Genomic DNA, 141,796 nt, shown 5'->3' with positions numbered 1-141,796 from the left:
GACCCAAAAAAGGCTTCAGTCGCTGTGCAAGATGCAGGGAGCAATGCGGTGGAAGGGAGTGCTGCTGGGGTGAGAAGACGAAGGCTCCGTGTCTCAGCCGGGAGTGAACTTCTGGAGCCTCACTGGTCCACTCAGCAGTACTATCCACTCAACCTTAAAAAGTGTCTTTCAGCCCTAGCCGTTTGGCTCAGTGGCTAGAGCGTCAGCCTGCAGACTAAAGGGTCCCGGGTTCAATTCCAGTAAAGGGCACATGCCCGGATTGTGGGATCAATTCCCAGTAGGGGGCATGCAGAAGACAGCCCATCAATGACTCTCTCTCTCTTCATTGATGTTTCTATCTCTTTCTCCCTCTCCCTTCCTCTCTGAAGTCAATCAATACATATAGTTTTTTTTTAAGTGCCTTCCAAATCTAGGTGCAAACCTGGGGCTGCTTTTGAGCATTGGGTACCTGAGGAATCCAGGGAGGCATTATTTTTTTTCAAAGTATGTTCTTAGTTCAAAGTATGTTCAACCTCTCAACCAGATCCCAGTGGATTCTGCAGGCCTTGGACATTTGGGTATCTCCTGTCCTTCTGGGTCTGATGATGAGAGGGAAGTGGATAGATGGATGGGAAGGAGGTTTGGGGGCCACAGGATACCAGACTGTAGATAGATTGTCCCACACTCCACTTCTCCTGGCCCATGTCCCACCAAAACACTAAGCACCAAGCGCCTCTCTGCCCACCATCATAAATAACATTAATGGTAACCAGCACCCTGCTGGTCTTGTCAATAGTGGATCAAGACATGCACCTCCTGTAAGGAATATTGACTCTGAACTCCAGGTCACATTCCACGCAGGCACGTCCATGGTAACTTCTGCCCACGAGCCCAACTGTGTTGAAATCCATTACAAATTAAGGACAGCACGTCTCCTTGAAAACGTTTGTGTCAACGGCCATTTTGCTTCAAGGTGGCAGAGTGAAGACATCATCACAGTGGCAATCTTGATCTTTGTGTTAGTCCCCAGACGTACCCAAATAAGCCCATTTCTTCTAAATTTATCAGTGTTGACAGACAGAAAAATGTCAAGCTGTCAATTAAAAGAGATCTCACTTCAGCTTTCAACATAAATGCATTCCAAAGAAGCTCTTATTAGAAATGATGCTGGACTGAGAATCAAAAGACCCAGCTTCCAGTTCTCGGCTCGGTCATCACTGGCCAGGTGGATTTAGGAAGCAATGTGACCCCCCTCTGGGCCTCAGACAGCTCACCTGCAACATGAGGGGCTCGGACCAGAGGATACCATGCTGAGAAAAAAGTATGAAGTTTAATGCATCTCGATTTGCTCCCGTGCAAATTCTCTTGACTGAGTCATTGTCCTCTGCCCTCCCTCCCTCTGATTGTCCACTGGCAGAGTTGCGAGCCAACTGGTCCTTCTTTCTTCCTCCTTCGGATTGTTATACTAGTAAGTGAGCAGGGTGGGGTGAGGGGAGAAGGAACGGGTCGTCTGCAGTCCTCAGAGAGCTCATTAGTGGGAGAAGCTTCTGATCTTCAGCCCTGATTCACTCAAGCAAAAGGAGAGGAAACAGGGGAGCTGGAGAGAAGTGTTGTCAGGGCATCGCAGCTTAAGGGGACGGGCAGCATGACTGGCTGGAAAGAAGCAGAGTCCCTCTAACTCAGGGCAAACTTTGGCGACTCCTCACATGAAGACGGAGTCCCTGGCTGGGCTCAGGCCCTGAACTAAAAATACAGGGGACCCAGAGGTGGATAAGGATACCCGACAACGAACTAGACCTTTGAAGGATGTAAATGCCTTCAGAGATTTCCCCCCAGGCAGGTCAAAGTCATGGGCATCCCTCTGGAAAAGGAGCTTGAGAGCTGTTGGGAGGACTTCTCAGGGATCGCGCTAAGAAGGGAGTTGGCAAAGGCTCTTTAACCAGAGCGATGGGTGTTGGGAGCTGCAGAAGGGTCCCACACCAGGAAGGCTGTAGAGCTGACCATGGTGCTGGTGGCCTCTGCCTGAGGCTGTCAGCCCACACCATGTCCTGTGTGACCTTGGCCAACTCCTGCCCAAATTCATGCCTGCCCAGCCTGGGCTGACACTCCTGCCAGCTGCCTGCCCAGAATCATGCAGTGACTTCCGTTAACTGCTGCCTAAGTGTGTGGTCTGTTTACCCCAGCCTTTCCCAGCCTGGCAGCCTCATTCTCCACCCAGTTCCTGAAAGCACAGCTGTAGGTTGTGAATAAGTTGCAGGGAGAGGCCCTGGGATTTGTCTTGGAACCCAGAAGGCCAGACTACAAGATCCGAGGCAGAACAGACCCACCCCTCCCTGTGCCCTACCAGTGCACCCTACACAGGTGGCTGAGCAGAGCTTCCCTGACAACAGAAACCCTCCCCACACACCGTCTGGCTAAGCAGGAGCCCAGCCCAAGTGGAAACTCCCCAGGAGTCTCCGCTGGTCCCACTCCACCTCACTTTGCCCACAAATCCACTGTCTTTCAGGAATTTGGGGACACTTTGCAACCAGAAGCTATCGGCTGCCCACTTGTGGAACAGTGGGCCTTAATTAGGACAGAGACGTACCCCTGCCCTTTTGTGTACCCATTGCCCAAATGACCTTGAGCAAGTCACTGAACTTCTCTGAACCTCAGTTTCCCCATCAGGGTTGCCACAAGGCCATCCTGAGATAATGAAAATGCTTGGTCAATTACAGAACATGGAGCAAGGGGCAGCTACTGTTATACCCAAATCTTACCCAGGCCTGCATATTACTCTGAGCCTTGCCAAGAAGGATCCTGGAAGCTAGTTGGTAAAGGAGAACATACAAGTGTTTGTATGTGCCGGGGGCTTTCACACGTGCTGTCATACTTAATCTGTGAGGCAGATTAGTACTGGCACCATCTACAGATGAGGTTAAATTACTTGCCCAAGGTCATGTGGCTTAGGGGTCACCCAGCCAGGATTTGAGCCCAAATTCATGTGGTTCCAAAACCTGTGCATTTTATTTTACCCTTTGCAACAGCATGGATGGACCTAGAGGGTATTACACTCAGTGAAATCAGCCAGACAGAGGAAGACAAATACCATATCATTTCACTTATATGTGGGCTCTAAAGAACAGGATAAAGGAACAAACAAAACAGAAACAGACGTATGGATGCAGAGAACAGACTGATGGATGCCAGAAGGAGGGGGGTTGGGTCACTGGGTGAAAAAGATGCAGGGATAAAAAAAAAAAAAAGTGCTAAGTGGTAGTTACAGAATAGTCACGTGGATATAATGTACAACATAGAGAAGATAGTCAATAATATTGTAACCATGATGCATGGTGCCGGGTGAGTACTTGAAATATCGGTACTTTGTAATGTATACGATTGTCTAACTACTGTGCTGTACACCTGAAACAAATAAAAATTAGGCTGAATGCCAGCTGTAATAAAAAAAAATTTTTTTAATAAAGCATGATTTAAAAAATAAATAAATAAAACAGTGCAGTTTGACCATTTCTGTAACCATGTCCCTCTGGCCGAGTGACCACAGCCCCTTCCATCAGTGCCAGACCTTTTTTCCAGAAACTGAGAGAAGGCCTTGATCCCACCTGCCCCTCGGATCGGATCTCTGCGCTGTGTTTGTGTGCTGAGCCAGGCCTCACGCTTGGGCTGCCAGACTGTCCGGAATTTGGCTTTGGCCTAAGGCCTCCTGGAAGACACAGCCTTCCTCCTCCTGCCCATCCCAGTCGCTTCCCTCAACCGTCTCCGGGTGCCCCGTACCCCAGCCACGTTCCCCCCACGAGCACGTGCCCTTTGGCCAGAGGTCCCCGACATTATGGTGCCTGAGGATTACTAGGGAAATGCAAAGGTGAGTCCAGTGCCCTCACTGTCCTGGACTCACAGGCCTGTGGTCTTCTCCCTGGGCTGGGAGGGAGGTGGAACCGGTTGTAAATCCCAAATATGACCTTCCTGTGTAAGTTCCCCTCTCACCCCCACCCCAACATCACAGAGGAAAAAATTGAGGCCTAGAGAAAAGGTGACTCCTTCAGCATCAGACCACTGGTTACTGGTAGAGCCAGGCTGGAACCTGGGGCTGCTGACGGTCAAGCCAGCACATTGTCCAGGAGGCTCAGCAGAGCAGGGACGGGGGGAGGCGAAGCCATGGCAGGCAGCCCACAGTCTCTGGGTCGCTTAGCTGTGGGGCCATGGGACGACTCAGCAGGGACCGGAGCCTTTCACACTGATTTATGAGGCGGCTCCACTGGAGGACTGCTGGTAGGAAAGCCATTTGTTACTTCCCCAAGGAAGGCTCCAAAACGATGATCACAGCACATGGCCCAGGCCCACACGCATACACACGTGCACGTAGGCACGCACACGCGCGCGCACGCGCACACACACACGCCTCTCAATAACTCCCAGGCCATCTGGTTCAATAGGCATCAGAGCTCCCAGGCCTGGGTGTCAGGTGCAAGGGGGTTGTGCAAGGTTGGACTTTTCCTGCCAGGAGGAGAGGAGTTTGTGCAATGCACTGCATTAGAATTTGGAGAAAACACAGGTGCACCCAGGCCAAAATCTGGAGGCGTATGAGACCTCCTCCGAGCTCAGTTCATTCACCATCCAAGGTCTATAAGCTCTGGCCAATAAAACTTTCCGTGATGATGGAAATGATATAGAAATAACATAGGAATCTGCTCTGTCTAATAATCTAGCCATTAGCTATGTGTGATGACTTAACTCCTGAATATGGCTAATGGAACTGAGGAACTAATCTATTTTATTTTAATAAATATTAAAAGGAGTAAAGATATTTAACTCATTTAAATCTCACAAGAGAACTACAAGTAGATGTTATTTTCCCCATGTGTAGAATGAGGAAGCTGAAAAATCAATGGACAGGAGGGGAAACCAAGATGGCAGCATAGGTAAACACCAGAAATTGCTGCCTCACACAACAAATTCAAAAGTACAACTAAAAGACAAAACGGACATCATCCAGAACCACAGGAAGGCTGGCTGAGTGGAAATTCTACAACTAGAAGGAAAGATAAAAGCATACCGAGACTCAGAGGAGGTGCGGAAGTAAAGTGCAGAGGTACGGAGGCGCACGTGGAAAGGGCTGGCAGCTGAGGACATGGCACACATGGAAAAGGCTGGCAGCTGAGGACATGGTTGTCTCTTTCAATCAGGAGGGAGTCTCAAGCTCCTGGCTGCTCTGAACTCCAGTTCCAGGCGAGTCTCTGAGGACCCAGACTCATATGGGGAGAAACTGGTCTGTCTGGCATCGGGCAGAACTCGAGGGTGGCTTTCTCTCAGAGGTACTTGCAGCAATTACCTGAACACTGAGATACGGGGCCTCTTAGGGTAGAACTGAGGATCAGCCATAGCTGCTTGCTCCACCCTGTTGATCCCCTGAGACCTCGCCCCACCCAAGCTGTGCGCAGAGGCTTTTGCATATGAAAGGCCTGGCCCTTTGCAATCTGAAAATTACCTAACAAACTGCAGCTGGGTCAGAGAGACCCAGAACTTCCAAAAGAAGGCCCAAGGCCCCACAGCAGCTTGCATTGGGCCTCATCTGGGCACCTCCAAACCCCAAACAAAGAAGAGGAATCTGCAGATCTCTCCATAGCTCCTGATGGGTAGCCTCAGGAAGAGGCTAAATTAGCATCTCCTTAGAGATCCAAGAGCCAGTGTACCCAGTGGTCAGAGTGGGACCATTCAGATTACAACTCCTCAGATCCATAAGGGACACACTCAGGGGGCAGACTCAGTGAGCAGCAAAGCCCCACTGAAGCAAGTCTTGCCCCATAAGGGTGTCTCCAGCACAGAAGTTCTCCCACTGTGGACACAGCTGATTCTCACAGCCAATTAGCCTGGAGGTTAATTCTTCCCAGTGATACCTACAACAATCAAGGCTTAACTACAACAAGACTGTGCACAAAGCCCACAAAGGGGTGCACCAAGAGTGTCCACCTCAGGTAATTGGGAAGGCTGAGCCACTGGGCCCTATAGGACACATAGCACAGAAAGCCACTCTATCAACACAGGGAAGCATAAAAAATGCGGAAACAAAGAAACAGGTCACAAATGACAGAAATGGAGGAAAGCAAACTACTGGATATACAGTTCAAAACCACACTTTTAAGGTTTTTCCAGAATTCTCTAGAAACCGCCGATAAACTTAGTGAGACCCTCAAGAAATCTAGTGAGACCCTCGATGTTGTGATAAAGGACCAACAAGAAATTAAGCATACAATGACTGAAATAAAGAATATTATACAGAGTTCCAACAGCAGACCAGAGGATCACAAGAATCAAGTCAAAGATTTGAAATACAAAGAAGCAAAAACACCCAAACGGAAAAACAAAAAGAAAAAAGAATACAAAAATACGAAGATAGCATAAGGAGCCTCTGGGACAGCTTCAAACGTACCAACATCCGAATTATGGGAGTGCCAGAAGAAGAGAGAGAGCAAGATATTGAAAACCTATTTGAAGAAATAATGACAGAAAACTTCCCCTACCTGGGGAAAGAAATAGACTTACAAGTCCAGGAAGCACAGAGAACCCCAAACAAAAGGAATCCAAAGAGGACCACACCAAGACACATCATCATTAAAATGCCAAGAGCGAAAGACAAAGAGAGAATCTTAAAAGCAGCAAGAGGGAAAAAAAGTCAGTTACCTACAAGGGAATACCCATACGACTGTCAGCTGATTTCTCAACAGAAACTATGTAGGCTGGAAGGGAATGATAAGCAATATTCAAAATAATGAATACCAAGAACCTACAACCAAGATTACTTTATCCAGCAAAGCTATCATTCAGAAGTGAAGGTCAGATAAAGAGTTTCACAGATAAGAAAAAGCTAAAGGAGTTCATCACCACCAAACCAGTATTATATGAAATGCTGAAAGGTATCCTTTAAGAAGAGGAAGAAGAAAAAGGTAAAGATACAAATCATGAACAACAAATACACATCTATCAAAAAGTGAATCTAAAAATCAAGTGAATAAATAATCTGATGAACAGAATAAACTGGTGAATATAATAGAATCAGGGGCATAGAAAGGGAGTGGACTGACTATTCTGGGGGGTGCGGGATGGAGGGTGGGGGATGCGGGAAGAGACTGGAAAAAAATCGTACACGTATGGATGAGGGGGGGGTGTAAGGGCAGAGGGTGGGGTGGGAACCAGGTGGAGGGGAGCTATGGGGGGAAAAAAGAGGAACAACTGTACTAATCTGAACAATAAAGATTTAATTTAAAAAGAGAGAGAGAGAAAAAATCAATGGACAAATATCCTCAGGTAAGGATTAACAAAAAAAATAAACAAAAAAACGCTGTTATTTTAAAAACTGCAGTTTTAGGGGGGAAAACAATGCATGTTAAGTATTTGTATGTGGCATATAGTTGGTAATCGTAAATTTCTTTAATTCCTCTTTAATACTGTGAAAGACCCAGTGAATTTCTGCCACATATAATTTTATTAGAGGCCCGGGGCACAAAAATTTGTGCACTCGGGGGGTGTTGGGGGACGTCCCTCAGCCCGGCCTATGCCCTCTTGCAGTCTGGGACCCCTCGGATGATGTCCTCCTCCTGGCTTAGGCCCGCTCCCTGGGGGATCAGGCCTAAGCTGGCAATCAGACATCCCTCTGGCAGCCCGACAGCCGTTGGTGAATGTCCACTTACCAGCAGGGAGCAGACCTAAGCTGCAGTTGGACATCCTTAAAAAAAAAGGAAGCTGAGGCACAGAGAGGTCAAGTAACTTGTCCAAAGTCACACAGCCAGTAGGTGGTGGGCCAGTCTGGATCCAGAGTTTCTTCCAAAACACTAAGCCCTCCGCCCCCACCCCACCCCCCCACCCCCGGCTGGCATACTGTATTCCTGACTCACAAGCTGGGGCACACTGCAACGGGCACGTGTGCACATATACAGGTCTGAGAGTGGACTCCTAGCTCTGCTCTGTAGGGGGACCCTGATTTGATGGAAGAGAAACTCCCATGACCTTGGCCAGGCTTTGGTCTAAGGAATAAAACATCAGCAGTGGCATTTGGAGCCTTGACTCAGCGAGGGACACAGGTCCTGAGTGATGGGGTGATGGGTCTGATGGGAGAAGCCCTGGAGCACCTCCCAGTCAGATGCAAGAGGCAGTGAAACCTCAGCGGGTTGGCCAGGGAATGGCCTGTGTCTGGAGAGAAGTGTCCTATTGAACTGGAGGCTCCCTGACTCCATTCGGCTGATGCGAAGAAAGTCTTTGGGGTTCCTGGGAGCCCCAGGATCAGGCCTTTCTGAGCCTCTCCGAAAGGGAAGGCTTGGAGGAAGTGTGGCATCTCAGATGATCACTTCTCCCACACCCCAGGGTAGGGGAGCCACTATAGCTGATGGGAAAATGCATGAAGAACATGACTTACAAATGGCCCCACAGTCCCCCGCATCTCATTTGCATTAAGCTGTTGTTACCTTATCAATTATATTAAATTAGGAGATAGTCACACTGTCTGCAATACAACAATTATCATCATCAAACCAATTAGTCCCAAATGGGATGTGGTCCCCATCGCCTCAGCGCTGCACTTGGCTATTTCCAACACCGTCCGCCTGGCCCTGGGAAATAATTGCGTTTCTATTGAAACAGTGACAATCAGCAGAAATCTCCCCGCGAGGCCACCGCTCTCTCCAAGGCTCTGTGTCAGGGAACCTTGTCACACAGGCACAAGCAAGATGATACAACTGGTATCTCTGGTAGCACAAGTCCCAAGGGGATGGGTGAAGGACAAACTGCACGGGGCCACCAAAATCCGTGATGAATCTATCACCAAGTGTCAGTCACAGACATGTTCACACAACAGCAAACCCCCCACAACCCACACGTGCTCACTCTTATCATCCACACCCGCTCACAACCAGAATATACACACAAAACACATTCAAACCCACTCCCATGCAAGCACACATACAGCTCCATAAACTTCATGAACACACACCCCCAGGTCAACCCCAAACAAAGGCATACACACTAGATACTCACACTCACACTCTGTCACACCTCCGTACAAGCCGACACCCAGCACACTCATGTACAGCCACTCACACAATTGATCACCCAACACGTACAAGCAAGGGATCAAACCCAGGATACAGATTCACACCCACCAGCATAGCACAATGATTTATCACAGGCACATACCATGAACTGTAGCACACTCATGGTCACACATACTTTGAGAGACCTTCTAAACCAGCGATTTTCAACTGGTGTGCTAAAGAATTTCTACAGCATGCAATACCTGAATATTTAGTCAGGGGCACGGACCTCTTTTCCCTTAGATTGTCACATTTAAAAAATGACAACAGCCATCACAACAATGGCCGTTGGTGGGAATGCCCTGTCTTAAACTATCTATAAAAGGCTAAGTGACCGACCGTATGTCCATCCGACCGTCCGACTGACCAACTGGCTGGTACATATGACACGCACTGGCAATTTAAAAATAAATGTTGACTCACTCATGCGTGATACATATAAAGCTCTCACTGGCGCTAATTGCATGCATGTGTTTCGATCTGTCGTTGTCGATCGTGAATTTGGTGGACACTTCTATTATAGAGAAAGGGTGAATAGTGATATTAAAATATTTATTCTAATTAATTTCCTTTCGATGTGCACAAATCTGTGCACTGGGCCACGAGTAAATATATAAGTCACATAACAGAAGTGCATCTTATTGGTCTCAATGCATAGTAAGGTTGCATCTGATTGGTTAATTCTTGGTGACAGAAATCCTTATATACAAGTATAGGCAGCTGTGTTGTTGTTTTTTTAAGTCGCTTTGGAGCAAAAAGCGTAGGTAATTACCTTTTTTGTAAATCAATCAAAATTATACCTATTTTTATCAGATCTGCAAAAAATAGATTTGGGGGGATGCCGCAGAATTTTAGTAATTAGTTTACGCGTGCCATGGCACGAAAACCTCATCCTTTGTCCTCATTGGCACAGCGCCACCCCAGGCCTGAGCATCTCCACTCGATGGTGTGGTCTGACTCCTCGTCCAAGACCACTGTCAGCCTGGTGCTTCTCCCTCTGAAGGACTGGGAGGAGGGCAAGTGCGCAGAGGAGGGCGGAAACCAGGTCTCCGAGTTTTCCTATGACGCGGGAGCCTCTGGAGAGAGGCATCCCATCAGGTTTTTTCGTCCCATCGGCGCCTGTTCATTTGCTCACAGTGTTAACCCCGTCCCCATTTATTGAGCAGCACCCTGTGCCTGTCACGGGCTCTCCCTCCATTCATGCAATAGCTACTTCCCGAGTGCCTCCTGTGGGCTGGGGGCTGTTCTCGGCACGGGAGGCGCCACAGTGAACCAAAACATCCCTGTGCTGGGGACATTCAGTCTAGAGGAAGAGGCAGATAATAAAATAATAACCAACTACCTATATAACATGTCAAGAGCTGTGGATAAAAACAAACCAGAGGACAGAGTATAGGGAGAGAGAGGACTGGGACTGGAATGCAGGAGGCCACCAGGAATCTGTGAGTTCTTCCCTCTCTGCATCTGCAGTCCATTTGATCGCCTACCCACTCCCAACTTCTCAGTTGCAGACCCTAATCCTGCCTCCTCCCAGTCTTGTCTCTATATGTCCAGAAAAGAGAATCTGATTGATTCCATTGCAGTCTGATGTCCAGTCAGCCATGAACCAGGAAACCAGCTCATGGGAGACACACGTGGCCCCTGAGCCTCTGAATTCTGGCTCTGATCCATTGTTGCCCTCTCCTGGTTCACTTCACCCATGACTGTGTCCCCCATGAGAGTGAGGCTCTGAGAGGGAACCAGCAGGGTGCCCTGTCTTTCCGGGCCTTGCAGTCTGGCCTACCCAGACTCTGTTGTGGGTGAGGAAGGCTGGACCCCAGCAAGACCCTGGCAGGGGACAGCCGTCTGGAGGGGGATGCGAACGCCACCTCCCGCCGCACGGCCCGAGCTTGGCTCACACGCACACACCCACTAGAAAGGATCCAAAAAGCTGGAGACTTCTCACACCCACAGTAATAATCATGATCCTCTGTAATTATTATTTGTGTATTTTGCATAATTGTCATAATTATTATCATCAGCTCATCAGTCTCCCATCCCAGCGTGCTCTCTCACCATCCTCAGCCCTGAAAGCTGATCACATGAGGTACCCTTTCCTGCCTCTGACTTCCCCCCAGGAGCTGGATCTTGGGGACCCCCTCAGGAAACCGAATGGGATGCTCCTGGGAGTTCTTCACTGGGGGGTGGGCAGGGGGTGAACCTGGGATCAGGCTGGGTGCGGGCTGGACACTGGAGGATGGCCAGAAGATGGTGGCAGAGGCCAGGGTAGTGGCGGAGCCTTTATGCGGCGTGGGCTGCAGGTATGTGTGTTTTCCCACGGTCCACAGCCAATCTGCAGCCAGGGATGGACAAAGAGCCGGACCCCGGGCGCTTGGCTGGGTTAGTGATGCCCCACAAAAATTGGCAAAAGGGCTTGTTTTCCCAGAGAGTTGGCTGTTAAACATTTATCATCAGCACACCCTCAAACCCGCCCTCCACACCACAGACCAGGTGTCCTTTCAAGGCTGAAATATAACAGTGTCAGGCTCCTTCAGCAGCTCTAGGTCACCCAGAGGTGAAGTTCAAACTCTTCAACGTGAGGCCTCCCGTAAAGCCCTGCGTGGGCCAGCCCCAGCCCACCACTCTGGCTCCCATCCATACCACCTCCCCATGTGCTCCCAGACGTCTACAGATTATACAAAATACGAAGTAACCCACCGTGCTGGAGGGGCCGCGGCGGATTGTTCTAAGCCCCAGAGAAGTCATCTCCAGGCCCCACAATCTGGCCTCTCTCCACCACACACCAGCCCTTCCTCACTCGGCCTTGGCTTGGACACCACGTCTGTCTGGGAGGCTCCATTGACCCCTTCCCCCCACCCCAATCCGGGCTTAGAAACCAGGGCTTGATGCTCCTGTACCCACTCTCATGGCAGCACATATCTCATCACATGTCTGTCTGTCTGTCTATCTATCTGTCTGTCTGTCTGTGGCCCCACTGAACTACTGGCAGGAATCAGGCCATGTGGAGTGAATGGAATCAACACCAGGACTCAAGAGAGGCTGTGCTCAGTGCCCTCACAGAGCCCAGATAAAGTGCTTTGGGCCCTGGCCAGTGTGGCTCAGTTGGTTGAGCATCATCCTGTACACCGAAAGGTCGCAGGTTCGATTCCCAGTCAGGACACCTGCCCAGGTTGTAGGCTCAATGCCTGTGGGAGGCAGCCGACAGATGTTTCTCTCTCACATTGACGTTTCTCTCTTTCCCTCCCTCTCCCTTCTTCTCTCTAAAAAAAATCAATAAAAACGTTTTCTTTAAGTGAAGTGCTTTGGGAGGTCACAGAGAGCAAGGTGCTTCTGAGAGATAAGTCGGGGCAGGTGTCCTGGACACGTCCCCGAGGAGAAAAGCCAGGCCTCACATTAGCAGGCAGTACGGGCGCTTCTGCTCAGTGGCCGTCCCTGCCCCAACTCTCTGCTTCCTGTGTGTCTGCCCTCTCGGCGGGGCACCCTCACCAATGCCCCCCTCACTGCTCCTGCTTGGTCTACAGCTTCACAATACCCCCACCTCAACCACACACACACCTCCAACTTAGTCCAAAAGTGGCTGAGGCTGAATTTCCCAGATTCAGGGAGGTGGGGGGGGGGGAGGCATGGGGGAAAAAGGGGGGTGGTTGAAGCTCAATGTTAGACAGTGTGTGTGTCCACGAGATTGGCACAGCCTGAACGAGGCTCCTTTTTCTAATTCACAAAAAGGCAGTATTTATCTAGGTTAACCGTGGCCTTGCAGAGCTGGCTGAAATTTTCAAACCAAATAACTCCTGATCGAGTCTATGGGAACAAGCTTTGTAACGGTAAGTTATCTTCATCCTTACCATGAGTGACAAGGCACCGGAAAAACTCTGATATCAAAGGCCACTCCCAATAAATCAAAATGTATGTCATACTCAGTGAGTGCAATAAATCCCATGTTTTGCCATAGGCAGATCAGTTTTACCAATAGAATAAATATCACTTTTATACATACGCATGCCCCAAATACACGTTGAACAGAAACACAGGAGTATTGACATAAAGTGATGGCAAATAATTGGCCTGTCTGGGAGGGCCTCGTGTCTCCATCAGGCTCTGCTTAGCTCATCCCCTCCTACGGCTTTTCCAGGAGGGTGGGCAGGGAGGGAGTGGGGGGCGGAGGGCCTGGGCAGACGGTGAGCACAGGGGGCCCCCGTGCCTGCTGCTGGCCACATCCGCTCTGAGGAGGCTCTTGCCAGCAAGACCAGCTGCCCACCTGGAGGCCGACTGAACACTTGGCACCCGGAAGGCCTGCGGTGGGTTTTCTAAGTCCACGCTTGCCTCTGTGCACACAGAGCTGGCCTGCGTGTGGTCTTTGGGGAGGCTGCCCAGCAGCAGCATATCGATCAGACTAGACGGCGAGAGAGGAGAAAAATACCTTCAAACAGCAGAGCTTCAAATCTGTCATTGGATCCTAAAGACCCAGGAACACGAGCGCACACAGGCCAGCCCCGAGACAGCCACACGCGTGAGACACGGGGACGCAGAGACACACAGGTGGGCACAGAGGCAGCTCGCAGCGGCGGACACAGCAACACACACATTAACTGACACACACGTGTAGCACAGAAGCCAAAGCACACGTGTCCGCGCAGACAGGCCAAGCCCAGAAGTGCCTGCACGTGCCCAGAGGGACGCACTTCCATGCAGTGGGTGCCCAGCACCTTCACACACACACACACACACACACACACACACACACACACACACACACAGAAATGCTTCAATGCTCACACCCCCTACGACCCACTCTGAAGTCCTCATCCCGGGCCACGTGGGAGCAGGTGTCTCCTGGTGGTGTCCTGCTCCCCAGCTTCTCTCAGCCCCCAGATGTCAGAGGCCTAGGGCCCTGGGACCCAGTGTGGTCATGGTCATGAGATGCTAAGGAGGCAGACCTGCCCCCAGGAGGGAAAAGAGAGCCCTGGGTTTGTCAGGGCCCTGCCCCCAGGTCATTCGGGTGCATTAGAGCCACAGGGGATGGAGCTTAAATCACTGCCTGGGCGCCACCCCCAGAGACTCTGACTCAACTGATCTGGGGAGGCACGGGGCACGGGTGTCTATCACTCACCCAGTGATTCCAGTGCGTCCAGGGTTAACATGACTGCAGGCAGGCCCTGGCTGTCAGGCAGGGCTGCCCAATAGACGAGACCCTGAGGGTGGGAAGGCTCTCCCCTGCCCTCCAACTCACTCAGGAAGCCCTTGACGTCCTCCAAAGACCCTTTTTTAATGCCCGTGGTGCACAGCAGAGCCGCGGTCCTGGGGCGCGCCCATCCGCGCACTGCGGCTGCCCCCTGCTGGACGGAGCCGGCAAAGCACAGCTGCCTCCCTGACCGGCTTCTCCCCACAGGGCTGATGCCTGGGGGGGAACCAGAAGAGCCCGCCCTGAAGAGAAGTCCCCAAACCCTTTCCAAGTGGCCCAGACCTACAGCTCTGCACCTCCAGCCACCTCTCTGGTCCCAGCCCTCTCGGGCCTGGGGATCCCAGAGGTCCTTGCCTTTGCTCATCCGCTCAGCAGTAGCCAGTAATGACCTGGGCTGGCCATGGTGTCTGGGGCGACGGGGATGAATGAAGGAGAACAACAGAGGAGGTGCCTCCAGTCCTCTCCCACCCATCCTCCCGCAGGCTGATAGCATTCTCACCTACTGCACAGCCTGGCTCTCCCACTGCCCTCAGAATGAAGCTCAGGCTCCTGAACACAGCTGGCCAGGCCCCTCACACCTGGCTGCTGCCACCCAGTCCCCCTGGAAGGCCCTCCACCCTGGGGCCACCTGGCAAACTCTTAGTCGCTGTTCCACATTCTGTTCATGCCACCTCTTCTAGGAAGCCTTCCCTGACCGCCTCACTTCACCACCCTCCACACCCGTTAGTCCCTTCCTCCTCTTTTTCCTGAACATTGCATACTGCCTATTATAAGTCTCTGTAACATATCTGCCCCACTGCACCCCGCCAAACTAGGGATCCCAAGGGCAGGCAGGCACCAGGGGCCTGGGGTCAATCACGGCTTGTAGAATGAATGAAGCTTTCTCCAGCCTGCTGGTTGATCGGGGAGCTCTCCCCAATCTGCTCCCCGATGCAGGTGGGCTGAGCCCCTCAGTCAGAGAAGCAATCCCTAGAGCAGGAAAACTAAGACTCCTGACACTAACAAAACACTTACTTCCCAGGTGCCAGATGTATTCAGTTCCAAGTGCTTTACATCTATCAATCCATTTAACCTTCGCAACATTATCCCCATTTTATAGATGTGAAGATGAAGGCACAGAGAGGGTAAGTAACCTGCCCAAACACACCGCTGAGCGGTGAGGAGCTGGGATTCAGCCCAGAAGTGAGTGGGCTCCAGAGGCCACGCTGTTCCCTCTTAGGAAAAGAGACTGCTGGTGAAGGACCCAGGCGCACTCTAGCCAGGCCTGCCTCCCCACCCCACCCCCATCCCCACCCCCTCCCCTGCACTTACTGTGGGACACTACGGGCCTTCCCAGAAGAGGCCAGGCCCAGATTCTCTCTCCAGCCTGCAGTTTTAGGGCTGTGGCTTCTTTCACTTCCTTCTTAATTTTTCTGACAAGAACAGATGCCACTGCAGCTGACATCCAGCCTGTCGCTGTGAACGGGTAGGCGGATCCAGCCCCTCGTTTGTCTGGTAAGAAAATAGAATTGGACAAGGAGACAGCTGAGCTTTGAAAGACCTGGAGGCCCTGGGTGTAGTGGCAGGAGCAGGAGAGCTGCCAACAGGCGGGGAATGGGTGCAGAGACAGGAATGGCGGTGCCCACAGACCCTCAGGGCCAGCCCTGCCTCTAATCCCTCCTTCCTCCCTCCTCCCCCCCCCCCTTTATTCCTTCCCTCCATCCAGAATTGGTGAAGAACTGCCAGGTGCTGGGCCTGTGCTGGCTACTAGCAGCACCAGGACAAAGTCATCGCTATGGTCCCCAAGGAGGACAGTCTGGGGGACCGGCAGGGACAGACATCAAATCGAATGCTTTGATGGGGCAGGACTCTGAGGCCCCGCTGCCTGGGTTCCCATCAGCCTCCACCCCTTGCGAGTTGCGTGAATTGCAGCTCCTTCAGTGTCACATCTGTAAAATGGGATGCTAACGACACCCGCTTCACTGGGTGTTAGAAGGGCTGAAGGAGTCCACACTAGTAGCACTTGGGAGCAGTTCCTGGCACACAGCAAGCCCCTTCTCCCCACATTCAGGTCCTGCAATAGTAGCTTCTCACCAAGCCCCAGGAGCACCACTGCTCCTCTGTCGTTCCTCACACCCCCTCACAATCCGGAAGAGCCCCTGGGGCCTAGCTCCCACTCCTCCTGCTGCAGGGCCCTTTTATCATCCACAGAAGATGTTTGCATGCATCACGCGTAACGTGCTCCAGGCTGAGCTCACAGCTCCTCTGCCCGAGCCCGCCAGGCAGGGGCCCTGTGTCTCTGAGGCCCTGGTCTTGGAAGAGGGTAAGAATTCTGCTTCCTGTTCAAGCCAATCTGCCCCACCACTCTCTCAGGCTTGGGGTGGTTAGTGGCACCCTGACTTCAGAAAGCTGCCCCCTCCGCTGGACAGTTCTTCCTGACGCCTGACCTCAGGCTCTCCAGCTGCAGCGCCCAGGGTCATGTCCTGACGGAGCAGAGGCGTTGCCGGGGTGATCTGTGCAGGACGTCCCCCTGGCTCAGCCCCAGCCCTGCAGCCCGCAGTCCCAGGGAGCAGAACACCTCTGGCCTCAGCAAGGCCCTCCGAGATGAGCACCTGTGTGGACCCGGCGCGGTGACTGTGTCTGGAGGGGCTCTTTGGAGTGTTTCCATCCGTGTGTACGTCTGGACGCATGTGGAGGAGAGGGGGCGGTAATGGTGCTTGTGTCCCTGTGCTTTGTGTAATTGTAGCTTACACGTCTATGTATAACCGCATCTCCAGGTACCGGCATGAGTGTGTCTGTGTGCCCGGCTGAGCCCTTTGTTATCATCACCAGTACCAGCATGGCTGTCATCCAGAGTGCTCACTTTGCGCTGTGCTTTACCTACATGTTTTCGTTTATTCCCCATTTTAAAAAAAGAAAAGAAAAAGCTTCCTTCCTCCAACCCTTTCCCAAGCTCCGCCTACGAGAGATCCCAGAGGCAAGATCTAGCCCAAATTCCAAATTCCTGAGTGTAGCCTTCAAGGCCCCTCACAATCTAGCCCAAAGCGATTTCTTCCGCTGTACCTCCCATCCTCCTCTCTCCACAGTCTGGATTCTTCCTGTCCCGCCTCTCACATCCAGGAAACTACTGCACACCTATTAAGACCCAGCAAACATCGCTTCCCCTGGAAAGTCTCCACTGATGGCTCTGCCACCTCCTCCAAGAAGTCTTCCCTGACTGACCAAGAATTGGCACCTTTGGCCTGAACACTGCTCCTCTGTGCCCCCCTGGGTGGTCATTACTTCTTTTTTTATGTTTTTATTGATTTTTAGAGAGAGAAGGAGGGAGAGAGAGAGATAGAAACAGCAATGAGAGAGAAACATCAACATAGATCAGCTGCCTCCTGCATGCCCCCTGCCAGGGATCGAGCCTGCAACCCAGGCATGTGCCCTGATGGGGAATTGAACCAGTGACCTCTTGGTGCATGGGTCATCACTCAACCACTGAGCCACACCAGCCAGCAGTCATTACTTCTTACACATCTAGTTCCCCACTGACTGGGGGCCTGATTTCCCCCTGAATCTCCAGCCTGCTGAACAGTAGGTACAACGGCAATACTGGCTGAGCGTTGCTTAGCTGGCTAGGGGAGAGGGAAGCAGGGAGGTGACCCGATTTCTGTTCCCTGCGGCTCCCTGCCCATCCCCCTTCACTCAGGGATGTAGCCCTGCTCCCTCTCCTGGCTCATCTGAAGGGTCAAGGTGCTTGATCCAAAGCAGACTGTCCGAAGCCACCCAGACCTGGGGGAGCTGCAAAGGAGCCTGCTCAGAGCTGACACAGACCTCTGCTGGGGTGAACTCTCCCCTTTTCCCCAAAAGTGCTGCTCCCTCCAGACCTGAGATCAGCCATGGCCAACACCACCGCCCATTGCTGTGGCCACTGTCACCACCAAAGAGGCCTCCCTCCAAGGGGGGGTGGGGCAGAGGTAGGAGGAGGGAAGTGAGGTAGGGGCAGAGGGGAGGAGAGGCCAGAGCAGTGTGGAGGCGGGGTGGGGGTGGGGTCGGGGGTCGGGGATGAGAAAGGGAAACTGACCATCGGTTTCTCTCTGGGTTTGCAGGCTGTCGCTTCTCCCTGGTTAACAATTGCTGGCCAAGCTCAGCCCCCAGCCCCTGCTAATTACTATGATTAGCACTGAGCGAGCTGTCGCATTTTATATTTTATAATTAAAGCTGTTACTGTCATTAGCACTCTGCCTGTGAGAGTGAGCAGGGAACAGGCCCTGGGGAGCTGCGATTGGATCCCGGCGCCTCCTCCCCTCTGTGCCCCCTCCACCACCTGCCACCTCCAGGAGCACCAGCCTGGACAGCTCACGGTGTCAGCAGGCTCGGTGGCCACAGAAAGGATCTCGTGGGCCCCAGGCGGACCCCCTGCACCCTGGGAAAAGCCAGAGCCAGGCCTCTGGGACACTGCCCAGAGGGGCTGCCACCCCAGGGCCCTGGCTCAGCCCCAGCTCTGCAGCCCACAGCCCAGGGAGCAGAGGCCTACCAGGCCCAGTCACCTCAAGACTTGACATTGTCCCTTTGCCACTTCTGAGTGCTGGGCCCCCAGCCCCACAGGCAGGTCCCCTCCGGCCCCCAGTCTCCCACCGCAGCCCCACTCCCCAGCTGAGCGACTTGGTCCCCTAACCCTTGGAGTTTCTGTTTCCTTGCCTGTAAAATGGGCTGTCTTCGCTCAGGCTGCTCTAACAAATTACCACAGACTAGTTGCTTAAGCAACAGACGTTTATTCCTCAGTTATGAAAACTGGGACGTCCAAGGTCAAGGTGCCCACAGAGCCTGTTCTGGTGAGCGCCCTCTTCCTGGCTCGCGGAAGGCCCTTCTCACTGTGTGCACACAGCTTTTCCTCGGTTCCTGCACACGGGGAAGGGGGAAGGAGAGGGAGGGGAAGAGAGAGAGGCAAGCTCTCTGATGTCTCTTCTTATAAGGGCACGAATGCCATCATGAGAGCCCCACCCTCATGTCCTCAGCTAAACCTAATTACCCCAAAGGCCCCACCTCCAATGCCACCACTCTGGGAGGTGGGGCCTCAACATGTGAATTGGGAAGAGGAGGCGCAGTTCGATCTATGGCATGGGCTTTGCGACACCTGTGGAACAACCCCTTCCTCGCGCATGCCTTTGAAGATGAAATGAAACAATAAACAGGAAGCCCCTCAAGCACTGCCCAGCACATAGTAGGCCCTCCATCACCAGGGGTTCTCTTCAGTGCTCCCTGAAGCAGAGGATGACGGGTAGAGCAGGAGGATCCGCTGAGGAGGCTGGGGAGGGGGCCAGGCTCGGGGCCGTGAAGATGTGTGAAGCATGATGCCTGTGACCCAGAATTACTGCAATAGCCTCCCAGCTGGTCTCCCTGCCCTTCAGTGTATTCCCAGCACATTGGCCAGAGCGGATCTGTTAAAGCGTAAGTCCCAGAGCACAGAGGGTTTTTAGGGCAGTGAAACGACTCTGTATTGTACCAGAACGATGGATATATGCCCTCAGACGTTTGTCCAAACCCACAGAATGTACGCCACCAACAGTGAGCTCTAAGGTAAACCATGGACTCTGGGTGATCATGATGTGTCCGGATAGGTTCTTCAGTTGCAACAAATGTACCATTTGGGTGGGGACGTTGGTAATGGGTGAGGCTGTGCTTGTGTGGTGGGTGGAGGACGTATGGCAGATCTCCGTACCTTCCTCTCCCTTCTGCTGTGAACCTAAAACTGCCCTGAAAAACTAAGTCTTTACATTGCCCCCCAAAAGTAATTGTAAAAATACTCAAATTAAAATAAAAATAATAAAAAACATAAGTCCTACCATGTCATCTCTCTGCTCAGAATCCTGCATAGTCAGAGTCAAAGTCCTTATGATGGTCTCCAAGGCGGCGTTCACCATCCTCCTCCCTCACTCTGACCTCAAACGTATCCAACAGAGCCCTGTATGGTTCCACTTGTATAAGGTTCCTAGCGTCACCAAGTTCACAGACACAGAAATAGGATGGTGGGTGCCAGGAAGTGGAGGGGGAGGGAGGTCATGGGCAGTGGGTGTCAATAGTTAGAGTTTCATTTAGGGATGATGAAAAAGTTCCAGGCTGGGATGATGGCGATGGTTGCACAACTGTGTGAATGTACTTAATGCCACTGAACGGTACACTCTAAAATTATTGAAACTAATTTTTATGTATATTTTCCCACAATAAAAAAAATTGATTAAAAGCAAAACAGAAAGAGAAAAAAACTTCCAGAAAATAAAATGTTGGTGTATCTCTAAGTCCAAGAAATGTTTCAAAGCATAGTATAGGGGTGGATACAGGCCAATGTCCCGTCCCCACAGGGAGCCCCCCAAGCCACTGGCATGGACGGGCCCTGCCCCCCTTCACCACGTTGGGATTTAAGGTTGGCTCATGGTTATTTTCTGGGGTCCATCCATAATGACTCTGAGCCCCTAAAGCTCAACCTGCACAAAGCACATTCCCCTAAGACAGCGGTTCTCAACCTGTGGGTCGTGACCCCTTTGGGGTTTGAACGACCCTTTCACAGGGGTCGCCTAAGACCATCGAAAAACACATATATAATTACATTATATATAATTGTTTTTGTGATTAATCACTGCTTTCATTATGTTCAATTTGTAACAATGAAAATACATCCTGCATATCAGATATTTACATTACGATTCATAACAGTAGCAAAATTACAGTTATGAAGTAGCAACAAAAATAATTTTATGGTTGGGGGTCACCACAACATGAGGAACTGTATTAAAGGGTCACGGCATTAGGAAGGTTGAGAACCACTGCCCTAAGAGGTTCCTATCCCCTTGTCCTAGTCACAACTTGGAAAACGGCAAAAAAGACAGCTGTGAGTCTCTTCTGTGTCCTGTAAATTGGCCAACACGCCGGCTAGCGCGAGCGGGCTCTCTAGGGCACGCAGCTTTGTTTGACGTCCTAATTACTATTGATTAGGGCCCCTGCTCTGTAGAGTCAGGTGTTCACTTGCAGAAAACTGATAAGGTACAAGTGATTTCCAACCAGCAGCGGAAACAACTCCAGAGGTTATAGTTTTATTGCCCTATTGCAGCAATTTTCAACTGGTATGCTGCAAGAATTTTTAAAACATGCGGTACCTGACTACGTAGGGGCACTGACCTCTTTTCCCTTAGATTGCCCAATAAAAAAATGACCGCAGCCAACACAATAGCCATCCCGTGTGAATGAATCAAAACTAAACCTATTGAACCAAGATGGCAGCGTAGGCAAACGCCTGTACTCGCTGCCTCCCACAACCACATCAAAATTACAACTAAAATACAGAACAACCATCATCCAGGACCGCTGGAAAGCTGGCTGAACGGAAGTCCTACTAGAACAGTGGTCGGCAAACTGCGGCTCGCGAGCCACATGCGGCTCTTTGGCCCCTTGAGTATGGCCACAAAGTTTCAATCGCACTATACGTGCGTGCCCGCACGCGGTATTTTGTGGAAGAGCCACACTCAAGGGCCGCAGTTTGCCGACCACTGTACTGGAAGAAAGCACAGAGACTGGGAGCAGGTGCGGAGGGGCGGAACGGGCTGGTCCAGCACCCACCTGTGCCGCTTTTTTAATCAGGAGGGAGATCGCCTCTTTGGTGACCGCCCAGAGGAGCAAGGGGTCCCAGCCTCACACCAGACCCCCAGCCCAGGTCCCAGAGCTGGGCAGTAAGAACTGCAGGATGTAAAAACCAGTGGGGATTGGGGCTCAGTGACACAGAGGCTGCTGGAGACCCAGCTGCTCCTCTTAAAAGGCCGGCACCACGAACTGAACTTACAAGCTCCTGCTTCCTCTGAGCTCCAGTGCTGGGCGAGGCTCTGGGGGACCCAGACACATACAAGGAGGAACTGGACTGTCTGGCATCGCAGGGCAGGAACTCAGGGGCAGCTTTCTTCCAGATGGAGGTGCTCACAGCGGTCATTGTTCTTGTACTAGGACCTCCCCAGTTGCAGGGCTGACTGGCAGCCATTTCTGTTTGCTCAGCCCTGGTAATTCCCTGAGATCCCGCCCTACCCAATTTACAACCCCACCCAAGCTGTCCTTTCTCAGGCTAAAACAGTGATTCTCAGCCTTGGCTGCACATTAGAATCACCTGGGAATCTTTTTAAAATCCTGATTTCTGGGCCTGATCCTCCGGAAATTCTGTTTCTTTGTTACTAATGTTGTGGCCCCACCCCATAACAAAGAAACAGAATTTCCAGAGGATGAGGCCCAGAAATCAGAATTTTAAAAAGATTCCCAGGTGATTCTAATGTGAGCCAAGGTTGAGAACCACTGGGCTAAAACCTGTCAAACAAGCTGCAGCTGGGTCAGGAAGCCCCAAACCTATCAATAAAAGCCCAAGACCCAGCACCAGCACCAGCCTGCCTTGCTTCACAGCTGGGTCTCGTCTGGGCACTTCCAAGCCCAATACAAAGAGGAGGAATTTACAGATTTCTCTGTAGCTCCTGCTGGGTGGCCCCAGGCAGTGGCTGACTTGCACCTTCCTTGAGACCCGAGGGCCAGTCTACCCAGTGATCAGTGTGAGACCCTACCAGATTACAACTCTTCACATCCATAAGCTACACACTCAAGGGGCAGACTCAGTGAGCACCAAAGCCCCACTGAAGCAAGTCCTTCCTCATAAGGGCGTCTCCTGCACAGCATCTCTCCACTATAGTCGCAGCTGGTCCCCACAGCCAATTGGCCTGGAGGTCAATTCCTCCCAGTGACACCAACAGCAATCAAGGCTCAACTACAACAAGACTGTGCACAGAGCCCACAAAGGGTGTACCTAGAATGTCCACCTCAGGTGATTGGGGAGGCTGAGCCAATGGGCCCTATAGGACACCTACGACACAAGCCACTCTATCAACTCAAGGAGACTTAGCAGCTTTACCCAATACATAGAAACAAACACAGGGAAGCAGCCAAAATGCGAAGATAAAGAAACATGTCACAAATGGAAGAAATGGAAGAAAGCAAACTACTGGATAGAGTTCAAAACCACAGTTATAAGGTTACTCAAGAATCTTGTAGAATCCTCCAAGGGACTTACTGAGACTTTCAAGGATCTTAGTGAGAATGCTAAAAAAAATGAAAAAGGGCCAGTCAGAAATTAAGTATACACTGATTGGAATAAAGAATAAAATACAGGGATTCAACAGTAGAGTAGATGATTTTGAGAATCAAATCAATGATTTGAAATATGAGGAAGCAAAAAACACCCAACCAGAAAGGCAAAAAGAAAAAAATGATCCAAAAATAAGAAGATACTGTAAGGAGCCTCTGGGACAACTTCAAGCGTACCAACATCTGAATTATGGGGGTTCCAGAAGAAGAGAGAGCACAAGATATTGAAAACCTATTTGAAGAAATAATGACAGAAAACTTGCCCTACCTGGTCAAAGAAATAGACTTACAAGTCCAGGAAGTGCAGAGAACCCCAAACAAAAGGAATCCAAAGAGGACCACACCAAGACACATCATAATTAAAATGCCAAGGGCAAAAGGCAAAGAGTGAATCCTAAAAGCAGCAAGAGAAACGCAGTTAGTTACCTACAAGGGAGTGCCCATACGACTTTCAGCTGATTTCTCAACAGAAACTATGCAGGCCAGAAGGGAGTGGCAAGAAATATTCAAAGTGATGAATAGCAAGAACCTCAACTAAGATTATTCTACCCAGCAAAGCTATCATTCAGAATTGAAGGTCAGATAAAGAGCTTCACAGATAAGAAAAAGCTAAAGGAGTTCATCACCATCAAACAAGTATTATATAAAATGCTGAAAGGTATTCTCTAAGAAGAGGAAGAAGAAAACAAAGATAAGGATAAAAAATATGAACAACAAAGTTCCAACAAATGCGTACCTGTCAACAATTAAATCTAAAAATCAAACAAATAAAAAATCTGATGATTAACAGAATAAACTGGTTAATGGAATAAAATCAGGGGCATGGAAATGAACAGACTGACAATTCTCAGAGGGAATGGGGTGGGGGTGAAGGAAGAGATTAGACAAAGATCTTATATGCATGTATGCATTACCTATGGACACAGACAATAGGGCAGCAAGGGCCTGGAGCGGGGTGGGAACCATGTGGAAGGGAACTATGGGGGGAAAAAAGAGGGACATCTGTAATAATCTCAACAATAATGATTAAAAAAACATACCTACTTTTTGGTGAGATAGGCAAAAAATATATTTTTGATGTGCCACAGAATTTTAGTAATTAGTTTATGTGTGCCATGAGATGGAAAAGGTTGAAAATCACTGCCTATAGAATATTGGCAAATTTGTATCTAATTTAGTAATCTTATGCCGTTATTGTTTTTCATATGAGCTTCTCATATCTTCCTTTGAATCACCTTTGTTTAAAGATTCTCTCACTGAGCTAAGCAATATTTTGATTGTGCTCAGTAGGTATTGCGTGAGAATTAGGTTTTTAACATTTTGAGAATTAGTAGTATACCTGGGCATCTGGAGAACCTAGAGAGGTGTTCATGTGATTGACACACGGTCTTGGGTTGCTTGTCACCCTACTGTCCTGCTTCTCTCTCTCTCTCTCCCTATTCTCCTCTGTTCCTACCCCAGCCAATAAAACCAGGTCACATGTATAGCTAACTGCTTAAATACTGTCCTTACAAAACTTACTGCCTGTTTGTCTGCCTGCTTCTTAGCTTTCTCCTTCCAGGCTTCTTTTTACAAAAGCAGGTGGTGTTTGCCTTATTTGCATCAAAGATCCACCTGGTGATTTTCTGGAAAAGGGTGGAGAGGGGTTTAATTCAAGGTCATGTGTGTCTCCACTTCTAGAAACCAACCTGGTTCCCAGCAATAAACTGTCCCCAAGTGAGCATCCTCATTAAGTTAAAAAAAAGTAAAAACCTTCTCCTCCAGATAACCTACTACAATATTTTAAAACTAATTATTGTTGTTAGAGAAAAAAAGCCGTTTTTTCTTATATTTATTATTCTGTTTCTAGCGTCTTATTAAACTCTTTTATTTGCCATAATTAATTATTTTGACTTAATTTTATTGGGTTTTCTAGTGATAAAATTGTGTCTTTGGAAAATGATGATAATTTTCCCATAGCTAAATTTTGTAATTATGTTCTCTGTCTTATCACATCAGCTGTAATATGCACTCTTTTCTATGATTAAATGTGTTGAGCTTTTGAGCAGCTATTGAGAAAAATGTATTAGTGAGCAGAGAGGCTAGGGACTGAGTAAACAGCTAAAAAAAAAGTTATAGTAGTTTGAGCATGGAGTGATGGGACCCAGCCTGGACCAATTATCATGCCTGCAAAGGAAGAGATACAGGGGAGAGAGAGTTTAGGTCAGTGGTCCTCAGCGTGGGGCACACACCCCACAGGGGGGCAATTTGACTTTTAAGGGAGGCAATTTGAGGATGAGTTATTAACCATGTATTTTTGCATTTCTTGTGGTTCTAGGGGCCTCATATACAGTATATAAATATATATTGTGACATTTATGCATCTCAGTTCTCTATTATGTTTTGAAACTTTATTTGCTATTTTTTTCATATCACTTCATATTATTATTTTTTTAACAATTTCTTTTTTTTTTAATTGATTTCAGAGAGGAAGGGAGAGGGAGAGAGAGATAAACATCAATGATGAGAGAATCATTGATCGGCTGCCTCCTGCACACCCCCTACTGGGGATTGAGCCTGTAATCCAGGCATGTGCTCTTCGCTGGAATCGAACCTGGGACCCTTCAGTCCACAGGCCGACACTCTATCCACTGAGCCAAACCAGCTAGGGCTTTTTAAACAATTTCTTAGTGATTTCCTCCTCAGTACTTCAATTGTCCTTTCATTCTTTTCTTTTTCTCTTCTATGGGTGCCATGTTCTTTGGAAGCTTGTTTAGATGAAGTTAATGGCCTTTTTGGCTTCCTCTGCGTGAATAGGAGTTCACTTTTTGAATATTAAGAATTATATATCACGGAGGGTGGGGGGGGGGCATCAGGATTTTAGAGATGCTTAGGTGAGTCATGGCCAAAAAAAGGTTGGAAACCACTGATGTAGATGCTGAATCAGCAATGAGGACAGAAACCAAACACGAATCCAGGTCTGCACACCTGTAGTCCAGCAGTCCACCTGAGTGACCAGGTATGGTGGGCACCCATCCTACCTCCTGTACCACAGTGATTGTTTTATGGATGGGCACTTGATGCAGATCTATGCCCTGGTTTCCCCATCCACGTGACCCGATCGGTCCAATCAGAAGGGAAGTTTAAAGATTCAGTTTTATATTGAAATTCCCCAGGCAGCCTCTCTCTCGCCCAGGATTTTGAGGAAGAGCTAGAAGCTACTGGCGCCCAACACAGAGAAGCTGGCCTGCACACCAGGAGTCTCAAACTCTGGATAATAGCTGCGCATGTTGAAGTTCATGCTGCCTTTGGCCTTTCAAATCACAAAAAGTGCGCATGCCTTTTGTGGTGGGTCTTCCATTACATAATATTAGAGAGTCCCAACTGATGCACCAGGAAACTGACAATATTTTTAATAGCTACTTATAAGTCTCTTCCAGTGCATTCATCTGAAAAGAGGTGTGAGGGAGAAAAGTAATTAGACGTCTCAGTTTGTAAACATTTCCTGAAATGTGAATTCAAGAGAGAAATTAGCAGATATTTTAATTGTCTACTCCATCTCCGCATTCTCACACTTAACCTACCTACTCCGTGAATATATTAACATTTTCATAAACACTTTTCCAGTTTACAATGCGACTTCACACATCTTGACTCACTCGGTTCCCATGACAAACAAGAGGAGGATGGTGACAGCAGTGACTCATTTTGTGTAGCACTCTACAGTTTGCAAGGCTCTCTCTTACCTTATTTCGTGTGATGTTCATATGCCTGGCTCCTTCAAGTTCTGGCTCCTTCAAGTTCAAGTTCAAGAATACCGAAGGACTTGATGTAAACTCCTTACATCATCGAAGGAAAGACGCTAGCCGTTCTGCCAGCCCCCTGGCCATAAGAATCCACTCTCAGCTTGGTTAGATTTACTCTTAGTTGTTTGGAAGGAGAAGGGTCAATGTCAGCCTTAGCCTTGGGCCATTTTTACTGGTTTGATGCTACTGGTCCTCAGGCCAACTAGTCTTAGGCCTCCAAACAGGTCTCAGACAGACTTACAAATAAACCTCAGACTTCTCAGGCTGGTTTCAAAGAGACCCTCACCTGGATCATCAGACAGATGTCGAGGGACCCACCGGCCATGGATCAGAGCACAGACCTGCATCCGGAAGCCCCATCCTGCCAGCCTCTTTGGCCATACCACCTCGAATGCACCCATCTCCGCTGCCCTCAGAAGAAGCCCTTTCCTCCAACCTCAGATGTTCCCTCAAAAACATCCTCCCAAGAGAGCCAGGACCAGCCACCCACCACCCTCGCCCCTGCTGGAGGTCTGCCTGGGGCCAGCAGAACTGCCCAGGAGGGCATCTGTGAGGCCAAAGGCCTTATGGGGAACTAAGGGTGCTGGGTGATCATGGCAACCAGCTGGATTTCCTGACTCAGAGCAGGTGGGACACTCGGCCTTCCCGACTTACTGTTGCTCTGGGGATTCCAGTAACCAGAGTGCCCCTCTCCATAGATCAGGGGTCTGGGGGCAAAAGGAGGGGGAGAAAGCTGCCCCAGCGGGGAACAAAAAGAGTCAGTGAGGGGAGGAAGGAGGTGATGGGAGCAGAAAGTGGCCCAGGCCCTTTCTCTGGAACCTTCCCTGGGAGCTACCTGGGGTCTGTGGCACCTTGGCCCAGTATTGACAGGATCCAGTTGTAACTATCAGTGTGAAATCTACTTCCTCCCAGCACAAGCAGATCCACGGCTGAGGGTCAACTGGTGTTGCCACACTCTGGACTCGAGTATCCAAACAGACTTACAAACCAGAAACCCAAAGCTACCACCCTGTTTGCTCACCCCCACCACCGCCTGCCATCTGAATGTGCAGAGCAGGTGTGCACACAGGCACCTGGACATGAGGTCCTTGGGGTAGCAGTGGGGGAGCAAGGCCTGAGCACACACATGTGCTAGTGCCAGGCCCCAAGCCTCAGGGACACTGGGCCCCCGCCACCCTCCAGGGCTGCCTGGGCTGCTCACCTCGCCCAGCTCCCAGCACACCGCGTTCCTGTTGTTTAATTTTGCTGAACACCGAGTCCCATGCCTGTGTTAATTGGTTTTACTCCAGCCTTTTGTACCTCCCATTAAATGAGGCAGTGCCACCTATAAAATTTTAATTTTAAAGCCAACTTGTTTGTTTTATATTGAAATTCCCCAGGCAGCTCCAGCAGAGAAAACAGACACATTTTCATTTCATTAAAGCAACTTGAGTGAAGATAAAAAAGAAGCTAAGAAATTAGATTTAAAAACAGAGCGAGAAGCATTTAAAGAAAATGAATGGAAATGAGCTGCCGCTTGGGCCGCAGAGATCATGGCCCCACCTCTGCGCAGGAGGCATGGCAGCAGAAGAGGGAGGCAGCGGACACTCTAGGCTGGCGCCCTGAGAAGGCTGGACCACGGACTCTCTCCCCCTGAAAACTGGCATACTGGGTGTCCTAGAAGATGTAAGGCTAGAGGGTCTCCACCCCAGAGCCAGCAGCATCCCTTCCTCAAGGACCACCTGCCTGCATGATGGTTAAACCAACTGGGTGGTCCTGGATCACCACTTACCAGCTGTGTCATGGAGGGCCAGTGGCCTCAGTTTTCTCATCTGTAAAATAGAAATAATAATGCTACTTCATCTGAGGATTCAGTAGGAGAATACCTTGAAACCCTTCAAACAGAGCCCGGTGTGCAGTAAGTGCTTAATAAATGTTAGCTTTTATTGCCTGGTCCTGCTGCTACCCTTCCACTCCATGCTCCTACCACAGTCCCCTCAGCTCAATGTGCCAGCCTCCCTCCCTCATCTACACATTCCCTCACCACTCAAAGGTCCTTCTACTGATGTCCCTATGCTAAAGACAGCTAGGAGAGGTTGGGAGAAGATCTGAGGAGAAGCCCCATTCTATGGCACAATTCTTGGGGCCCTAACCAAGTCATTAAAATCCTATATAATAAAAGGGTAATATGCAAATTGACCCTAACGGCAGAATGACCGGTAGCTATGACATGCACTGACCACCAGGGGGCAGATGCTCAACACAGGAGCTGCCCCCTGGTGGTCAGTGCACTCCCACAGGGGGAGCTCTGCTCAGCCACAAGCCGTCAGTCAGGGACACACCACACACACACACACACACACACACACACACACCAAGGGCTCCCGGGCTGCCAGAGGGATGTTTGTCTGCCAGCTTAGGCCTGATCCCCCAGGGAGTGGGCCTAAGCCGGCAGGTGGATATCCCCCAAGGGGTCCCGGACTGCGAGATGGTGCAGGCCAGGCTGAGGCCCCCCCTCCCCCCAGTGCATGAATTTTCCTACACTGGGTCTCTAGTGCTATGACAATCCTCCCAAGGAAAGCCAGCTTCCTTAGGTCCAAATCCCAGCTCCACCAGCTGTATGTTCTTGGATAAGAGTCAGCTGGGCCTCAGTCTCTCCAATAACAAAATGGAAACAATAACTGGATCGGCCACACGTTGTCAGGAAGATCCAATCAAACAAGCTCTTCAGAGTGCCCGGCACAGCTGCAGGCCCAGTCACTGGCCATTTCTTCATCAGGTCTGTGGAGGCGGAGGAGGGGTGGGCCTGTGGTTCCATAATCAAGTGACCTCACCTCCCACTTCCTGGTTGTCGCCATGGGGCAATTATTAATGGTGTTCCCTTTCATTCCCCAGTGTCCGAATCTGGGTGACTAATGATATGGTCATCCTATTTCAAATCCCCCACCCAGTGGGAGGCAGAGCTCGCCCGGGTGTTGAGAAAAGGTCCTGATCCTTGACCTGTTTTCTGCCTGACTACTGAGTGCTAACCCTGAGCCCTAACTTCACCCTTGGCTCAAGCTAATGAAGCTCATTGCCTCACTTAGCAAGAAAAAGAGATGGGGCGGGGGGGAAAAGCCAAGGGTGCTGGGGTTGGAGGCTCTGAGCAAATTTTCACAACTCTCGATCCTCAACTTCCTCTTCTCTCCAGGAGGAAATTAGTACTATCTTACCAAGGGTTGCGAAGATCAAATCAAACCAGTGAGTGGATGTGAAAGTGTTTTGTAAACTGTTGCTCACAGTCTGAGGAGCATCCTTAGAAAGTCAATGACGTCTGCTTCAGCCCCCAAAGCAGAATTTCCAGCTTCGGTTCCTGGAGGTGACCAGCGATGGGGACATAAAGAGTCACAAAGAGGCACAGAGAGGGAAGGAGTCGCCTGCTCAGCTCCCCGGCACATGGAGGTCCTAGAACTCATAGCCTGTGTCCTGAAGACCTTGGCCTACTTCCCACAGGTGCCCTACACCTGCCTAGGGCAATCTGGCCCCCTCAGAGACCCTCTCTCCAGACTGGAGCAACTGTGGGCCCAGGCTTCACCCCATTGGCTGTGACCGCTACGTCAGGATAGAAGGTGAGTGTGTGGCCTCATGGGCTGCTTCTCAGAAAAGCTCAGAGAGTACCATCCTAGGGGCTGCAAATCAGCACCCTTTTCATTCTAGCAAAATCCTTTTCCAGTGGTTCCCAACTGTGCACCAGGACTTAATGACAGTTCTGAGAGTGGGACCAAGTGAGTGGGGCTCCAGGTTCTCTCCCCCCCCCCCACCTCTTCTCCCTCTCTCTACCTCTCTCTCTCATTCCTTTTCTCTCTATATATCTCCTCTTCTCTCTCTCTCCCTCTCTCTCTCTCCTCTCTCTCCTCTCTCCTCTCTCTCTCTCTCTCTCTCTCTCTCTCTCTCTCTCTCTCCTCTCTCTCCTCTCTCTCTCTCTCTCTCTCCTCTTTCCTCTCTCCTCTCTCCTCTCCTCTTTCTCCCCTCTTTCCATCTATCTCTCTTTCTCTTCACTCTTTGCCTCTTCAACCAGAGCAGCTCCATTTTTACTTATTCCTCCCAAGATTTTTCTTGCATAAAAATTTCCATCTTGTTTGTTTTCCAAAACACTGTTCTGGGGCTCCTCTCCTCCTTCCTCCCTTCCTAAAGCCATCAGGTGCAGCAGAGCAAGGGAGGCATCGCTTGGGGATGTGGGAGCTTGGAGGCCCAGAGCAGGGAGTCAGAGCAGGGGATGGGCCCAGTGAGAAACCAGAGGCCCAGTTGGGTGAGGCGACTGGCTATCACAAGGGCAGCCTGGCCTGGAGGGCTGAAGTACTAATGGGGTGAGGGGGTGTCCACAAGGGAGAGCCGGTGTGGGGGTCAAAGCCCAATCAGGGCAAGTAGGGCAGCCATGGTGGGGATGGGCCCAGAGTGGGAAATCAGAGGCCTGGCTGGGTGAGGAGGGTTCCGCCTGGGAGAGGGTGTCAGGGCCTAAGAGTGAGGACGGCGTCTAAATGAAGGGAGAGGGGGACCCTGCCTGGGCGGTCACAGCCTGAGCGGGGCAGTGCAGAGAGAGGAGGGGCTGCCCAAACCACCCACCAGTCAAGCTGCTCTGCCTCCCTCCCACTTGCCAAATCCTTCTGAGAGCCAAGGAAGGCCTGGAGCACCTCCCCAAGTCAACGGAAGTCATCAAACATTCACCGCGCACCAGTGATGTGCTTGGTGCTGGGGCGAGAACAGGATGGAGCACGACAGACAGCCCAGCGGGGTGAGGGTGGGGGGGGACGGACCTGGAGCGCCCTTACAGAAAGGGAGGGGTCGGAGCACATGGGGGGACAGAGCAGAGGCCAGCTGGGAAGTGAAGGAAGATGGCCTCGCCAAGTGGGGGGATGCGGGGGCAATGACTCTGGGCCCTGTTTCTCCCCCCACCACCCACCCACCCATCCTCACCCACCCAGGTTCATCCCATCCCCAGAGGCCAGAGCCACCAGGAACCTCACAAGAGGCCTTTCCATCTGGGACCCCCAAGGACGACGCCCTCGTCATGACGCCTCCGGAAAGACGGGGAGCTTCAGGGGGCTGTCTCCCGTCTTCGTCCAGACCCACTTCAGGGGGCCTCATCCGGATGGGAAGCCCTCCCCCCTGCTATCCTTTGAGGCCCCTCATCCATCTTAACTGAGAAATAATTCTGCCTGGTGTGTAACTCGACTCCCTCTCGCTTTCTCTATTCTTAGGAGACAGGGCTCACTGAGGCCCTTCACCTGCTGAGACGGGTGTCATCCTCGGGGAGGAGAGGGGAAGGAGCCAGCCCACAGGTCAGCAGCTGGGGCTGCGACAAAGCCCTCCCTCGCGCGGCTCTCCCCTCCCTGGCTTTGTTTTCTCCTCGGAAACCCTAACCTACCATCCTCCCCTTGCGGGTCCCTCTGCCCTTCCCAGGCTCAGGGGAAAGCTCCACTCATGCACCCTCCAGCACCCAGCGGCCTCACTCCCCAAAGGGCGCTTTTAGCATAGAAGCCCTGCATAGGCCCCTCTCGATGGTCCCTTCCATTTGGGCTCAAGATGGCCCAGCCCAGCCCGGACTCCATAGGACCTAATTTTCATGCTTCAAACGGCCCCAGGAGCTGAGGTTGGACCCCAGCAAAGCACTTTTTAAAAAATTTAAATTCTTTATTGTTTAAAGTATTACATGTCTCCTCCCCCCCGCCCCCTGCTTGACCTCTCCCCAGCCGCTCCCACCCCCCAGCACATGCCCTCACCCCGCTACTGTCTGTTAGCAAAGCACTTCTGCGGTCACCGGGAGGGGGCGCCACAGACCAGTTCACGGGTCGGATGATCCGAGGCCGGCCAGGTCCCAAGGAGCGAGGGAGGGCCTGGAGGGCCCTGAGCCCGGGTGCCGGGCAGCTGGGGAGCTGCGGGTCGGAGGCGACACCCCCGCGCCGCCCCGACAGGAGAAAGGGAGCGGCATCGCTTCTGCCTAGTCATCGCCTGCGAAGACTCGCGTCACCTCTGATGTCAGGGCTTCCAGGGGCTTATTTCCAGCCCCGGGCTCCAGGAAAGGGCGGCACGGGGCCAGAGGTAACACAACTTCCCAAAGGTCGGGGTGGAAGAGAGGGGTTCGAACCCGGGTCCGTGGGCGCCCGCCAGCACCGTCCGCAGGTGGCCCGGCTCCAGGAACCGCCCTTTACAAAACCACAGCAAGAGCACCAGCGGCCTTGGCCTAGCTTCCCTCTTTCTCTTCTCTAAAACAGTCTTTCATGGTAAGATCTCCTCGGCAGCTTCATAATAAAATAAAATAAAATAAAATAAAGCCTTCTGCAACCACAAATGTTTTAAATACCGGAGTGGGGCAGGGAGGCGGGCAATGATGATCATCCTTTCACTGTGCAAGATGGATGCCAGGGCGCCAGGGCCCCCACCGACCTCCAGCGCAGGGACCCGAGGGCTCTCCGCCTCCGGGGAAGTATCTTCTTTAGAAAACTCTCCGTCCTTGTGGTCTGAGTGTTTTGAGTTCAGTCCATTCTGAAAGATCTCCTTTGGAGGATGGGCATATTCAAGTCCAGGTGTTGTTCCCGCAGAACAAAGAGCTCTCTCCGAATTCTCTTTATGGAGAAGTAGCTTCTCGTCCACGGAAGGAATAACATCTCGTGATAACTGGAATGTTTAATGCCCAAGCCGAGAACCTGCTGTGGGAATGTATTAAGAACGGTTGACTGGCCTGTCTCTGTTCCCTTTCAGGTGCAGCACGGACAGCAGTGACAAGGCAGAATGTCACGGCTGGTGGGCCCAGTAGACCGAGTACGGCTTCACTAAGAGGAGAATGTTGGCTTTTTAAAAATATATGTTATTTGTTTAGATAGATTTCTTTTCAAGACAGATATTCTAACGGGACAAGTGTAAGATGAAACAGATTGTCAAAAAACCTCCTGAATCACACACTCCATCTTGCTAATTCACAAATGCTTGAATGACAGCTTTTCAGAAAGAAGGGTGCATTCGATGTGCACAATGATCGTAAGAAAGTCCCAATTTCAGTAATATTCATGTTTAAAGTATACTTTTAAATGGGGGAAATATGGGTTACGTATCTGTTGACTATAATATGGATGTATATAGCGAACAAGAATTCCTGTCCGCAGGGTCTAGAACTTTTTGTTGAAACTGAGAGCCTGAAGCGAGGCCTTTCCTCCATCTACTTGTACACGACCGGCGATGGGGTGCCCACTGCCTCTCATCGCAATCCTCTGCAGTGTGGGATGGCTCTGGCGGTCAGAGCTGGTGCTCAGCCCCTTGTTGTCCCCAGGACCCCAGTTCGGCCCTTGAAGCCAGGCAGGGTTCTGCTCCTGCTCCTGCCTCTGCCCCTCTGAGTATCTCCTCTCCAAGGTCAGTAATCCCATGTGCTCACTATCCTTTACCCTCCACAAGCTGGACTCTGGTCTCTCCCTGTCCCCTCAAAAGTATGGCAACCAGCCCCCTGTCGGGTGGTTCAGTTGGTTGGAGCATCTTCCCATGCACCGAAAAGGTTGCAGGTTCAATTCCCATCAGGGCACACACCCGGGTTGCAGGTTTGAACCCCATTGGAGTGCATGCAGTAGGCAACCAATCGATGTTTCTCTCACACATCAATGCCTCTCTCTCTCTCTCTACCCCCCACCCCAAATCAATAAAAACATATCTTTCTAAAAAATATTTTTTTAAATAAAAATTAAATCTTTTAAAAAATTTTTTAAATAAAATCACTAGAAAGCATGTCATCTGGTGAGGATTAAAAAAGTATGTCAACCAGAATTGAACATAACCCTCAGCTATCACCTCCCTCATCTTCAACCTTATATCTCTATAGATGGAGCCTGAGATCACATTCTTTTGGGACTGAACTAAAATGTGATGAGATCACATTAGTTTGGGGCTAAAACTGTGGCACAGAGAGGTCAAGCAAGTTACCCAAGGAGGCCCAGCCGGTATGGCTCAGTGGTTGAGCATCAACTTATGAACCAGAAGGTCAGGGTTCAATTCTTAGTCAGGGCACATGCCCAGGTTGTAGGCTTATCCTCAGGAAAACTCAGTTGGGCCCTTACACCTATGCCAAAATTAATTCTAATAGATACAAAAAAAAACTATCCATAAAAATGAAACCATAAATATGCTAGAAAACAATGGAAGAATTTGTGTCAGAATCTTGAATAGAGAAGGCCTTCATGAGTAGCTTAGAAAACCTCCACGCCATAAAGAGAATCATCTGCTTGTCTACAGAAAGTTGAAATTTTTTTTTTCCTGGGTTAAAAGGAAAAAGAAATTTATATACAAAGTCAAAAAACAATTGACTAACAGGAAAAGAAAATATTTGAAATATATCACACAGAACTAATTTCTCATCTTTAAAGACCCACACATCAATAAGGATATAAGACCAATAATTCAATAGAAAACTAGGCAAAAGATGTAAACAACTGGTCATAAAAGCAATGCAATAGATGAGAAAATATATGAGAAAAGTGAAATACCAGCCGGACTACAATGAGATACCATTTTTCACGTACTAGGATGTCACGGATCAACAGACCTGATGTGCTGGTGAGGCGATGGTGACACAGGCTGTTTCCTCATTGCTGGTGGGAAGGTAATGTCTATGAAGAGCAACTTAGCAATATTTTTCTAAAAGTAAATGTTCGTACTCTCTTGTTATGGGTTGAATTGTGCCTCCCCCCACTCATATGTTGAAGTCCTAACCCTTAATACCTCAGAATTTAACCTTATTTAGAAATAGGATCATTGCAGATATAATTCATTAAGATGAGGTCATACTGGAATTAGAGCGGACCCCTAACCCAATATGACTGGTGTCCTTATAAAGAGGGAAATGAGGGGACACACACACACACACACACACACACACATGCACATACACACACACACATACACACACAGAACACCATGTGACTATCAAGGCAGAGATGGGGTGATGTGTCTACAAGCCAATGAACACCAAACATTGCCAGCAAAACCACCAGAAACCACGGGTGGAACAGATTCTCCCTCACAGCTCTCAGAAGCAACCAACCCTGCCCACACCTTGATCTTGGACTTGTGGCCTCCAGAACTGTGAAATAATAAATTTCTGTTGCTTAACCACCTAGTTTTTGGTACTATGTTACAGTAGCCCTAGCAAACGAATACACCCTTTGACCCGCAAGATGGGCTTATCCTACTTTATGTTTGCACAACTGCAAAGCGGTGAGTAGTCCGGGCTCTACACTGCACTGTTGTTTGCAATCGCTAAAGCTCAGAAACAACCTGAATGTCCATCAGTCAAAAGTGGCCTAAGTAATCCTTACAAAGGAATGATTTTCCGCTGAGTCTTTTTCAGTGACGAGGCCATGTGACGCACACTGATTGGAATTGTCTCAAAGGTTTATGACAAACTGAGAAAAGCAAGGTGCAGTTGGTTGTGTAGAGAGACTCGTCTGCATAGAAATAAAGAGCAACAAAGCAGAATCTATACGTGCAAATATTTGCTTGCAACAGCATGGATTCTTTCGGGAAAGATACATAAGAAACGGCTAACTGCCGTGTTCCTGGAGAGCAGAATCATTTTAAGGACAGTGGAAAAAAAGATGTTGGTTCTGTTATAAACACACCTGTACTTTTTGAATATTTTACTAGTGCATTGTTAATGTATCACCTGTTCAAAAAAAAAAAACATTATGTAGAACATTAAGATGTCTCTAGTACTTCAAAACCTACACTAGAAAGAGAAAATATAGTCATTTTAGCTTTTCATCTTTTGGAAATAACAGCTATTCATACTTGAAATGGGTTATTTGAAGAGATGATATCTTCTCTCTTACCTCCTTGTTTAGAAACAAAGCACAAAATTTGTTTTCAAAATAACTAGGTAAATCACAGAAATGGAGCATAAGATGCAAAAATTCTAAACTCCCAAGCACTGAAAGCAAGTATACCTACTTTTCTAATTCATAGCATGCAGTTAAATTTCAAACTATAATGATAATTTCAGCATACAGTTCCCAAACCAAGCCTGGTGAAATATTTTTCATTTATTTGTCCATGAATCTTGATTTTCCCTCACAAAATTACTTAAATTCTATTAAACAGGCGGCACCATTTATGAAATAGGAAAGGGTCAAAAGTAGCCTTCAAAAATAGTAAATCTTATTTATTAAATGTAAACTTTTAATACAATTGCTGGGGTTAGGCTGATCTAAAATAAATTTTCTCAAGATAAGCTTCATCTTACAAAAATGATGAAATTATTTTCGTATTCACCAAAGGGGCTGTAAGGTCACTCATTGCTGTGGAAACCATCGGAGTCCAAACACGTTGAGAAATGAGCAACCTGGGCTCCCTGTGTATGGTTGGCTGTGCAAGCTGTGACCCGCACAACTCCAGGGGATGCCATTCAGACCGTTATCCCCATGATGCAGGGCAGCCCCTGGACAGCTGCACAAGTCAACCCTGTGGCTACTGAGAAGGTGGAGGATCCACGGGAGGCTTTGGACAGGGGAGGGGAGGCATCAGAGCTGAGGTCACATGGATTGTGAAGCCAGAATCTAATGCATGCAGTCCCCCATCTCTCTAGGTTGGCCTCTCTTTTGGAGGCTCTGGCAACAGAAATATCCTCCGTGTTCTCTGAGCTTCCTAACGTTGGTTTCCCTGAGGTTGGGGGAAAGAACCCCTCAGCCAAGGACCACAATCACTTTCTTGGCCCCTACAACCCAAAGTCCTCTTTAAACACTCGGCCAGATCAGACCATGGTCCTAACCTTTCCTCCTTCCCTAATGGAGGCACAAGGGGCGAGCTAGAGGGGGCTGAACCCGAGTGACATTCAGGATTTCTGGCCTCTGGAACCAGCTCTACCACCGCCTCTCTGTGGGACTTTTGGCAAATCTTGAAGTCTCTCTGGACTCTGCCTTCCTATTTGCAAAAGGAGAGGATTATTGCCATTCTTTCTCTGCCTCTTGAAAAAACAGGTAAGACAGAAAGACATGCAGTGACTTCACAAGGAATGGATAGGCATTCGAGCATTCCTATTAGGATCATTCAACGTGGAGAACTAATGGACCGAGTCAAGAGGCCCTACTGAGAAGCTATAAAACCTTTGGTAAATCTCATGACCTTTTGAGCCTTAGCTTTACCATGTGCCAAACAGTAAAACTTGAACTAGATCGACCATTTGCTGACCTTTCATCACTAAAAGTCTGTTTTACTATTTCCAAACCATTCCCACAGACCTCATATTTTGTAAGATTTTATCCCCTAAGCTGTATTTAGGTAATTATTATCTACTTACCAGTAATAATTACTAAGTAATTATTGTTACCATTATAAAGGATATTTTTGGTTGGGAGTGACAGAATTTATGAACTTACAAAAAGTCTAGAACTGGGAGTAGTTCCAGCAAGGCTTGATCCAGCAGCTATTACCAAGGCCCTATGTCCTTTCAGTCCCTTGACTCTGCCTCATATGCTGTGTCACAAGGCGGCCTCCTGAAGCTACTTCCTGGCACTACTTGCTTTTCTCATTTGTGATTGGCGAGAAACAGAGAGCTTGCTTCCCAGTTAGTTCAAAGAAAAGACCCAGGAGGTGTCGTGGAAGGCTTCGAGGGTCCGGAAGTCCCTCCATGTGGCGGGGAGGCCGTCCTGCAGGCACTTCACGCAGCGCTGGCACAGGGCCTGGAACAGCTTTATGTAACTTCTCAGCCAGGTCATGAAGGACCGGACCACGACGTCCGGCATCTGGGGCAGCGGGTAGTAGAGCGGGCAGTGGTGGCACGGTCTGTCACCTTCTGGAACTCTTGGAGTTGGCTTTGGACCATACATCCAGCTTGCCGTCTTCTGCGTGGACGTTTTCGTGGTCCCCCTTTGCTATCGTTTGGTCAATGAACAGGCTCCGCATGACGACAGTCACGTCCAACACCTTTCCCAAGGTCACCAGAAGCATCGCTGACGTTCCAGTGGGTCTGGAGAACTGGAGGGACACTTCAGGACACATCCCATCGATGCGGCTGACCACGTCCTCACCTACTGAGGCAGCAGGATGAGAGCGGAGGGCTGCACCTTCGGTCGGTGTTTCGCAGACGCTCCCATCTGGATAGCGGGATGTTTCAATGACTGTGAATGCAGAAGCCCAGATGCCAGACCTGCAGAGAGGAGTTTGTCCTGCCCGGGATCCAGGCTCAACAGGCTGCTGTTTTGGAGAGGATGTTCTCAGGCGGCCGGCCTAGCAAATTGCTCAGACGTTCCAGCTACTTGAGGTCCCGGTTGACCAAGTGCCAGCTGTCCTGGATGTGTGCGATGAAGGCCTTCTCCGGCCCTCCGGAGTCCCCTTGCTGCGCATGCCCACCTCAGGCAGTCGAACACCCTGCTCACCCTGGAGTGCACGCCTGGAGGGCACTGATGGCCTGGGAAAGGGCCTCCAGGTTCACCCCAACGCTCAGTACGCCCGCCATGTCCCCGCCGGAGCCACAGTCCAGACCTCGGTTCTTGTCTCCTTGAAAGAAGGATTTCAATCAAGAGACAAAGGGTAGAAAAGCAAGCAAGAATTTACTGACACCAGCAAAACACACTTAGGACAGAAAGGGCATAGAAGAAGCAACAGGAGAACTTGGCTGGGCTGCTTTGCTCAAGGGGAAGTCTTCATTTATCCGTCCTTGGGTGTGGCTGGCCAATGGCACTAATTGGATTTCTGCTACCTGTCTCCCTAAGTAGGGTGATTTAAGCTCTGTACCCTCTGGTTGGGGAGGAGAAGCGCCACCCATTTACGCTTGAGTATTCTTGGTTTAGGGAAGATAGGATTTACTAGGTAGCTGCAAACTGCTGCTTAACTGTCTTAGTTTCCCTACTCCACTTGTCCTGGAATGTTCCTAACTTCTTTTACTGTCCTATAACAGATCTCTACCTGATTTGACTGAAAATTTTCAGTGGAAACAAAAAGTGGTACTTTCGTTTTAAAATCTTCACATACTCTCACTTTTGTTTCCTTTGTACCATAATTCAATATTAATAAGATGGGCTTGCAGTTTAGTTTGCTTGTATAGGCAAAATATTTTCTATCGTTCTCAGGTACAATTAAAAGATTAACACGTATTAACATAGAATGCTTGAAAGATTTAGAAAACCGCATAAAAGCAACAACTTCACATATCTCCACTACCTTCTCATGCATTTTTTCAGCCTTTTAAAAAATGCTATGCCAACATATAGCTCTATAAATGTATACATGCATCAACCGGGACTTAAAACAAAAGTAGGGCCATGGCCCATGTGACTAGGTTGGTTGGGCATCATCCCATGCACCAGAAGGTTGCTAGTTCGATTCCTGTTCACAGGTTTGGTCAGGTGCGTGCTGGAGGCAACCAACCTGTGTTCCTCTTACATTGGTGTTTCTCTCTCTCTCTCTCTCTCTCTCTCTCTCTCTCTCTCTCTCTTCTCCCTCTCCCTCTCTCTCTCTCTAAACTCAATTTTTTTAAAAAAAATACATTTGAAAAAGAAGATGGGATGATACTATACACTGTACCATTTACTGTTTTTAGTTAACAACAGAATTCCAAGTGGGGAAAAAGCCATGCTGGAGAGAACCAAGATGGCGGCATAGGTTAACGCCGGAGTTTGCTGCCTCGAACAACCACTTCAAAAGTGAAACTAAACGACGGAACGGACATCACCCAGAACCACAGGAACGCTGGCTGAGTGGGAGTCCTACAACTAGGAGGAAAGAGAAACGCATACAGACACTCAGAGGAGGCGCAGTGCTGAAGTCAAATTCTGAGGTGTGGAGTGCGCGGAGCGGGCTGGCGGCGGAGGGCGCGGTTGGCGTTTTCAATCGGGAGGGAGTCGCAGACTCTGAGCTCCAGATCCGGGCGAGTCTTTAGGGACCCTGACTCAAACGGGAGAAGCGGGACTGTCTGGCTTCAGTCGGAGCGAGTGCAGCTTTCTCTCTGAGGTTTGCAGTGGTTGCGGGGACTCAGAGAGGCAGAGCCCCTGGGGACAGGACTGAGAGCAGCCATAACTGCTCTCTCCGGCCCACCCTGTTGATCCTGTGTGACCCACCCGCCCCGCCCAAGCCCTGCACAGAGGCATTTGCCGGATAGCCTCAGGCAAGCACCAGATTAGCACCTCCCTAGAGGACAGAAGTTCTCCCACTGCAGACACAGCTGATTCTTACAGCCACTTGGCCTGGAGGTCAAATCCCCCCTAGTATTAGCTACAACAATCAAGGCTTAACTACAACAAAACTGCGCACAAAGACCACTAGGGGGTGCACCAAGAAAGCATAACAAAATGCGGAGACAAAGAAACAGGACAAAATTGTCAATGGAAGATATAGAGTTCAGAACCACACTTTTAAGGTCTCTCAAGAACTGTCTAGAAGCCGCTGATAAACTTAATGAGATCCTCGAGAAATCTAATGAGACCCTCGATGTTGTGATAAAGAACCAACTAGAAATTAAGCATACACCGACTGAAATAAAGAATACTATACTCCCAACAGCAGACCAGAGGAGTGCAAGAATCAAGGCAATGATTTGAAATGCGAAGAAGCAAAAAACACCCAACTGGAAAAGCAAAATGAAAAAAGAATCCGAAAATACGAAGATAGTGTAAGGAGCCTCTGGGACAGATTCAAGCGTACCAACATCCGAATTATAGGGGTGCCAGAAGATGAGAGAGAGCAAGATATTGAAAACCTATTTGAAGAAATAATGACAGAAAACTTCCCCCACCTGGTGAAAGAAATAGACTTACAGGTCCAGGAAGCGCAGAGAACCCCAAACAAAAGGAATCCAAAGAGGACCACACCAAGACACATCATAATTAAAATGCCAAGAGCAAAAGACAAAGAGAGAATCTTAAAAGCAGCAAGAGAAAGAAACTCAGTTACCTACAAGGGAATACCCATACGACTGTCAGCTGATTTCTCAACAGAAACTTTGCAGGCCAGAAGGGAGTGGCAAGAAATATTCAAAGTGATGAATGCCAAGAACCTACAGCCAAGATTACTTTATCCAGCAAAGCTATCATTCAGAATTGAAGGTCAGATAAAGAGCTTCACAGATAAGAAAAAGCTAAAGGAGTTCATCACCACCAAACCAGGATTATATGAAATGCTGAAAGGTATCCTTTAAGAAGAGGAAGAGGAAGAAAAAGGTAAAGATACAAATTATGAACAACAAATATGCATCTATCAACAAGTGAATCTAAGAATCAAGTGAATAAATAATGTGATGAACAGAATGAACTGGTGATTATAATAGAATCAGGGACATAGAAAGGGAATGGACTGACTATTCTTGGGGGGGAAAGGAGTGTGGGAGATGCGGGAAGAGACTGGACAAAAATCGTGCACCTATGGATGAGGACAGTGGGTGGGGAGTGAGGGCGGAGGGTGGGGCGGGAACTGGGAGGAGGGGAGTTATGGGGGGGAAAGAGGAACAAATGTAATAATCTGAACAATAAAGATTTAATTAAAAAAAGAAAAAGAATTCCAAGTGGGTATATAAGGAGTAATCACATTCTTTTAGTGGCTCTGTATTTCTGTGTAAATAAGTGAGCATATCATTTATGTAACCACTGTCAAATATTACATTGATGGATGTTTACATTGGTTTTATTTTTTTTTAATATATTTTTATTGATTTCAGAGAGGAAGGGAGAGAGAATGATGACAGAGAATCATCAATCAGCTACCTTCGGCATGTCCCCTAGTGGGACTGAGCCAAAAACCCGGGCATGTGCCCTGACCAGGAATCGAACCATGACCACCTGATTTATAGGTCAATGCTCAACCACTGAGCACACTGGCTGGGCATGTTTACATTGTTTTTACTTAAAAAAATTTTTTTTGGCAATTTTAAGCTATGCCACATGAATATTCTTGGTATATCTATGTGTCTATATTAGTATTTCTGTAAACATACATTTCTAGAAGTACAATTTCTGGGTTGAAAACTATGCACATTTAAATTTTTCATAGCTATGACCCTAATATTCTCCAAAAAACGTGTTATCAATGAACACCCTTAGCATGAATGTGCCAAATAACTCATTTCCTCACATCCTTCTGTGGTCGGCAGTGAGACAGACATGCGCAGAGCAAGGATGGTGCTCAGGTACAGAAGGTTCCCAGGGTGGAAAGCCCTGGGTGACTAGCAAAGAGCAATTATATGGTGGGATCTCACCCTAGGGCAGAGACGGCAAACCTATGACACGCGTGTCAGAGGTGACACGCGAACTCATTTTTTGGGTTGATTTTTCTTTGTTAAATGGCATTTAAATATATAAAACAAATATCAAAAATATAAGTTTTGTTTTACTATGGTTGCAAATATCAAAAAATTTCTATATGTGACACGGCACCAGAGTTAAGTTAGGGTTTTTCAAAATGCTGACTCGCCGAGCTCAAAAGGTTCGCCATCACTGCCCTAGGGTGACCTTTTCTCCCCTAGCATATCCCTGGTCATGCAGTTTGGACCCCCTGACCTTTCCTCCCAAGAGATAACATTTAGGCCTCAGCTGTATTTCAGCTCTAGGCCCAGAAACGCAATCAAGCCAGACCAGCGACCCCATGGCTGCCCTCAGGACCAGCTGCACTGAATACTGACTCCTGCCCGGGCACCAACCATTCAGAGACCTAGACCCTGAAAGGACACACATGGAAAGCTGCTGACTAGTCTCCTGAGATCTCTCCCTGGGACCTCCCCTCCACTCTCCACCTCCTCCTGGGAGCATGCCTTCGCCTTTTCCTTTCCCTTTCCCTTTCCCTTTCCCTTTCCCTTCCCCTTCCCCTTCCCTTCCCCTTCCCCTTCCCCCTGCCCGCCTCAGGGGTAATGTCACCATTCCCTTCCTCACTCCCAAGCTCCTAGGGCCCTTCCTTTGCCTCTATAACTTCTTCCTAAGCTCATCTCTCCTACATAGTGCTTCTTCTACCTCTGTAATCTGATAAATAAATGTTCTCATAAAAAAAAAAATGATGATGAAGAAAGGACGGACCCAGAATTGAGGCTCAGATTGGCCTCACTGGGTCATGTGCCTTTTTCCAACCAATGACTACAGCTGGGAAAACGCAATATTCTCATTTGCTTAAGCCAGTTAGGTCGAACCCTTAGGATGGGGTCATTTCTGACAAGATCACAAGGCTGGGAAATTCCCAGGACTATTACGAAGGGGGAATCGGGCCAAGGGTGCTGTAGACACAACCGGCAAGTTTCCTCTGGCATGTTTATTCGCCAGCGATTTCTCCAAAAGCCTATCAGAACTTCTGACCAGCATGTGAGCTGCGTAGTAGTGACTTCCAGGATCTTGTGAGCTGGTCACAATGACAACCCCATCTGTGGGTGGCCACACTGCCCACAGGAGCTGACTCAGCTGAGCAGGCAGCAAGCTCCTGACTGTGGTTAGCCCTGGCCTAGTTCATCCATGTCTGGCTTATTTTTTTAAATTGATTTCAGAGAGGAAGGAAGAGGGAGAGATAGAAACATCATTGATGAAAGAGAATCATCAATCGGCTGCCTCCTCCACGGCCCCTACTGGGACTGAGCCCCTACCAGGTCCTGTCCCAGGGAAGTGTCTTTGAGGGACCAGTCAGGTGGGGAGACGGTGGTGCCCAGACCATTACAGTTCAGATGGGAACACAGTGAGGAGGCAGAAGTGGGGCCCGAGGACAGGGGCAGGCCCCTCCCAGGCCAGAGGGCAAGAATGTCCACCCCAGCACATGGAGCAGCAGGGCCACCTCAGCCCTAACCCACAGTCTCTTGGCCCTAGAGAAGGCCAGGGCCTCTCTGGCAGCTCCCAGTGAGTCACTGAAGTTGTGTCTAGTACAAATCAGGAAGGGTTCAACCTCAAGGCTGGGACCCAAGGCCTCTGCACACTCTCAGGGCTTCACAGCATTCCCTCTGAGCCCTTCTCGGCAGTGGCTCTGGAGGGGTTAGGGGGGAGGGGGGAGGAGAGGGGAGCGGGGCGCAGGCAGCCTCACCCTTTTGCCTTCCTTTAGATCCCACCTCTTCCTGGATCTCCCAAACCAGGTGGGATTCACAGTGAAGCCAAAGGGAAAACTTCAGTGCAACAGACACCTGAGAGCTACCATTCCTTCTTGCTAGGCAGCGCCTTTCTCACGTGGACAGTCAGCACCAGCACTCGGAGCACCTGTGTGCCTCTGGTCCCATGTCTGTGGCGAGCAGGGCCAGGAATGCTTGGGTGGAGGAAGCCTGGCTGGTCCTATTCTCAGCTCTGACTAAATTAACTTGCCAAGTGACCAGGGGCAAGTCCCTCTCCCTCTCTCAGTCTCCCCGGCGAATAAAACAGAGGTTTTGGGCTTCCCCACCCTAACAGTGCAGGATGTGAGCATTCAAGGTCCAGAGAAGAGGGAGCAGGGGGAGCTGAATTGAAATAGGGGAGGGGAGCTGGAGGGCCAGCTGGGCAGACCCACACAGACAAAAAGTCCCCGAGTTTGGACTTTGGACACTATCTCCAAATGATTCTACTCCGTCATTTCTATGTACCAATGGAAATGAACAACAACATCTGGCCCTATACTACCTGCAAGGCCCATGAAATTATATTTTTAAATAAACTTTTAAATTTTGGAATTAATTGTAGATTTACACAGAGGCTGCAGAGTTAGTACAGATTGTTCCCAAATACTTCTCTTTCAGTTTCCGTTTCCCCTATGTTACCTCACATCATGGTGCCACATCGTCAAAACTAGAAATAGGCCTGGCCGGTGTGGCTCAGTGGTTGAGCGTCGACTTATGAACCAGGAGGTCACGGTTAGATTCCTGGTCAGGGCACAGGCCCGGGTTGCAGGTAGAGGGCGTGCAGGAGGCAGCCGATCAATGATTCTCTCACATCATTGATGTTTCTGTCTCTCCCTCTCCCTTCCTCTCTAAAATCAATTAAAAAATAGATAAACCAGAAATAAAAACAGCATTGGTACATCCCTGTCAACTAAAGTCCAGATGGGATTTGAGTTGAACCGGCTTTCCCATCCATGCTCTCTCTGTTCCAGGACCCAACCCAGGAAACCATATTGCTTCCGGTCGGCATGTCTCCCAGCCTCTGGCCTGTGATTTCTGTCTCTCCGTGCTTTTCACGCCCCTTTCAGTTTTGAGAGTCCTGGTCAAGTATTTTCTAGAATGTCCTTCAACTGGGGTTTGTCAGATATTTTCCTCTGGGGTTACGGGTTTGAGGGAAGAATAGCAGGGAAGGGAAGTGCCCTCCTTATCACATAATGTTGGGGTCACATGATATCCATCTAACTTACTCTGCTGATGTTAACCTTGATGGTTTGGTCAAGGTGGTGTCTGTCAGCTCTCTCACTGTAAAGTGAGTATGAGACGAGGGGCTAATTACTAGTAAGCTGGGGGAGGGAGAATCTACACAGACTATTTGCGAGATCTGTCTCTTCTCCTGGCCCAGTTTGTTCTTTAGTCAATCACTTATTTCTACCGGTACGGACTCACAGATACGTATTTTATGCTAATCCTCTGTTGTTTGTTTTATTGCTCTCACTGTTGTTGCTTTGGCCATTGGGAGCTTTTGGCTCCTGGGTCCCTCTGATGCTCCCCCATCTTTTTGGGTTTTGAGCACTTCCCAACTCTGGTACCACAGACCTTCCTGGCTCACCTGTCCCCTGCATCTGCCCTGGAATCAGCCATTTCTCCGAGGAGGGAACATATTTAAAAACAAGTCCACCATCCTGACTGGTTTGGCTCAGTGGATAGAGCGTCGGCCTGCGGACTGAAGGGTCCCAGGTTCAATTCCAGTCAAGGGCATGTACCCTGGTTGCGGGCACATCCCCAGTAGGGGGTGTGCAGGAAGCAACTGATCGAAGTTTCTCTCTCATCGATGTTTCTAACTCTCTATCCCTCTCCCTTCTCTCTGTAAAAAGTCAATAAAATATTTTTTTAAAAAAAAACACAAATCGCCGAAACCGGTTTGGCTCAGTGGATAGAGCGTCGGCCTGCGGACTGAGAGGTCCCGGGTTCGATTCCGGTCAAGGGCATGTACCTGGGTTGCGGGCACATCCCCGGTGGGGGATGTGCAGGAGGCAGCTGATCGATGTTTCTCTCTCATCGATGTTTCTAACTCTATCTCTCTCCCTTCCTCTCTGTGAAAAATCAATAAAATATATTTAAAAAAATAAATAAATAAATAAATAAATAAATAAAAAACACAAATCCACCAATTACCTTGTCAATAGTCCAGATATATTGCATTGCAGTTGAATATGTGATGAACAGACTCAATTTGTTCAACTGCAGTTTAAAACATAAACCTTGATTTTTGTATCTCTATTGCGACAAGTCATTTTTTTTTTTTTTAAATCCCACCCAAGGGTGTTTTCATTGATTTGAGAGAGAGAGGAAGAGAGAGAAAGAAACATAGATCAGTTTTCCCCCTACCCAATGCATCCTGACTGGGAGTTGAACCCACAACCTAGGTATGTGCCCTGACTAGGAATTGAACCTGCAACCTTTTGGTGTACAGGACGATGTTTTATCCAACTGAACCACCAGGCCAGATAGTACACACTGTTCCCAAATACTTCTCTCTCAGTTTCAATTTCCCCTCATGTTACCTCACACCATGGTGCCACATCATCAAAACTAGAAATAGGCCTGGCCAGTGTGGTTCAGTGGTTGAGCGTCGCCCTATGAACCAGGAGGTCACAGTTAGAGTTCCAGTCAAGGCACATGCCTGTGACAAGTCTTTTATAAATACACCAGGAGCCTCAAAACCTGAGAGGAACCTGCCCTTCCCCCATTCTCAGGCCTTGTTGAATTTAACCTCTGCAGTCACTCTGCCAAGGGCTGGGAGCAGCCTGCCTACCCTTCCCACAGAGGTGACCTAGTTCCTTCATCCACCACAGTCTGAGCTGCCCCGTGTAGCTACCAAAGGCCAAGGTAATTCATTCCTGGGACCTTTCCCTCTCTAGTCTCCGCCCCCCCCCCCCACAACCCCACTCAGGGGTGGCCAGTCCTGGAGCTCTGCAGACCTCACCCAGGCTGTCCAGGTGCAGGCAGGTGTCTGGAAAGCAGGAAAGTTCCAGGAAGGAAGTTGGCAAGCCCAGCCACTGCGTCATGCATGCAAGAGGTAGAGGGGGGTGTGGCAGGGCACCATGAGGTCCCAGAGGGCTCCTGGGCATTGGGGCCAAGGTTTGCAAAATCCAGCTGGAAGTGGAGCAGGGGTTCCGTGGAAGAGGGTCCCCCGGAGCAGCCCTAGGTTCTGCAGAAGAGAGTGGGCTTCTCAGGGAAGCGCAGCCTTTATGAGCCGGAAGAGAGCTAGACTTCACTCACTCTGGGAGGGCACCGAGCTGCTGCGTGACTCATCGCCCAGTCCCGCTGCTCCCCCTGGCACAGTGCTGGGCAGCATGGAGCCTGGGAGCATGGGTGGAGTCCCAGCCCAGTCCTGGCCCCAGAGGAGATCCCAAGCAGGCAATCATAATCCAGCACGTAGGAACAGAGGAAGCAACTCAGCATCTAAGGAGTCCGGGCAGGCCTCCCAGAGGAGGTGACATCATCAACAAGATGAATGGAATTGGCCAGGCAGCAGTGGGGAGCGGGGAAGGGGAACACTCCTGGGCTGGGGAAGGAGCAGATGCAAAGGCACGGAAGTGTCTGCAAGGTGCTGGCACCGTGCCCGCCGCCTGGTAAGTGCTTTATAAATGTGAGGCATTATCGCTGTGGCATTCTTGACTTATCATTATGATGATTAACCTGAACTCGTTACTTACTATTATTCCTATCTTAAAGCTAGTTACTACAATGACTAAATGCCTGGCATCGCTAAGCTTTTCTCAGCTCCAAAAGGAACTGAGGGGTGCAGCCTCCACAGGCTCAGTGGGAGTGGCTGTGAGCATGTGATGAGGCTGCAGTATCCCTGGGGTGCCCAGAGGAGGGGAGCAGCTTCAGGACAGAACTAGGAATGCATGCTGCCTCCCTGGGGTGGTCTGTGGCCTCCGGGAACAATGTGGAGAGGGGTGCCGTGGAGAGAGCTGTGGAATTTTCAGCTCTGCCAGCTCCAGGACCTGGCCAGTGATTTCGCCTTTCTGAGTCTCTGAGAGTCCGTTCCCTCAACCCTACAACTGCATTAAAATAGGCATGCTCTTTGTAACAGTAAAAAAAAAAAAAAACATCCTATAAACAGCACTAATAACACATTCATGGATAAATAATCAGTGGTATATTCCACCATGGAATATTATTCAATAATAAATATAAAAAACAATGCTGCTCTGGCCAGGTAGGTCAGTTGGTTAGAGGGTGTCCAGATACACCAATATTTCGGGTTGGATCCCCAATCAGGGACATACAAGATTCAACCAATGAGCACATAAATAAGTGGAAGGAGAAATACCTCTCTCTCTCTCTCTTCCTTCTCTCTAAAACCAGTAAGTAAAAAAAAGTTAATGCTTCATGAAAAAGAAAGTCACATGATCGTGTAGAATGATTCCACTTGCACAAAGTTAAAAAAAGCAAAACTAAACAATATATTATTTAGGGATGCATACAAAGATGCTAAAACTTTAAAAATCAAAGAAATTATTAGCACAATTGGAACAAAATTCAGGAAAGTGGCTGTTCAAGATGAGGGTGCAAGGCTGTAATGGAGGCACACGGCGGCCTCAGAGGTGCTGGCACAGGTCTGTTTTTTAAGTTAGGTGACAGGTACGTGGATATTTTATTATTACTACCCATTAAGTTGCACATGTATAGGGTATATGGTGTCTTTTACAAGAAACATTTTTTGGTTACAACACTAATAACGTAACCTTACAGGACACATACCTACGATAAGGCCGAGAAAAATATAAGAAGTATTGGCTCACACAGGAAACTCAGTATTGAGTACTTGGCTCCCTGGGACTCAGTTTCCCCAGCTGGTGGCACTGCCATGGGCTGGTCCTCTAGCTTGTGGGTTCCGTGTTCTCACACACACACACACACACACACACACACACACACACACACACACACAGGCAGGTGCCAGCCCTTACTCCACCAGAAGAGTCTCCCTTCTGCCCTAGGTCACTGGTGGTATCAAAAGTGGCAAAGATGGCATCTGCTGCCCTGGAATGGGAGTTCCCGCTCCTGGTTCCCAGTCTCTCCAGCCGGGACGGTGGCGCCTTTTCGGAATTTCTCTAGGGTAAAGGGGCATGATAAGCCTGTCTCCCTCAGCTAAGCCCAGGGGCAGACACTATAAAGTGCTGTGCTCCCTGTGGGATCAAGACTGGCTGACCTGGGACCCTAGACGCATCCTCCGGAGGCCGGGTGGCCTCAGTGCGGAGCTGCGTGGGAGACAGCGTTCTGTGAACATTCACAGGGGACGGGGTCGGTGCACCACCGCTGCCTGCTTCGCCCCTCGTCGCCGTGGATCTGCGGGTTGCGCCGGCCTTTCTCTCCTGGTGTGGTCCCTGTTTCCGAAAACGCGAGCCTGGTCCTGGGTGTGTGTGCCCCACCTCCTCCCCGCGTACCTGTTGAGCGCTCCTGTCTTATCACCATGAACCTACGTCCCGTGGTGCGCGGAGCCAACTCTGAGCCTGAGCCACTCCGCGCGCCCTGACTGCACCTTCACCAGGTGGGGGTACCTGCCAGGCGCCTGGGTGTCCGTGGCTGTACCTGTCCTTCTCCTCTGACTCGGTGCGCGCCCCTGCCTCAGCCTGCGCGCCCCTGCCCCGCGCGGGCCGTGCCCTCCGCCCTCTCCATCTCCTCGCCCCCGGCCCCAGCCCCCGGCCTGGCGGGGAGCGCGCGGCCGCGGCGGCGGAGCCAGAGGCGGGGGGCGGGGCGGGGCCGACGGCGGGGCGGGCGGGGCGGCGCCGGGCGGAGCAGGAAGGGGCGGTGGCCGACCAGCTCTTCGCCTACAGGGCTTCCGCGTCTGGGTCCTTAATCAACCTGCCCGCCCACCGGCCGGTATAAAGGCGCCGCTGGCCTCGCCCCTGGGACTCGGACCCATGGAGACGCCGCCGGCCGCCCTAGGTCCACGGCGGGGTGAGTTGTACGCGGTGGGGCGCGGGGCGCGGACAGGGGAGGGGGCGGGAAGGGTTCCCCTGAACCATCCGGACGGGGAGGCACGTGGGGCCGGTCCCCTCCGGCCTCGAGGGCTCTCGGGACCATCTCCAACTTAGCCCAAGTTGGGGGGAATCTGGGGGAAGGGAGGCCAAGCTCCAGAGCGGGGAGCCTGGGGAGCTCGGGCCGGGACAGCCTGCGCGTCACCGAGCCCGGCAGCCAACCAGAGTTTTCCAGCAACTTTTCTGGCCGGTGGGTCTCCCCGAAAGTTCTTCCCCAGCCCAGGAGGTCGGCCACGGGCTCTGCGCCTCTTGGGCCTGGCTCCCGAGCGTGGGGCAGGCGGGCGGGGGCGAAGGCCTCGGCGGGGAAGCCCCCGTCCCCCCACCCCCACCCCCCAGCTCAGTTCCAACGCTGGGTTTCCATCGGAGCGCCCCGCCCCGCAGCTGTGGGGGCGCGACAAGGTCTTCTAAGGCCTCCCAGGACATCTGGGTCCCTTGGGTTGGGGTGGGGCTGAGCTTGGGGTAGGAGGTGGAGTCAGACTAAGTTCAAATACTTGCGACACCAGCCTACCATCCGGATGACCTTGAGCAAGTGCTTCGCGTCTGTGGCTCAGTTTCATCCTTGGGAATGCTGACCCCTCGCCGGGGCGCTGTGGGAGGATGACCAGATGTGTGCCTAGTGCCACCAGCGTGCCTCCTTCCGCTGGGTGGGGCGGGGCGGAGCGGGGTAGAAGAGAGCCATTCCCCATCCCTAACCCTGTGGTTTTCCTACCAGGAGCTGTGACTGGTGCCTTCCACCGGTCTGATCTGTGAGTGGCGGGCGGAGAGAGGCCCACCCAGAAGCCAGCCCCCACCATGAGTCTGTGGGAACCTGAAGACAGGCCAGCCCAGGACCCCCCGGCTGAGGAGGCCTCTGCTGCCGAGCTGCAGATGAAGGTGGACTTCTTCCGGAAGCTGGGCTACTCCTCCGCCGAGATCCACAGCGTCCTGCAGAAGCTGGGGGTCCACGCAGACACCAACACCGTGCTGGGCGAGCTGGTGAAGCACGGGTCAGCCGCCGAGCGGGAGCGCCAGGCCTCGCCGGACCCCTGTCCTCAGCTTCCCCTGGTCCCCCGGGGTGGGGGCACCCCCAAGGCTCCCACCATGGAGCCCTCATCCCTGGAGGAGGACAAGGAGGGCAGTGACCTGAGGCCCGTGGTCATCGACGGGAGCAATGTGGCCATGAGGTACGTGTCACTTTGGTGGCTGAGACGTGGCTGGGAATGGTGGCCCTGTGTCTGCATGTCTGGTAGAGGGGCCTTCAGGAAGGAGTTTGACATCTTCTCACATACTTTTATAAAGGAAAGGAAAGCCCTTTAGTGAGGCCCTACTGTGTGTCGGGAGGCTCCCATAATCCTCATGGCCTCTTGGAAGTGGATTTGCCAGGAATGTTTTCGGGATGAGAACAGAGGCTCAAAGACTTGCTCGGGGTCACACTACTGGGGAGCAGTGGAATACAGATTCGAATTTGGGTCCTCTGTCTCCAGAGCTCACCCTGTGCTCTTTGCCTTCCTGAGGGTCTGAGTTCCTCTCCTGTGACTTGAGGCAGCACCGCGGAAGGAATCAGACCGGCTCCAGCTCATCCGAGAAGGGCCTGGAGTCATTTGCCCTCGCTGAGCCTTCTCCTGTTATCAGTTCTCACCCAGCCCTCAGGTGCTGGTTGGAAGGCGTCACTACAGTACCTAGAGTAGCTGCTCAGGAAACAGCAGCGGTTGCTACTATTACAGTGATTCAGGGTCTGGGCTCCCATGGAAGCAGGCCAGCTCCTGAGGCCTTTGTGGCTATGACCAAGGGTGATCTCGAGCTCTGGCTCTTTGTGGGGCCTATGGGCCAGTGACCTGATGCTTTGGCTTCAGGTGAGCTGGGTCTATTGTGATTCAGCTAGAGCCACCTAGGCTGGACTGGGCTTTGGGGACTGCCTGGGGCCAGAGCCAGGACTCAACCCCATTCCCCCCCACACACACACACACACAGGCTTTAACGGAATGGGATGGGCTGGGGCCAGGGTTGCCTCTGGCCCTGCTTCCTTCTAGTCCCTCCAATGAGGAAAAGTACCTATGGGTGTAGACGGGGAGCCCCCAGACATGGGTGGGCTACTGGCTGCTCTTAGGGACCTCCCAGGTGCACTGCCTGAGGCCTCCGTGCCCTTGGCCCCCTTCTGCCCCTCCCACTGCCCAGCTGGGTCAAGTCAGCTGTCTGGTTGGTCCTGGCCCAGCTTTAGCCATCTTTAGATCAGTCTTCCCATCTCTGAAATGGGTAGAAGTTTGGGTAAAGCTGGCTCCCGTGTGCCAGTGGCTGCTGGTCACAGCATGTGTTTTGAAAGTCAGGGGTCCCCTCTCAGGCTCCATCAGGGTGTGGCTGGATAGGTCTATGGGCCAGAGTGCTGAGCCGGGAGCAGCCATGTGCAGCCATGTGCTGTGTGTGTGTGTGTGTGTGTGTGTGTGTGTGTGTGTGTGTGTTTGTATCCTGGCAGAAGAAGGTGGGGCCTGGGAGGGAGGAGGGGCAGACCATGGAGGGGGTGGCTAGAGGAGCTGGCTGGAGGGGCAGAGCCACGGGGGGTTTCTGAGCTGAGGCTCTGGCGGAGGGGAATTCCAGCCTCAGACTTCCTGTCTCAGCTGTTTCTGGGTTCCTGCCCTGCTGCCCCCTCCCCCACAAGGGCAGATGGGCCAGCCCACACCGTATGCAAATCGTGGGGAAATTCACCTCTGTTTCCTTCTAAGGGAATTTTTCTCTAGCTGGGCCCAGCCCTGGCAGATCTTTTCACCTGGCTAGCCTGGCTTTGACCCAGCCCTCTGTCCTAGGGTGGGAGCCACTGAGTCCCTTACCAGGGTCTAGTTAGCCAGGCTGAGGGGCCTTGACCTTCTGGGCAAACAGGACTGCGGTGGGGGTGGGAGGATGTCTGGTTTTCCTGTGCCGACAGCTTCCTCCATTGCACTGGGAGGGCCTGAAGGTAGCTGTCGAGGCACTCCCGGCCTGGGAGGGCTGTCTGTGATGTTCCACTTCTGCCAAGAGCAAGGCTCTGACTCCCTGCCCCAGGAACACTCTGAAGGCTAGGGCTAGAGGTAAGAGACAGAACCTGAGCCCAGGCCTGGGGCCCCTGGGTTGCCTTCCTGTCCCCACCAGCAAGATCTGAAGTTCATGAGGAGAAAGGGCTCCCAAACTTGAGTTTGTACCAAGTGTTAGAAGGGAGGGGCAGGCTGAGATCAGACTTGTCCCAGCCAAGGTTTTTGATGCACAAAGGCAGTGCGCTGACCTGGAAGCCCTGGCATTCCATGAAGTCCCAGGGCTTGAAGATACTGGCCTAGGATGGGGCATTGCATGTACACACGTGTGTATAGGAGGAGGTAAGTGGGTGCACGTGCAGACTGCATACCTGCGAGAGGAAGCCAAGCCAGAGATGATTGCACCCCTGCAGCCTCGGGAAGACAGAGCAGAAGGCCCAGGAAAGGGAGTAAGGTGATGTGGCGAGCGGAGCACCTGGTACTGCCCTCCCAGTCCGAGCGTGCCTCCCGACAGCCAGCGGGCATTACCCGTCCTGGAAGGCCAGGGAAGGCTTCTCAGAGGTGCTGGCCCCTCACATGGGACCTGATGGGGGAGAAGTTTGCCAGATGCGTCATTTCTCCTGTCCCCGGCCTCCCCCTGCCTCCCAACACGGTACAAACTCAAGTTTGGGAGCTTTTTCCTTTTCTTTTTTTAATATATTTTTATTGATCTCAGAGAGGAAGGGAGAGGGAGAGAGAGATAGAAACATCAATGAAGAGAGAGAATCATTGATTGGCTGCCTCCTGAACATCCCCCACTAGGGATTGAGCCCACAAGCCGGGCATGTGCGCTTGACCGGGATCAAACCCAGGACCCTTCAGTCCACAGGCCGACACTCTATCCACTGAGCCAAACCGGCGAGGGCTGGGAGCTTTTTCTCCTAATTAACTTCAGGTCTTGCTGTTGGGGACAGGCACGCAATCCAGTGGCCCCGGCCTGGGTTCAGGTTCTCTCTCTTACCACCAGCCAGGGCATCTTAGGGGACTCTCAGAGCCTGGGTTTCCTTTACTGCAGCTAGCTTGGGAATGGATGGAGCAAGGAGGTGTGGGATGCCCCTGGCCTCCCGTAGGAGCTGGGTACCCGCTCATCCCCCTCCATCCCTACTGCCAGGTTGGCCCCTGTCTGAGCATCGACATGGTGCTTCTGAGCACAGGTTCTGGGGTGGCATCCCTGGTCCACAGTTGCTGCTGTGTGGTGCTGGCAACCACTTGTCCTCTGTGGGCCACCGTTTCTCACCTGACTGCAGGGGAAAGGAGCCTTTAATGGGAGTACCCTCCGCAGGGGCTTGCTCATAGATCAGGGCCTGGTGCAGAGCGCTGGTGGATGTTAACTTGTATCCTAGGCAGCTGGAGGATGCACCTGGCGGGGAAGCCCCACCTGGCAGGAATGAGCACTGTCTTCAGGCCGGACTTTGCCTCCCCTGCAGTTTACAGAGACCTTCAGACCCGGGAGTCCCGGCCTAACCACCGATAGCTCTGTGCCCCCGGCTGCCCTGCCTCCCTACCTTCTCTTGGGGCTCAGCTATCACCCCACCACCACCAGAAGCCACCCACAGGATGTGGTCGGCCATGGACTTGAGTCTCTTGTGTAACGTTTATTCTGTTTTATTTGCCAAATATGAGAGTCTGAGTTGTTCACTGAGCGATTAGTGGGAGGCCAGCAGTGTTGGGGAGAGATCTCCAGCTGGCCTCCAGCCCGCCAGCCTGGTCCGGAGCTCTTCCACCACACCCAGTATTACCTGGGAGCTCCCCCGCCCTCCCCCCCCACCCCCCCCCCCATACACACACCCAAGAATCCAGCGAGACCCTCCACTTTGCTGGACTGTCTTTGGCCTCAAGCAAACAGGAAAGTTGTCCCACTGATATGGGCCCTTCTTAAGGAGGCTGCAGACAACCAGGCCCATTTTTCAGATGGGGAAACTGAGCCAGAGCAACCCAGCAGCAACTCAGGATCCAGCTGCATCAGGATGGGGTTCGGTGTGGTCATGAGACCACGGCAGGGGCATGTCCCGTGTCCCAACTCCTCTCGGAGTCCCCGGGTCCAGACTGTCTTCCTGCCTCAGGTCATGCCCTTCTGAGAGGGGGGAAGAGAAGACAGGGCAATTTAGGCATTTGGGGAATTGGCGGTCTTGAGAGGAAAAGCTGTGTCCTTTCACTTTCAAACTGAAAGGCTCCGCGGCAGCCTCCCGCATCAGTGGCTGCCTTCCTCCCGGGAGGTGGGGGTGTGGCTCCTTCCCCTTCATCCTCCTCAGCCCCAGCCCCTGAGGTTAGTGCAGGACTGAACTTTAATCCAGAACAATCTGGTTTCTCTTCTATTACGGGGCGGGTGCCTTCCCCACCCCCACCCCCAACCCTGGATGAGGGAGTGTGGTGACTCAGTCTGCCTGTGTACATCTGTCTCCCCTGGTCCCAGCACCCCGGGTGGGGCAGGAACCAGAAGTCTCCAGCGCCTTTCCCCCACCCCCAGGTGTGTTGCAAGCAGCCTGACCCTCCCCCACATGGGGAGCGAGTGTTGCCAGATTCCTGGGCGTTTCCTCACTGTTGGGAGATGGGACCTCAGGGAAAGTCCCAGGTCTGGTCATCCTGGGCGCTGCGGGAACCAGCAGGGAATGCAGGCGTGGGCCCCGGCCTGAAAGGGGTGGGCTGAGAGCCAGGGCAGGGGCTGGAGTGGGACCCCCTCCCTCCTGACCCCCCTTTGCTCCCCCACAGCCATGGGAACAAGGAGGTCTTCTCCTGCCGGGGCATCCTGCTGGCCGTGAACTGGTTTCTGGAGCGGGGCCACACAGACATCACGGTGTTCGTGCCATCCTGGAGAAAGGAGCAGCCCCGGCCCGATGTGCCCATCACAGGTGAGTGACACCTCTGGAGGGGGGCGGGCTTCCGCCCCAGGAGCCCTGCTTCTCCCCAGAGCAGACCCTTTGTGTGTGGCCGTAGCCTCTGCCTCTAAGCACTGGGCACCTGCCTCCTCTAATGGTGGGGCGCTCTCTCCACACCCCCAGGGGCAGCGTAGTGCGGTGGCTGAGCCCGTGGGCTCTGGAGTCCTGGCCCTGGCCCTCTGGCAACCTTGCTCAGAGCCACTTGCTCCTCACCGGAGACGGGTGGGGTTGATCATCTCTCGGGGTTGTTGGGAGGATCACATGAGTTAAGGCATCGTAAGTGCTTAGAAGGGCGCCTGGCACATAGTCCGTGCTCAGCACATGCTGGCTGCTCACCATTGTTCCTACAAGAGCCCCTAACCTTTGAGAGGAAAAACCCGAGTTCGTTTCCCTAGAAGCCTTGAGATCTGGGACAGGCTGGCTGGGGCCACCCGCTCTAGGAAAAGTGGCCTCTCACATGGGCTCTTGCAGCTTTGTCCTGGCCACACGGGAGACAGAGCCAAGACACATCTCCACGCTGGGGCGCATTCACGGACCCCTACGGGCGGCGGGGTGAGCCCCGGAGCCGAGCCCTCCGTGGCACGAGCAGGCTGATACGCAGGAGAGAAGGTTAAGGCCCGGCTCTGGGCTCCGAGCCTTTGCTGAGCAGACCTGCAGGCCTGTTCTCAGATGTGCTGGAGTTTTAGGCAGCAAACCGTGTGCCAGGCCCAGGGGAGGGGCCGAGTGTGGCCGTGGCCTCAGCAGAGCCGCGTCCGTCCCTGGAGCTCCTGTGCCAGCCGCCAGGAGGTCAGGGAGCCCAGTGGGCCTGGTTCTGGGTCCAGGCTGGGCTCTGACCTGTACCCCTGCCCCTCCCAGACCAGCACATCCTGCGGGAACTGGAGAAGAAGAAGATCCTGGTGTTCACGCCGTCGAGGCGCGTGGGTGGCAAGCGAGTGGTGTGCTACGATGACCGCTTCATCGTGAAACTGGCCTTCGAGTCTGACGGGGTGGTGGTTTCCAACGACACCTACCGGGACCTCCAGGGGGAGCGGCAGGAGTGGAAGCGCTTCATCGAGGAGCGGCTGCTCATGTATTCCTTCGTCAACGACAAGTGCGCTCCCGCCGGAGGGAGGGGCCTCTGCTGGGGGGGTCCGGGCGGCTTTGATGGGGAGATGGACACAGCGCCGCATAAGAAGGGTCAGGCTGGGACCAGGCTGAGGCAGGGGCGTTTGATCGGGAGGGCAGAGCTGTAGCATTTTTTTTTTTTTAACATTTTTATTGATTTCAGAGAGGAAGGGGGAGAGAGAGAGAGGTAGAAACATCAATGATGAGAGAATCATTGATCAGCTGCCTCCTGCACGACCCCTACTGGGGATTGAGCCCTTGACCAGGATCGAACGCAGGACCCTTCAGTCCTCAGGCTGATACACTATCCACTGAGCCAAACCGGCTAGGGCTATAGCATTTTTTAATTTTTTTTTTAATCCTCATTTGAGGATGTGGTCAATGGTTCCAAGAGAGCCTCCAGGTTCCCAGCACTGAATCTCTGACCCGAGGCCAGTGGACGCAGCCTCGGGTTCAGATTTTCCGGTTGCCCAATCCCCTCTGGCCTCAGAGAGCGCCCAGCATGAGGGTTGCCCAGGGATGTCCTGCTGGACGGGCCCCAGTGTTAGGAGCTGCCCTCCCATCGTTCCAGGGCAGGCTCACTGTCCAGCCCACTCCCAGCACTGGGAAGTCCCCCTCATGTCTCCCACCTCTTCTGCAGGTTCATGCCCCCCGATGACCCCCTGGGCCGTCACGGGCCAAGCCTGGACAACTTCCTGCGTAAGAAGCCACTCACAGCTGATCACAGGAAGCAGCCATGTCCCTATGGTAAGAGACTCAGCTCCACCCTCCCTGGCCCCCTCGCTCCTTCCCCTTCCTCTCACCTGCACCCACGTTCTTCCTCATAGAGACCACCCAAACCCAAGTTTCCTCTGCCCCCCGCACCCCCCCACCCCGGTCCTAGAGATCCCCTGCTTAGAGTCCCCTTCCTTGTCTCCAGGAAGAAAATGCACCTACGGAATCAAGTGCCGGTTCTTCCACCCGGAGCGGCCGAGCCGCCCCCAGCGCTCCGTGGCTGATGAGCTCCGTGCCAATGCCCTGCTCTCGCCCCCGAGGGCCCCCGGCAAGGACAAAAGTGGCCGGCGACCTTCATCTCCATCTCAGCCTGGCTCTCTGCCCCCAGAGCGTGAGCAGTGCAGCCTGGAAGGGAAGAAACTGGGAGCCCAGGCAGCCCCAGGGTCCCACCGAGAGGGTCTGACCCAGACCTTTGTCCCAGTGACCACAGGCAGGAGCCTCCCCCCCAGTGGGGGCAGTGGCAGCAGCTTTGGGCCCACGGACTGGTGCCCACAGACCCTGGATTCCCTCCCGTACACCTCTCAGGACTGCCTGGACTCAGGCATCGGCTCCCTGGAGAGCCAGATGTCAGAACTGTGGGGGGGTCGAGGAGGGAGCCCTTACGCTGGCTACAACCCCTATGAGGCTAAGCTCCCAGCCACTCCGGCCTTCTCTGCAGCCTTCGGGCGGGCTGTGGGTGCCGGCCACTTCAGTGTCCCTGCCGACTATGCACCTCCACAGGCTGCCTTTCCACCTCGAGAGTACTGGTCTGAGCCATACCAGCGGCCCCAACCCACCCCAGTCCTGCAGGAGCCCCAGGTGCCCAGCCCAGGGGCTGACAGGGGCACATGGGGTGGGGCAGGCGGCCTGGCCAAGGAGCGAGCCAGTGTGTATACCAAGCTGTGTGGCGTCTTCCCCCCACGCCTGGTGGGGGCCGTGATGGGGCGCTTCCCACAGCTCTTGGACCCCCAGCAGCTGGCTGCCGAGATCCTCTCCTATAAGTCCCAGCACCTCAGTGAATAGGAAACCCTCCCAGGGCTGTCCGGCTGGACTGCGGGCCATTGAGCAGCCCATTCTCAGCCCCACAGCCCACCCTGGAGGCTGGAAAGAGGGAGGATTAAAGTAGGGAAGGGAACCCACAAACCAAAGATACTGTAGGATTGGTTCTGACCCACACGGCACCTCTAGCTGTCTGCCTGAGTGGGTCAGAAGCGATCACCCTGTTGATGCACATTGTATCTCTGTAGTTTAAGGAGACGCTGCCGGTAACGGCCGTCGGTCCGTGGCTAAAGCCCAAACCCTCCTTTCTCTCAGGGCGGGGAGGGAGGCCGGGGGAGCAGAGGCCTGGGCTGGGGGCCCTGTGCACGGCCCCCCACCTCCACCCCGTCCCTGGGGTGCCAGTCTTGGCTGGCTAGTTGGGCACCGTGTGCCTGCCCTCCAAGGGCCCCTCCTCTAAGCCAATGAGGCCTCATCCGTGCTCTCGGACATGAGGCTTCATGTTAGTAAGCAAGATGCTTCTTAATAACCCACCTGTCCACTCAGTTCGCCTATCCCATCACCCCTGCCAGGGGTCCAGAGCCCTCTGTCCCTACCCTCTCTTCCTCCCCCTTCCTCTGCTCTTGGAGTCATCTCACCCTTCCCCGCAGTGGGGGGAGACACATGTAATGTTAATGTTTGAAGTGGAAAGTCCTTGCCTCCCCAACACATCAATAAAGTACAATGTGAGCCCTTTGAAGAGGTGATGGTCTTTGTTGTGCTTGCGGGTTGAGCTGGTCTTTGGGTGATGGGAGGTCAGAGGTGTGCACATGGACCTGCCGAGCCCCACCAGGACTGCTCAGTCCCTCTGGGGCAGAGGAATCTCTCTCTCTCTCTCTCTCTCCACCCCTGGGCCAGGCCTCTAGAAGAGGCCTCGGACATGGGAGGGGTGGAGGGAGGTAAGAAGCAGAAGTAGAAAGAGCTTGTCCTGAAATTGTGGTGTGGGGAGTGGGTGGGAGTGGGGGGAGCTCTTCCCCTTTTCTGTCCTGTGACCATTACTGAGGATGGGAAACCACCTGGCTGAGAAGGTGGCTTCCAGGAGAGCTGGTGGAGTGGGTAGAGATGGTGTCGGAGTGGAGAGCGGGGCAGAGGGTGCTGGGGCAGGAGCAGCTGGAGAGGCAAGGCCAGGGTAACCTCCAATGGGAGGGTAGAGTCCTGGTCCCAAACTCAAGAACTGGCTCTGCCACCGATTATGTCACCTGGGGCAAAAGACTCCTCCTCTCTGGGTCTCAGTTGCCTCATCTATGAAATGGGGATAATAATGGTACCTGAAGGGTTGTAAGGAGTACATGAGATCATACCTGTTGGGTGTGTGTCCCAATGCCTGGCACATAGTAAGTGCTCATTAAAGGGCCTCTGGTGTTGGTCTGGGTGGGCTATGTTCACCTCCATCCACCATCTCCACCTTCTCAGCGGCCCTAGAAGGAAAGAGGCCGGGCAGGAATATACTCTCTCTCTCCCTTTCTTTTGCAGATTAAAAAATGAGGTATAAATGTTAACTATTTTAAGTAAAAAGCTGGGCTGTCAGATGATCCCCAAACAGCACTATCAGCAGGGGAAATGGAAAAAGTACAGCTTTAATAATTGCATCTTTGAACATCTCACCTAATTTGTGCTTATTGTTTGTGAAGCTTTTATGGTATCTGTATTTTTTCTGTTAAGAAACTGCTTCACCACAGAACAGCTGTGCAGCATGTTGGAGAAAATGCCACATTGGCAGTCTGCACACAGGGCCCCACCCTGTTCTTCACACCACATGTTCTTCAGACGCCAGCACGGAGGCAGGAATCCACGGACAATCCCGGGTGTGCTTGCCGAGGGACCCCAGGCTGTCGCTCGGCCTTCTCGGGAAGTTTATCTGCACCAAGACATGGCATTGCCTTATTTATATAAAAAAAAAATTTCCCAATCAAGATGTGTACTCCAGGTTAAAAGGCTATTTATGGGCCTTTGTTTTTATGGGACAGGAAGCTAACATACTGGCCTGTCCTGTTCATTATCAGCCACTGACAATGCTGAGTGACTGACTTGCCCAAGGTCCCACGGAGAGGGGTGGACTGGGCAGGGCCTCAAGTTCAGGTCCCCTGGCCCCACAAACCTGAGGAAGGGAGGGCCTGGGAGGGATGGAGGCGGTGTGCTCAGCCTTGCACCTTGCAACCCTCTCTGCTTACATCATTTACCTCCAGCATGACTGACATGACCACCTCCCACCCGCTCAGCAACAGGCAGCCAGCAGCCCAGCCGCCAAGCCTACTCTATCTGTACGAATGGATACGAGGGAGCGTGAAGGCAGTGAGGCCTCAGCAGGGGCCTGGAAGCAGAACAGGACGCCTTCACCCTCTTCCCATCCCACCAGCCGCCTGTCCATAGACTTGAGAGCTTAGACTTGGTCCTTGACCAGAGCCGAGTTCTTGGTCATTTGCTGCTTCTGCTTGGGGTGGGGCGGGGGGTGGGGGGTGAAGATCCCACAGAAGTGGGCAGGAGGTGGCAGGTCCAGGCTGGCTGTGGCTAATGTCTGGAGGCCGTATCTGTCCCTGACGGCTTGTTGACAGACACCAAGGGCAATGGAGCCCAGGTGGCAGGTGCCAGCTGGGGCTGTGCTCCGGGGAGGATTGAGGTCAGTTCAGTGCCCTGTTGGCCGGAGCTTGTATCCTGTGCTTTCCGGGTAGCCCCAGCCTGGGGGGCTGGCCATCCAGGGTTTGTTGCCTGCCCTCCAGGCCTCTTTCTCAATCGGACTTCTGGGCAGAGCCACTCAGAGGCTGCCAGGCCAAATGCCCAGGATGTCTCTCCCACGAGTTGAGTTTTAACTGGGAAGTTCTTCCCACCATCTCTTGAAGCACCTTTACGAATGGGGCCTCCGTGTCCCCACCTGTACAAGGGACACAAGGATCCCTGCCTCTCTGGATTCGACAAGATACCTCAGTTCTCGTGGCAGCAGCATGAGAAGTCCCCCTCCCTGGCTGTGTGGTCCTGGGCAACTCCCTCTCCTCCCGGGGCCTCAGCTCCCTGGCCTGCCCCACATGACAGCTGTGAGGTTCCCATGGGCTGGTGTGGAGGCAAGGGTGGCAGGGCCTGGGCATGATTCTGGGACAGAAGCGCTAGCACTGAGGCACTGGAGGGGATCAAACTCCTCAGCTGCCCTGCCCGCTCTCCTCTTCTTTTCCTGGTTCCAGAAGCTGAGAAGCTGATGGGGAAACCAGTGAGTATGCAAATTCCTGCTTTGCTGGGAAATGATCCTGGGGAGCTCACAGGGGAGGGCCTCCTGCCAGCCCTTCCCTGAACCCCCACCGTCCCCCCACCCCACTCTAAGCCTAGTCTTCTTGCAGGTTCTGTCTCTCACATGCACTAACCCCGCTTGGGGTGCTGGATGACTGTGGAGATCACAGCCACTTTGGCAGAGAATGAACTGGCCCACAAAGGGATGAAATTCCTCGCCCTGAACGTCCCCACCCACTCTGTCCCCATATCACTCACCAGCTTGTGAAAAACCCCAGCGGTCCCTAAAGATCTAGGGACCTAAACTAGGAGGAGGAGAGCTGTGGGACTCCAGGGGAGCACCTATTCCGGGGCCCCTCAATGCTACTAACACCCCAAACATGGCTAGTCTCCGGTTGGGGGAGGGCTGGGAAGAGGCAACCACTGCAGCTGCCCCTTCCACCCTCTTCCCACCAGCAGTCTGTGCCCTCCTGTCTCCCCCAGTCGCCTGCAAAAGCTGGAGCTGGTCTCCCCAACACAGAAGGGCAAGACCCCTGCCTGAAGGAGGTGCTGCACTGATCTGTCAGAGACAGTGAGTAAACAAGAGAGACTGGGATGCAATGGGACAGATCTGGGGCCTGGGGGTGCCCCCAACCTGAGCCCCGAGTCCAGCTGGTCCCCAGGGCCTTGTGCCCCCAAAGAAGGCGGGCCAGGGATCAGCACTTTGCCCCAGGGCCTCTCAAATCTCTGGCTCATTATTTTTTTCCTAGAACACAGCACAGGGGGGTGGAGTAGAGGGTGGTGAGTAAGAGCCGCTTCTGCGGACCTCCTAATTCATGGGAAGGGTGTGGGAGATTTGGCTGAAAGAGACAGGAAATAGGGCCCTACAATTAAGAAAACCCAAGCCATCCCAGGTCATGGTATGTAAATCCTCCCAGCTAGTTCCTGGATGGGGAGTAGGCACCCGGCTGTCACCCTGAGGTGTGACGCCTCCTGAAGCCCATCCTCCAGGCAGCAGCTGGCGATTTTAAACTGCTCACTCATTAAGACATGACTGCAGAACCAGGTGGAGAAAAGGATCCGGCAGCCCCACCCCCTCTCCTACCGAGTTGGGCTTGCTGCTGGGAGGGCAGGTCACTGGGAAAGGGTCCAAAGGCTCTGGTTCTGGCTGCCCTCCAGAGAAGAGCCTCACCGAGGCCCGGGCCACTGGCGGGGCGCTGCCTGCCACCTGCCGGCGCCTCCTGGTACCACAGCCTGTGGAGCTGGGGGCTGGCTGAGCAGCCTGCACCACCAGCACTGGCCTGAATAAAGGGCCTAAAGATAAGGGTCTGCAGCTCCACCCTGAAGAGCAGCACCAGGTCGTGCTGCCTACAAAGTTCAAAGTTCCAGAATATTCCGACTGTTCTGGGTAACAAATTGCCCAAGTCAAATTCTCAGGAAGTGGAGGAATAAGAAAGAAAGAAGAAAGGAAAAGGAGAAAAAAAATACAAGTATCCATTTTTTTCACGATCAGGACGATGAACGAGTTCCATGTGTTTAAGCCCTTTACAGACCCCCTCTGGCTCAGCAGTCCCACTGCTGAGCATCTGTCTGCAGGTATTCAACACACTTACAAAATGAGGTGTACAGAGCACCACAGGAGCCCTGGCCAGGTGGCTCGGTTGGTTGGAGCGCTGTTCCTACACCAAAAGGTTGTGGGTTCGATCCCTGATTGGGGCACTAATGGGAAGCAATCAATCAATGTTTCTCACACCAATGTTGCTGTCTCTCTCTCTCTCTCTCTCTCCCTTCTTCTCTCTCTAATACCAATACACATTCTTGGGTGAGGATAGAAAAAACACTATACGACCCAGCAAAAGATAGGCAACAGCATTACTGCCAGCAACAGAGAACTGGTTAAATAAATGTTGGTACAGTATACACAGTAGAATGTTAAACAGCCAATAGAAATGAGGCGACTGCACAGATAGAACGTTTCCTAAGCTATGTTGCTTACATGGGAAAAGCAAGGATGTAACAGTGTCGCTGCGCGCTAACATCTCTGTCAGAGACACGTACACATTGCTCAGATGAGTACAGAGTTCCTCTGGTTAGGAGACACAAAGAACTGTCTCTGGGAAGAGCAGCTGGTAGCTGAGGGACAGGTAGACTTACTTTTTAGTGACCACACGTCAGTACCATTTGAATGTATGCTATTTGCATGTATTACTTATTCAAATTAAGTATCATAAAGCCCCCTTGGGGTACAGAACTAAGTTATGGGGGTGGGGTGGGGACCTGAGGACGGTTGTATTGGCCAGAATCTCCCACGCTTACTCTTGGACACAAGCAGTAAAAACTTAGAGCATACGTATTCCCAACAGGTATATGTTGTCAATCCGTGATAATTGCCATTTTTGAAGACTGAAATGATTGAGTATCAGCACTTCCTGTGGTTCAACCTAATATTTACTTATAAATTATCTACCTGTGCTAATGAACTAAGATTTGAGTATATTTTATAACACATTCAAAGTGAAAGTAAATATAAATCAAAGGCCTGCTATGTTCTCCCAGCCCCTGTGAGCCACCCTACACACACACACACACACACACACACACACACACACACCCGGGGACGCCTGCCCTGTGATGTGAGGCTCGGAATCACCTGCACCACAGGCCATCTCAGCGGTGAGAACTTTTACTCTACAGAAGCAGTTTTTCAAAGTGAACACTGTTTGAAATCATGACACTTAGCAGTTGTTTAAAATTCAGACACGACAGCATTAATTTAGATCATTATCTTTGCATCGTCCGTGCACATCACCTTCCCAGGCACCAAATACACCACGAGCCTGGGAGGAGCAAAGGTGTACGAAGCCATGCAGCCCGCTCTCTCCACACTGCACTCACACCAGGGCACTGTCCGGAGTGGGGCTCCAGGTGTGAATTTTTAGTGTAGCAAAGCCCCAGTCATTTGGAGTTAAGGATGAAGGGCAGAAAAATCAGAATAAAAGCAAAAACTAAGTCACAGACTATTTTAAAACAGCCTACTCACTGCTTTCAAGCTCAGGCCATTTCACACTTGCTTGATGCCCTTATTCGTTGCAGGAGTCAAGAAGTCAAGAATAGTCTTTATAGAATACTAGAGGCCTGGTGCACAAAAATTTGTGCACTGGGGGAGGGGGGTGTCCCTCAGCCCAGCCTGTGCCCTCTCGCAGTCTGGGACCCCTCAGGGGATGACCACCTGCTGGCTTAGGCCTGCTGGGGGATTGGGCCTAAGCTGGCAATCAGACATCCCTCTAGCAGCCCAGCAGCCCTCGGGGGATGTCCACTTGCCAGCAGAGAGCAGACCTAAGCTGCAGTCGGACATCCTTAGTTCTACTGAGGAGGCAGGAGAGGCTCCCACCACCACCGCTGTACTGGCAGCCGTCAGCCTGGCTTGTGGCTGAGCAGAGCTCCCCCTGTGGGAGCGCACTGACCACCAGGAGGGGCAGCTCCTGCATTGAGTGTCTGCCCCCTGGTGGTCAGTGTGTCATAGTGACCAGTCATTCCCAGTCGTCCTGCTGTTAGGGTCAGTTTGCATATTACCCTTTTATTATACAGGATTTACATCCCCCCAGCACCCAAAGGCCCCCGCTTGGAGATGGAGCTAATTCCCATGCCTGCTTCCTTCTCTTTCAAAGCAAGGGATGATTTTCCTAAGCAACCAGTATGAACTCAGTTGTGGGGAGAACATTTAACCTACTTTTGGTAAGTTCTTAAAGCACTCTGAAGACCCTGAGCTATGTGGACAGCTCTGAACCCACACTGGCCCTGTCCAGATTCATGCTTCCCGTCAGCCTCTCCCCCTGGCCCCACACAGCTTCTCATCTTTTACTTTGTGGGTTGTCCCTACAGAGTTGCTGTGGACAACTTGTAGGGGAAGGGCGTTTGGTTGTGAGTTTGAATAGACTTTTCCTCAGCCTCTGGAAGAGGACCCTTGAGACTCCCCAGGAAGCTTTGTACAGATGCCACCTCACAGGATAAGACGTAAAGTGTAACTGCAACGCGCCTGTACTTTAAAATGTCTAACTACCCAAAAAATCAAAGGACAACCTATTCCCATCTTAGAGATGAGAAGGCTAACGAACAGAAAACCAAGTTTACCCAGACGGCAGGAATCCGCCAGCACAACTGCCTCAGCCCTCCAGTTCCCTTCTTGTTCCTTTGAAGTGCAAGAGAGGAAGAAGGGAGGACAGACATATCCTGGGCATCATCTTGGGATTTGGCTCTAGTGCTTTAAACCAATTCATTCTCTGTCCCCAAAACCTGAAGCAAAGTCCTATTCCAAACCCAACTCACCGGAAGGCAGGCCCAGAAGGAAGCCCCTTCCCGGTGGTCCAGGCGGTCCCTGTTCAGGGGACTGCCGAGAGGGGACAGGGAGGCCGTCCGGCAGACTACCTCTCCCCAGCTGAAACAGGCAGTAGGAAGGCATCTGTCACCTAAATAAATGCGTCCCTCCGTGTTAGCACTTTTGAGCAAGACTTATCAATCATTACCTTATCTTTTTTTTTTTTTTAATATTTTACAGAGAGGAAGGGAGAGGGAGAGTTAGAAACATCGATGAGAGAGAAACATCGATTAGCTGCCTCCTGCACACCTCCTATGGGGGATGTGCCCGCAACCAAGGTACATGCCCTTGACCAGAATCGAACCTGGGACCCTTCAGTCCGCAGCTCTATCCACTGAGCCAAACCGGTTAGGGCGCCTTATCTTCTTTTAAAGTCAAGCAAACTGTTTATAATCCAGGTTACAAGTATCATAAGCATGGCAGACAGTATCCTTTGGTGCCTTTTTCTAAACCACCCCACTGTAGGGGACCAATCTTTCAGGACTTCAAAAGCTCCAGTATGCCTGGACAACTTACAGAACTGGGAGGTTCCCCAAATCAATGATTAAACCTCACAGAGAAGGCAGCCTGATCCTACGATCATGTATGCACATGGGTGTTCATGTATACATAGCTATGTTTTGAAATCATATGCCTTTCGAAGAGCAGTCCTTGCACACCTCCAGCAAATGTCAAACTGAGAAATGTTTGCAGGTTTGCCAGGTGTTTTCCTCAGAGTTAAGGAAACTGTAGGTACCCTTTCCCTCCCTCCCGGAAAGGAGACAAACTGACAAAGGATACTGGTTTCCACTGTTTTTAGTTTTTCTTTTTTTTTTTTTTAAAGGAACAATCTACATATAAGAAACTATTTCCTTAAATACCCTGACATTAGAGTTCTGCTACCAAAGACATAGCCAAAGACATCTAAATAGCCACAGGGTCAAAAAAAAAAAAAAGGAAAGAAAGGTTTATTGAGAACAAGAGTGAAAGCTTTTGTACATCTGACAGAGTAGAATTGTTCTGATAATCAGCATCACCCACATTCAGCTCTACCAATATGATCACACATGGAACATATTTTTTCTAACAAAGATACAGGCATAAGTAAAGGACTATGACTAAATACAGTCCAAGGGAAGGGGAGGCCCCCAAGTCTCATCCCTGCTTAGACTGAGTCACAACACAGGATTTAAGTCGCATCATCCCGTCTAACACAGTGGTTCTTAATTGGCTTCCTATCAGAACCCAGGGACTCTCAGAAGAGAGATCCCATTCCAGACTGTACCCTGGCCCAGAATCTCTGGGGTGAGATCCAGGCATGAGTATTTTTTTAAGCTTCCCAGGTGATTCCAAAGTGCAGCCAAGGTAGATCACAACTGCTCCACGGGCAACAACGACCAGTAACGATGATCAGCAAGTTCCTGGGCTCATCACCCCCCTGAGAAGGGGGATCTGTTGGGCGATACTGGCTCTTGTTGATCCTATCTCTCACTCTGCTCAAGAACTCTGTGTGGTATCAGCTTTGAGTACAATTTTGAGCCTTTTCATATGCCTTAGTGATTTTTCAAGCACTATTTAATCAGACAAATACCAGCAAAGAGAGAAAGGTGGAAAAAGAAATTTCCATAAGGCATGATATGAATAAATAAGTGAAAAAAAATCTCAGGTTTAAAAGTAAAGCATGAGAAGTCAAATCCTGTGGATTTTTATTTATACAAAAAGAATAAAAATATTTTTAAAAGGACTGATTTAAACTTATGTTTTTCAGCTTTTCCTATTCCTTGAACATGAAACTACTCCCAACTCAGAAAGAGTTAAGATATGTAATTATTAAATAAACACTCTTTAACTTTCCCCTGTGAAAAACCGAAGAGCCAAGTTCCCCATTTTGTTTATGGTAAACCAGGTCACTTTCAGTTTAAGAACATTGGCAACTCCGTGAAACAGATTATTAGATATGTCAGCCGGAAGGTATGAGCTGTACAAAGTCATTACAAAAAGCCCCAAAAGAAATAAGATGGTAAAAACAACAATAGAAAAATAATGAAACACAAACAAAATAAGAAAATGACAGGTATTTACAGCCTCCCATGAAATGTGATCAGTGCTCTACTTTCAGCGTAAAATAAAAGCACAGGCCATTTCTCAGTGGCTCTCACAGATGAAGCTGGTGCCGGCCAGGTTAGGGGGAAATATTCGTTCCAAGAAGGGATTCAGTTAGCAACTTGCTGGGATTACAACCAGGTCTTGGTCTTCCTGCAGTTCTGTTACTAAGAATGACACAAAGTAAATGATCCAATGTGGTCTTACAGAAATGACTTGTCACCACATTTCAGAACAAGCGACTCAGAGTCACAGGCACCAGGTCTGGGAAAGCAGAGGTGGACGGCCACGCACTCAGGCAAGGGATGTTTATCTTTGTGAGGCCGGAGGAGGGAAGCAGGGCTCTACAGCCTGGAAGCTGCTGCATTAATGCGTCTTCTAATAGTCCTAAAGAGGAAAAACAAAGGCCCAATTCATTCTCAGCAGAGCATTGGTTTGAACCTAAAAGAAAAAAATCTCCAACTCAGCTAGGTTATCATTCAGAGGCAGCCAAAATTCTATTTCAAATGTAATGGACAATAATATTTCACCCCTGAAAATGACATGTCTTCTGAATCCACAAAGGGACTGAAAAACCAATTCTGTCCTAATTATTACACATCCTGAGCTCACCAGTCAGAAAAAAAAAAGCTAATATTAACAATTCATTATTTAATCAATCAGTAAAAATGTGCGACTCCTCTCTCTCCAATATAAAAAAAAGTAAGTAACACCTAAAAGTTGAAGAGTGTATATATATATATATATATATATATATATATATATATATGTATATATATATATATATATATATATATAGAGAGAGAGAGAGAGAGAGAGAGAGAGAGAGAGAGAGAGACCCCAGATTTTTAAATTACAGTTGTGACCCCAGACTGGGGACACTCAAGCTCTGAGGACATTTTTCTAATCGTTTTCCTAATAATCAACAACACGGCCAGCCTCTTTGAGATGGTCTGACTGATACTTACAGCTCGTGGTTTTTTGTTTAACTTCAGATCAATCCTGTATAAGAAAGATAAAGATATTTGCATTTCAATTTACAGAAAAAGAGTCCAAGAATCAGCTACTGCATAGGGCACAAGCTATAACAAAGACTATTTGGTTAAGTAAAATCCACATTCTTCATTAGGCTATGTCATATTTAGTTGTTTATCCAGATATTATTAAGCAAGTATTTTAAACATGAGCAGATACTCCTGCCACAAGGCAAACTTAGATGACTCAAAAAGAAATATATAGCAGTTATGAAAGCCATATAATTTTTAAGTTATTCCAAAATTACACGTTAAAGAGACTGAATTAAGAGGGCATGCTCTATGTTACTGTGTTAGCTTTGTAACTATATCACTGACAACCACTGAGAACAGGTGATTAAGAATAGGAAAGAGACTAGGAGTTTGTATTTCCAGACATGAAACACAAAAGAAATCGAACAAATTTCAATTTTTAAATCTTTCCAAAGCAAAATATCAAGATCTTAAACTATTAATCTCCTTATGAAGCAAAGCCAGAAAATCAATTTAAATATGAATTAAAGTGAGTTATCTATTTTAAAAGCAATTAAAATGCATAAAAGTGAAGTTTACTTAATTTTGCTGAAGTTATTAAATAAAATGTTACCTCCATCACGTTTTTCTGTTTTTAAAAAAAACTTCCCAGCCTAACCTAATATACATACCTACAATTAAACAGATAAACTATGGGTTAGAAAGGTCTCAAAAAGGCATATTGGTCTCTACACACTAAACAACACAGCACAAATACTAATTCAAATCAAACTTACTCAAAGTCATAATCAAACATGCCAGACGGGCTGAGGGGCAGCATTTGAAAGGAAGAAAGCAATAGAAATTAATATACTAATTGAATAAATTAGTTGATTAGCCACCCTAGCAAGATTTATAGAAACAAAATCAGCTTTAAGAATCTTAAGCCATAAAGTTGCAAACATGAAAGCACCAAAGATTTTGTGGTTGGGAGATTCCCTTCCCTCAATGGTTTTCATATCGGGAGAACAGACTATGAAAGAAAAAGTTATTTCATTAGAAAACTAGATAGATACCTGCAGGCCTTCTATTAGCTGCCAGATTCAGAGTTAGAACTTGGAAAATATTTAATTGTAATGACAAGTATAATTAGGACATTAGAAGATATAGAAAAAGAAGGGATTAGTCATATAATGAAAGGTGCTTTGAAGACAATACTAACAACTCAGCAAAATACACTTGCACTAAAACAAAAGATAAAAACATCATACATTTTTTTAAAAGAAAACATTCTGCAACTTTTAACTCTCAAGTTATATGTTCTGAACAAGTTATATGTTCTAAGCATGTCCAGGGAACATGGTACTCCTTTTCTACAGCATTCATTTTAGAAGCCAGGGGTCGAATGAAGGAACTTCAGTGATAGGTGAGTCTTGTTCCAGAAACTGCAGAGCCTGCATTGGTGATGGCAGTTAACTGTTTATGTCAGGGCTACAGTTATGGGACACCAAAGTCTGCAGCACCCCTACGAAAACAAAGAAAAGTTGACACCCACAAGCACCCAAGCCTCAGGGATCCGGATGGGAGTAGTATGAAGAGAAAGTAATCCGGGGCCATCACTGATAACCATGGTGTGGGCAGGCCTCCAAAGCAAACAAAATCCAGAGTATGACACCAACCCTGCTGGCTCCAACCTTTCAGACTATAGATAGGTGGTAAAACAATATGCAAAATGGCTATCTTTTCCTCCTAACCAATGTTTGCAAGAGTGAAGCTGGAAGAACGCTTAATGTCAATACCCCTTATGCAACAGTTTCACTCAAGACATTTGGGAAGGAGTATACAAAAAGTGTACAAACCAGGAACTATTAAAAATTTTCCTTCCAGCCTCATTTACTTTTATTCACAAAATAGACTGTACCTACTTAATGAAAACCTCACAAATCTAGAGGAATTCTCGAGTTTAGTATAGTAATAAAAACCTAAAAGAGCAGCTGTAAGTTATTATTTCAACTGTTTTCTTTAAATATACTGAAACTCATCATTCAGATAATTTATGAATATTAAATATTATTTGATAAATTTTCATATTCCTGGAGGACAAATTCAAAAGTTATTCCTTTTTTGCTAAAGTAACTTATTTATTTCCACTTTGCTTCACTCACCACTAAACAGTGCCTAGCACATAGTAGGTACTCAGACATTTGCTGAAATAATTTACTATTGACTTTATCTGAATACATGCAGTGTGTGGAAGGTTGGAGAAGAAACAAGTACTACACTGGGTGCAGACTTACAAATATGTACTAAGTGCTCCATCCCGCCATCCCACTCTGTCAGACCCACTAAGGAAGACTTCAGTCAGAGGTGAGGGGTTTGGGCCACACATTTCCTGACTACAGGCGGCAGGAATCCGAGACCCTTCACTGGCCCCTGAGCTGCCAGGCAGGCACAGTCAATCTGTGTTCCCGAGAAAGAAGGCAAACAGCTCCACTCTGCCCCCTGGGGCAGGCGAGTATCTGAGTCCAGTGGAGAAGCCCAGCCAGGTTAAACCAGGGAAGTGGCCAAAGGCTCCTGCTTTCCAAACAGAAAGCACGATTTGTGAACAATAACTAACATCACAGATCTTTATAAATCCTAGTTATTTTTCTGGAAGGAGTTAGCTTCTAGGGCCAGGAGAAAAGGGTAGAAAGAAGTATAGTTCCTATGGAAATCTACTACAAACCTGCAAGAAGAAAATCAGATTCAAGTTCTAATTCCATTTTATCACCAGCTGATCATGTCACTGAGGGAAATGAAGTATTACCTGAAATAAACCATAGCTGTCTAGAGTGTCTATTGGTATCAGTAACAAACCTTCATGGAATTTTCCCCCGACTCTAGACACTGAAATTGGAAAAGTATTATTTCTTTAAAATGACACTGGAGTAAATTTTAGTAAAAGCAACAGAGTATAACATTTAATTTTTCTTTTTCTTTTTTAATATATTTTATTGATTTTTTACAGAGAGGGATAGAGAGTTAGAAACATCGATGAGAGAGAAACATCGATCAGCTGCCTCCTGCACATCTCCTACTGGGGATATGCCTGCAACCCAGGTACATGCCCCCGACCGGAATCGAACCTGGGACCCTTCAGTCCGCAGGCCGACGCTCTATCCACTGAGACAAACCGGTCGGGGCTAATTTTTCTTGACACTTTAAAAAAATATTTTTAAGAGTATGGTTCTCTGCTACTATTTGTGATAAGCTAGGATGAGTCCTATCACAGTGATCAAACACGTAGCCTTACAAAAATGAAAAGATATGTAATTTCTGCTATTTCTTACTGCATTTATGAGATTGGCATGGTGATCTGTGGTTTGCAGAAAAATGCTAAGCTAGCAGTCCTTAGTCTGTATTTGGAGGAAATACTTTTTCTGCAGTCTCAAAACCACCACCACCACCGACAACAAAAACTCTAAAAAGAATGAAGATTCCAAGGAGGCTTAAACCAGTTAGAGTTAGTTTTATATAATCCCTGTGTGCCACATCCACAGAGCTAACAATGTAATGCCTGGGTGCATGAAGGAAAATCCTACAGGTTTGTAAAACAACCCAACCCAGAAGCAAACTGGAGGACAGGGAACCCCATCCATCCCTTGCATGCCTCCTTTCATCTCCTCAGCAAGCAGGCTCCCAAGAGAAGCAGGACAAAAGCCTGCCTGTAAAGAACTGGTTTCCATGCCTCCCAGAGAAGGTCTTGAGGCTAGGGCAGGATTCCTCACTCTAGAAACTGTAACCTCTCTGAATGCAGCTGTATAATTTCCAATTACCTGAGTTAACAGGCCCGTACTATCATACAAACACCACACAGAGTGAACACTAAATCCTCTCTGGTGATACCTGACCTCTCTGTCCACTGATGCCATTCCTATCTCATTACGCACTGCAAAAAAACACAGTGGACAAACGTTACCTGGGAGGCACTCTCATATCTTACAGACTTTATACTCTTCCTCTGATATCTGGAATCAGCATATTGCAGAGGTACATAAAAACAGAGAATCGCATGCAATAAAAAAAACTCATATTTAAAAAGAAAAAAGACACATCAGATTGGCAGATTGGTTCCCTCCATTCACCAGGAAACAAGAGTAGGCAGGGATTGGGATTAAGAACAAAGGGCTTTATCCCACTTTGCAGCTTCCCAACATGGACTAGCGGTATTTTTCAAATACTATTACACAGACTCTGTTTCTAGATCCCTTTTTTTCCACTTCTAAAAGGATTCCAAATTTGTTATATTAAACAAATATTTTATGGAACAAAATTATTCTACATTAGCAATGGTGAGAATGCTGTCCTCCTACGTGGTTATGCTAAAGCCCACTAACTCCTCCCCTAGGCAGAGACAAATTAATTCTGTTTCATTTGTACCAATGGAGCTTCTTCCCAACAGCACAGAACTAAACCAATCCTGAAGACTTTTCATTCTAGTAAAATCCCTTCACAATGGTCATGGAAGCTGTGGGCAGGTGGGGGCTGGTGGGGAGTGGGGACATATGAGGGTGGGAGGTGGGAGATGGTCCCTACCACTGACCTGTGTCGGTTTTTATTCTTTCGTTTTTTATGGCTGCTGTGATGGCTCCCTGAGGAAGTGGAAGCAGCCTTCTGGGGTTTCACTCCCTGCACAGATCCGTCCAGATCCTCAGGGTCCTCCTGGGTGGGCTCATTTTCCTGATTGTGGAAGTCTGGAGAAGTATCGCTTTCCGTCCCACTTCCTGGTTCCCCTTGAGGGAAGAAACACAAATCCCCAGAAGCACCATCAGTACTCAGGCAATCTGTCCATCAGTCAGGAAAGATTTTTTTGAGCACTAATATATAAAAAAGACTATATTCCTATACTCATTGATCATACCGTCTAACTAACAAGATATATGCAATCAAAGCTTCAAAGTTACCAGCGTTCCTGACATGTAATCAGAAACTGTGTAACCAGAGGCAGATCTAAGGACAGCTGGGAGATGGGGGCACAGGCAGGGTAGCCTCACTGCATAAAGGTTCTGTAAACATAGAATATATTAATGGGATTAAGAATTATTCAAGGAGGTGACGAATGACCTTGGAAAAACTTCCTATAGCCAGCCCTGATTCCTTCCCTAAACCATCCAGAAATCCTGTCTTTCTGTCAAGAAAAGAGGCCCATGAGAAGAGTCCCACTACCTAAATTACTCTGAGAAATCTTGAGTATTATTTTTTAAAATAGCAATAATACTCTTCAGCTGACACATTCCCAACTTTACATCCCTTCAATATATTATGCAAGATAAATAATAATTTATATAAAATATTACATATATTTTGGTAAATGTATACTTTTTTCTAAAAGGAATTTCTTGAAACTCTTAATAGAAAAGGATGGGCGGGCGAAGGTTTTCACTTTGCTCACTTTTGATGTCTTTGTATTACAAACTGCTGGGAAGAGATTTTACATTGAGTAGCACATGGACACAAGAAGTAAAAGAGATGGTTCCCAAAAGGCAAAAGAGAAACAGAACCAGATCTCAGAAATCATGAAATACTATTTTTGATCACTTCATGAAAGCAACCAGAAGAGGGAGCTCTAGAACTATAAAGCTAGAAAAAGTATATTGATCAATCTGGCAATTCCACAGATCAGAAAAACAGATTTCATAGAAAACTTAGCAAAAGAACACCAAAACGTACTCAACCAAAAGTATGTGGTACTGGCATAAGAACAGACATACAGAAACCAGGGAAGAGAATTCAGAGGCCAGATACAAACCCTTAACATTTATGACCAACTGATTTTCAACAAGGGTATACTGACCAACCTGGCCCTTCTAAATTTGACAAGCAATTCAATTAAAAGACACTGATGAACAAAACGAACATTTATTCATTGTGGGCCAGATGCTCTGGGAGTACTGAGTAAATGGATAAGTTGGTCATATTCTATAAGGTAAGCACACAAGTGCATACAAAACAGTGTAAATCAAAGCCATATGAAAGAAGAAGGTAACATGCCAGGCAGTAACCCATGCTCCAAAGTCCTGATATGGATATTAAGTATCATCAGTCAGAGAAGAAAGAGTGAATTCCTCAAGAAAAGCTTCACTGAAGGGGTAGACTTTAACTGGACCTTGAAAAAGGAGAAGCCAAAATAAGTTAAAAAAAAAAAAATAGCACAAGCAAAAGTGTAGAGATGAGAAAACACAAGGTATATTTGGGACAAATGAATCAAACAACGTCATTTAAGCAGAGAGCTTGAGAAATGAGAGGTGAAATGGAGTGGCAGGTTAAGAGGACTCATATGTCAGACTAAGTAAAGGATTTCATTTTGGGGAGGTGCTGGTTAAGAGAACTGACTTGTAGTTTAACCTTTCTAAGCCTGTTTCCCCATTTGTAAAGTAAGAATTCTTTCTTTCATGTGTTCAGTATCTCCTATGGACAAGGCATTGGGCTAGACCCTGAGCTACCACAAGGTTCCCTATTTTCAAGGAGAAGTTTTAAAGACAAAATGAGATAATGCAAGTACAGTGTTTACTTGGTGTCTAGAACACAGTAAGTGTTCAATCTCAGTATCTGTGAGATCTACAAGCATGCAATAGGGTGGTGAAGACCTGGGGAGAGTGGAGGGGCTGGGGGGAAGAGATAAAGGGGGGAAAATGGAAGATATCTGTAATACTATCAACAACAAAAAAATATTTTTTTTAAAAAAAGAATCTCCAAGCCGAAACCGGTTTGGCTCAGTGGATAGAGCGTCGGCCTGCGGACTGAAAGGTCCCAGGTTCGATTCCGGTCAAGGGCATGTACCTGGGTTGCAGGCACATCCCCAGTGGGAGATGTGCAGGAGGCGGCTGATCGATGTTTCTCTCCCATCGATGTTTCTAACTCTCTATCTCTCTCCCTTCCTCTCTGTAAAAAATCAATAAAATATATTTAACGAAAAAAAAGTCACATTTATTAAAATAAATAAATAAATAAAAATAAAAAAGAATTTCCAAACAGAGAAGTGACATCCAACAATGAATATTTATGAAGTTCTGTCTAAATCCGTGTTTTAGGGTTATTAGGCTAGAAGTAGTTTATAAGAGGAACTGGAACCAGGGAACTAAACACCATTAAAGTGAGCTCTGAACAGCATGTTCAGTGGTTAGAGCACCGGCCTGCCCACCAAAGATCTCGGGTTCAATTCCCGACCCTGATCTGATCAAAGGCCCATACCTGGGTAGCAGGTTCGACCCCCCACCCTGAGTCAGGGTGGGTGCAGGAGGCAACCAATCGATGTGCCTCTCTCATATTGATGTTTCTCTCTCTTTTTCCTTCCTTACCTCCCTCCACCCCCCCTCCCTTCCACTCTCTCTAAATATCAATGGAAAAAACATCCTCACTCCTCAGTGAGGATAAAAATAAATAAAATAAAAAGTAAGAATAATTTTCTTCATTGGCTCAGGGAAGCAGAAGAGGAATTATGACAAAAGGGCTGAGTGACAACATCTCAAAGTGCAGCAGTGAGTCAGTCAACTGCATGCTGCTGCCACCACAGAAACACACGTTAAGTTTGTTTCTTACATAAAAGTGAGCAACTCATTTTTAGAGCACAGAACATCAGATTCTGATTAAGTTTAATAAACCTACAAATGAGACACTCTACTTATTAAAAGAAAGGAACAGGAGGAAACCAAGATGGCGGCATAGGTAAACACCGGAAATTGCTGCCTCGCACAACCACTTCAAAAATACAACTAAAAGACAAAACGGACATCATCCGGAACCACAGGAAGGCTGGCTGAGTGGAAATTCTACAACTAGAAGGAAAGAGAAAAGCACACTGAGACTCTGAGACCCAGAGGAGGTGCGGAAGTAAAGTGCAGAGGTACAGAGGCACACATGGAAAGGGCTGGCAACTGAGGACACGGTTGTCTTTTTCAATCGGGAGGGAGTCTCAAGCTCCTGATTGCTCTGAACTCCAGTTCCGGGCGAGTCTCTGAGGACCCAGACTCATATGGGGAGAAACTGGACTGTCTGACATCGGTCGGAACTCAAGGGAGGCTTTCTCTCAGAGGTGCTTGCAGCAATTACCGGGACACTGAGATACGGGGCCTCTTAGGGTAGGACTGAGGATCAGCCATAGCTGTTTGCTCCACCCTGTTGATTCCCTGAAACCCCGCTCCACCCAAGCTGTGCACAGAGGCTTTTGCATATGAATGCCCTGGCCCTTTGCAATCTGAAAATTACCTAACAAACTGCAGCTGGGTCAGAGAGACCCAGAACTTCCAAAAGAAGGCCCAGGGCCCATAGCAGCTTGCATTGCTTCACAGCTGGGCCTCATCTGGGCACCTCCAAACCCCAAACAAAGAAGAGGAATCTGCAGATCTCTCCATAGCTCCTGCTGGGTAGCCTCAGGCAGAGGCTAAATTAGCACCTCCTTAGATCCATGAGCCAGTGTACCCAGTGGTCAGAGTGGGACCATCCAGATTACAACTCCTCAGATCCATAGGGGACACACTCAGGGGGCAGACTCAGTGAGCACCAAAGCCCCACTGAAGCAAGTCTTGCCCCAGAAGGGTGTCTCCAGCACAGAAGTTCTCCCACTGCAGGCACAGCTAATTCTCACAGCCAATTGGCCTGGAGGTCAATTCCTCCCAGTGATACCTACAACAATCAAGGCTTAACTACAACAAGACTGTGCACAAAGCCCACAAAGGGGTGCACCAAGAGTGTCCACCTCAGGTAATTGGGGAGGCTGAGCCACTGGGCCCTATAGAACACATAGCACAGAAAGCCACTCTATCAACACAGGGAAGCATAAAAAATGCAAAGACAAAGAAACAGGTCACAAATGACAGAAATGGAGGAAAGCAAACTACTGGATATAGAGTTCAAAACCACACTTATAAGGTTTTTCAAGAATTTTCTAGAAACCGCCGATAAATTTAATGAGACCCTCAAGAAATCGAGTCAGACCCTCGAGGTTATGATAAAGGACCAACTGGAAATTAAGCATACAATGACTGAAATAAAGAATATTATACAGAGTTCCAACAGCAGACCAGAGGATCACAAGAATCAAGTCAACGATTTGAAATACGAAGAAGCAAAAAACACCCAACCGGAAAAGCAAAATGAAAAAAGAATCCGAAAATACAAAGATAGTGTAAGGAGCCTCTGGGACAGCTTCAAGCGTACCAACATCGGAATTATAGGGGTGCCAGAAGAAGAGAGAGAGCAAGATATTGAAAACCTATTTGAAGAAATAATGACAGAAAACTTCCCCTACCTAGTGAAAGAAAGAGACTTACAAGTCCAGGAAGAGCAGAGAACCCCAAACAAAAGGAATCCAAAGAGGACCACACCAAGACACATCATAATTAAAATGCCAAGAACAAAAGACAAAGAGAGAATCTTAAAAGCAGCAAGAGAAATTCAGTTACCTACAAGGGAGCACCCATACGACTGTCAGCTGATTTCTCAACAGAAACTATGCAGGCCAGAAGGGAGTGGCAAGAAATATTCAAAGTGATGAATGCCAAGAACCTACAACCAAGATTACTTTATCCAGCAAAGCTATCATTCAGAACTGAAGGTCAGATAAAGAGCTTCACAGATAAGGAAAAGCTAAAGGACTTGATCACCACCAAACCAGTATTAAATGAAATGCTGAAAGGTATCCTTTAAGAAGAGGAAGAGGAAGAAAAAGGTAAAGATACAAATTATGAACAACAAACATGCATCTATCAACAAGTGAATCTGAAAATCAAGTGAATAATCTGATGAACAGAAAGAACTGGTGACTGTAATAGAATCAGGGGCATAGAAAGGGAATGGACTGGCTATTCTTGGGGGGGAAAGGGGCGAGGGGGATGAGGGAAGAGACTGGACAACAATCGTGCACCTATGGATGAGGACAGTGGGTGGGGAGTGAGGGAGGAGGGTGGGGTGGGAACTGGGTGGAGGGGAGTTATGGGGGGAAAAAAGAGGAACAACTGTAATAATCTGAACAATAAAGATTTAATAATTTAAAAATAAATTAATTAAATAAATAAATAAAAATAAAAAGCTAAGCACTGCAAAAATAATAATAATAATAATAATAATAATAATAATAATAATAATAAGTAAAAGAACGGAACAGCTAATAAATAGTGTCAAGGCAATAACTTCTGAGCAGCACAAACAGCTAAAGGAGGAAAGGAAGGGACCAGGAACAAAGCTTCCTGCAGGTGTATACTTACCCACAGGGCAAAGTCAATGCTGAGGAGAGATCTGGCTATTGAAAGCTCCAGAAGAGTCAAAGAAAAAAACAGTAGAGACTGTGCTGATCCTTTATTTTTACTTTTTTATTAAGTATTTTATTTTATTTTTATTACTTTTATTTTTGTTAATCCTCACCTGAGGATATTTTTGCATTGATTTTTAAAAAGAATAGAATGGAAGGGGAGAGACCCAGAGAAACATCAATGGGAGAGAGACACATCGATTGGTTGCCTTCCACACACACACACACACACACACACACACACACACACACACACACATATGCCCTGATCAGGGCTGGGGGTCTAGCCTGCAACTGAGGTACATGCCCTTGATCAAAACGAAATCCAAGACCCTTCAGTCCCCAGGCTGATGCTCTATCCACCAAACCAAACAGGCCAGGGCTGTGCAGACCCTTTAAAGGAAACTGGATAAAACCTACCTGTTTTGTTTTTCTCTTATTCTTTCAAAAATATATATACAATGATTCACTAATCTGCATAAAACTCCCCTTTAGGGATGATGCTAACCCACTGTATTATTCTACTTTGAGCACATCTGAAGCCAAAGGAAGCAGAAAGCAATACATTTCTGAGGAAATTTTCCAAAACGGTTTGAAAATAAAATACCAAAAGTGTAAAAGTCACCCGGCCAGCGTAGCTCAGGAGGTCACGGTTCGATTCCCAGTCTGGGCACATGCCCAGGTTGCCGGTTCGATCCCCAGTGTGGGGTGTACAGGAGGCAGCCGATAAATTATTCTCTCTCATCAATGGTGTTTCTCTCTCTCTCTCGCCCTTCCTCTCTAAAATCAATAAGAAATATATATTTTTTAAAAAGTGTGAAACTCTAAAATCCTTGAGATCTAAGGATATATGCAAGTTAGAATTCTAAAAGAATGTTCATTTCACTGCCACTAAAGATCAAAAACTGAGACATCATTCCACAAGGTTTGTTATATAGAAATTTTGAGATAGTGGAGAGATTTTCTACAAAGGAAAATATATAGAGGCAACATAGACCATTCCTTCCTCTCGTGGAATTAAAGCTTAGTTTGAATCACTTGAGTCACTTAGGCACACTCAAGCCTTGAACTTGGTCTAAAGAGGTCTGAGCACCTAACAGAAGCAAACATTCAGTCTTCTCTGGAAGACAGCATCTTTATCCCTGCCCTCAAATTATTCTATGAATATTTTCTTTTAAAATACATTTTTATTGATTTTAGAGAGAGAAGAAGGGAGAGGGAGAGAGACAGAAACATTGATGAGAGAGAAACATTGATGGACTGACTCCTTCATGCCCCCCACTGGGGATCGAGCTTGAAACCTGGGCTGTGCCCCGACCAGAAATTGAACCTGAGACCTTTGGTACATGCGATGATGCCCAACCAACTGAGCAACATTGACCAGGGCCTATAAGAACTTTTTTTCTTTTCAATCCTCACCCGAGGATATTTTTCCATTCATTTTTATAGAGAGTGGAAGAGAGAGGAAAAGACAGAAAGAAATACTGATGTGAGAGAAGCACATTGGTTGCCTCCTGCACATGCCACAACCAGTGCCCGGACTGGGGAGAAGCCTGCAACCAAGGCACATGCCTTAACCGGAATCGAAACAGGCACCCTTAGGTCTGCAGGCCAATGCTCTATCCACTGAGTCAAACCGGCTAGAGCGATGAATACTTTTAATAATAATGAATGAATACACAAAGATAACCAAGCACACAGAGACATTAGGTTTCACGGGTAATGACTAGTAGAAATAAACAAAAATAGGTCATTAAGGATTTCAGAAACTGAAGTTAAATACAGACTGCAGAATAACTACACGTACTACACTTTAGCATAAAACACACATTTGAAAATAAATGCAAAGAAAGCTATTGGAAAATTACATACCAGATTTTTAAAATAATTAAGTAGAATTTATGGAAATAAAATTGTATTAAGATTTAAAATCAAGGGAACAGCAAATCAGATTTAATTGAAAAGAGAATTAGAAATGGGTAGGTCAGAAAAAAATTATCATAATGCAGCACAGAGACAAAAAGATATAAGGTACAGAAGAGATAATAAAAGACATAAAGGTTAAAATGACAAGGGTTAATATACATTTAACCACAGTACCAGAAGAAGAGAGAAAGCATGAAACAAATAGAGTATCTAAAAAGATAACAGCTGGGAATGTTCCAGGACTGATAAAAATACCAAACACAGTTTCAGCAAGTCCAGTGAAACCCAAGCCAGATAAATAGAAAAAAATTCATACTTAGACACATTGCAGTTAACTATAGAAAATCAAGACAAAAATAAAATCTTACAAATAGCAGTGGGAAGTGGTAATGGTGGAGGTGGTGAGATAAAATGCAATAGAATTACTTTAAAAGGGCTCTGACCATTTAAATTAATGAACTCCAGTATTTGTGTAATTCTCTGCTTTATTAAAAAAAAAATCCCAGGCAGCTTGCCAAGATTCATATAATGTAATCCAATAAAATAAATTTAAAATGAGATAAGCAAAGAAGAACAGAAGAGGAAAGTAAGCTGGATGCAGTACTAAGATTCAGTCCCCAAATGCAGGCTATAAATCCCTATCTGCTTTCTAAAGGGACACCACAAATTTGGCTTTAAGCATTTTAGCACCGATACAAAGAGGGAAACAGTCAATTACAGGATTTTCAGTAAAAAACAACAAGGCCCTCAGGGAAAACAACTATTTCTAAAAAAAGGATAATTAGAATGATGATTAACAGCATTTGCCACATCCTCTTACAATAAAGAGAGACACATTTTACAAGACCAAATGCAACTTCATAGGGAAAACCAAGGAATACCAATATGGAGGCTCAATCTAGGAGGAAGACCTTAGGGGAATGGATGGTCTGCATATGCTTCAGAAAAGCTTTCATACATAAGCTCATTCTCAGGTAAGCTTCTGAAAGGAGTGGCTTTAAGAGTTTTTTCCTGACTAGTACCGAGGTGTAGGTGCTCTGTATGAGTAATTAGGTGCAGAGCATATACTAAACTACCCACTAAGCAAGGGGCAGGGTAAAAGGCTCTTATGAAAACTGAGGAGTCAGACATCATTCCATCTGGACTTGTAAGAGTGAGATCCACAAAGTTCCTTAACCAGCCTCATTACTCTACAAAGCAGGTGAAATGGCTCTACATTCTCCAAGTGGCATTAATTGAAAAGAAACAAGATTTACCAGGCCTGCGTGGCTCACTGGCATATGCCCTGACCGGGAATTGAACCATGACTTATGAACCAGGAGATGGCGGTTCAATTCTTGGTCGGGGCATATGCCAGGGTTGTAGGCCGAATCCCCAGTGGGGGCAGTGCAGGAGGAAACCGATCAATGATTCTCTGATCACTGATGTTTCTATCTCTCTCTCCCTCTCTCTTCCCTCTGAAAGTAACAAAAAAAATTTTTTTTAAAAAAAGGAAACAAGATTTATCTGACAGTCATAGCAAAAGAAAAAAAAATTGGCACAATTAATTAGGTTGGCAAAAATCAGTAAAGATGCCTACAAAGTTTTGAATGATGAAGAACAGAAATACTATAACAAAAATTGGGCAGACACATTTTGAAGGAAATAGAATGGCTCATTTTTAGACAAAATCTTTGGGCTTGAATATCTGAATGGAAATGTACAGAAGACATTTTCTAGAAGTTTCTAGAAATGTATCACTAAAGGGGTTAAGGATAGAGTTAAAAATTTAGAAATCTGTACACAGAGATAAAATTGAAGTCACTGAGTAGTTCTAATTCCCAAGCCACCAAAATCTCTTCTCCTCAAACCACTGCCCCAATGCAAACAAAAGAACTGGATCCCACAAGATATGCCAAAACCACGATACAAAAAGCAGGTTGTATTTCAAAGTGAGCCAGTGCACAGGGAGAACATTCAATACAGCTACACAGAGTCTGACTCAGAAAGATAAATGTACAGGTATATATGCCATCACTAGAAATTAGAACAGAACTGCACTATATGGCTCATTACAGAGAATGCCACAATTGCTCTATTCTCCATTTTATTCATTCATTCATTCACTTATTTATTTATTTTTGTTAGCCCTCACCCCAGGATTTTTTTTCATTGATTTTTAAAGAGACTGGAAGGGGGGGGGGGGGGAGAGAGAAAAACATCAATATCACACTGATTGGTTGCCTCCCACATGTGCCCCAACCAGGGCCAGGGATCGAGCCTGCAACCAGTATGTGCCCTTGACCAAAATCAAACCTGGGACCCTTCGGTCCGCGGGCCAATGCTCTATCCACTAAACAAAATCAACTCGGGCTCCATTTTATATTTAAGAACACAAAGGTACATTCTGTTTGAAAGATCAAATTTCTTAAAAAGTATTAATTTGGGTACATGGGGATTTATTAGATATGTCTGAAATTTTCCATGATAAGAGTTTTTTTAAACTTATAAAAAATTTCCTAAGACTTATCAGGAGTGAAGACATACCTTTCTGTCTTTGAGCAGCTAACATCAACCTTCCTGTGATACAAGAGGCAGGAAGGAAGGACATGGTCATTTCTTTCTCATAAGAAAGATAAGATTAAAGATACACAAGAGGTTATTAACTTCTAGAAAGAAGACACAAGAGTGTAAGAGATGCAATCTTCAGATATACCGCTGGATAGGTGTTAAAGACAGGAACTATAGTAGCTTTAAAATAAACTAATAAAAAAGTAGAAAAATAAACTTACTCTTTTCAATGAGCTGGTCCTGAACTCCTGCCAATGCACTTACTGCCTAAAAGAAAAAAACACTAGTTACAAGAAAAATTATCACAGACTTCAGGAGAGCACTCACAGACAGAAGGGAAAAAGAAAACTCACAAAAGTGCAACTGAGGTTTTCCTCAATAATGGGCCACATAAAGACCCCCCCATCTCACTTACAGCTGCGGACGTAACTGAAGATTTACTGAAGAGCCGCTCAGCTTCCTTAAACTTCCGGTTCCTTCGGTCGTTTTTGCTATTGGAGTTTCTAAAACACACACAAGGATTCATCATGAGCACCAAGCTTTGTCTATGGCTCAAGCTGAGGATGTCCCAGGGAAAATATAATGAACTTGTTTTTATGTTTATTCTATTTTTTATTTTTGTTAATTGTCACCCGAGGATATTTTTCCATTGATTTTTTTTTCTTTTTAGAGAGTGGAAGAGAGAGAGAGAGACAAAGAGAGAGAAACATCGATATGAGAGAGACACACCAATTGGTTGCCTCCCACACTCACCTGAGGCATGTGCCCTTGACCAGAATTGAACCCAGGACCCTCCAGTCCACAGGCTACTATCCACTGAGCCAAACTGGCCAGGGATCCTTTTTTTTTTATTACTTCCACCCCACTTGGATTGACCAAAACAACCTTTATGCCAAATGACTATGTAGATAGACAACAATGTTTTCCAATGTATGGAATGTGTTCCACAGTGGTACATGACACTGTTAGTTGGTTCATAATCATTTTCATTTTAATCTGTATATATTTTAATGATTTTAAAAACAACTAGAATAGACTAGTGATATGAAGTGTCTGTTAAATAAACTTAAATCTTAAAATTTTAAAGAAAAAAAACAGGATTCCTTGGAAAAATGGTCTAGGACAGCGGTTCTCAACCTGTGGGTCACGATCCCTTTGGGGGTCGAACAACTCTTTCACAGGGGTCGCCTAAGACCATCGGAAAACACATATATAATTACATATTGTTTTGTGATTAATCACTATGCTTTAATTATGTTCAATTTGTAACAATGAAATTGGGGGTCACCACAACATGAGGAACTATATTAAAAGGTCGCGGCATTAGGAAGGTTGAGAACCACTGGTCGAGGACAAGAAAAGGAAAAGGTGACAGACAGAAACAAGGTACTCAAACTAACAGGATCATGTCAAAAGGACAAAGGAAATCAGCTTAAGGAGGCTCCTTCTGGCCATGTTTGGGATAAACTAAGCATCAAAAAGAATGATGGGAGCTCTGGCCCTGGCCGGTGGCTCAGTTGGTTGAAGCATCATCTCATACACCAACAGGTTGTGGTTCGATTTCTGGTCAGAACACACACCTACGTTGCAAGTTTGATCTCCAGTTTGGGTGCATACCGGAGGCAAATGATTGATGTTTCTCTTTCACATCAATGTTTCTCTCTCTCTCTCTCTCTCTCCCTTCCTCTCTCGAAAATCAATAAATATAACCTCAGCTGAGGATTAAAAAAAAAAAATGATGGATGTGTTGGCTTTGTGAAAAATCACTGAGCTATGTATTTATGATTTGTGCATTTCTCTGTATATGTTTCAATAAATTATTTTATACTAAAAAATAAACCTCTGTAATAAAAAAGTGACAGGGCTAGATCCCAACATTAATTTTTTAAATAAATATTTGTTATCTTTTTAAAAAATATATTTTTATTGATTTCAGAGAAGAAGGGAGAGAGAGAGAGAAACATCAATGATGAAAGAGAATCATTGATAGGCTCCCCCCTGCACGCCCCCCACTGGGGATCTAGCCGGCAACCAGAATATGTGCCCTGACCAGGGGTCAAACCTTGACCTCCTAGTCCATAGGTCAACACTCAACCACTGAGCCACACCAGCCGGGACCAAAAGTAATTTTTAAAAAAATCCATAAGTCTATAGTGATACAAAAGAGACAGAGATAAAAAGGATGAAAGGGAATGAAGATAGCCTGGCTGGTGTTACTCAGTGGTTAAGCATTGACCTATGAACCAGGAGGTCACAGTTCGATTCCTGGTCAGGGCACATGCCTAGGTTATGGGCTCAATTCCCAGTGTGGGGTATGCATGAGGCAGCCAATCAATGATTCTCTCTCACCATTGATGCTTCTCTCTCTCTCTCCTCCCTTCCTCTCTGAAATCAATAAAAACCTATTTTAAAAAAAGGGAATGAAGATAAAAAGGGAAGGTTCTTCTTTCAGAATACCAGTAATAAATGTAAAAGCAATAGTAAAATTAGAATCACCATTTTGTAACCTCCATATAATAACTGGTTCAGACAGGAATCAATAATGTAGACTAAAACAACTGAATAAAAATGAGGGGGGTGCAGTATATTACTACTATCTAAAAGCATGAACTCCAAATTTACATGGTTAATTACAAAGAGAAGAAAAACTTTACAATGGAGAAATCACATGGTCAAACTTATCAGTACCAATAATGGGACAATCTGACATTATGTGCCTCCTGATGAAATAGAGGTAAACAACAAGAGGTACACAAATCACTAATGCAACATTTCTGCAAAAAATGTGTAACGGATCTCTCATGAGGTGGCAAAAGAAAAATCTGGAATTGGGACATTCTACAAGACAATGTCATACACAACTTCACCACCAAAAAGGGTGGGAAGCTCTCCTAAATTATGAGACTAAAGAGACATCATAGCCAAACGCAATGGAAAACTCTGACTGGATCAAATAAGGTAGCAAAACATGTTGAGGACAATTAGGGAAATTTGAATAAAAACCATATATTAGATGATATTATCAATGTAGTGCTAATTCTCTCGGCATAATTGTGGCTAGGTAAAAAAATGTTCTTATTTTTAGGAGATAACTGCTGACATATTTAGAGATAATGTGTCATGATATCTGCTTCTAACTTTTTAAAATATATATATATATATATTTTAAACCTATTTCTATTGATTTCAGAAAGGAAGGGAGCGGGAGAAATAGATAGAAACATCAATGATGAGAGAGAATCATTGATTGGCTGTCTCCTGCAAGTTCCCAACCGGGGATCGAACCTGAAACCTCGATACATGCCCTGATCAGGAATCAACTGAGCACCTTGTTGTTATTAATCCCTCACTCAAGGATATTTTTTCCATTGATTTTTTAGAGACAGAGGAAGGGAGGGAAAAGAAAGGGGGGGGGGGAGAGGGAGAGAGAAAGAGAGAGAGAGAGAGAGAGAGAGAGAGAGAGATGTGAGAGAGACACATAGATTGGTTGCTTCACACATGTGCCTGACTGGGACGGGGTCTGAACCTGCAACCCAGGGACGCGCTTTTGAACAGGAATTGAACCCTCAACTCTTCAGTGGGCAGGCTGACACTCTAACTACTGAGCAACATTGGCCAGGACTCGTACCCAGGGCTCAAACCTGACACCTTTTGATATGCTCCAACCAACTAAGCCATATAGGCCAGTGAGGGCTCTTTCAATTTTTCTGAATATTTAAAAAATTTCAAAGTCTAGAAAGTTTTTGAGAATACTATTACTAAATAAATCATGGTACAGTTGGTACATATGTCTAGAGGGTGGGACTCATGACTGATTAAAACGTAGAAAACGCCCTGACCGGTTTGGCTCAGTGGATAGAGCATCGGCCTGCGGACTCAGGGGTCCCAGGTTCGATCCCAGTCAAGGGCATGTGCCTGGGTTGCGGGCATGTGCCTGGGTTGCGGGCACATCCCTGGCAGGGAGTGTGCAGGAGGCAGCTGATCGATATTTCTCTCCCATCCATGTTTCTAACTCTCTGCTGTCCCTCTCCCTTCCTCTCTATAAAAAATCAATAAAATACATATTTTCTAAAAAAACGTAGAAAACACTAACAGAACGCTGCTGTGTAAGGTATTACATGCTGTGTTTCATGTAAGCCTCACACACCCTGTGCCACAGGCAGGACTCCCCTACAGACAGACGTAGGATTTGTTTAGGATTACTCAGTGAGGCTGAACCGGAATCCCAGTGCGAGCCCAAACCCCTTTCCACACTACCGCGTGTTACATCCCCTGCCTACAAAGCCGCCACCAAAGATGTACACAGTCTTCAAAGCCAGCATTAGTAGGTCACCGTACAAACACCACCGGCTTCTGACACTCACTTTTGGTTGGTCAGATACCTATCCCAGCCACGAATGATATTGCCATACATCTGGGTGTCTTCTAGGTAGCTTCCTTCAAAAGCATAGATCTGTCTCTCCAAGTTTGCCAGCGTTTCCTGCGAGGTGAAAAACAAGAGAATGGATAATGGCTTGTAAGTGCAAAGTTAGGTCTGACACACTGGAATCTTGCTATTCGATTTATACACTCGAGCACAAACACTCTAACCCACCCCCGCGGAGAGATGGATGGCACGGGGAGGCGCAGGCGGCTGAGACAGCCCAGAACTGTCCTCTCGGATCCCTGTGCGACAGAAGGAAGCAGAGCCTGCCATGCGACATTCTGCATCTACTTCCCAGGGTTCACGGGGGCCCCACTGGGAAGCAGCCCGGCCCGCGCAGACGCCGCTCCTTGCATTAAAGGCACTGCTGGCGGGAGGGGAGGGTGAGCAGCCTCCAGCAACCCGCTCCCCTCCCCGCTGAGGCCGCCAGCACTGGCTAGCCAGTTGCCATGGGAACCTGGGAGGACAGCTTCAGGAGAGACCGGCCTCACAGGTGCCCCGGCCAGGACTCGGGGGTAGGACAGGTAGGATTAGCCGCCAGGGTGCACGGGACGCTGGGTGCACCGCACAATTCCTCGTCCCCAGGCGGAGTCCGCTCCCCTCGCCCGACACCTTCCAGACGTTCCCACACCCGTCGCATCCCTGCCCATCAGCAATGCCATTCAATGGGTCCGCTGGTGCCCAGGGGGACACCCGTCCCTCCACCCTCCGAAGGCCAGGCTGGGTGACCGCGTCCCCCCACCGCCGCCGCCTCCAACCCCACCCTGCCAAACCCACCAGCAAGCCCGGACCAATCTGCTCAGCCGGCCGGCACGCCCGCCCTCGCCGCCCGCCAAAGCGCACGGGCACCCGCCTCTCCCGGCTCCCACACTCCAGCCCCCGGCGCCCCGCGCCATCCTTCCTCCAGGCCCCCGCCGCTCCCCGGCTCCGCGCCCCCGCCGCTGGCCCCGCTCCCTCACAGCCGGGAAGCCCAGGCGCCGGCGGGCCGCGAAGGCGCAGCCCTGCCTCAGGCCGCCGGCTCCGGACCGCCGCGCAGCGCCCGCGAACTAACGGCCTGGCGCGGCGGGGCTGGCGCCTGGAGGCGGGGGCCGGCGCGGGGTCCCCACTCGGGCTCCCCGGGTGGTAGCCCCTCACCGCCAGCTCCTGCTTCCGCTTCACGAGCTCCGCCAGCTCCCGCCGGGTGTCCGGGATCTGCGGTGGCGCTGCCTTGTTGTGCATCGCCATGTTGGGCCGAGGCGGGCAGCGGCGGCGCCGGGCTGGGGGCGGTCCCTGCGCGCCGCCGCCAGGGGGCGCCCCGCGCCGCACTGCGCCTGCGCGCGCGGCTTCCGGAGCCGCGCGCGCCCAGTCTGGGGACCGGGCGGTGGGGCTCTCCGGTCTGGGTACAGGCAGCTCCGCCCCTGGTGCACGGTTTACCTTCACAGGCACCGCAAACAGCGTGAGGACACACTCCGAACCTTCGTATCCTCACCCTCCTTCACACCTTAATCCTGCACCCTGGCCGGCCTCCGGGAGAGCTCGCAAATCCACTTGTTTTTGTGGCCACCGCCCGCCCTATCGTTAGCTGTATTATTCCAACAGACTTGTTTCCACACTGAGCCGCATTTAGGCCATGGTCCACAGTGATGCCAGGATCATTTGATTTGGGGAAACAGAAGTCGTGTCATGCCCTTGGCTTCACATCGTCCTTTACAGAGACAAGTACTAAGAAATGTATGTATAGTTTTTCAAAAGAGCCAGAAGTACCTTGTGCAAAATCCTACCTCTACCACTGATACCTGTGCCGCCTTGGGCAAGTAGCCAAATTCCACTCGTCTCAACGTCCTCATCTGTAAAACGGAGGTAGTAAATGTAATACAATTGCTGTGAGGAGTAAATCACTTCACGCCTGCCCCGGTTTGGCAAGTACTGTAATAACACTACCTAAGTGTTAGCTTTTAACATGAAGTCCGGCCTCCTTAACTTTGTTTTCACTTGGCCCCTGCTTACTTCTCCAGCCTCAGCTCTCTCCACTTTCCAGGGTTCTGCAAATTTCACTGTCATGAATCTAGGTAGGATATTTTCCTCCCCCTCCCCCTCCCTCCTTCTCCCCTGCCTTCCCCTCCCCTCCCTCCTTTCCTTCCTTCCCTCCCTCCTTTCCTCCCTCCCTCCCCCCTCCCTTCCCTCCCTTCCCTCCCTCCCTCCCTCCCTCCCTCCCTCCCTTCCATTGTTACTGGAAAGGGGACCTGGCCCTGTGCGGGTCTGCCTAGGGCCAGCGGTAGTGTGTGTGATTCTTGACTTTGTGCAGGAAAGATTTCACAATGAGTTCAGGTGATTTTTAGACTACAGGGCCTTTTATTGTGTGATTTTTTAAAAAAAGAAAATTGTATCATTTGGGCGGAAATTTGGAAATAACTGGAGGGGAATTAAAAAGTCCCTCCAAAGGGTAATTTCACCTATTTCTGTCAGATACCCGAAGGCACTAATAGTACAAGGTCATCTGAAATGGAGTTCAAGGCTTGACGTTTCCTGAGCTCCCAGGTTACAAATACCTGGGAGGATTCTATTTCTGATGCACTCTTTTATTCTGAAAATTACAGCCCTTTGGCATGCCAGCTTTTCATAGGAAACATCTATGCTACCCATTGTATGTGGGTTTTGACTTCTATCTCATGCAACCTAGAGTAAGGTCTGATTTGCTAGTATCAAATATGGTTTGCCTTTAGATCAAAAGTGGTTTCAAAAATAACTTAGTCCCTCATTATCAGAATCCAGAAGTCACACTCACCCTCTTCTCCCTAACTGAACTTTAAGTGCTTCCAAAGCCTCATTAATTTACCACCTCAGGTATTTCCTAGTGCTAGTCTCTCCCCCTAGAAATATGTATTCCTTTCTTTTCGCATCCCCACTGGCCTCTTTTGAGTAACTGCTCATTCTTCTGACTACTGAGGCTTTGTTGAATACTATTTCTCAGAGCTTCCGTAACTCCCAATGCTTCTTCTATCTAGCACTATGTGTAGCTCCTGCTTATATTGTTCTGCGAGGGCCAGACCTTATGCATCTCATAACTATAAACGCAATATAGCCCTAGTCCGTTTGGCTCAGTGATTACAGCATCGGTCCAAGGACTTAAGGGTCTCGGGTTCAATTCTGGTCAAGGGCACGTACCTCAGTTGCAGGCTCGATTTTGGGAGGCGACCAATCAATGTGTCTCTCTCACACCAATGTTTCTCTTTTTATTAAAAATATTTTTATTGTTATCAGAGAGGAAGGGGGGGGGGAGAGAGAAACATCAATGATGAGAGAGAATCATTGATCGGCTGCCTCCTGCACACCCCCTACAGGGGATGGAGCTGGAAACCTGGGCATGTGCCCTGACTGGGAATCAAACCTTGACCTCCTGGTTCATAGGTCGATGCTCAACCACTGAGACACACTGGCTGGGCCACTCTCTTAAAAAAAAAAGGGGGTGGGGTGTAATATATCATTGTAGTTAAGAATGTGGCATCTGCAACCAGAGTGACTAGGTTTGAATCTATCCTACCTACCACTGTGAACGTAACCTTTCTCTTCCCCAGTTTTCCAATCTGCAAAGTGGAACAATGGAAGAAGCCTGCCTCACAGGATTATGAAGAAATGAGTTAAAGTATATGTTAGTGTCCATGTAAATGCTTAGAACTGTGCTCATACATAGAAAGTGCTCCAAGTGTTGGCCAGTTTTATTATTGAGGTCTCAGTTCATAGCACTTCTTAGGCACCCAATTATTGAATATTTGTCTATTTTTATTAATCAACATGATTTCCAAGCAGCTCTGGCTATGACTTGGTGGATTGAGGATTTGCCTGAGCCACTCTGCCCCTGAAAATCCCACCCACTGGGATTTCCTGGAGCCCTCTATGAATGGGACAGACTATTTCTCTCAGGTCTCCCCACTAAGTTCTGCTAGGGAGGTGAAAAGCCAGGGTCCAGAGGAAAGACCACTGAACCTGGACTGAGGTTCCTAGTTCTACAACTTGCTGTGGGCCTTCAGCTAAACAGCTAAATTTTACAGGATCCTTTCCACATCCTCACCCGTCCTGCTGTCCCCTGGACTGCTCGGTGTAAAACAATGCCCCTCCTCCACTACTGGTTCAAAATTCACTTAGTCTCCAAGACATACCTTAAATGCCATCTCTTGCCTACGGGGCAGCCCGCCTCCATATTATTGCTCCCTGCTTGTAACTTACAGTTGTAAACCAAGTGCTAGCATAGCAAGCTTATGCAACTATTACTTTAGTAAATTACTTAAACTTTAGAGTACATGTGAACAAATCAACTGTCATATAAAATTGTTTACCATTTAATAAATATACTGGAAACCACCCAAGAGACGGAATGAAGCTTTCAATTCCAAAGCTTTAATTTAAATCAAGTAGCCCTTTCAGTTCATATACACTCATGTCCAGGACCACTGTGGGCTCACAAGTAGGCACTGCTGGAAGGTGAGTGTGTCACCCTTTGATTAACGTCCTATCTTCTTTCTTCACATCCACAAATTTCCCCAAAGGGAAAGATGTTAAAAATATTACCATTTGGGCAACATATTAAATGATAACTCAAAATATGTAAGTTCTAAGCCTTTTGAAGCCGAGCCATGTTGTATACTAATATACTCAATACAGTAACTTAATTTTTAAAGATTTTCAGTTATCTGAATTGATAGCTTTCACTTATCACCAGGATACAATAAAAGTATTTTAAAGTTACCAGCTACACCCGGCTGCCATGGTTCAATAGTTGAGTATCAAACTATGAACCAGGAAGTCATGGTTTGATTTCCAGTCAGGGCACATGCCTGGGTTGTGGGCTCAATCCCCAGTGGGTCAACCCCCAATGAGGGGCGTGCAGGAGGCAGCTGATCAATAATTCTCGCTCGCCAAAACCGGTTTGGCTCGGTGGATGGAGCCTCGGCCTGCGGACTGAGGGGTCCCAGGTTCGATTCCGGTCAAGGGCATGTACCTGGGTTGCGGGCACATCCCCAGTGGAAGATTTGCAGGAGGCGGCTGATTGATGTTTCTCTCTCATCGATGTTTCTAACTCTCTCTCTCCCTTCCTCTCTGAAAAAAACAAAATATATTTTAAAAATAAATAAAAATTCTCGCTCATCATTGATGTTTCTCTTTTTCTCTCTCTCTCTCCCTTTCTCTCTGAAATCACTAAAAATATACAATGAGGCCTTGACTTATAAGTGTCCTAACGAGTTTTTTGAGATAGCAGCTGTCTCTCGGCAGATTTTTTGCATTGAGTTGATAGAGTAATTTGAGTTAACGAGCTCGGTCTCCGAACGAATTAAACTCGTAAGTCAAGGCCCCACTGTATGTTTTAAAAACAATTACCAGCTGCACTTAATGAGCTGTCCTTGGTCAAGGTTGGAATGAGGGAATGAGAAGATGACTAGGAAAAGGTCTGATGAAGATCTGAAGATCCTGTCCCATACCTCTGCAGAAATGTAGAACCACCGCAGAGGCTTTGGGGAAGGGTCCCAGAAGCAAAGGGCTGTTTTACATATTACTTGATTTTTGACAATGATTTACAGCCAAGCCAACCAGGGTGGAGAAAAGATAGGGAATAAAGAAGTTGCAAATAGCTTAGATCAGTGGTTCTCAACCTTCTGGCTCTTTAAATACAGTTCCTCATGTTGTGACCCAACCATAAAATTATTTTCGTTGCTACTTCATAACTGTAATGTTGCTACTGTCATGAATCGTAATGTAAATATCTGATATGCAGGATGGTCTTAGGCGACCCCTGTGAAGGGTCGTTCGACCGCCAAAGGGGTCACGACCCACAGGTTGAAAACCGCTGGCTTAGATGAACATGAATTTCTAAGAAATAAATGTACTAAAAAAGAAAGTTTTAGGATTATGTCATCTTCAAATGAGAAGCCTGCTGGTGATATCTGGCTCTGGAGATGGATAATGTCTTTCCTTTAACCCTCTTTCTTCAAAAAAACAGGAGGGAGAGCACCTTCCTAGATATTTGACATGAAGAATCTCTTAATCCAGGAAGCAAAAGTTTACTCCACAATTGGGACCTCTTATAGAATATGTAGGCAAAAACGGTCACCACAGTGCCCATCAGGATGGCATTTGAAGCAAAGCCCAGGGCCTCCAGGAAGTAGTAGGAGTAGCACAAACTGAACAAGGAGGCCCAGAGGTGAGATGCCAGATTAGTGCCTAAATCCCTGCAAGACAAAACCATCAGTCTGGATCAACGGAATAATCCAAAAATCCATCTCAGTAAAACACACCTTTTAGATATGCACATATGTAGTTTGTGATCCATGGCACATATAAAAATTAGGAAAACAGCCATTGCAGTAGCCCATGTAGAACACAGTGGGGAAATGGTAGTTGCTCTTACATGGTTCTAGCTTCCCTTCCTCTAACCTTTCATCTTACTAACCTTAAGTGTTCACTCTTCAAAGAGGATCTTTTCATTTCTTTTGAGTAAACATTAGTCAGCTGCTTCCCCGAGTACACATGGGTGAGACCTTAATGGAAAAACAATATAAAGACAATCTAATAGTATCGTAAGTTTCAACCCAAGAGGAATAGTTAGCAGCAGCAATGATTGAGTTGTATGATCTCTCCTTTCTCTCCATCCCACACCCATCACCACCTGAGGGTGAATTAGTGAGGGCAGGGATAAACTGGTACAAGGCCCGCTACGTATAACCTGCCCCAACTCTCTTCTGAGAAAGAAAACCCCTTAACTGCCAATACAGAAAGCACTGCTGCTTCAATAGGACCAACACTCACTTGCCAAGATATGGGGCTATATTTACAAATTTTATTATTTTTTATCCCAAAAATACATATAAATGAAAACCTGCTCTTCAAATGCAGGGAGATTTTACCTATAATGTAGCATTACATTTACATCACAAAACATCCTCATATGAAAATCAGTTGCAGCTCTTTCATACACAATTAGATATATATTCACACTATATATATGTAAGTAGTTATGAATTATCTACTTACGCAGATTCCTTTAGTGGAAAATTAGGAAATTCCCATGCTTTCCAGCCTTGGGAAGGTAAATACCACCTCTCTAGATGTTTTTAAAAAGATGAAACATGTAAACTACACAACCTCCTTTAGACATGTACACATGTTGCTAGAAGAAAGCAAGGACCCTGCCACATAAATAATAGTGTGTTTCTCAAAAGAGAAAGAGATAACATTTGAATAAAAATGCAAAGTTGAAGAACAGGTAAGATGGTCAAAATTGTTATGTACACGCTCCATGGAGAAATGAGAATTCTCTCACAGGAAACAGATCCTCGATGCATCTCAGCCTCTCGTGACATTAAATCGGCCCCCACTGGCAGTAGTCATGATCTTCCTGTACAGTCAAATGCTTAAGCATGCTCCTTAAAGCATCTGTTTAAGTCCAACAGTCAATAATGAGGTCATGTGGTAAATTCCCACCCCCACCCCCCAAAAAAAGAAGTGCAAAATCAACTTCTGTGACTCAAGAGCTCAACCAGGTCAAAGCTTTGGTATATACAGGAGGCTGTTTTGGTGATAACCAAAGCTTAGAAAGATTCTGTTAAGGGATTTGCCCCAGGAACAAAAACAAAACAAACCCAGTCCACAAAACCTATAAATAAAGTAACTGTACAAAGAGAACAAGCCACAATTCCCCTTTAGACAAGGGTTTATAGTTTCCTAGGCAGCAGTTCTGAAAGCACCAACTAAAGCCACAATGCTTCTACGAGAACACAATGTGTTGGTGAGACTGTTCTGAAAACATATGCCCACAGGCAAGTGGCTAATGTGCCACAGAAAAAAGTTCAAACACAAGTCAGTTTTCTTACATTAAAACATAAGCTGGTCAGCAACCGAAGAGAGACTTAAGGCAATAAGAGGCGTTACAAAGCGCGCCACGGTGCTCGAGTCAATCAAAAAGCCTTCGCAGAAAGGAAAGGTCTCTCAAGAGTTTGGGTTGTTTATTAGTTTGCTAGCTGTCAGATACTTCCTCCTCCTCCTCTTCATCCTCATCTTCTTTCCTGTCTACTTCAGAGGTGTCAGAGGACTCATGCAGCAGAACATACTCTCTGCTGCTGAACCCAAATTTAAGTACGTCTTTTTCCTTCAGTTCGTAGTATCTCTGTGGCTCAATGCGCTTGTTATTCAAGAATGTTCCATTGCCTGAACCAAGGTCAATGATGTAGGGCTTCACCCTGCGGCCAACTGTCCCATCAGCACGGGTGTATTCCACAAGCCTGGAAGAGATGAGAGAGAGAAGCCTAAGGGGGGTGAGGGTAGGTAGAGGAGGATATGGGGGGATAATGGTGATGAAAGACTTGACATAGGGTGGAGAATACACAATACAATATATAGATGATGTATTATAGAACTGAACACCTGAAACCTATAATTTTATTAACCAGTCACCCCAATAAGTTCAATATAAAAAAGAAAAAGAGAGAGAAAACTGTGGACCAAATCTTGCCTCAGATCATCCAGCTTTTTGTTAACACAGCCTAGATGTGGTAAATAACTGGCTTCAATACAGTTCAAGTTCAAACTAAGAAACAAGGAGAAGACATGACCTTAAATCTAGAAATTAGGAGCAAGTTAAATAATACTTCGTAAAAAAGTGAGACCTGGTACTTGGTGGATAGGAAATTCATGATAGATCAAAAGCTTAAAATGTAGCCCATGCCAGGTAGCTTAGTTGGTTAGAGCATTGTCCTGATACATAAAGGTCATGGGTTCCATCCCCAATCAAGTTGCACATAAGAATTAACCAATGAATGCATAAATAAATGGAACAACAAATCAATGTTTCTCTCTCCCTTTCGCTCTCTAAAATCAATCAATAAATTTGCCATAATTAAGAAAATTTTGGGGGTTGTTTATAACTTCAAAGTTAAGAGTACTAGATTTGAGCCAGAGTTCTATTATGGGGACCACTTAGGCAAGTCACTTGGCTTTGCTGAATGTTAGTCTTCTCACCTGTCAGATGGGGACATTATACCTATGCTATCCTCCTAACAGGATTGATGGGAGGATCAAACAATAGCAGATGTACTATGCAAACTGTCAAGACATAGCCAACACATTCTCAATTATATTTCCATTTAACAACCCTGTGAGGTAGGTAGAAACTGAGGCCCAGAGAGTGGCTTGTCCCAGGTCAAACACCTGGCAAGTGGCAGGATTCCCAACCCCAAGTTCAATGCTCTTATACAAATATAAGTAATTATTTAAAGGGTAATTAGATTAATACTCCTTAAGACAAACATTAGATATAAGGGGTACGGATTCTTCTGCATATACATGCACACACAACTTAGTAATCCTGAGACACTAGCTTTTGCTCACACTTGACTTTCTTTCTGCAAATGCACTTACCTATACTGAAAGACCGCGTGCTGCTTTGAACAAGAGGGATGATCGATTGGAATGTCTGCAATACGGCGGTGTCGCCCCAGGAGGTAAGCGCTTTGTCGATGGATGTACATGATTGGAAGCACCTCATCATTTTTAAATGGGTAGAGACGCCACCGTTTTTTAGGGATACGTGCTTCGGGGGGCTCGCTATATTTAATGACTACACCTCGGAAGGTGTTAGTGTCCTCAAGAAGTGCCCCAGAAAGTTCAAAGCTTGGCTTTTCCTTGACGGGCACCTCTTTGTTTTTGTTGTTGCCACCAGGTGGAGGAACCAACTCCTGAGACTCATTACCGCTGGTACTGCCTTCATTCTTTTGGCGATGCTCCCGCCTTCGGGCATTATAAAACTCCCGCTCTGCTTCCTGAGCCGGCAGGTTCTGAAGGTCTCGATCACGTCCCTGAGCCGACCCACTCCCAGGTCTCTCATTAGAGGCTCTCCTCTGGTGGGAGTGGCCCCTGTGCCTGCCTCGGTCACTATTCCTAGCTCGCCTGTGCTCCTGTTCCGATGCTTCCCGGTGCTGCCGATCTTCCCGTTCTCTCCGGGGTGGATGATCTTCACGCTCCTGAAATTTGAGCAGACTCAGTAAATTCAAGGCAGTCCAAAATCTATGAACAAGCTGCATTCAAAAGTCATTTGTGATTTGGACTTTGGCATTCAAGAGCAAAATGCCGCCCAGCCAGCCTGGCTCAGTGGTTGAGCTCCGGCTATGAACTACGAGGTCATGGTTCAATTCCCAGTCAGGGCATATATGCCCAGGTTGCAGACTCAATCCCCCGCCGATCAATGATTCTCATCATTGATGTTTCTATCTCCCTTCCTCTCTGAAATCAATATATATATATATATTTTAAAGCAAAATGCCCCACAGAAATAAGGCTATCAGTGGTGGTTATGTTTCCATGCAAGGCCACACTGACTGTGTATCCCATGCTGTTGCCCAATTACAGCTCTAACAGTGTCAGCCCATGTTCAGAGCTCTAGAAACAGGAGTGCCTGCAGGCAAACTTAAAAGGGATCATATACAGAAAATAGAACTAACAAAGAGAGCTAACTAGTCACAAACAGGATAAATGTGTAAAGAAAAAGCTAGCTTTCTCCTATACCAACAGTTTAAAAATGTCTCCTTTCAACAGTAACAAAAATTACTCAATACCCAGGAATACACTTAATATGTAAGATCTGCCCGGGATCAATTGGTTGAAGTGGCATCCCCTGCACCGGAAGATCCCGTTTGATTCCCAGTCAGGGCATATTTTTGTCTTGACTGTATAGAGGTCACCATTGCAAGAAACAAGGTAAAGAGTATACGCCTATATTAGTTTTACAAGTACAGGCATATACTCTCTTTCATTCAACAAAAAAGCAGGTAAAAAAAGTCACCCAGTTTTGAGAAAATCCCATGGCAGACGCAGGTGAATACATGCACAAGACTTTAGCGATGGTGGTAACGGGCTCTAGATTCAGACCCAGCACCAGAACATCTCAGTCCACTCACCTGCTTCACTTTGACTGTCGAGTGGTGAGGACTTCGGCTTCTGTTACTCCGAGGAGACTTGCTTCTTCTCCCTGAGGACTTTTTCTTTTTGGCTGGGGACCTGTTAAGAGAATGGCACACACAGGATTTTATCTCCATTTCCCTCCCCCATGTAAATTACCTTCAAATATCAGGTTTGTGAAGGTCTCTGCTTTTCACACTACAGGAGTCAGGAGCTTCACCTTCCTAGCCCACCGTCTCCCCTGAGTTCCAGACCCACAGACATAACTGCCTACCAAACCTTCTCACACTTAGATAACATAACTCTTGATTCCCGACCCTTCAAAACGTCTCCTCTCTGTCTTTGCCATGGCAGTGGCACCACCATCCACCCTGCTCAAGCCAAAAAGCTAGAAGTCATTCTTGACCCCTTTCCCCTCACCAACAGCGTCCACACCCCTCCCCCACAGTCACATTCAACCCATCAGCAAGTCCTCTCCCGTCTCCTCCCTCTCCTACCTCATTCCAACCACTCTCCTTGATCACCACACTGGATTTTTTTCTATTCCTAAAACAATCACAATTGTCCGGACCAGGTAGCTCAGGTGGTTAGCGTGTCATCCAAATACACCAAAGCTGCAGGTCCCATCCCAGCAGAACACATACAAAAGTCAACCACTGTATGCATAAATAAGTGGAACAAAAATCGATGTTTCTCCCTCTTTCTCCCTTCCTCCCTCTCTAAACCAATCAATAAAAATAAATGAGCCCTAACCGGCTTGGCTCCGTGGATAGAGCATCCGCCTGTGGACCGAAAGGTCCCAGGTAGGATTCCAAACAAGGGCAAATACCTTGGTTGCGGGCACATCCCCAATGGGGGGTGTGCAGGAGGGAGCTGATCCGAGTCATTGATGTTTCTATCCCTCTCCCTTCCTCTCTGTAAAAAAAATCAGTAAAATATGTTTAAATAAATAAATAAAATAAAAAATAAATAAGACAATCACAACTGATTCCATTACAGGTTCTTTGCACACACAGTTTCCCCTGCCTGGGTCCTTACAAGGCTAGATTAGTCTTATCATTCAGGTCTCAGCTCAAATGGCACCTTTTCAAAGCAGCCTTCTCCCACTTCCCTCCAATCTCTGTCAGGTTAAATGTTTTAACCTACTCGTAATGCTTGTTACTAACAAACTATTTTCTTTATTTGCTAGTTATTTTGTCTCAGGGTCAGAGGACATCAATTCAAGAGGGTAATGTCCATCTATCTTTCATTTTACTTTATTTTTGAGAGAGAGGGAGGAAGAGGAGGAGACCTCGATTTGTTGTTCCACGTACTTATACAATCCACCGGTTGGTTCTTGCTTGTGCCCTGACCCGGGACCCAGCGGAACCACACGAGGCTCTCACCAACCGAGCCATCCGGCCCCCCGTTCAGCCCCGGTACCCGGGCAGTCTTCAGCACATGACAGGTACTCAGTAAAACTATGTGGAACGAATAAATGAACGCGCCTAGCAAGACAACCCTGGGCGCTCCGTGTGGAAACCTTTGGGGGCAGATCATTAGAAAGACACCGCCCACACTCCACTCGCAGGCAGGTGGGGGAACCTTTCAACTTAAAATGATCCTTGCTGGCCGCTACGTGCTGGGCACACAGACACGAAGAGGTGGGGTCCTGTCCACTAGGCCCTTCACGCGCAGCGACAACGCTAGTGACAAATCAACAGTAACACCAGCACCGCCGGTCCTTGCCCCGCCGCTGCGCTCTGCACTCAGGTGTGTTTCTAACGCCGCCGGCCCGCCCCGCGGCTTCCCACTCACCGGCTGCGTCTCTGCGTTCGGTTCCCGCGGTGACCAGGGCGGCCCGGCTCGCCGGCCGGCGGGGACGCGCTGCCGCCGGAGTCCGGGCGGCGGTGAGCGGGAGGCGCGGCCTCGGGGCTCAGGCGCTCTTGCTTCACCACCACCGTCGCCGCCGCCGTCGCCACCGCGTCCTCGTCCCGGTGCCTGCGCCGGCTCCCCCGCTCCCGCTCGCTCTTCACCTCTTTCATGATGCGATGTCCGCGGAGCGCAGGGGAAACTCGGCCGTTGAGCTCCCCTCGTAGACAGGAAATGACGTGCCAGACCCTGGGACTTCCGCTCTTAGAGTACACGCTCTCCCAGAAACCCTCGCGAGGCCGAGGCTAAACACGTGACGACCCTGTTGTGGGCGGGGCCGTCAGGACGCAGCTCGGGTGGCGGGAGTTTTAAGTTTCAAAAACCAACTCCTGGGAAAACGCTATACTCCAAGCTGTTGCCGCGTCATTAGTCCTTCCTAAACCCCGAGACAACCGAAGAGCTCAGCATCAGGCATTGTTTAGCCAACGGATGATGTTATATCGCCATTTGCAATGCTATCTACAAACTCTGTTATGACAAAAACAAAACAAAACCCAGACGTTAAGCGAAAGAAACAGGATACAAAGTTGTGCGCAAACTGTGCTTACATTTATGTTTGGAAATGCGAAGGCAAGAAGGGAGTAAATGCGATCATAGATAGTATACCGTGGGCAAACCATTAGTATTTCTCCAACTGTTACGTTGTCTCTTCGCCACTTAATTAAAGACAATTGATTTTTAAAACCTGGGAACTCCAGATGTCTTCCTCTATGACTCCCGCTTTGCAGATGACAAAATCGGGAGTCAGAGAAGGTGATCTGCCACCTCGCTCAAATTGCGAGCTAAAGCGTGGCACAGGAACGCGAGCCCATTTTCCCTACTTCCAAGAGCAGAGGAGCGACCCGATGAGCAGGAAGCCTGCCTGCCGAGCTAAGCAAGGAAGAACCTTACCCGGAAGCTGCGCCGAGAGAAACTCGCGCGATGCTGGCCCCGCCCAACTCCAAAGCCCCGCCCAGGCCTGGAGGCTTGGAGGAGGGGTTTCCATGGTGACAGTAAACAAGGCCCTGCCTTTGAGGGGCTATTGCTGGGCTACTCGCCGGCACCATGATCCCCCCCGCGGACTCTTTACTCAAGTATGACACCCCGGTGCTGGTGAGCCGGAATACGGAGAAACGGAGCCCCAAAGTAAGGATGGGTCTCAGGGGGGCAGGGGAGCCCGGAACTCCTATGGGGAAAGACAGATGCCTGCGTTGAAGATCCGGAGTCCCAAGAAATAGAGGCTGAAGCAACTGAGAGTAAAGAAAATGGGATAGGGAAAGGAGGATAGGAGAGCGGAACCAGAAGCCCAGATGTTGGGCCACTCCAGAGGGTAAATTTAGGACGGGAAAAGAAGTCACAGGGAGATGAATGAGATTCGCCGTTTTTCATGGTAGCCGGTGCAAGAATAGATCTGGTGGCGAAAGCAGAGGCCTGAGCACCCGGGCCAGAAACATCGGTTCAAGGAGATGCAAGCGTTGGATTGGGGTGGGACCAGAGACTCGGCCTCCTTCAGCTCTGAGACATAACTTCTGCTGAGAAGACAGATGGGGAAAGTGTGTGGGAGACCTGGAGCAAGGACCAGGTGCTTAGTATCAGAATCACCTCCTGCCCCAATGTGTCTCTTCCTCCCAGGCTCGGCCATTGAAAGTCAGCCCCCAGCAGCCTGGACCCTCAGGTCCAATCCCACCGCCAACCAAGACCAAGCTCTCAATTTCCTGTGTCCCAGATCCTACAAAGCAGGCAGAAGAAATCTTGAATGCTATCCTGCCACCAAGGTAAAAGAAAAAAAACACTAAAATAAATAAATAAATAAATAAATAAATAAATAAATAAGCAGGGGTAGTGGGCAGGCCCAGGCTTTTGCATCCCAGAACTTGGGAACATGGCAAGAGGCACACTGTCTCTGATCCTGGCTGATCTTTCCTCCCAGTGTCTCTGAGTTCCTAGAGCTTACAGATGGCTGGATCCTGGGAAGGTGGGGCTACCTTGTTCTCTATCTACCCTCATTTCCAGAGTGCTCATGGCTTTAAATACCATCTATGTGCTGAGGCTCCCAAATGTATATTTCCAGATCTGTCCTCTCCTCTAAACTCCAGAGCCATATATTCTGCTACTGCTTTCCTACCTTCATGGAGATGTTAATAGGGCACTCAAGCCACCCCATCCATTTGGTTCAACATGTTCAACCCGAGCTGGGATTCTCAGTGGTTAGAGCATTGGCCTGTGGACCAAAGGGTCTCGGGTTCAATTTTTGGTAAGGGTATGTACCTCGTTTGCAGGTTTCCCAGCCCTGGTAGTGGCATGTGTGGGAGGCAACAAATCAATGTCTCTCACATTGATGTTTCTCTCTCTCTTTCTCTCCTTTCCTCCCTTCCACTCTCTCTAGAAATCAATGGAAAAAATATCTTCGGGTGAGGATTTAAAAAAAAACAAAAACCCTCAACATGTCCAAACTCATAATTTCTTCCTTACCCCAACCTGCTCATCCTGTCTTCCCTTTCTATTAGGGGCTCAGGCCACCTCTCATCCTTCTTGGTCTTTCATATCACAGATGCTATCCTTTATTGATTTCTTTTGGCCCCACCTTGAAATCTTATCCAAAATCTGACCATTTTTCACCAGCTCTGCTTCCATCATCTTGTTTCTAGTCACTGTTTATCACCTGTACTACTGCAGTGGCCTCCCACTGCAAACCTGGCTTCCACTCTTTGCCCCTACAATCTATGCTCCACACAGCCCCCAAATCATAAGTCAGACCATGCCAGGCTTCTGCCAGAAACTCATGGCTTCCCATCTTATCAGACCAAAACTCACAGTCTTTTCAGTGGTCTGTGAGACCTGGCATGATCCCGCCCCAACATTCCTGTGATCTTATCTCCTGTCATTTTCTTTCTTGTTCATGGTGCTAATGCCACAGGGGCCACTGCTTGCTGTCTCAGAATCACTTCACTCTTCCACCTCAGGGCCTTGACAACTGCTATTCTTACTGCCAAGGATGCTCTTCCCCGAATAGTCACCTGGTTCCCGTCCTTCCTTTACTCTGGTCTTGCTCAAATGCCATTTCTTCAAGGAGGACTTCCTTGAGAATCCTCATAAAAGAGCTCCTTCTCCCTCCATGATCCCCTTACTCTGTTCTTTCTTCTGCAGCCACACTTATCACTGGCTGATGTGCCTGTTCCACTATTTTTTATATAATCCGTTGACAGCACAGTTTTTAAGGCTCTGATGAAACGAGAGCCTGCAATTTCCTCTCAGGTGGAAGTCAAAGAAAGGGGAGGGGTTGATTTTCCTGCGGATTCCTTCCCACCATCCATGGAAGTCCTCTCCCCCACGGTGATTCTGCCCATAGGCTCCCTCCTTGTGATTCTACTAGAACCTGGCCATGCCTCTGACCCAAGGTTCGCTATGAGGAGCTACATGGCTTTAAGAACGTCCCTACCACCCACTGCACACATTCACCTCTTTCTGACTGGCACATGGTTTATGGTGCCCTGTGTCTCCCACCCCACAAGTCAGTGGGCAATTTCCACTGGGCCTTCTGTTCATATCAAGCAACAACCATACATTTGTGCTGGACACATTAGGAGGGTGAGATCTGGAGCATGGGTGATGATTTCACAGAGGGCTGGAGGAGAGTGGAGCTTGCCCAGCCCTGAGGGAGGGGCCCTGTGGAGGCAGCTGAGTGGGTGTGGCTTTGGGACCACACACTCCCCAAGGAAGAAGGAAGAATGGGGGATCCTGATAGATTGGTGACAGAGCTGCCCCTCACTCTTGCCCAGGCAGAGAGCTCAGAGGGCCATCTCTGCTCATGTCCTGAGGACCCTCTCTGGCGATGGGTTTCTCTCAGCCTGGCTGTGTCTGTGCCGCAGGGAGTGGGTGGAAGACACACAGCTATGGATCCAGCAGGTGTCCAGCACACCCAGCACCCGGATGGATGTGGTGCACCTTCAGGAGCAGCTGGACCTGAAGCTGCAGCAGCGGCAGGCCCGGGAGACTGGTATCTGCCCTGTCCGCCGGGAGCTCTACTCACAGTGTTTTGGTGCGTGGCCAGGGGGAAGGGTGCACTACACTCTACTACCTCTTTCTCTTCCCCTTCAGCACAGCCCCAAGCTCTGAGTATCCCTGAGCTGAAGCCCACCCCATCCTGAGATCATCTGTGCCCCCACTCCCTGTCTCCCCCTGGATCTGCTAAATGCACCCTCTTCTCCCTCCCAGCCCTGCCTCTCCCACCAGTCCCCCCACTTGCCGGTCAACCTGACAACTTGGTCCCTCACCTCTTAGCAGATATTGGAGTAAATGAGAACTTCCATTATAAATCTTTGTTTTCTTTCAAAGATTTCTATAATAAGCATGTGTTCATTTTTTAATCAGAAAAAATAATGTGCTATATTTATTTCCATCTATCAACATTCAGCCCTTGGTCCAGAAAGCACTTCAGGGTAATTTGCTGTTAACAGACAGAAGGATTTAAGTTCTCCCTCCTCAAGTGCAGGTGTGAGTGGCTGTCCTCTGCCCAGTCCATGTCCTGGCCCACATGGACTGGGACATGCAAACCACCTCCAAACCCTGAGGCAGCTGCAAGGGCTACGGGCTCCCTGCGGTCTGAGTGTGGTGGTTTATCTCCCAGGACAGCATTTATGGAGGAGAGGGGTGGGCAAGCTGTAGACTGTGCTGTTTCCAGCCACAAACCAGCTCAGCCAAGGAGACACATGGGATTTCCCATCTGCTTTAAAGCAGCCACCATCTTCCAATTGAAAAGTTAGGTTTCTTTGAATAGTACCCAGTTCTTGGCTGAAGATGGAAGAGAGGGGCCTCATGCTGCAAGCAAACCTAGGGCTCCTGTCTCCCTCTGCCCTGGGCTTGCCGACTGCCAAACTCCCAAGTGCCAAGTTCAGAGCAGTGGCTACATGGCAAGGCTCCTGGGACCACTGAAGGCCCCTCCCTGGGATCTGTCTCCAAGTGAGGAGGACACCTTCCCATAGGAAGGGTGGTTTGCAGTAGACAGGTGTATGTCCACTCCCCCCCACACCCCCACACCCCCACCTACCTTCTCTGACCTCTGTGTGTGTGTGCATTGGAAGATGAGCTGATTCGTGAGGTCACCATCAACTGTGCGGAGAGGGGGCTGCTGCTGCTGCGAGTCCGGGACGAGATCCGCATGACCATCGCTGCCTACCAGACCTTGTATGAGAGCAGCGTGGCGTTTGGCATGAGGAAGGCGCTGCAGGCTGAACAGGGGAAGTCAGACATGGAGAGGAAAGTGAGTGGGGTTTACACAAGCCTTTGGCCCTGGACTCCTCTGTCTCAGGGTCACATGGTTGTCATTCTGGCACTACAGGCTGGCCTCCTAGGGTGCTCTCCGTCACCTCAGTGAGGACCCTTGGTTCAGAGTGTAAGGGGCACCGCAGGTTGTCCTCTTGGACGTGCTGTGTCAGGCACTGACCTCCCACTGGGTGGCAGTACAGACCCTGGCAATGTCTTGGGTTGCACAGTGTGTTCCAGGGCCCCTCCACCAGGGCACTCAAGCCGCCCCATCCACTTGGCGACGTCCCAGGATGACTGGGGTTCTGTCCTCAGATTACAGAATTAGAAACAGAAAAGAGAGACTTGGAGAGGCAAGTCAACGAGCAGAAGGCAAAGTGTGAGGCCACGGAGAAGCGGGAGAGTGAGAGGAGACAGGTGGAGGAGAAGAAGCACAATGAGGAAATTCAGTTCCTGAAGCGGACGAATCAGCAGCTGAAGGTAATCACACAGACCCCGGTGGAGGTGCACGTCCACCCGCCCTCCAAGCCACAGAGGCCAAGCATTTGGTTCTTTTTCCTACGGATGACTATTGTAAAATCCTCACTGGAGGACAGTTTTTCCCTTGATTTTTAGAGAATGAAAGGGGCGGGGGGGGGGGGGGGAGATATCTCACATGGACTCGTTGCCTCCCACACGCCCTGACCCAGGCTGGGGATCAAACCTACGACCCTTCAGTCCGAGGGCCAACACTAACCATTGACCTAAACCGCCCAGGGTCAGATGACTTTAAATACTATCTATATGCGCTACCCAGGAGTAAAGGAAGCTGACTTTTGGGGGGAGGAAAGGGGGTGAGTGAGGGGCGATGAGGGTTCATTACCTGGATTCTCCATTCTTCTGGTTCTGGAGGGGGCTCTGTTCTTAACTCTGAATCCCCATGATCCCTCAGACTGGCTCTCCAGTGTTTTTTCCCCCCTTGGAAAACAGTTGCCCATTCTTGGGAGGGGTGGATATGGCAAAAAGCAGAACTTCCTCCCCAAGGCAGCTGGTGTCTGGCCCTTCCTAGCGTGGGCGGAGCTCTCAGTGCTTTCCCACCTGCAGTCAGTCCCCGCCTAGACCCTGCATTTGGGTCAGGCAGGGAAGGCCCTTTGAGACGGAAGAACCATTTCAAACCAGGATGTGTGGTCAGAGGAACTTGTGTTTTCCCTCAAAACCCTCTTGCAGGTGTATACTTTTATCCAGCTGAGCTGGAGGGAAGGGAAGGAGGGGGGCTGGTGAAGAAAAGGGCTGAGCAGGGGCCAGGCCTCTGAAACTCCAGGCTGTCTGGTCCAAAAGTTCTCAAAGACTGGATTCCAGCCCTGGCCAGTGTGGCGCAGTTGGTTGGAGTATCATTCCATACACTGAAAGGTTGTGGGTTCAATCCCTGGTGAGTGCATATGGGAAGGCAACTGATCAATGTTTCTCTCTCACATCAGTGTTTCTCTCTCTCTCTTCCCCCTCTCTAAAATGAAGAAGAATGTCCTTAAGTGAGGATTTTTTTTAAAAAGGTTGGATTCCAGACCAGCACTATTCTCATCACAGATGATTGGGCCCATGCCAGATCTACCGAATCAGAAACTTTGGGGTGGGGGGGTCCAACAATCTGTTCTAACAAGGTCTCCAAGTGATTCTGATGCTTGCTAAAGTTCGAGAACCACTGTTCTAGATATGGGGCCTACTGACATTTAGTGGCTGTCTCCCATGGCCCTTGGCCAGAAGGGGCCCCTGAATTTTTCTCCCTCTCCACCCTAGTCTCATAGAAAACTTACATTCTTGGGATTGGTAGGTTTGTTGGCACTACAAACCAAGACAGGCACTTGAGATAAAGGGCTTGTATTAGTGGCTAGTGCTAGTGCAGGATGACACAGATTTTCTTGTTGCTGAGTTTAACAACAAAAAAGCTACAAACGTTTACTGCCAGATGTGCATGTTTACTTAGCAGCCTCTGAAGCTGCCTCCCTTATCTGCCACCCTCCTTTACCTTAAGCCCAAGTTCCTCAGTTCCTCTATAATACTGGCAGCAAGAGCAAAACAGAGCACCTTGGCATCTCTCTAACATTAACAAGCAACGCTGTAATCCCCAGAGTGAAGGACTCTTTAGAAGTGAGTTATTTTTATTGGCTCAAAACTGCACTGCAAATAAAGCAGTGTTTGCAGTCCCCAGGATAGACCTACTTAAAGATCTGTCCACACACCATGATAGTAAATTATGTTACTGGCTGCCAGAGGAGCAGAGCAAATAACTCCCAAGTGTCTTCGGCTCTACATGCAAGACAGACAGCTCCCTACTCACTGGTAGCAATTTTCTCTAATTGGGTGTCAAGTTGTCTCAGTGGCTGAAAATTTGCTGTTTCCCAAACCTCTTGTCCCAGCACAGAGCTCCCAGGATCCCAAAGTTTAACTTAGCAGACATATTCAGGCCTGAAATCTGAGCCATGAAAAACCACTATTTCAACAACTTTGATTCAATTTCCTTTTCAATGCTTTATATTATGCACTGAGCCATTATTGTATGGAAACCAGGACAGCTCTGGTTTCTCCTAATGTAGCAAGACAGTATGCCAAGCCAGAAACCAGCTAATCTAGAAAATATGGAGCTGGGAATGAAGGGGGGAGGGGTTTTTGGAGTGGCAGCATTGGGATTATCCTTCCCAGAGACTTTTATCACCTCTCAGCTATTTGTGTTAGGCTGCAAGTTTTAAATATTAATGGAGTTTGTTTTTGCTTTGCAGGCCCAACTGGAAGGCATTATTGCACCAAAGAAGTGATAATTTCCATATGGGTCCCACAAACACTACTACCCCATCGTAAGCCCTTTGTAATAAAAAGCTAGTTTCCTAAATGAACAAGCCATACGCTCCCCTGATCACCACCTACATATTTGTCAGAAGTCACACCATTGCCCCAGAGTCACGAAACACCTAAGTCTGGCAGCCAGACTCTTGGTTGGGCCATGGAAGGTGGTGAGGCCCAGGCAGCCGTCTCTGGCCAGCCTTGGGATGTGCCAACTCAAATAGTAAGACGTAGCATCCGCCCCTTTCCGCTGCATCCCTCTTTGCTGAGGCAACTGCTTTCTCATCACTAAGCCTAGCGAGACACAGCTGGTTCCACCCCATTCCTGGTCCAGTTCATCTTGTACCTGAACTTGGGCCCCTCTGGCCTCAATCTTTCCCTTATTTGATGTCTTTTCACCATCCCGGCTCCAACAGTTCTGGTAACTCCTTTTGAAGGATAGATTTATCCTGTATCTGATCCCCGCTTGTCAACTGGACCCCTTCCTTAGTTTGACTGCCTAGGTGAGGAGGCAGTGGGAGAGTCAAACCCATGACTTTGAAGTAAATGTTTCCTGGAAAGAACTGTGTTCATGGTGAACTGCTTGTACCTCAGCTCTTCCCCCAAAACCTTTTTGTTCACTTTCTTCTGCTGAAAATCAAACCCTGGCCCTATACCCCTCTAAGTAGCTAAATTTAGTTAACAATGGGAGAGGCACCCAAACCTACCTGCAGTCCTAATTATTGTCAGGCTACGGCCTGCAGGCAACTGCATTTTACTGTTCCTCCCAAGTTAAACTCAAAGTTTAGACGCGCAGGACTCTTCTGGCTTCGTAGACCCAGACTACATAAGCGACAGGGTGGGCTAGGGCAAGCTGCGTGACTTCAGCACCCCCTCAGCTGGAATGTTTCTCAGTGCTCTGTGTTCCCCTGGAGATGTGAGGGCTCTCGCAGTGGAGCCTGACCTGCCACCATCCTGGTAGGGTTTCCAGATTCACTGACAAACTGCAGACCAAGAGCTACCTTCACCTTCCACCAAGTCAAACACCCCCATCTGACTCTCAAATTTGAAGGCACAGCTTCCCCTTGTCCAGGGTCCTGAGGAGTTCTAAGGCTCCCTCTGCTCTGCACACGGTCGTTTTCATGGGAAAGAATGCCACTCACTGAGATGTACTCGGGCCACGCCTCCTTAACAGTATAGCACGGATATCCCACCCGGACCCACCTACCAGGCGCAGTGAGGGACAAGAGAAGCTGCGGCAGCCCTGTCTTCATATTTTGAAGCCCAGGCCACGCCCACTACATCCTTGAAATTTTGTTCTTACTGTTCTGTTCCAACAGCTTCCGTTCCACAATGCTAACTGCTGGGACAGAAGAAACACCACCCTTTCATTCCATAGATATCATCCTTGTTTCTGTCAGACATTCACGTGACAGAGCTTCTCTCTGGAGGAACCACAGGGCTGATCCGTGTCGGAAATGCCAATGGACTCCATCGCTGAAATTCTTGGGGTCGGGGGCTGGCACTGGTGAATGGTTTCAGCTGTCAAACCTCAGAACAAATGCACAGTGGCCTTAGAAATGCCAGCGGGGCAGGAAGGAATTGAACACAGTCTCTAATGCGTATTTTTGTATAATTTAATAAACAGCTTTTAAAATGTTACTGCTTATGCTTGAATTTTTTGTGTTTGCGCTTCTGTCCATCTGAGTCATCGGTCTTCTTTTTGTTCCTGTTCCTATTTTTCACGTTGTGTGTTTCATAGTAGCGGACACCAACTTTTCTGGATTGTTGCTTCCGTGCTGCTCGCCTCCGCTGTAAAAAACGGCAAAACAAAAAAGGCAAACCATTCAAACTCTGAAAATCACAAAACGGGCCCCCGTTTCTTTGTGCTCCACCCCCGTGCCACCTCCACAGCTACCAGAAGCAGTCAGTGCTAACGAGGGAGGGTCTATCTCCCAGGCCAACTTTGTGCTTCCACTGTGATTTGTGACAAGTCCAAGTTACAGACTCAATTGGCCCAGCCCTCATCCAATGTTTAGATCCATTCTACTGCACTCCTGACATGTGGTCCCCTGGTCAAAGGCCAAACATTTCCGACAAGCTCTCCACCTCCTAAGAGGGCCCGTTCCAGCTCTGAAGAGCCCAGTTACAAAGCTAACTTCACAGGGAACAAAGATCCGTCTGCCTAGTAACAGCTCTGCTCCTTGTGTGTCATTTCCCTGGGGCCACATAAAACCAACTGATGCATCCAGATGATAGGCTACACTCGAGAACAAGACCTTCATCCACTGGGCCAACTCCTGATCCTATTTAACTGCCTTCAACTCCGTCACTTGGGAGTGGGGTTCCGTGAACTCCACTCTGGGTCACTAGTTTCAGAAAGAGCGCACGGTAAGAACGAGGCTCCTCCTCTCTACCTTCTATACCTGGGTGATGCTTAAGGTAAAAAACACATACTTCCTTAGATGTCAACGTCTTTCGAGATTTATTTGGATGTTCCTCTTCCCTCTGTGCCTTCCTCTTCTTGCCCTTTTTGGCAGGTGCTAGAAACATCGAATACACACACACAAAAAGAAACAGGAATTTTCTATTCAAAATATTCCTATGAATCCTAAGATGGGAAGGAACTTGATACGCTGGAAGAAGGACAAAGGCCAGAGTGAATGGAGTATGGCGAGCAAAGTGCAGAGTGAAGCAGGATGAGAAGGGGAGGGTATCAGGCCAGGAGGGACCCCACAAGCCATGGCAAGGTGTGCATTTATGTCATGAAAACACACTCTTCTTGATTTAGAAGCTGTTAGTCCAATGGAGTAAAATATAAATGCATAAACCACCCTGCCCACCACAAAAAATAAAATCTGCCTGCAGACCCACCCTTAAACGGTAAGGCTAATAATGTAGCCTGTTGAAGAGGGTTTCCTGAATTACCAATTTAATCCTAAGAAATGTGCAGAATAAAAAGTGGATAATTCTATTTGTATTACAGATTGTGGAACCAAGGTAATTTGCCAGATGTAAATAATTGTGTAGACATGATGGTACAAGAGATAACTTAAAGATTTAGCTTGGATTTCCTGAAGATGCCAATCACATCTAAATGATTTAATAATTTAACTCTACCCGTATCTTCCACATCTTCTTCAGCTGTTGTTTCTTGCTCTTCAGATTTTGCAAAAACCATTTCACTGAGTCCCTTGGATATTCTGAAACAGAAAAGCAAAATGATGAAGCTGTCGGACATTCCCCTCCACTGCCCAAGCCACATGCTGACTTGAGACAGCCTTACAGGTTAAGACAACCCAGTCCTGTTCAGTTATCACCACTGGCAGGTAAAAGGCAACACTCCACAGTTGCGCAGCTCCCTGAGCAATTCTAAAAAACAACAAGGAAGCTTCTCATATTTTAAGGAGCTGAATTTTGAAAATCTAACAGATCACTTTTTAAAACTGTGGGCAATACCCCCTAACCCCCCATCCCATAAACATATCACTCTAGCGCTCACGGCAAGCTTCTTGGAAAGAAAAGAGCAGACTGCAATTGGTTGAGATGAAAATACCTGACTGCTGAGAACTTTTTCGCTTTGGCTTTGTTTAAAAACTTCTGATATTTAGCGATCTTTTCATCCAGGGCTTTAATCACTGCCTTGGTGTCGTTTTCCTGGTGTTCTTCCCGGGACTCTGGGGAATACTCTTCCTCCTCGCACCCCTGTTGCGCCTGTTCCTCCTCCTCCTCCTCCTCCTCTGCAGAGCTCTCTAGCTCCTCATCCATATCTGACATCTCCAAAGGAACCAGGTCATCCCCAGAAAACTCAGGCACGACGTTGATTTTGCCGAAGTTCTGCCGAACCCGCGCAAGGATCTGCTGCATCTCTGAGCTGGCGTCACAGGGACTGTTCACTCCTTTTTCCTTCTCGAGGACAGATTCTGACTCTTCACCTACAGTTTCTGTGATGTCCTCTTCTGGGTTGTTCTGGGTTGTTTCAGTGGCAGCTTCCAAAGATGATGAGGATGGCAGCTATTCAGGCCCAAGGGCAGAGGCGGGGGAGAGAAATCAGAAAAGAAAAATGGAATTTCTGAATTTATACCTTGCTCTCAAATGAATAGTCCTCTTCTTAGGACTAAGGGGGAGTGTTGAGAATGCCCAAATATGCGACATGTCATTATCTATTTTACACCAATGTGCAGTAAACTCAGAACCCAGCATTAAAGATCAAAGAATGATATCTGCAGTTCCAGAGAAAGGACCCACTGTAAGAGTATTTAATCATTACAACCAAACACCTTCTTACTGCTGGGTAAGATTCCCTACAACTTCCCAGAGGATTGTAAGGAATGGGTGTTGTGGAGATAAGCAGCATTTGTTCAGGAAGTAACCAGTGCTAAGGAGAGGCACTGGGGAGACATCTGAAAGAAAGGTATGAGGTGAGTTCAGAAGGAGCAGGAACATGAAAATGACGAGCCTGTTTCAGATAACAATGTAAAGAGAAGTATGTACCAGACTTTATACTGATGCTTCTCAGATGCAGTATTTTATTCTTGTAACGGAAACTCACAGAACTTAAGTGATTTTCCAAAAAAAGTGCTAAACAGTTCAGAAATCTATAAAATTCAGGAAATTTTATAAAATGTATATATATTTATGTACATTTTTCTAGCAAAGTGATTTTTAGCTTTTGGATTCTCAAGGGGGGTTCTGCCACCACAAAGCTGGTTCTAATGAATGTCAGTTAAAGAAATGAGTTTTGGCAATGCCTCTGTTCCTTAAGCGTAGGAAAAGACACAAGTACCAGAAGAGCACTTACATTTAATAAGCCCTCTTTTTTCAAGGCCCTAAAGACTAGTGTTTAAATTTGGTCTTCTAGCCCGGCCGGGGTGGCTCAGGGGCTGAGCACTGACCTATGAGCCAGGAGGTCACAGTTCGATTCCCGGTCAGGGCACATGCCTGAGTTGTGGGCTTAATCCCCAGTAGGGGGCGTATAGGAGGCAGGTAGTCAATTATTCTCTCATCATTGATGTTTCTATCTCTCTCCCTCTCCCTTCCTCTCTAAAATCAATAAGACAATATATTTTTAAAATTGGCCTTCTGCCATGCACCTACTTTCTGGTTTCCAAATGCCACCCCCTGCAAGGTCATGGTGAGGGCATTCTGAACTGGGAGACACTGCAATTGAAATACCTAGCTGGTAAAGGGGGGCGATCAAGACACCACACCTAGGCCAGTCACCATGCTCTCCAAGAGGTGGGCCCACCCTGTCCTTACCTGGGGGGCTGTAGGGGGCTCTTCAAGGGGGTCTGCATTGGGTGGCTTGACAAAGAAAGGAATGCGGCCCCTCTGCCAGTCATTGAGAACCATCTTGCCCACAGTCTGCAAGTCAGGCTCGCCGCCCTGAAACATCACAAAAAGACTCCCAATTAAATTAAAGACCAAAACCAGCACCCAGTTTGGAGGCACATCAGCAGTTGCTCATCACCACCATCTACTTGCCACCAGGTTTCATGCTGCTCACACCTCCCCGACAAAGGAAGGTCCAGACCACATCACAGCTGCCTGCAGATGTCCCCGTCTGAAACCTCACAAACCCTGGCTCACCTTTAACAACTTCCCTGTCCGGAAAGCGAGCTTCTCAAGAAAGTCCTCAGCATTCTCCCAGGAATCAATCTTGTATGTCTTGCTGATATACTCTGGTTTTGCTCGTTCGAGTACAGCACCAATGTGGTCTTCGGGAGCCTTAATTTTTTCAACTTGAACCTAGATGTTAATAGGAAAGCTCTTGCTTACCAACCTTATTATGGGAGCAGGAAGCTCGCAGTACTGTTTGTAATAATATCTGAAAACAGATTTCAAAACCACATAGCAAGTGGGTCTTGGCAGGAGCCTGTCTCTGAGGTGGCTGGACGTGGTGGGCCAGAAGGAGCGCCACCAAAAGTCGGCCACAGCCACGGAGCCCAGGACTCAGCTTGAATCCCAGTTCACCACAAACTAACTGAGTGGCTTCCGCAAGCAGTTTAAACTTGGAATGCTTCAGCTACTCACTGGCAGAAATGGTTAAAAGTCTACCAATCCCAGCACACAAGGAGAACGGAGTAGCTTGAGACAGGAGGGGAGGAATGTGTACAGGATGTATAGCCAGCAGCACTGGTTAAGGTTAAGTGGAACCAGTTAAAGTTTTTGGTTGTATTAAGAAACAAGTGAGGAAATGACTGAGTTCCAAAATGACTCAACCCGTAAACCCACAAAGATGAATTATCACTAAACATAAACAGGCCCTACTTCCCTTCGGATCCCATGTGTAAACTACAAACTCTTTTTGTGGGATGACATTAACCAGATATGCCCATGGTTCCACTAACTCCTCAAACAGGCTTAAGGGGAATGGAGAGGGTGCCCTGTTCAGCATCATGTTCCTAAAATTTGGTAAGACAGCTTGACCCAAACTGTCTTCCAAAGGAGAGAAAAGCAAAGGTATCCAGTGTCCCCCACAGAACGTTTTCCCCAAAAGGCAAACCAAGAGCCTGTGAGGACCAGAGTACTTACAACTCCTTTCAGCACAATGTCTGTCTCCGAGTCCTCAGAGGGGTAAACCACACCTGGACAGTCGATAAGGAATATCCGACGCATCAAGGTAATATACTGCCAGACCTGAAACAGAAAAAAGCCAGAGACTCCCCAGGTCAAACACTAATTTCACAAACCCCTGATGCTTATGAAGCGGGCACGGGAGGGGGAAGAGTCAAAAGAAGCCACCTGCTGAGGAACGAAGCTAGGAAGACTCTCCTCTACGTGTGCCATGCAGGAGGCACTTCACGAAGTATAAAACATAGTTCCCATCAGCTAAGGGTCTAAAAATAATGCAGAGGCAGGATCCTCATCTAGTATTGTGCAATAACATCCAGCAAACCTCTCCCTGATTTTATAAGTACTCTTGGAAGCTTAATACTGTTTGGACTCTCTTCCTTTCAGCAGCAGTATGCTGCCCCCCAAATATTCTGTGTTCCAGGGTATGACCCCAAATGCCAGAAACTACCCTAAAGTTGAGCTTTCTTAACCCATTGGATATTCTTAAGTTAGTTTTTTTTTTTAAATATTTTTATTGATTTCAGAGAGGAAGAGAGGGATAGAGAGATAGAAACATCAATGATAAGAGAAAATCACAGATAGGCTGCCTCCTGCATGTCCCCTACTAGGGATCAAGCCCGCAACCCAGGCATGTGCCCTTGGCCAGAATCGAACCCGGGACCCTTCAGTCCACAGGCCGACGCTCTATCCATTGAGCCAAACCAGCTAGGGCTTGAGTTAGCTTTGTGTATCAAAGTAAAACGTTGCAGTGACAATTTAAAACAGACTTAAATATGAACAGCACTTACCAAATGCCAAAGCCTCATAGCAGCATACAAGGTACTCTTAGTCTTACTGAAATGGGCAGAAACCACTCAGCACATTCCAAACTATTATGTTGAGACTAACCCTTCAATGGTAGTTAGTCTTCATTCAAGAGCAGCAATAGAAATCTCCATGTCCTACATAATCACCCTCCATGGAGATAAAGTCTTAGAAGAAAATGGGATCCCCTTAAACCAGACATACCTTCGTTTCACCTGCAATGGGGGCCACGTTGCACACTTTCTTGGAGCGTAATGTGTTTATCACAGAGCTCTTGCCAACATTTGGATAGCCAATGAACCCGACGCTGATCTGTTTCTTGTCAGTATGCAACTGTTTGAAAAAAGAACACACACTACATAAGCGCAGTCATGAAAATCCCTTTGGACAAACAGGTTGCATTACTTTGCTAACATAAAGAATATAGTGTGACATTGTTGTTAGTATTTTATTTAAAGCACAGACACACACCACCTGCGTAGTCTGAGCAGGCTGGATACATATGCTTATTAATAAATCAGAGGCGAGTCATTTCCTCAGTCATCCATGTGAAATTATTCTTGAATGTTTTAAGGTTAAAAGTATGTAGGTCAAGAAACAAAGGAAGAAACAGTTTGTTAGTCATCAATTTAGAAGAACACCAACCACTGATAAAATGTCTTCACGGAAGAGAACCTCAGCAGATGCACCAACTGCCAACCCCAGTCCCATCCCTTTTCGCTGCACAATACATTTTGTGTTTTCATTGCCAAAAAGAAACGAAGGAGGCAGAGCTCAAGAAGAGGGTCTACAAATGGATGGGGACTCTGGCTAAAGGTGGCAGAGTAAACATCCATGTCTACCTCACTGCTTCCCCCAACTCTCCCAGAATGACAGCAGTGGGAATGAATACCCACAGAACCAAACATTTAAAACCAAAAAATGAGCTGGAGATGAGACAATAAACACTAACATGTGATATTAACAAAACACTAGCAGCTAAAAAGTAGTATCTAATTTGCCCACTATAAAATACAAAAACTAAGTGGCTACAAAGGAAGAAAAACTAAAAATCCAGCAAAAATGATGTCAATGAATCACAAAAGACCTCAGAAATTAGCAATGCAGATAGCTCTGAGGGCTGGACAGAAATCAAGGAGACATGGAGAGTTTGTAGAAACTGTCACTTCCCCACACCTGCCCCTCACTCATCATGGGCACAAAACTTCCCTAAACCTGAGCCTTAGGGGATAATGGTATTTTTGAAACCCAGCATTTCTGAAAAGACCTTTAATTTTCAGACCTGAAAGGGACCCTAGATTTAGAGTTAACAGTGGCTGAAAGCAAGTGTTCCCTAAATGATTAACTGAAAGCTTAAATAATGAATAGTGAGACTAGGATCTGACTTTCACTGAGTTCCCAGAACCTTGTCCAGGCTTATCCACCTCTGAGCTGGAGAACGAAGACTTCGTTCTGGGGGAACTCACAGGCTCAAGAGTAAAGACCCATAGACACAGACATCTATGGTGTCCTTCAACAAAATACTGGGTTTCTATCCAATCACCCTACAGCAGTGGTTCTCAACCTTCCTAATGCCGCGACCCAGTTCCTCATGTTGTGGTGACCCCCGATTTCATTGTTACAAACTGAACATAATTAAAGCATAGTGATTAATCACAAAAACAATATGTAATTACATATGTGTTTTCCGATGGTCTTAGGCCACCCCTGTGAAAGGGTCGTTCAACCCCCAAAGGGGTCACGACCCACAGGTTGAGAACCGCTGCCCTACAGTGAAGTCTTATCATTCAACAACCTCCCACCCCCGACAAAACTGTATCAGCTTTTTGTAGTGGCTCACTCTTAAATATGAATGGAGAGCCAAGAATAACCAAACATTTGAAGTGTTAGCAGAAAAGAGAAAACACACGAAGAAACTGGAGGAAACGTAGTCATTGTTAAGAAGAGAGGAAAATTTCAAAACACCACTATCATTCTCAGAGACAGATGATAATCCATCTGTGAAAAAAGAATAGGCTATAAAGGGGGGCAGGACAATTCAGAGTTAAACAAGAGATCTCAGGAATTAAAAGTGAGAGGTAAAATTAATCTTGCAATAAACAGGTAGATGATCAATTCAAAAACTACCAAGAAAATAGAGCAATATGTCATAAATATACTGAAATAAAGCTAAAAAATCCAAGAATTAAACCAGGAGACAAAACCAATTCCTGAATGAGAACAGAGATGACTGGGGGGTGAGGGTGGGGTGGGGATTTCCAAAAAATAACACAGGAATATATCAGACTGAAAGTCCCATCCAATGTCTGGCTCACTGAATTATAAAAGAGCCACCTTAAAGCACATCACTATGAAATTTTAGAACAGAAATTTTTTAAAAATTCCAGCCACAAAGGATTAGGAGTCAGAGTGGCCTGATTTCTCCACAGACATGTCAGAAGACAATGCAGCAATACCCTTGACTGCTGGGGAGAAATGCTGTAAGGGAAAGATATGTTGCAAGGTCTCAAAAAATGTTCTTCTAAACACTGCTACTCAGGAGTAAACCAAGAAAAGGGATCAATGCCTAAGACCCCATACAGGAAACAGCAGATGGTGGTGAAAGGCAAGGCAGGAAGACCCTGCAGCTGGCCGGGAGCAGCTGGTGCCCCTGGAAGGGAGGTGCCCGCTCATCCTAGGAGGTCCCACTCCACCAGGTAATCTGCTGGGCCATTAGTGACATATAAAATAGAGCAAGTTAACATCAGAGAAAACAGAAGGTTTGATTAGAAAGCAATTATAATCACAGTACTGTGTGGATCAGCTGCAATTGATATTTTACAGTCATGATGCAAACACTGAATTTAGCCAAACATAATGATATAGGAAGAACAGAGGGAGGGTAAGTATGTGTGCAGGGAAGGTGTAAGAAACCTAATTCTGATTTTCCACCATAGGAACTTAAATATCTACAACTGTGGGGGTGGGGGGAAGGGGAATCAAGAAATAGACTCATAGCATGTATTCAAATATGGAAGGGTGGGACAGAGAACATGTGTCTTTTGTTAGAAGCCAGGTAGAATCAATTAAATACGCGAAATTGCAGGTACAGAATATGAAGCTTTGAGAACATTTGCTAGGGTGATCCGATGGGGTTTCAGGGCTTCCCTGAGGAACTGACATCTGACCAGGAGTTTGGCAGACGGGACAGAAACAGCTCAGGCCCTGAGGGCAAAGGACGGGTGGCAGGCCTTGAAAGCCCGGGGCAGGGAACAGAGTGTGAGCTCACGGGTCCATCAAGTAGAGGTTGGGCCATAAGATGCAGAGATATGGCAGAAAGGGAAGCAACGTTGGTCAGGGTGGGAGCCAAGGTTGACCTAGTAACCCCTTATAATCATGAGGCTCTATGGTTTTTTACATCAGTAGAACACACGTTTCTTATTACAAAGAAGATATAGGAAGTAAGGAGTGCGCCAAAACCGGTTTGGCTCAGTGGATAGAGCGTCGGCCTGCAGACTGAAGGGTCCCAGGTTTGATTCCGGTCAAGGGCATGTACCTTGGTTGCGGGCACATCCCCAGTGGGGAGTGTGCAGGAGGCAGCTGATCGATGTTTCTCTCTCATCGATGTTTCTAGCTCTCTATCTCTCTCCTTTCCTCTCTGTAAAAACTCAATAAAATATATTTAAAAAAAAAAAAAAAGAAAAAAAAAAAGAAAAGGAAGTAAGGAGTGTAACTTTCTGACAAACTGGCAAGAGAAATTATTAACACAAACCCACAGCTTCACAACCAGAGAAACAGATCAGGTCTGAATACCTTTCCAAACTGCCGTAGAAGCTGAATAAACGCTCCTTTGCCAAAGGGGTTAGTAAGACTTGCATGGAAAGCAAGTGTTGGATAATCCTGGGAGAGGACAGCAACCCATCGTTTCTAAAGAGGGAAAAGAAAAGATGCTGGTAAACTAACTTGTTTATTTACAATACAGGAAGAATCAGAGCTTGAATTACAGGATTGTGCTTCAAAATACACAGCTGTCTATGGAAACTGTTAGCTATAATTCTTTGAAATGTTTTTTTCAAGTATGACAGTTAATGCTTTGTCTTTTGTCTTCTAAATGCAAAACAATATTCCAAAAATGCCCTCATTGCTACTAAATGCAATTAATGTAACATGTGAACAGGCCAGTGGCTGTGGCAGCCGCCACCTTCTGAAGCTGCCCCGCTACCAACCACCAGAGGAGAAAAGGTAAAGCTGCCCAATCAGTGAAGCCCGTTTCAATTGTGTTTTCAATAAGAACACTTCAATGACTACAATCGCAAGAGTGACACGCTTGTCCCAAGTCCTAGAAGCCACAAAACTAATCATTTATGGACACTCAAGGCCTACATGAGTTGAACAGCCTGGGAAGTCTGTTTTGCATTAGCAGCTATACTTACTGTTGCCCAGGTTGGAACAAGGTCACATTTGTTAAGAACAAAAATGAGGTGTTTCCAGGGCTTTTCCTTTTTCAAGTAAGTCTCGATGTGAGGGGAACGGGTGCCCATTGGATCTCTAGCATCAAGAACTTGAACAACAACATCTGATGAATCTATCACCTGCAAATTCAAAGAGGTGAAAATGATTTGCTAACGTACAGGGGCAAATGAACAAGGGTTAACATTTAAGGGAACATGGGGAAAATAAGACTATAGCAATCTTATGAGAGTTGAATGTAGACAATCTCAATGCTCAGTGATCAAAATCCAAAGGTTTTTTTTCATCCTGGGTATTTGAAACTTGTCAAATTTCAAATAGGAAAACTAGCTTAGATGAAACCCATCTTATTTCATGACTACTATGCATTACTGAACAGAATCATTTACTTCTTAAGACTTCTAAAAGTTTCTACTGTTATAAGTTTTGTATATTTCACAGAAAACTACAATATTTAGTTTGCTCTCACTGTACTAGTTACATATTATGTTACCGTTTAATGATGCAACTATGCTTGAAGGTCTTTGTTACTGAAATGTTACTGGTGTGTAGATAAAACTCAGCCAGCTGTAAAGCACTGGACCAGGACTCAAGACACACAAAGACTTCCACTAACCAGCTGGTGAGCTGGGTAAGGTATTCAGCCTTTCTAGATTTGTGTTCTATGAAATAAAAGGCCTGGACTAAACAACTTAACAATTCTCGCACAGAATAGTAAATCTAAACAGGATTATCATTTTAGTACAGCTGTGGGCAAACTACGGCCCGCGGGCCGGATCCGGCCAGTTTGAAATGAATAAAACTAAAACTAAAAAAAAAAAAAGACCGTACCCTTTTATGTAATGATGTTTACTTTGAATTTATATTAGTTCACACAAACACTCCATCCATGCTTCTGTTCCGGCCCTCCGGTCCAGTTTAAGAACCCATTGTGGGTCTCGAGTCAAAAAGTTTGCCCACCCCTGTTTTAGTAGGTAACCCAAAGAAATACTGACAGAATATATGAATGTATATAAGGCAGCTGTTACTATTATACGAGTAATAAAAATGCAGTTATTGAGACCGAAGATAGTATGTTCACGGCTATAACGATCCTAGTTTCTCTGTGGGAGAAAGAGAATGGATTACGGAGGAGAGCCTGCACTTTATCTGACGGTTTCGATACATCAGAATCAGTTTTCTCATATAAAACTGTAAAGCCAAAGGGACCACTCAATGAGAGAGTTTGAAGTCTTACCTTGTAGAGCTCACCCCATATTCTTTTGGACTGTCCCTTTTTATAGATCTCCTCTTGGGCTTCATTTCTAAAGAAGAAAGTACCCAAAGTGAGCAACTGGAGCACTGTGAAGATTAAAAGGATTTTTTGGGGAAAGTCAATCATATTCCAAAGGAAAAGGGTGTTACAAGTAGTTGCAGATGGACCAAAAAAACCCTTTTTACTATGGTTTTTTGTTTGTTTGTTTTTAAGAGAGAGAGGAAGGGAGAGGGATAGAGAGATAGAAACATCGATGAAAGGGAAACATCATCGATTGGCTGCTTCCTGCATGTCCCCCACACAGAATCAAGCCCACAACCCGGGCATGTGCCCTGACCGGGAATTGAAACGGTGGCCTCTTGGTTCCTGGGTTGATGCTCAATTGCTGAGCTACACCGGCCAGGCAAAATAAACTTAATTTTAAAAGTGACTCTATCCACATGTCCATCGACAGATGAATGGATTAAAAACAATGTGCATACTATTCAGTAATAAAAAAGGATAAAGCACCGATTAGTGCTATAACATGGATGACCTTGAAGACATTATACTAGTGAAATAAGCCAGACACAAAAGAACTACTGTATGACTGTACTAACATGAAGAATTACTCGTAAGAGCAGTCAAACTCACCAGACAGAAAATAGAATGAATGGTGGTTGCCAAGGGTTTGGGGAGAGGGAAAATGAGGAGTTAGTGTTTAACAGTTTCAGTTTGGGAGAATGTGAAAAATTCTGGAGTGGGTAATGGTGATGGTTTCATAACCATGTGAATGAACTTAATGTCACTACATTATACCCTTAAAAAAGGTTAAAGTGGTAAATTTCATTATGTATATTTTACCATAATAAAATTTTTTTAAAAGCACGTGTAATCAGGCAATATATCAGAGAATTATGAAAACGAATTGGCAGGACATGAACCATAATCTATGCTCCATCGCTCCTATGTAAAGTGAATTTTTCTGATTAAGTTAAGAATCTGTTTATTTACTAGCTTCAATGACTTTGAAACAAAAATAGTTTTGTGCCCCCCCACCCCCCGCCCTCTCCTATTACCTACTGTACCACTTGGGGGAATAATTCAAATCAGCAGAACAGTCAATTAAAACGTTCAAACAATTATAAGAATAAATGAACTTGCTGCCTCTTTCTGCTAGGCCTCACATGGCGTGACATTACCTCCAGGAGGCCCACAGCTTGGCACGGGCTAACAGCAGCACTGAGGTGGCATTACTGCACTCGAGGGACAACACCTCTTTGCTAAGGCCCATAAAAGACAGGAGAGCCCTGGCTGGGTAACTCAGTTGGCTAGAGCATCGTTCCGATATGCCAAGGTTACCAGCTCTATCCCTGGTCAGGGCACATACAAGAAACAACCAATGAATGCATAAATAAGTGGAACAGCCCTAACCGGTTTGGCTCAGTGGATAGAGCGTCAGCCTGCGGACTCAAAGGTCCCAGGTTTGATTCCAGTCAAGGGCATGTACCTTGGTTGCGGGCACATCCCCAGTGGGGAGTGTGCAGGAGGCAGCTGATCGATGTTTCTCTCTCATCGATGTTTCTAACTCTCTATCCCTTTCCCTTCCTCTCTGTAAAAAATCGATAATATATATATATATTTTTAAAGTGGAATAAATCTCTCCCCCCCTCTCTCTCAAAGTCAATTTTTTTAAAAAGAACACAAGAGAAAGAATGGGGACTATCCGGCACTGCCAGAGAAAACTAAACTGGGGACCCCTTTCCGGAGGGTAATGTGTCAGTCGCTCATCAATGCAGGCACAGTTTTTCATACAGTAACCTTCACCATAAGAGTTTACCTCTGGGTAATAATTAAGGATGAGAAAGGTTTGGTCACACGGGTGGTTTATTCTAACGATAAACAGTGTAAATGTCCAACAGTGGGACTGGCCACAGCAAAGCACTACTCTGACATTAAATATTACATTGCTGTTAAGGACCGACATGAAAACATACTCTTAGCCATTTGAAAAAATGTATTAAAAGGCAAGTTCAAGTACAGTCTTAGGGTATTATATTTGTAAATAAAAACTGAGTGTAGGAAAGATCTAGAAGAAAATAAGTATTGGTGACTGATTCTTAACCTTCTTTGGGGTATGGAACCCCTATAAGAATATGATAAATGTATGGACCTTTTGTCTCCTCCCACCTCCCCAAAACAATACAAAACAAAATAAAAACAAAAAAAATCTCACCGCGTTTATATATATGTACATAAATCCTCAAAGGGTCACAGAAACCTCAGAGGCCACTCATGAATCCCCAGTGGTCCAGTCTTCTGGTTAAGGAAGCCCTGATCTTCACAACACTTAACAGAGGTTGGGATTATGAATTCTTATTTTTTGCTGCATTTCAATCTTAACTATACTTCCTAATTTGTCCGTGACAGAATATACTGGTCTTAAAATGAAGACGAAAATGTTACTTACTTTTACTTTGGGGACGAAGAGACCTGTAGTAAACAAGTCCCCTTAAATTATTCAGTCTGGCCTCAATTTCTTTCTTTCTTCTTTTTTTAAAATATATTTTATTGATTTTTTACAGAGAGGAAGGGAGAGGGATAGAGAGTTAGAAACATCGATGAGAGAGAAACATCTATCAGCTGCCTCCTGCACACCCCCTACTGGGGATGTGCCCGCAACCAAGGTACATGCCCTTGACCGGAATCGAACCTGGGACCCTTGAGTCCACAGGCTCACGCTCTATCCACTGAGCCAAACCAGTTAGGGCTCTGGCCTCAATTTCACTACATTTTCTAGTCTAAGGGAAGAGGGTGACTCTCTACCTATGAGTTAAGTCACTGAGCTTCGCACAGGCAGAGTGAGTGTAGATAAAATGTTTTGTTGCGGAAGAGCAAATGATGAGACTTATGTGAACTTCAAAACTGTACCTCACACCTGTGTCTTCAGTTACCAAGTCCCGATCCTTGCCCTGGTCATAGCTCCCAGTGGACATTTCTGCATTTTCTACAAGCGACTGCATGTCACTGGCAAGTAAATTGGGTCGCTTCCTCTGAGACTTAGGGCCAAATGTAGTTTCAAAGCTTTCAGTATCGAGAATGTGCACCTTTGAGTTCTAAAGAGAAAGAATTATTGGTAAAACTAAGGAAAACACTAAAATAAGACAAAAAATTAAAAACCTACCTAGGAATGGCTTTCTGCTTTTACTCTCCCAAAGCTCAAACCACACCAAAATCAACATGGATGCAGCCTGATTTCAAATCAGAAATGCTTACTTAAACAGCAAAGGCACTTGCTCCTCTACTCTGAAGTTCTGCAAACTTCCTTGGACATATACAAAAGTAATACAAATAGTCAAAGCAAAAAAAAAAAAAAAAAAAAAAGTCAAAGCAAATATGAATAGTTGTGCAAAACTTGCCAAAAACTCTGCTTTATTTCATTTATCATAAACTTTAGTCAAATGTAATTAAAGCTACAATACTGAAAATTAAGTTATCTTTTCTGACTTTTTTTTTGTGAGCTTTCAAACAAGTGCATAAAATATGCCAAATTCACAGATTTTGTCAGGGACGATCATACTCGAATGTTTTTTTTTTTAAACCAACTGTAAATGCCAACTTTTTCTTGGAAGTTCATTTCTTTCATGGCTAAAAGGAATTGCTTGTTTTGTAAGATGCATTTTAGTTTCAGATAACATTTTCCCTAATTTAGGTAACGTTTTTATTAAATGCACATGGAAAGCCTTCAGATGAAAAGCATCTAGCAAAAGTCCAAAATAATAGTTTAGATGTGATAAAAGGAACCTGATACTAACTAGAACTTGATGTGACTGTAAAGGAATCACGGGCATAGGAATTTTTGAAGCCGGATAAAAGTCCAAGTTTGAGTTAGCGTCTATCACGTAACAGAATGTTAACAGCCGGCAGATGATATTCTTAAAAAAACACACACAAAAAAACCAACACCCTCTGCCCCTCAGTACAAGCTCCTCTGTAAGCACAGCTACTAACACAGATGAAGGAACAACCCAGTGGCTTCTAAACTTAAACAGATCCTCCCTCCAACTCCTAAAGACCCTTAAGCTGTTATCATTTCCTCAAATCCTCTAACACAGCTCTTAGTTCAGTTTTACTTGCTACCTTCCAACAAGAAAACATCTCCAAACATGGATGCATTTACATGGGAAGTAGGTTCTGTCACTGGGGAAATGATGATCAAAATTATCATTGAAAATCTCTTAACCTAAAAAGTACAGTACACATGGACTTGTGTATATAAATCTACACATTAGTAAAACAGTAATATGTGGTACATAATGAAGCACACACAAAATAAGTAGTTTTAATATAATGCTACAGAAATACAATAATTATAATGCATGTTTAGCTAAATGTGCAAAAGCGAAAACCATATCTGATTTGACTCTACTCTGCAGCAATCTCTAAATCAGATTTTATAACATGTAGTAGATGTCATGCTAACATAAAAGAGGTATGGTTTCGCCCTGGCCAGTGTGGTTCAGTGGCTATAGCGTTGACCTGTGGACCAAAGGGTCCTGGGTTCAATTCCAGTCAAGGGCACGTATGTCGGTTGCAGGCTCCTCCCTGGCCTGTGCGCAGGAGGCAACCAATTGATGTGTCTCTCTCACATCGATGTTTCTGTCTCTCCCTCTCTCTTCCACTCTCCCTAAAAATCAATGGAAAAAATATCCTCGAGTGAGGATTAACAAAGAAAATAACAACAGAAAAAAAAAAAAAAAAAAGAGGTAGTTTCTTGAGACCAAAGCAGAAAACTCATCAATTACTCCGAGTGCCTATCTGCATCAAAATGCAAGCTGACTGCTCTGGTGCAGAGCCTTCGTTCTTCAGAGCAGATAGTTAAGCACTGGGTTTTGAAAGCACTGAAAGACTGGAATGGGCAACAAATCAGTAAATCCATAATAGAACCTCTCTGTTCTTCCCATAAACAGGATTCAATAGTTTGTTGAAAGATGGCTTTAGGGAGAACAGACAAAGGGAACAAGGGAAATGAGCAACTTGTCTGTGGTTCATGAATTACACTCATGTGTTTCCCTGAAAGAAAACAGTCATTCCCCTAATAGGTGCCATTCTTCCAGTCTGTCATAAAACAAAGCCTAATTGATAAAACCTGAGGCAATAACCAGGCCTTGGTTTTTATTTTGTTCTGCAAGTAAACACTTTTCTTTGAACTGTTAATCCATGTATGCGTGTCAATGTTTTCCTCTCCTCCTTATACTGGAACTGAAGCTTATGCACTGGCTCCGTTTCTGGGAATTATTATTCAATGTAAGTAAAAATGTGCAGGAAAACATTAGGCCATATTTTTTGGATTCTGTGTGAAACTCATTCTACTCAAGCCAGATTCAGTTCTTACTGTACTTTGAACTTCAATGATTAACAATCAATCTGACCAGCATCCTTTCCTTCAGCTCAAAAGAATCTCCAAGGATCTCACAAAAGCTGCACTACACACCACCAAAACTCTCCCTCCTAAACCCAATCCTAACTCTATGTTTCCCCAAAGTGAGATGGAATTGCCACTTAAACAAGTTTGCCTACAAAAAAAATCTAAAACAGTCTTAGTGATAGCTATGATCTATTAGGTGGCGGGCTGAGTGCTACTATGTGCCAGGAGTTTTACTGACGTCTCATCTGCATCCAGTCACCCGAGAAGGTGGGTTATCTTGATTTTACAGCTGGGGAAGTGAAAGCTCAGAGAAATGTAACAGAAGGCCATAGGAAGGGGTAGCGCAAAGATAAAATCCAGATCTCACTCCAAAGCCAGGGCTTTGATGAGCATACTACTGAACCGCCCTGACAGAATGCGACTCATACGAAAGTTGAGACTCCCCTAACAACGGTGAAGAGAGAAGTCTCAGGAAGCTCACCAATTCTGCATTAAATTCACTATTCTCTATGGAAAAAACAATAGACAGATATGGTAGAGAGAATCTGTATGGCTCTGTCAATGAAATTCCATTCCCAGGGATATCTCCATCTTACATGAGGCCGGATTCGATCATGGAGAAGAGACATGGGTAACTTGCTCTGTTTCATGACAACTTTGTAAGGATCCTTCATAACTGTATCCATTTCCTCTTGAAATTTTTGTAACGATGACTGCTTAATCACACGAGTGTTTCCTGTTTTACAAAAGAATGTTGCCATTTACTAAAAAACTTCTTTTTGCTTTTGCACCCATCTTCCCAATGACAGAGTGAAAGGCAAGATTTTACATTACCCTTGCTCACCAAAACACCTAATACATTCATCCACGCAGTCATTTTTAAAACTTAAAAGGAAAAAGCCCTGCCCAGTGAGGCTCAGGGGTTTAGACTGTCCGCCCATGCACTGAAGGGTCATGGGTTCAATTCCCGGACCTGGGTTGTAGGTTCAATCCCTGGTCCCAGTGGGGGCTCATGAAGGAGGCAACCAATCATTGTGTCTGTCTCACATTGATGTTTCTCTCCCCCCTACCCTCTTCCACTCTCTAAAGATCAATAGAAAAAATATCCTCGGGTAAGGATTAACAAAAAAGAGGAAGCAACAACAAAAACTGCCTCTCCTGCACTCATTACACTATGAACTAATCCATCAACCCAGACACATAAAGGATTTCAATAGATTTCCAAGCCCAATTTCCTGACTGGATGAAACTGAAAAATAAACATCACTGAATGGAACTCAGATTTGACAAATGTCCTACTTCCTGTTGGATCTGACAAAGAAATTTGGAGCCAATCACAGCTGATTAGTTGGTGTACACAAGGAATCCCAAAGCACAGAACCTAGGAGTCGGCTGCTGTTTTTAGGGTTTGAAGGGACTAGTGAATGAACCAATAAATCACTGTAAGGGAGCAAAATAAAGGTATCTAACACCAGCCGGAGAACACCTTGTTAGGGAGAGATCCCCAAGAATGTATTCAATTAAGCGGTATGGTGCAGCACAACACAAAACTGAAGATGTTGATTATGACTGCTCTGATTTGATAGCAGTTCATGCTTATTATATTTTGTACTTACAGATAGCTAGACACTATTCTCAGCCCTTTCCGTGGGTTTACTCATTTAATTACCACTAAAAATGGGTACCATTTTTACCTTCCTTTTAGATATGAGGAAACTGATGACCAGACAGACTTAATAACGTGCCCAGTCACAGAAATGGTAGCATCCAGAGGATTCAAACCCAGGTGATCTGGATCTGGAGTCACAGTATCCAGCCACCATGCTGAAGGCCTCTACGGAGTTTTTTTTGACGCTTTTCTATGTTGCTGTTTCCTAGGGGGTATCCCATCCAAAGATGTTGGAGATATTCAAAGGTAGTTGCCATCGGCCTCCAAGCAGAGAGGTCAAACACGAGACAAAGGGGTCCCATCACCTGCAGGCCCATACACCTCACAGTGGCTAAGGGAGAGCCTGAAAGCCCAGGCTGAAAGGAAGGTGGACTTTCCAAAGGAGGCCTGATCGCTCTGTGACTGCAGATACTCTACTCACTCCTGGGAAGAACCCACATTGTCACTCAGTTCAAATACAGCCCCATTACAGACAGTGTTTCGGAGGAACTCCAAGCGAATGCACTCACTCTGCAAGCAGAAGCCCAAACACACCCGCAAGGCACCTCTCAAACAGTAACCTGTCCAGATGACCAGAAGCGAAGAGATGACAGTTCTAAGGTATGAATGGTGGTCATTAGGGTGGTTTTACCTGCTTAAGAGGGTCACTTACAATTAACAACCATGAGTTCTTTTAAAAAAGAAGTTATTGATGAAATCTCTCACCTCTACTTTTCTATGCACTTTTTCTCATTCCCTTTCTCATACAATCCTTGACAGTTCCACTCACCCCAAAACTCCTGCCTTCCAGACACCTGAATATCCCACCCTTTTCCACACAGCACACATTTTGTAGAGCAAAAGTAACAGATTATACTCACCAAACCATTTAATATTTGGCTCCACTCTTGCCACTGTGCCAGAAGCCACGGATGATTGATACTGCAGAGGCTTAATCACTTTACCACGATTGTTCCTAAATTGAGGAAATTAACAGGCTTTGGGTGAGGACAGAAGAAAGGCAACAGCAAAGTTTGGTTTACAGAACACCCTTTCCATCAAAAGGACCTTTTCTTTTCTTTCTTTGTTTTAAATGATCATGAAATACAGATTTCAGTAAACAAAAAGTACTTCTACATTTGAAACAGATTGTCCAAAAGCCATTTATCCTCTTGCAACAGAGCACGTAATGATTTCTGCTAGATGAGTAACAAATAATGCCAATGTTTAAAAATCTGTTTACTGTTTCTTGCTTTAAAAAAAAAAATCACATGCTTGAGTTTTTTGAGTAATTATTTGAAGGCTGCTTTAAATGAATTTTAAGTAGAGGGTGATTTATGCTGGAACTCAAAATTCTAAAATACGCTATAGGGTAGGTGACTAAGGCAGATTAAGTTCATTGACATTTGTGTTTTAGACACATCTTTTAGAACGGATGGAGATTCTAATTACTAAACAAATTAAGACCAGCCAGCAAAATGCCACAACTCAGCGAGTCCCTGCTATAGAGGCTGCCTCAGCAGAACTCAGAGTTGTGATGAGTTTTCAAGTGCCACAACGTTGTGATCAAACGTTTGGCATTAAAAAACAAGTTTTCTGGCTGCTTTTATGACTACAGCCTATATGCTTTGTTAAAGAAAACCAGATTCCGTCTGACAGATACTTAACCTGAGATTTAATATGCCACTCGTGGAGGCCAAGGCTGTGAGGAACAAGACCTCTAATTGTTGTAGAGTACGATGACACAACTACACCACCCACTACCCTCATCTTGAACCCAAAATTCACAATTTATCATAACAATACCCATATAAAATGACATATGAACACATACTACTCCTACTGGGGAAAGTAGGGGTGAGAATATCCAAGGTTTAATGGTCTCCAGCTACAAGTCCAGGGCATGGAGGAAAGGGGAAGAGATGACAGTGCCCGATGCTCACCTGCGCTCCTTCTGCCTGTACATATTCAGGCGCCGGATTGTGGCCCGGTCCCTCATGTTTTGGCCTCCTGCTCCCTGTACTCGATCTAGGAAACACAGAAGTAGACCGACTGACTGCACACTATTTGATAACCAAGTCTAAGTATGAACATTGCTTCAAGCACACTAATTAGTTCACTTAAGAGTAGGCAGGCTGACACCTCATGGCAAAATCTCTACTTTCTCCATGTGTTGTTCCAACAGTTAGTTATTCCTGGGAGCTACATGGCATGACAAAGCTGACCTAATCTCTGATCCTCAGTGGGGTTGTACTTGGTAATGATCATGGCTAATATTTTTGAGCATTAACTATGGCACTGTCCTAACTACATCACAGGCACTATCTCATGCAATTCACACAACAATCCTATAAAGATGGACACACTATCACCATTCTGCAAGCTTAGAAACGATGCTCCGAGTTCGGACACTTTGCCCAAGGTCACAGAGTACCAAAAGGCAATGCCACCATTCGAACAAAAGCATTTGATCACCATCTGTGGCCTTACCTTCTAAGACATCTACCTCTGGGTCTCAGCTGAACAAAAATAGAGTGTCTGCCACATGAAAAGCACCATGGAGACTAATTTTGATGCAGTCATGTTCCTAATGTACCGGTTCCCTAACTTTCTAATGTTTGATTTTAGTTTGAGCAACAGCTAGTAATTCTTGCCTTACGTCTCAGAGAAAGAGAAGGACAAATAAGCATGGGAGTACTAGCCTAGTTTCTCATTTGGGATCCCTTCAAATCACCCGTCTACTCTTGAAGCGATGCAGTAAATAAAAAATAAAAATAAAAAAAAGGGTTAAAATTACAGGACTGGTGGCCCTACTGCTCACTAACTGTACCAACGGTGATAGCCACTTCCCCTATTTTGGCTGTGTCATCACCTATAACATCATGATCTCTAAGGGCCTTTTGGGGTCTCACATTCTAAGATTCCAGTCTACCCAAATTGAACAATTTATAGGTAATCCAGAGACGACATTGGACATGAATTAAAATCATCAAAAACTTCAAATCATATATAAAAACAAAAAGTTTTACTAACAAAACCTAGAATGGAAGGGGCTCCCCCAAAGTTTATCTTGTTCCTCCGATAAGTGGAACCTCCACAAAACCCATACACAGCTTCAAAAACACCTTGATGGAGGGCAGCGGTTCTCAACCTGTGGGTCACGACCCCTTTGGGAGTCGAACAACCCTTTCACAGGGGTCGCCTAAGACCATCGGAAAACACATATATAATTACATATTGTTTTTGTGATTAATCACTATGCTTTAATTATGTTCAATTTGTAACGATGGAAATACATCCTGCATATCAGATATTTACATGACGATTCATAACAGTAGCAAAATTACAGTTAATGAAGTAGCAACGAAAATAATTTTATGGTTGGGGGTCACCACAACATGAGGAACTGTATTAAAGGGTCCCGGCATTAGGAAGGTTGAGAACCACTGATGTAGGGTTTTCTCTGCGCTTTACTGCATGGGATGACTCCAAAAGCCCAATCTACAATGTCTTTCTCATTTAAATGGTCAAAGCTTAGGTGGCAGGCAAGTGTGGTCAAGTATAAAAGGTCAGCTGGGCTGGCCTACACCCCTTTTAATCTGACTTCAATTTACTCCTGGCAATTCCTTGGGCTGGAAAGGTGCAGCATCCCAAGACTGAAATATATTGGGGAAGGGGCTGCCACACCGGATCCACGCAAGAACACAGGAAGAGGTCAAGGTGAACCGCCCCTTCCGACTCAAAGCTTCCGAGTCCCAGCACCCCACCACGGGAGCCGCCCCGCGGCTGCCAGGCCGGATGTCCCCCTGCCCCGACCTCAGACCCGGGGCCTGACACAGCCCTGACAGGCGTGCAGGACGCCAGCCCCCTTCAGTGCCTCCGAAAGAAGCAGCCACCTGCTCATTCCCCAGTAGCCACCCGGCTCCAGGTCACTCCGAGCAATCCCACTCGAGTGTCCCCCTCCCCTCGGGGCCTCGCCCTCGGCCTCCTTCAAGCCCCGCCTTCCGCGAGCCCGCCCCCAGTACCCGGGTTTGTGCTGGCCTTCGACGGGTTGATGGTGCTCCGTCCTTTGTACTTGGGCTTCACCATCTTGCCGACGGGTTGAGGACCGGAGCGCTAGGTCCGGCCTATCTCAGGTAAAAGAGCTCGTAACTTCCCGAACCCGGCCGAAGTGACCCGCGTGAACTACGCTAGAACACGTGTGCGAGCGCGACGTCACTTCCGCTCGCGCCCCGTCTTTCCCCAGAGCGACTTCCTGCGAACGCGCGGAGCGCGCCGCCGCACTCCTGGCTCCACCCCGCCCCCGCCCGCCGCTTAGACCAGGATGTGCGCGGAGGCCGTGCCCCTCTCTCCCTAGCAACCGCCAAGCTGCCCCTCCATAGCAACCGCCTAGATACCTTAGTCTAAGGCTTAGACTGAGCCCAAGGGCCCAGAGCTCCTAGCTGGGTCCATCCCCAAACACAGGGGTCTCGCCCCAAGCCAATGGCACAAGCTTAAGTTTAATTATCTGAATTTGTCTTTTAAGGCCTTCTAAAAGTGACTGACCACACAGCAGCTAAATAGCAATCAGATTTTGTCACTCTCTCCTTAAAACTCCAATGGTTTAGAGTTAGAGAGAGACAGACAGATGCAGAAATCTCCTTGTCAACCCTACAGAATTTTGCATGATCTGGCCCCTGCCTATTTATCTGACTTCATCTGTACCTCCCTCCCTCTGATTATTCTCACATTTACACTGGATGTTCCCTCTGCTGGAATCACTCTTTCCCTAAATCTTTGCTTAGTTAGTTCCTCCTAGTCATTCAGTTCAAATGTTACCTACTGGTAGGTTTGCAAGATTTAGCAAGTAAAAATATGCCCAGTTAAGTTTGAATTTCAGAAAGACAATAACTTTTTTTAAAAAAATTGATTTCAGAGAGGGAGAAGGAGAGGGAGAGGGAGAGAGAGATAGAAACATTAATGACGAAAGAGAATCATTGATTGGCTGCCTCCTGCACGCCCCCTACTGGGGATTGAGCCCATATCCAGGCATATTGATCGGGAATCGAACCTGTAACCTCTTGGTTCCTGGGTCAACGCTTAATTGCTGACGCCCAGCTGGGTGACAATGAATAACGTTTAGTATAAGTATGTCCGATGCAATATTTTGGACATACTTAACTAAGAAAAATGTATTGTTTGAAATTCAAATTTACCTAGGCATCCTGTATTTTATCTGGCCTCCCTTCCTACTGGGAGAAGTCTTTCCTGCTGTTAAAAAAATAAACAACAGGCCAAAATGGACTCACTTTTTAAAAATATTTTTTTTATTGATTTCAGAGAGGAAGGGAGAGGGAGAGAGAGATAGAAACATCAATGATGAGAGAGAATCATTGATCAGCTGATTGGGATCCCCACACTGTTCCTCATGGGCTTGAAGACAAATGTCCTACTTCCGTTTAGATCTGACAAAGAAATTTGGAGCCAATCACAGCTGATTAGTTGGTGTACACAAGGAATTCCAAAGCACAGAACCTAGGAGTCGGACATGATCGAATCCATCTCTTTATACCAATGTGCACACCCCACACTGGGGACTGAGCCTGCAACCTAGGCATGTGCCCTTGACCCTTGACCCTTGACCAGAATCAAACCTGGGACCCTTCAGTCCACAGGCTGACGCTCTATCCACTGAGCCAAACCAGCTAGGGCTGGAGTCACTTTTGCTAAGCTACGTCACGACACTAAATTTAAAAGCTAACCTAATTGCAGTTTCTGCCTTTCCCAGGAATGGGATTTTAAACCAATCAATCTGATCAACAATAGTGAGATAATCTGCCTGAAATCATCCACTCTTTTAATTTCTTAGTTCCACTCTCTTTCTGCCTATAAGAACCTTCCATTTTGTATAAATCCTTGGAGTGCCCTTCTAGTTGCCTGATTCGTAACTTAATAAAATCAATTAGATATTCAAATTTACTTGGTTGAATTTGGTTCTTTAATACTGTCTCATCAGTCTAAATCAGCCATCTCCCACCCTTCTGCAGTTATTCTGGTACATATTGTTTTATTTACTTCCTGGCATTTATTAGTAGCCAAAATTATGTTATTTACAACTTCATCTGCTGCTTCCCCAAAACTAGAATGTAAGCTTCCTGAGAGCAGGGACTTTATAAGTTTGTTCACTGCAGCATCTCCAAGATTTGGAAAAGCACTTGAAACTTAGTAAGAACTCAAAAACTATTCACTGAATGGAGGAATGCATAGATCATTGTTACAAATTGAACATAATTAAAGCATAGTGATTAATCACAAAAACAATATGTAATTATATATGTGTTTTCCGATGGTCTTAGGCGACCCCTGTGAAAGGGTCGTTCGACCCCCAAAGGGTTCGTGACCCACAGGTTGAGAACCGCTGGCATAGATGGTATCTTAGCTCATCCTGCTGCAACAAAATATCAGCCTGGGTGACTTAAACAACAGACATTTTATTTTTCACAGTTCTGGAGTCTGGGAAGTCCAAGATCAGGTGCCAGCCTGGTTGGGTTCCTGGTGAGAACTCTCCTTCTGGCTTGCAGACAGTTGTCTTCTCACTGTGTCCTCAGGTGTTGGAGAGACAGGGAAGGCTCTGGTCTCTTCCTCTTCTTATAAGGGCACGAATCCCATCATACGGGCTCCACCCTCATGACCTCATCTAAACCTACTCACCTGCGTAAGGCCTCTCCTGCAAGTAATGTCACACTGGGGATTCAGCCTTCGAACGTTAAGGGGACACAAACATTTAGTTAATAGTAGAAGGGAATGCTTCTTGCCCTGAGGGGGGATGAGGGTGGTAAGACCCAACAGTGTCTGTTTCCACTAGTCAAAATAAAGTTCCTAGATGCCAGCATTTCAACCAATAATCCCTCCCTCTTTTTTTTTGGCACTTCAAATTGCCAGGAAGTGCCCATCACTATGCTTTCAGGATAAGCCAGAGAAGAGGTGGTTAGGCAGGAGGAAGGTGGATTCCAGCCTGTAGTGAAGTTCATTCCGTAAAAACAAACAGTTTAGTATAAAGTGAGTTATTCTAATTGTGGGAGATATGACTGAGTCTTTATTTCTCTGAGTCTGAAACAAACAAACCCCAAAACATTCTTCCTAGAGCAAAAGAAGGCCAGTGTCCTAAACAAGGGCGGGAAGTACCTTCTCTCCCTTGAGACTCACGTTTATTGCCCCCAGGGCAAGTATCATGAGATTAAATACAATTTTGCTATGAAGGTCTGACTCTGACACGGAGTCCCAGGGAGTCCTTGAGAGCTGATCAGAAACGTTTTGTCCAGTGAGGATCCGAAGATGGCCTCTTCTGCCTCACACTGTCCCTTTGATCCCCCAAATGAGGGTGCAATAGCCCACTCCCAGAGAGAAGACCAGGATAATGTGTTTCTGATGCCTCAATTTGGTTCAAACCAGAATAAACACGAATGGCAAAAATCAGCCCATGAGCTCATTCAGGCTTTGATCAGAGACATAATTTCATTATGAAATTTTGAATCAAGCTGTTGTGAAGTCTTGCCAAGGAGTTTCATTTTCCCAGATGATATGGTGGGTTGTTTCTCTCCTGTTCTCATACTCAGCTTGCATTTATCATACAAACTTTCCATCTATTTTTATAACCTGGTCCATCAATCCTTTTACAACAGTGTTTGCTGATCCTGACAACCAACCTCAGTTCTACTGGCCAAAAATAAGCTTGATCCAGGTGGGTCAAGCTAAAGTTACTGGTTTGGTTCGCCTCCCCTGCTCACCACAATTGAAATACACTGACTATTTTTCACTCCCCTCTCGGATGGCGTGGTAACTCGAGGAGGCAAGATACACCTTCAAGCCTACAACTGCTCCGCTTTAAAATGGGCATATTAACTACCCTGAAAGACGGCTGAAAGCGTTGTAGACATGATACAGGTGGGCTGCTTTTTCCTTTCCTGCAGACTCACGGTTAGCCCTCATTCCCTGGACTCCTGCTTCCAGGAACCCACAGGTTAGTGTGAATGGAAAGACCCCCAGGAGCTGCCTGGAGATGCCACTTTTCTGAAGCAGCCTCAGGCCAAGCGCTGATAGGAAACGATGGGCTGGTGTTTCTGCAGGAAGCAGAGGCTCTTGACCTCCCTGTCTTCATCATTCTGTAAAAACACTTTCATTAGGATCTAATGGGCTAGGAGCAGCAGCTTTGAAAGTAACGTTTTTCCAAGTGTGGTCTGAGGGCCCTCAGCGTCAGGATCACTGGGGGGAAGTGGTTAACAATGCAGACTCCTGTGCTTTGCCCTAGAGCTACTGAATTTAGACCCGCTGAAGGTGGGGCCCAGAGAATATGCATTGTAAGGAGCTCCTCACATGCTTCTTATTTTCACAAAACTTTGAGATCTGAAAAGCAGTCTTTCCCAAAAGTTGCCCTGAGGCTCTCAGACCCGATGACCAGAAGGCGGCCCTGGTAAGTAAGGCCCAGCTCCTTCCCCACCTATCCGAGATCCTCTGGTTTTCCCAGCAGAGCCAGGGCGAGGAAGGCTGCGGCAGTGTCTAATGCACTCTGAAAATATATGTCTTGGCTCTGCCCCAAATGCCTTGATATTTATGCTGCAGCTGGAGGGTCGTTATCCTTTGGCAACGCTCCACTGTAAGGCCATTAGCTCTTAATTAGTGCCAGCTTGTTGGTTTAGCCTTCCCAGTTGAACCCAGAGCAGAGGCTTCTCTGTGCAACCTCCTGGGTCTCTCCGCTGGCAAGTCCATGAGGAACTGACCCCTGCCCGCTGGGGCCAAGAGCTGGGCCCTGGAGGGGCTGCCGCTCAATGTGAAACAGTTGCTAGCCCCCAAGCAGAGGCTCTGGGATCCTAGAAGAATAGGGAAACCACTTGGAATATGTTTTCGGGGTTTTGTTATTGTGTTTTGTTTGTAGAAAAAAGAAAGATTAAGAGAGTCCTTGGCCTTACAACCTCAACAGTTTACAAGGGAATCTAAGAAAAATAAGGTGCAGAGCCCTGCCTGGGTAGTTCGGTTGGTTAGAGCCGTGGTCGGCAAACTGCGGCTTGCGAGCCACATACGGCTCTTTGGCCCCTTGAGTGTGGCTCTTCCACAAAATACCACGTGTGGGCACACGTACAGTGTGATTGAAACTTCATGGCCCATGCGCAGAAGTCGGTTTTCGGCCTGGGCTAGTCTATTTTGAAGAAGTACTGTTGATATTTGGCTCTGTTGACTAATGAGCTTGCTGACCACTAACTTAGAGCATCGTCCCAATACACCAAGGTTGCAGGTTCAATCCCCAGCCAGGGGACATACAAGAAGTAATCAATGAATGCATAAATAAAGTGGACCAATAAATCTCTCTCTCTCTCTCTCTTTCTCTCTCTCTAAAATTGATCAATACAAAATAATAATAATAAGGTGCATTGAATTGAAGCTTTGTGGGCCAAATGGCCCTCAGTTTTTAGTCTAGGATGCCTGAGAAGTTTTGGGACAAGGATACAGCAAGCTGGTCGCCTGGATGGCTATGAAAAATGGCTGAGGGACTTACCTCTGGGAACCCCAAGAAACTTCTCTTCATGGATGATGTATCTGGTCACCACTTCTAAGTGGGGAAAACAGTATGTATTGGTCTTGGCAGTGATCTCATTGCTGGGTAAGGAGCTCTTCAAAAAGATCTCTAGATTAAGCTTTGGAAAAATAACTAGCAGCGTTTTGCTCCTTCCTATCACCGAATCCCCGTGGTCCTTAGCATATGCCCCTTAAGAAAATCTGAGAAGTCATTTTATGAGATGCTATTCATGGCCTCTAATTTTCAGCCTGGCTTAGATAACTCAGGATTGCTGGCTGCGGCCTGAGAAATGGATCCAGAACACACATCGATGTGGGAATTTAAAGTATAATTCCAAATCGTAGATAATTGTTTATGCTCCAAGATGGCTGGAGGGCCCATATTAAGTCATCTCCCCAGGATCAGTGTGTTTTCTATTATACTAGATACCTATCTGTCCAATGACCCTTTTGATTTTTAAGCCTTTAGACTAAATCTTTGTGTAATTCTTTACCCGCTCATCTCCTGCCTACCCCCCCACCCCCCTTTCCTTAGGAAAACACTTTTCTAAAATGTTAGCCAGGTCCTTTGGATTGTTTCCAGAAGAATCATGTCACGTTAAAGAATCTGAAAAGTCAACTCCCAAAACCAGCGTGTCAGGGGGACTTCTGTCTGTCAGAAGGTCAGTCTTGCTCGAGGGGCAGCTCCTGCCCAGCGGCATACTCAGGTTTTCCTTGGGCTCTTGCACCCCTCCTGCTCTCTTGTCTGGTCTAGTCTAGCCTGGGAACAAAGTCTTCCTTCCCTAGTAGATACTCAGACTGAGGTGGAAGAAAGGTAGGACGAATACCTTCTCAAGCAGCAGAGGAAGGAGTTGTCAGGACCTACATTCATGTGCCTCTTTAGAGCCTTGATTAGAAAAAGACAAGTATACCATGCCTTCATCTCAAAAAAGCAATCCTTCCATCTGTGTCACCAGGTCGAGGAATCTTCTAGGGGCTTTAAATGTCTATTTGGGCAACTTCAGAGTTGTCATTTTTGCTTCCAGCCAGAGCTAAGCATATCCCCAGGATACCTGGCCACAGTACCCAGGACCTGGGGACTTGGGATTTTGCTGTGCTCTCCCATCTCCCACCTCCCCAGTGCACCAGGCATAAACCAAGTAGTTTATCTCCAAGGGCAGGGGTAATCAAACTACGGCAATCCCTCCAAATCCCACCAGCATCCTGTCTGCATGTGGCCCATGAGCTTAGAATGGTCTTTATGTTTTTTTTCAAATGTTATGTAGAACTTTTTAAAAAAATATATGTTTCAATTGATTTCAGAGAGGAAGGGAGAGGGAGAGAGAGATAGAAACATCAATGATGAGAGAGAATCATCAAGTGGCTGCCTCCTGCACACCCCACTCTGGGGATTGAGCCCACAACCCAGGCATGTG

General features: G+C 47.5%; 5 protein-coding genes and 1 pseudogene across 14 annotated transcripts; 2 read left to right on the top strand and 4 right to left on the bottom strand.

Moving 5' to 3' along the window:
- Positions 1–33,477: 33,477 nt before the first annotated feature.
- On the bottom strand, positions 33,478–40,706 carry LOC132231301 (mediator of RNA polymerase II transcription subunit 27-like; annotated as a pseudogene).
- Positions 40,707–51,001: 10,295 nt separating this feature from the next.
- Positions 51,002–60,706, top strand: ZC3H12A (zinc finger CCCH-type containing 12A). 4 transcript variants are annotated; one of them, XM_059690150.1, is made up of 6 exons: positions 51,002–51,141; positions 51,934–52,384; positions 56,948–57,087; positions 57,970–58,204; positions 58,859–58,965; positions 59,138–60,706. In XM_059690150.1, the coding sequence occupies exons 2-6, from the start codon at positions 52,014–52,016 to the stop codon at positions 59,992–59,994; spliced, it is 1,710 nt and encodes a 569-aa protein (XP_059546133.1). In that variant the 5' UTR covers positions 51,002–51,141; positions 51,934–52,013; the 3' UTR covers positions 59,995–60,706. The 4 variants fall into 4 exon arrangements, with proteins under 4 accessions (XP_059546133.1, XP_059546134.1, XP_059546136.1 ...); XM_059690151.1 differs by lacking the exons at positions 51,002–51,141; positions 51,934–52,384 and adding an exon at positions 53,692–54,541; XM_059690153.1 differs by lacking the exons at positions 51,002–51,141; positions 51,934–52,384 and adding an exon at positions 55,671–55,826.
- Positions 60,707–68,355: 7,649 nt separating this feature from the next.
- MEAF6 (MYST/Esa1 associated factor 6) lies at positions 68,356–91,121 on the bottom strand. 6 transcript variants are annotated; one of them, XR_009452016.1, is made up of 10 exons: positions 90,963–91,121; positions 89,770–89,885; positions 85,821–85,908; positions 85,627–85,672; positions 85,382–85,414; positions 75,227–75,416; positions 71,442–71,471; positions 71,279–71,336; positions 70,627–70,660; positions 68,356–70,045 (listed from the first exon to the last, which is right to left on the bottom strand). XR_009452016.1 is itself a non-coding variant. In XM_059690146.1 (9 exons), exons 1-9 carry the CDS (start codon positions 91,050–91,052, stop codon positions 70,037–70,039), a joined length of 636 nt encoding a protein of 211 aa, XP_059546129.1. In that variant the 5' UTR covers positions 91,053–91,121; the 3' UTR covers positions 68,356–70,036. The 6 variants fall into 6 exon arrangements, 4 of the variants coding, with proteins under 4 accessions (XP_059546129.1, XP_059546130.1, XP_059546131.1 ...); XR_009452017.1 differs by lacking the exon at positions 71,442–71,471; XM_059690146.1 differs by lacking the exon at positions 71,279–71,336.
- A 5,493-nt stretch (positions 91,122–96,614) lies between these two features.
- Positions 96,615–102,857, bottom strand: SNIP1 (Smad nuclear interacting protein 1). 2 transcript variants are annotated; one of them, XM_059690142.1, is made up of 4 exons: positions 102,546–102,857; positions 100,748–100,847; positions 99,213–99,814; positions 96,615–98,101 (listed from the first exon to the last, which is right to left on the bottom strand). In XM_059690142.1, the coding sequence occupies exons 1-4, from the start codon at positions 102,770–102,772 to the stop codon at positions 97,813–97,815; spliced, it is 1,218 nt and encodes a 405-aa protein (XP_059546125.1). In that variant the 5' UTR covers positions 102,773–102,857; the 3' UTR covers positions 96,615–97,812. The 2 variants fall into 2 exon arrangements, with proteins under 2 accessions (XP_059546125.1, XP_059546127.1); XM_059690144.1 differs by having other exon boundaries at positions 96,615–98,077; positions 102,546–102,855.
- A 138-nt stretch (positions 102,858–102,995) lies between these two features.
- DNALI1 (dynein axonemal light intermediate chain 1) lies at positions 102,996–112,355 on the top strand. Its single transcript, XM_059690145.1, has 6 exons — positions 102,996–103,784; positions 104,271–104,413; positions 106,508–106,677; positions 107,720–107,898; positions 108,216–108,380; positions 110,654–112,355. The coding sequence occupies exons 1-6, from the start codon at positions 103,704–103,706 to the stop codon at positions 110,687–110,689; spliced, it is 774 nt and encodes a 257-aa protein (XP_059546128.1). The 5' UTR covers positions 102,996–103,703; the 3' UTR covers positions 110,690–112,355.
- Positions 112,310–135,048, bottom strand: GNL2 (G protein nucleolar 2). Its single transcript, XM_059690141.1, has 16 exons — positions 134,858–135,048; positions 132,776–132,860; positions 131,714–131,808; positions 129,781–129,920; positions 126,688–126,872; positions 123,760–123,826; positions 122,486–122,644; positions 121,866–121,979; positions 118,278–118,406; positions 117,228–117,332; positions 116,283–116,441; positions 115,953–116,078; positions 114,250–114,707; positions 113,814–113,896; positions 113,151–113,236; positions 112,310–112,505 (listed from the first exon to the last, which is right to left on the bottom strand). The coding sequence occupies exons 1-16, from the start codon at positions 134,919–134,921 to the stop codon at positions 112,353–112,355; spliced, it is 2,208 nt and encodes a 735-aa protein (XP_059546124.1). The 5' UTR covers positions 134,922–135,048; the 3' UTR covers positions 112,310–112,352.
- Between the last annotated feature and the right edge of the window lie 6,748 nt (positions 135,049–141,796).

The sequence above is a fragment of the Myotis daubentonii genome, chromosome 3, assembly GCF_963259705.1.
Source record: "Myotis daubentonii chromosome 3, mMyoDau2.1, whole genome shotgun sequence".
Lineage (NCBI taxonomy): Eukaryota > Metazoa > Chordata > Mammalia > Chiroptera > Vespertilionidae > Myotis > Myotis daubentonii.
This window is presented reverse-complemented; position numbering and strand designations above follow the sequence as displayed.

Bases quoted from the DNA above. Each gene is read 5' to 3' on its own strand.
- ZC3H12A (XM_059690150.1), top strand. From the start codon at position 52,014: ATGAGTCTGTGGGAACCTGAAGACAGGCCAGCCCAGGACCCCCCGGCT. The intron at 57,088-57,969 runs GTGAGTGACACC...TGCCCCTCCCAG, and splicing joins GCCCGATGTGCCCATCACAG to ACCAGCACATCCTGCGGGAA. The intron at 58,966-59,137 runs GTAAGAGACTCA...CCTTGTCTCCAG, and splicing joins GAAGCAGCCATGTCCCTATG to GAAGAAAATGCACCTACGGA.
- MEAF6 (XM_059690146.1), bottom strand. From the start codon at position 91,052: ATGGCGATGCACAACAAGGCAGCGCCACCGCAGATCCCGGACACCCGG. The intron at 89,886-90,962 runs GTGAGGGGCTAC...TTCACCTCGCAG, and splicing joins AGCGGAAGCAGGAGCTGGCG to GAAACGCTGGCAAACTTGGA. The intron at 85,673-85,820 runs GTAAGTGAGATG...TTTTTCTTTTAG, and splicing joins CTTCAGTTACGTCCGCAGCT to GCAGTAAGTGCATTGGCAGG.
- SNIP1 (XM_059690142.1), bottom strand. From the start codon at position 102,772: ATGAAAGAGGTGAAGAGCGAGCGGGAGCGGGGGAGCCGGCGCAGGCAC. The intron at 100,848-102,545 runs GTGAGTGGGAAG...TTCTCTTAACAG, and splicing joins CGAACGCAGAGACGCAGCCG to GTCCCCAGCCAAAAAGAAAA. The intron at 98,102-99,212 runs GTAAGTGCATTT...CACCCCCCTTAG, and splicing joins CACGCGGTCTTTCAGTATAG to GCTTCTCTCTCTCATCTCTT.
- DNALI1 (XM_059690145.1), top strand. From the start codon at position 103,704: ATGATCCCCCCCGCGGACTCTTTACTCAAGTATGACACCCCGGTGCTG. The intron at 104,414-106,507 runs GTAAAAGAAAAA...TCTGTGCCGCAG, and splicing joins AATGCTATCCTGCCACCAAG to GGAGTGGGTGGAAGACACAC. The intron at 107,899-108,215 runs GTGAGTGGGGTT...TTCTGTCCTCAG, and splicing joins AGTCAGACATGGAGAGGAAA to ATTACAGAATTAGAAACAGA.
- GNL2 (XM_059690141.1), bottom strand. From the start codon at position 134,921: ATGGTGAAGCCCAAGTACAAAGGACGGAGCACCATCAACCCGTCGAAG. The intron at 122,645-123,759 runs GTAAGACTTCAA...TTGAATTTGCAG, and splicing joins TATGGGGTGAGCTCTACAAG to GTGATAGATTCATCAGATGT. The intron at 121,980-122,485 runs GTAAGTATAGCT...TTCCCTCTTTAG, and splicing joins TTGTTCCAACCTGGGCAACA to AAACGATGGGTTGCTGTCCT.